The following is a 144,179-nucleotide window of genomic DNA, read 5'->3' as shown; positions in this document are numbered from 1 at the left end:
GTCTTAGGATCTTTAGTTACAGGACTGCTCGTAGGGTATGATGGTGGCTTCCTGGAGATCTGATAGTTCTGTGAAAGGCTGCTTTCTTTGCCTACCAGCTGAGGTAAGGGACTCAGGATGGGAAGGTTGACCTTGGGCCTCAGCCGAGGCTTGGATCCAAGGTTGGGGTCCCTGTTTCTGGGAGCTCCTACTAACACAGCCTACCCCAGCAGGGGGGTGGCTCACACTGCCTAGAACTTTCCTTCCTCCCCCTGAAGTAGGATGTGGGAACATTCCACTCCTCCTCAGAAAGGGGGGAGCTAGCCTGGAATGGACTATTCCAGTCTAGGTCTATTAACTAACCATGGTCTGCTTACATATTGCTGCCACCTGCTGGTGTACATTGAGCATTACAGCAAATATACAATACAACAGGCCTGGAAAATGCACATTATGGAGGGAGTGATGCAAACTTATACCAGATGACAATATACTTACACTTAACATTATGAAGCAGGGGAACAGAAGTTTAGTGACATACTTCAGGATGTTACATACCCCGTTACTTTAAATGAAGCCGTCCTTGGCATATTAGAGGAATAAGCTCTGGGTACCCAATAAATACAAAGTGCTGCATGAATATACATATAATGACGTACAAAGACAAAACATTTAACGGTTTCCTCGAGGTTCCTGCCCGCTAGAGTAAGGTGTCCAACACACAGTTTCCTTCTCTTGGTATAACCAGTGAACCTATAACTGCACAAAGCAAACATCACTGACTGACTTTGTATGTTCTGGCCCTAAAACATCAAAGAAAGCATGGGGGTGTCTTTACTCCGTAATCCCACCATTATGTAATGCAAAGCCCGCAAATAGAAGGGTGGCTTTATCCTGTGTTCCCTTCCCTGCATCATAGCCTGAAGAAATTTGGCTTGTAGCATGATCCCTATGATGACTAAGAGGAAGCTAAGTTGTGGCTCTAAGGCTTGAGGCGCCTTACCTTAGGCAAAAGGCTCAGAAGGGGAGGTATTTATCGTCTCCGTGTCTTCTGGCAAGTCACTGGAGGAGGGCAATACGTTCCCATGGATCTCCTGGAAATGAGACACCTCCGGATGGGAACAATCCGGAACATAAAACAAGTGGGAAGGAGCAGCCTAGGGCTTCTTTTTATTTTTATAAATATTTATTTTTATTTTAGAAATCACAAATTAATACATGGTCCAATATTGATCAAGTCAGTGTACATAACACAACAATTATAAACATCATTATACCTAGCTTGTACAGATCAATATAAGTTCATGCCCAATATAATAGTGAATATACTTATACCCACCCCCCTTCCCCCCCCCCCCAATATTGGCTGCCGTCCGATCCATTCCATCAGCTATAGAACAAGATTAAATATAGCTAAGTGGTCTTGCGTGCCACCCTCTAATTTCTTGCAATATCCTCATATACTCTAATTTGTTGAAGGTATAGACTCCACTCGCTTACCGAGGGTGGGGAGACAGAGCCCCAATACTTAATCAACATAGCTTTAGCGACCATCAATCCCCTCATCCAGATCTGTCAGACCCGGAGGGGGGTTTCCATTTCTGACACATAGTATCCCAAAATCACTGTCAAAATGCCCGGGTTGTAATTCGAAGCGGACTCCTTTTGTAGGGAAGAGAAGACTTGCTCCCAATATTTTTTTATTTTAGTACAGCCCCAAAGCAAATGGACATAGTCCGCATTAACATACAGGGAGTGCAGAATTATTAGGCAAGTTGTATTTTTGAGGATTAATTTTATTATTGAACAACAACCATGTTCTCAAGGAACCCAAAAAACTCATTAATATCAAAGCTGAATATTTTTGGAAGTAGTTTTTAGTTTGTTTTTAGTTTTAGCTATTTTAGGGGGATATCTGTGTGTGCAGGTGACTATTACTGTGCATAATTATTAGGCAACTTAACAAAAAACAAATATATACCCATTTCAATTATTTATTTTTACCAGTGAAACCAATATAACATCTCAACATTCACAAATATACATTTCTGACATTCAAAAACAAAACCAAAACAAATCAGTGACCAATATAGCCACCTTTCTTTGCAAGGACACTCAAAAGCCTGCCATCCATGGATTCTGTCAGTGTTTTGATCTGTTCACCATCAACATTGCGTGCAGCAGCAACCACAGCCTCCCAGACACTGTTCAGAGAGGTGTACTGTTTTCCCTCCTTGTAAATCTCACATTTGATGATGGACCACAGGTTCTCAATGGGGTTCAGATCAGGTGAACAAGGAGGCCATGTCATTAGATTTTCTTCTTTTATACCCTTTCTTGCCAGCCACGCTGTGGAGTACTTGGACGCGTGTGATGGAGCATTGTCCTGCAAGAAAATCATGTTTTTCTTGAAGGATGCAGACTTCTTCCTGTACCACTGCTTGAAGAAGGTGTCTTCCAGAAACTGGCAGTAGGACTGGGAGTTGAGCTTGACTCCATCCTCAACCCGAAAAGGCCCCACAAGCTCATCTTTGATGATACCAGCCCAAACCAGTACTCCACCTCCACCTTGCGGGCGTCTGAGTCGGACTGGAGCTCTCTGCCCTTTACCAATCCAGCCACGGGCCCATCCATCTGGCCCATCAAGACTCACTCTCATTTCATCAGTCCATAAAACCTTAGAAAAATCAGTCTTGAGATATTTCTTGGCCCAGTCTTGACGTTTCAGCTTGTGTGTCTTGTTCAGTGGTGGTCGTCTTTCAGCCTTTCTTACCTTGGCCATGTCTCTGAGTATTGCACACCTTGTGCTTTTGGGCACTCCAGTGATGTTGCAGCTCTGAAATATGGCCAAACTGGTGGCAAGTGGCATCTTGGCAGCTGCACGCTTGACTTTTCTCAGTTCATGGGCAGTTATTTTGCGCCTTGGTTTTTCCACACGCTTCTTGCGACCCTGTTGACTATTTTGAATGAAACGCTTGATTGTTCGATGATCACGCTTCAGAAGCTTTGCAATTTTAAGAGTGCTGCATCCCTCTGCAAGATATCTCACTATTTTTGACTTTTCTGAGCCTGTCAAGTCCTTCTTTTGACCCATTTTGCCAAAGGAAAGGAAGTTGCCTAATAATTATGCACACCTAATATAGGGTGTTGATGTCATTAGACCACACCCCTTCTCATTACAGAGATGCACATCACCTAATATGCTTAATTGGTAGTAGGCTTTCGAGCCTATACAGCTTGGAGTAAGACAACATGCATAAAGAGGATGATGTGGTCAAAATACTCATTTGCCTAATAATTCTGCACGCAGTGTATCCACATTTAGGGAAACAACAATCCCTGGCTTTATTTTGGGGGAATTTTCCTTGGATTTTTGGGGTATAATATAATCGATGCAAAATCTTAAATTGGATTAATCTATGGGCATTGGAAACCGACTCCTTCCTCACATTCTTATAGATGGAGGACCACTGTAGTGGAGAGCAATTCAACTCTTGCTCCCACTTACTTGGACTTTTAAAAGGAGTTACAGTTGCCAATGCCATTCGGAGTTTAGTGTACAATGCAGAAATCTTCTCATACTTCTGAACGTCACAATAGTCAAAGAATAGATTCTCTCGTGGAAAAATGAAGTCCCTATTCCTAGAGGCTACAAAAGTGTGTTTTAAACGTGAATACATAAACACATCTAGTGGTGAGCTATAAGTGAAACCAAATTCCCAAAACGATTTAAAATGGCCCGAATAAAAAAGGTGAGACACTTTATTGATACCCTTACGTGACCAATAACCAAAATCTGTAATTTTGAAGAATTCCACCAGCCCCCTGTTCTCCCACAGAGGGGTAAAAGCAAAGGGACTAGAAACTTTAAGAATGTCCTTCAGCTTATTCCATACTCTCTGTAGTGAGCAAGGGATCAGCAAGGACGTCCTCAATCCCATATACCCAGTCTCCAAACATGCAAAAATATTCTCTATTGGTTTATCCATAACTTTAGTCAAGTACCGTAGGAGTAAACTCTCTTTCAAATAACAGCAACGCTGTATCTGTGCGCATAAATAATAACCTTGAAAAAAGGGAAGTGACAACCCACCATCTGCCTCCGACAACCATAAGTATCTCTGATTTATACGCACCCTCTTCCTTCCCCAAATTAGATCGTTGATCAGAATCTCCAATCCTAACGATTCCCGAAGCAGCAGGGGTACCTGTGAAGTAATTAGACCTGTCAGGACTTACCACTTGGTCCTACCCTGGGTACTTATGGGTATATATCACCGGGTGTAGGCCATTAGTATTCAATGTCCCTATGATGACAGTCCGTATAAGGGGGTAAGAGAACAAGAGCTGTGAAAAGGCACACTTTAAGTAAATTGCGACATTTTGTTTAAGTGCAATGGTTAAGTGCAATGATTAGAAACAGTGCATAAATTCACATTGTGGCATCTGGATGGATAATACACACAATGGGCAGGATACTTTAACGTTACATAACTGTAAACTGTTACAATAGTGCATCACAGTATAAGATCACAAAGAGCTCAGGTATCACGTTTGAGTCTTTTCTTTGGGTGCAAGCTTTTATGTTGCTGTAAAACATTTAATATAAAATAGTGCAAATTTATTAAGTGCAAGGATAGGCTCAACAATAACTTGAGTCCTTATTCCTGGAAGTGCTTGTAGTTTGTAGAATCCTCTGGAAACTGATAAAAGTTCTTTGCAATCCCCAAGGCAAAAGTTAATTGTAATCCAAAGGGTTAAAATATTTAATAGCAGCAACAGGCTATCAAGTAACCTGAGAAAGGGGATAAAACGGTTAACTTGGATATGAGGGGGTTAAGTGTTGATGGGGGGAGTCCTAACTGGCATGACCATCTGGATGAGGACAAAACTGGCAACCTGGAACAAAACGGTTAAAACACACAAAAATGCCAAACAGGTCCTCACCAGTCAGGTAGCAGTCCACGGAGTGGCTCCCAAACAATGTCACTTGTTATATTTTTCTTATAGTGGGGACACCTACAAGGTAGGTGTCCAGCTCTTCATCACTGCTAGAGCTGCTGAAGTGCATTAGAGGTTGCTCTAGCCTCTGCTGGTAGCTGAGGGTAGTGTTGGTAGTGGTGCACCACTGCCCTCTACCGGTGGCTGCAGGGATTGGCTGTGCCGACAGCCTGGAAAATGCTGCAGTGGCTTGCTGCAAACCGGAATCCACAGCCGGTGCAGGAACTGACAGAACTTCTGTCTGCAGGGGTGCAGGGAGATCTGGAGCAGCTTGCTGGGGCTGCTTTCAAGGAAGCACGTAGGGCGGCATAAAGCATGGCTGTACTTTAGGGTTGAACGTGAGGATGCTGTTATTTATTTGTCCCACCCTCAGGGTTGGTGGTGGTGACAGGTCCAGGATGAGGGGCGCAGGTTGGGGCTTCTCCCTGAAGTGCATGCGACCATCCGGGGCTTCCTGTAGACAACGGGTCCTGCCTGCAGAGCCTGGATCCTAATACCAGGTCTCTGGGGTGATGGCAGGAGAAAGTGGCTTGTCCAGGAGTGTAACTCCGGCTGCAAAAAGTCCTTGCATGGACCACATCGGGTGTACTCGATTTGGTCACCCGAGTATAAGTTGTGCCGGGCCTGGGGCAAGTAGTGCCTCTTGACGGACCTTCGGCCGACAAACAGTTCCGTGCCAAAGTGGCTATCCTGCACAAAACCGACACCACGTTCAACCGAGAACCACAGGACGGTTCCGGTTCTCCTGGTAAGCTTGGGGTCTCCGGCCTGGGGGTTGTCTATCACCTGCAGATGCACGGTAGCGTGTGAAGTTATTGAGAATGACCCTATCAGCACCTTCAATGTAATATACCCTTTTATGGATAGATTTAAACTTGGCCAGCTACAGCAGAAACCACAGATTTATGGAATTGCTAATTTGGGAATTGAAATTCAACCCAGAACAAAAACTGGTCTTTGACGGACACTAAATAACTTTACAAGCCACAGCAGTAAACACAGATTTAGCTGAATATAAATTGTAGGCCTAGTATTTAGGCCCTGGATGGATGACAGGTATCCCTTTACGGACAGAATTACACTTGGAGATGCACGGTAGCATGTGAAGTTATTGAGAATGACCCTATAAGCACCTTCAATGTAATATACCCTTTTATGGATAGATTTAAACTTGGCCTGCTACAGCAGAAACCACTGATTTAGGGAATTGCTAATTTGGGAATTGTATTTCAACCCAGAAAAAAATATATCCTTTGCCAGACAGCAGACAGTATTACAATTGGCTAGCCACAGCTGAAACACCAGATTTAGGGTACTGCTATTTTGGCAATTGTATTTCACCCCTCAATAAAATAGCAAGCACAGCCAAGCCCCTGATGTAGGATATAGCAAAAAAAAAAACAACAACACACTATTGATGGTTAAATGGACTTGGTGGCAGCTTGTGCTGGCGCACCACAAGACACAAAATGGCCACCGATCACCCCAGAAAAAAAGTGACAGAAAAACGCTCTGGGCAGCCTAAAAACAGTGAGCAATTAAATAGCAGAGGTTGAATGATACACAGCTGTACATCGATCACTTCAGTAAGTGTTTTTGAAGAGTAAATCACTGCCTAATCTGGCCCTAACGGCAGCAGCTGCATCCTATCCCTACACTGATCAGAGCAGAGTGACGTGCAGCGCTACTTGACTCCAGCTTAAATAGAGGCAGGGTCACATGCTGCACTGGCCAATCACAGCCATGCCAATAGTAGGCATGGCTGTGATGGCCTCTTGGGGCAAGTAGTATGACGCCAAGAAAGCGCCGAACACCGAACCCGGACTTTTACGAAAATGTTCGGGCTCGGGTCCGTGTCACGAACACCCCAAAATTTGGTACGAACCCGAACTATACAGTTCGGGTTCGCTCATCCCTATTCACGAGGCTTCCTCTTCTGTTGATATGGAAGATTTTCCTACGTCACCAGATTTGGGTTTGGATAGGACCCTGCATAGATGACCTGGGACTGCAGGCATTGCAGTTTGAGAACTCTATGCAGACTACTTTTTCAGCCCAGAGGCAGAGAGACGCTATTCGTGGCAGTGTTTGATTTCTTCTGTGCTCGATAGTATTTTTTAGTTTTCTAGATAGCTTGTGTAATTTATGTCATAGTTGAGTGTAGGGACTCACAAGAGAATGAGGACCCTTGACGGGGTCTTGCGGGCTGAGGTTTTTTGGAACAAAAAAATAATCAAGCTCATTATAAATAATATTGATGTTTATGTTTTTTTTTTTATAAACATAATTTTTGTATTTGCTATATGTTTCAAAAAACCTTCTAAGACCTAATTTTTGCATAATTTGATGTTGGTTTTAACTCGGAAAATAAAGTTTGTTTATTACTAGAAGTATTGTGTGTGTCTATCAAACTTCTAAATAGTTTGAAATGTGATATATTTCATATCAAGCAATAATCTAACAATAACACTATCACATTCTACATGTATTCCTGTAACATTATATGGTTTATTTTGAAAATAACACTCAATTCAAAGTGTTGTTGTCTGAAAATGCACATACCCAAATGGTTGCCTGTGCAACCACTTGGTTATTAATATTTCACTCAACCCATTAGTTTTATAGTGTGTTCGTACATTTGTGCCTTTTAGTGTCAACCAATATTAGTTTAGATTTATCCCTGTACAAACAGATGTTTTGACTACCACCAATTTCTTTGGCCTATATAATCTGTATTGCTACTTCACCATCCAAAGGTTGAGTTGTTTGTTGAGCCACATCCCATAGTTATTATGTATACTATCGTAGAAGTTTATGATAAAAAAAAACGACACATAGCATTTGGTAATAGTCAAATTTACTGAAACCCAAGCCCCCCAAATAAAAAAACGACACACAAATTTGCCAAAAATTAAGAAAACATAAATAACAATAAATGAAAACAACAGTAGTATACACACAGTTTTATAGTTCAAATTATTGCCCGCTGAAGGGACCAGGAGGAAATTAGGTTCCCTGCCTAACCTGATCAGGTTGCTGTGGCACAGTTGAATAAGTAGAAGCCTGACTAGAATAATGGGAAGGGGGTCGGCTTGGGTCTTGTACCACCCGATAACAAGGCACAGGTGGGCCATGGGGTTGTTGTTGGCTGGGCATGGGAGCATGCTGCGAGCATGCAGACAAGATTTTGCACCATACTGTATTTATTTCAGATACAATGTGTCCCTGGTATGGGGATGCAAACATCTCTATGACCATGGCCAGTCCTCTACACATGGACTATACTTGTTGGGAGGGACCCCCCTCAGTAATGGTGCCAGCCCCCTCACCATCGCTTCCTCTGGGCCCTCACTCCTCCTCTTGGGAAGGAACTCAATGACTCTGGAGTCAATCTGCTCCCGAGTCGCTTGCGCAGAGGAAGACTGGGGCACATTTCGCGACGCCTAGGCTGAGGCTGTTGTGACCTTTTGGGGCTCCCCTGGAAAACGGTGGGAGGCTCCACGGACTGTTGTTCCGTCTCCTCTGCCGGTGTTGGAGCCGGACTACTTTCAGGGGAGAAAACCGCTGGAGTCTCACTTCCCCCAAAATCCGACTCCTCCGGTTCATCTAGACCAGTGATGCCGAACCTGCGCAGTAACAGGACTTTATCAGCGCAGGGCGCGCTGTGAACGGCACAGGCAGCAAAGCGATGCTGCCTGTGCCTGCAATCTCCCCACCCAGCGCCGCCTACTAGCTAATTTATTCACTGCACTTGCCTCTGTGAAATTGAAGAGAAGCGCCGTAATCTTGCACAGGCGCACTGGCAGAGGCATTGAAGTGCGCATGCACCGTCTTCCTGTCCTCTGCGAGTGCGCCTGTGCGAGAAAACGGCGCTTCTCTTCAATTATACAGAGGCAAGTGCAGTGAATAAATTAGCTAGGAAGCGGCTCTGGGTGGGGAGGATATCTGTGGATGACACTGAGGGGGATATCTGTGGATGACACTGAGGGGGATATCTGTGGATGACACTGAGGGGGATATCTGTGGATGACACTGAGGGGGATATCTGTGGATGACACTGAGGGGTATATCTGTGGATGACACTGAGGGGGATATCTGTGGATGACACTGAGGGGGATATCTGTGGATGACACTGAGGGGGGATATCTGTGGATGACACTGAGGGGGGATATCTGTGGATGACACTGAGGGGGGATATCTGTGGATGACACTGAGGGGGGATATCTGTGGATGACACTGAGGGGGGATATCTGTGGATGACACTGAGGGGGATATCTGTGGATGACACTGAGGGGGGATCTGTGGATGACACTGAGGGGGGATCTGTGGATGACACTTACGGGGGGATCTGTGGATGACACTTATGGGGGAATCTGTGGATGACACTTACAGGGGGATATAGGGAGGGGTGTGGGGATGTTGGGGTGGGAGGTCCTGGAGGGGTGTTTGGGTGGGAGCTCTGGAAGGGGTGGGAGGTCCGATAGGTATGTGGGGGTGGGAGATCTGGGAGGGGGGCCCATAAAATGTTTTGCTATGGGGCCCAGTCATTTCTAGCTACGCCCCTGATTGGTAAGATTGGGCGGGCACTGGAGAGATAGAGCGCCCTGCTGTAGGAGAAGCCAACGGGAGATGAAAGGAGGAGAGGCCAGCTCCTGGTGGTGTCGGGCACACGGCACAAGCATGGCAGTGGAGGATCTGACTGAAGCCTAAAGACCAGACATCAAGGTAGACCTGCAGAAGAAGGTGACAGCACAGTATGTGTATCAGGCATCATAAGACCATGGTGGTAGTTGGATTTCCAAATCTGCTGGAGGAACGCAGTTGCAGCATCAATACTCAATATAATAGTACTATATATTGTGCCTTTTATTATAACCTGATAAAATCCATTTTGTGGTTTGTACCCCAACATGAAAAATATGTTAAAGGAAATTACCGTAATGAAGGGTTACAAACAAAAAACAACATAAATCAAAATACACAAATTAGCATGTATGTACCCAAACATAGGAACACAAAGAACCATACGCAAATCCAAACACTATTCAGGCACCAAAAAATGCAAAGGTCTTGGCCCAGCATTTTCATATTTGGGACTGATCCATAGGATAGGTACACATTATCAGATTGGCGGTGGGCCAACACCTGGCAAAATATGACAATCAGCTGTATGATGAGAAAATGCGTGCCGTGCGCAGGTGCCATCTCCCTTCTCTATTCCTGCACTGCAGATATCTGCGATTTGATCCCGAAACAGGATGATGCCATGCCACACAGGAAGAGAGACGGCAGACGGCAGGGCATGTGCGCTGTGCACGTTTTGTATCGTCATACTGCTGAACAGCGGTCTTGACCAGTGTTTTTCAAGCCAAAAAACCAAATTGATCACCTACACAGAGGATAGGTCATCAATAGTCAAATGCCACACAACCACTTTAAGTATTTCCTACTAGTGTTAACCTACTTTATGAAAAATCCATGACCGGCTTTAAGAATTGTAACTGGGCCGTATATAAATATGGCCTTTTCTGGATCCTCCCTCGCCACTACGCCCTCTTTCATTTTGCTCCCGGCGGAATTGATCCCGGCAACTATTCCACCGGGTCTTCGTCTGTTTCACTGTGAAGAAATAAAACAATAAAAATCATATAAATAGCACAAAGAAATATGCAATAATAACAGGACTTAATTAAAGCAAACAGTTGCCCAAAATGAAGCAGACAACTAAAGATAAATGTCCGATAATGCACGATTAGACATCACATGGTACAGTAGTGCAGGTGTGGGTATACTAATATACAATACGTTAAGGAAGCCATAGATTAGTCGTGCTATACATTTGGATATTAATACTTTTACAAATATGGGATAAGTGACAACTATTGTATGCTCAATTACAACAGGGACACGTGTCACCAAATAACACGTGCACATGCATGTTATCCATTACTACAGTCTGCAGTAGTATAGGTAGGGCCAGGCATTTAAAATACACCAAAATGCAGGAGTATGGTATAAATTGCACAATTGTTCCAAAAACCATATATAGGCCTATACAAAATTAAGCAGGCCCCCAAAATATACAGTTTATGAACACTGACGTGAGCGTTCCGCGGTATCTCAGCCTGGCATCCTGCTGAGAGCAGGAGTGCACGGCCGCACAGGGCGCCATGGCAGCCAGGGCCAGACTGTGCCAACAGTGAGGAGGCTCCTTGGCCGGTGTAGCGACTGTCACAAACACCACACACGGCCTTATCTCACCTCCCGGCAGTGCCCTTACTACTTTATAGACGCCCTGCCTGTTTCACAACTTGCACACTTCTCATTTACGAGATTCAAATCTGACGAATCCCAGGCATAGTCATCTGTATTGCCGTTCTCAGGAGAGGGAGAGATGTGTCTGCTGGGATTTGAACCCACGACCTTCTGTATCAGAGGCAAAGCACCGGGCAAAGCACCGAGCTGCATAGCCACTGACTGAAAAAATATGAGACTTCTACTGTAGACTCTGTTATAGCCAGTGTACATCTATACACATGACAGCTGCCCCAACATACCCAGCACTGCTATATCTCTATATGACAGCTGCCCCAGCACAGTCAGCTCTACTATATCTCTATATATGATAGCTGCCCCAGCACACCCAGCTCTACTACATCTATACACATGACAGCTGCCCCAGCACATTTAGCTCCACTATATTAAGGGGGGCAGGAGACTGGCTATGGGTGACCCTCATTTCCAAGTGGACTGCACCTTTCAGAGAACTTATGGCTTGTGCCGAGCCGAGGTGGAGAGTCCCAAGCCGTCATTCCTTTGCCAGAAAGGCAGTAACAGCCCTGCACACACATGTAGAACAGAAGGTGGGCCAGTCCTTGAGCCTGTCGGTGTCTGCCAAAATGCAAGGCAGAGCTGACGTGTGGAGCTGTAACTACGGTCAGGGGCAATAAATGTTCTTTAATGCCCACTGGATGAATGTGGTTCCTGCACAGGTACACTAGCAACTTGGCCAGGTGACGCCACTTCCGCCTCCACGTTCTCACGCCGTTGGTCCTGTGACAAGGTCCACCTCTGCCTCCTCATCCTCCACCGTGTCCTCAGCCTGTACTGCAAGGACAATTCAAAGTGCCCACTCCAGCATACCACATGTGCAGGGCGCAGCGGTGTCACGCTGTTCTGCACGTCGTTTGCCTGGGCGAACGGAGTCACACAGGGGAGGAACTGCTCTGGGTGCTATAACAACAAAGCAAATCCTGGCTTTCTCTGCGACAAATTAAAATTGGAACCATGGTGACTGTCAACGGGAAGCACATGCTGTTGGCGCTGTGTCAAGGTGGACTAAGCCATGCGCCCTGCATGGCACACGTGTTCAATCTGGTTGTCACGCGGTTCCTGAAGTCTTCCACCGATCTGCAAGACATCCTAAAAATGGCCAGGAAACTTTACATGCACTTCAGCCACTCGTACATAGCAAAACACACCCTCCTTAAGCTGCAGCGGCAGAACGGCCTCCCCAAATATAGACTGATATGCAACGTTTCCACCCCTTGGAATTCCACCCTCCATATGTTGGACCGACTATACTAACAGAGAAAGGCCATAAACGATTTATTGATGATCGAAGCGGACATGAGTACTCCACTGTGTAAATTCGATGTCAGCTAGTGGCAGCTCATGCGTGACACCTGTCGTTTGCTCAGGCCCTTTGAGGAGGCCACGTTATTTGTCAGTTGCCAGGACTTCATGGCACCTAGATCTCATGGCCACATGATCCCTGTGAGGGCTGAACTGGAGGATGAGGACATTGAAACACAGGCAATGTGTAGCAAAATGTGTTTTTCTACACAGGTGACAAGAGAGGATGAGCAGGAGCACAGGGTGATGAGGAAGAGGAGGCATAGGACCCAGACTCACTGTGGCAGTATGCAGTGGAGATGGAGGCATGGAGTCTTTCTGAGTCACTTGCACAAATTGCCCGATGCATGCTCACTTGCTTGCGTAGTGACAGCCGAATTGTCACCATTTGGCAGAGGGATGACTTCTGGCTTTCCACCTTGTTGGACCCTCGCTACAGTTCCAAAATGGGGGACTTTTTTATACCCGCTGAGATGGAGGACAAGCTGAACTACTATAGAGACATCCTATGTAGTCAGTTGGTCACTGCTTATCTGTGCCTTCATCCACCCTCTCGCAGGTCTGACCAGGGGGGCCCTCTGCGCTCACGTTCCACTGCCATGGCTGCTGGGGAGGAGTGGGGTGGCAGGAGCAGTACCAGCTCCATCAGCAGCAGCCTGAGTCTACAGTCACTGATGAGTAGCTTTCTTCACCGCATAGTGAAGAAACTACTCACCTGCAGCAGCAGGTAGAACTGGAGCAGGACCTAAACCAGCAGGTGGTGGCATACTTGGACAGCACCCTGTCAACCCACATTGAAGATCCGCTGGACTACTGGGCAGCCAAACTGGATTTGTGGCCGCAACTATCAGAGTTTGCCCTGGAAAAGCTGTCCTGCCCGTCCAGTAGTGTGGCATCAGAGGGGGTGTTTAGTGTGGCGGGGGCCATAGTTACCCCCAAGGAGAACTCGCCTGTCCACTCAAAATGTGTAGAGACTGACCTTTGTCGAGATTAATCAGGCGTGGATCAGCCAGGATTTCCACCCACCAATGCCTGATGCATCTGATTAGATAATCCATGCCGCCTCACCCGAACCTTAAAAAAAGAGACCGGTTTCTTCTGGCTACCTGCCTCAGCTACTACTCTGATGCTGCCATCCGCCTGATGCCACACATCTGATGTAAAGTGCTCCTTCTTTCACCCACCATCTTCAGCTGGTACTGGTATTTCCACCCTCCTTTACACTATGTCACCTTGCCACTCTGTGGCCTCCTGATGCTGCTGCCACCTCCACACTATGTCACCTTACCACTCTGTCGCCTCCTGATGATGCTGCCACCTCCACACTTTGTCACTTTGTCACTCTATGGCCTCCTGATGATGCTGCTACCTCCACACTTTGTCACATTGCCACTCTGTGGCCTCCTAATGCTGCTGACACCTCGACACACTGTCACCAGGTCACTCTGTGGTCTCCTGATGCTGATGCCACCTCCACACTATGTCACCTTGCCACTCTATGACCTCCTGATGCTGCTGCCACCTCAATACTATTTCACCTTGCCACTCTGTGGTCTCCTCATGCTGTTGCCACCTCCACACTATGTCACCTTGCCAATCTGTGGCCTCCTGATGCTGCTTCCACCTCCACACTATGTCACCTTGCCCCTCTGTGGCCTCTTCATGCTGCTGCCACCTCCACACTATGTCACCTTGCCACTCTGTGGCCTTCTGATGCTGCTGCCACCTCTACACTCTGCTATTGTGCCACTTTGTGGCCTCCTGATGCTGCCAAAACCTCCACACTCTGTCATTGTGCCACTCTGTGGCCTCCAGATGCTGCCGCCACCTCCAGGCTCTGTCATTAGGCCACTCTGTGGTCTCCTCATGCTGCTTCCACCTCACCACTATGTCATAGGGCCACTCTGTGGACTTCTCATGCTGTTCTCACCCTCTCCACTTGATGACTGGGCCACTATTTAGCCACCTTGGCTTACTGACATCATTATTTATTTGACCCTTCTTCTGATCTCTCAGAAGAAAGGAAAAATGAGACGCACAATGGATCATCTCTGTGTAGCAGCTTTAAGGCCTGTATGGTCCCATCAGAATTGGCTTATGATTTGGTAGCCAAAAGTAGGAGTGGGTACAAAACACAGAAGACACAGAAGACATGCAAATATTCCGTTCACATGTCATCTCTGTTTTGGATCCACCCCTGTTTTGTTTTGGCATTAGCAATACTGATGGATTACTGACCAAATGCAGACCGAGTGAAGGCGGATGCTCCACAGACAGGATCCGTTTTTGGGGGTTATTGTTCTGATGAATCAGAGGAAGGGCAAAATAATCAGTGACGTCAACAGAAACTTACTGCTGACACCCTCTCCACTTAGTCAGGAGGGGCTCTACTTGTATAAGCGTTTAATAGAACAGGTTCTGTAGACATATATGTGAAATCAGCAGATGACGGTGTAAAAGGAGTGCGCTTCTTCTTGGCGCTAACATCGACCTGTAAGGCTGAGTTCATACTTGAGTTATTTGGTCAGTTTTGGTCCGTGACTGCCTAAATAAGTGAAGTGTGCAGTAGATTCTAAGATCGACGCCTGTCATCTGCATGTCATACGGACTCACAGTATCATTTCACTTCCTATGCGTGTTACTGCAAGTCACAGTGTTCTACACCACTATAAAGGCTCTCTGCAGCCAGGAAATAGCCGTTTATTGCAAGAATTTGACGCAAATATATTTGTATCGAACCAATATTTGGCAAGCCAGCGAATCAAATTTTTTAAAATTCACTAATTTCTAATCATAAGACCAAGACAATTCCTAACAATTGATCAACAGTACCTCACCATTGGGAGGCTTCAAGCAGGATGTTCTCAGACGAAAGTGGCCACTGAGCTTTGAGTGTCACAGAGTGCCATCAGCAGGTTGCAATAGAGATACAGATAGACTGGAAGAGACACAGAAAGGCATAGAAGTGGACGTCCTTTGGCCACATCCCAAACTGATGGCCGCTTCATTGTGAACAATGCCCTGCGGAACCAAATGATGAATGCCATACAACTCCAGGAATATTTAAGGGAGGTGAGAGGATCCTAAGTGTCACGTCAGACCATTCAAAACTGTTTACATCAGCGTGGTCTGCGTGCTAGACAACCTGCAAGGGTACTTGACCACACCACCAGGCACAATTGTCTTGCATAGACCAGGGAACATCTACGCTAGATGAGGATCGAATGGGCCTCAGTGCTTTTTACTGGTTAAAGTCGATTCACGCTGAGCAGAAATGATGGCCGCCAACGATGTCGTCACTAGACGAGCCTTTGGTGGTGGAAGTGTTACAGTGTGGGCAGGTGTACCTAGTCAATACAGACTGCCCTACACTTTGTAAATGGTACATTGACAAGCCCATACTACTTGAATAACATAATTAATCAAGTCACTGTGCCTCTGCATGAACAACACAGGCCTAATTTCATCTTCATGGACGACAATGCACCAGCTTATCGAGGTCGCATTATTAGGGAACAACTGCTGGAGTCTCAAATGGAGTGGCCTGCATTTTCTCTAGACCTGAATCTTACTGAAAATCTATGGGATCAGCTGAGTCACTGTGCTTAGGCTTATAACTCTGTACTCCAGAACCTCCATGACCTGAGGTCCGCCCTTTAAGAAGAGTGGTATTCCATACCTCAGCAAACAATAAGCCGACTTGTGAGCAGCATATGACATCATTGTCAAGCTGTAATTGATGCTCAAGCACACATGACAAATTAATTAGACATTTTTGTGGGGGTATACCCACCACTGTTGTTGGCTTTAGTTTCACTAAATTATTTGAGATGAGGAAATCACCATTGCATGCTTCTATTTAAATACCCTACTTTCATGATATAATATCACTGTAGCGTGAACCTTTTCTATTTTCCATAAATTTCGCCCGAAAGCCAAGTATCCCTAACTTTTTGTGATTAGTGTAAATATATATATATACACTGCTCAAAAAAATAAAGGGAACACTTAAACAACACAATGTAACTCCAAGTCAATCACACTTCCGTGAAATCAAACTGTCCACTTAGGAAGCAACACTAAGTGACAATCAATTTCACATGCTGTTGTGCAAATGGGATAGACAACAGGTGGAAATTATAGGCAATTAGCAAGACACCCCCAATAAAGGAGTGGTTCTGCAGGTGGTAACCTCAGACCACTTCTCAGTTCCTATGCTTCCTGGCTGATGTTTTGGTCACTTTTGAATGCTGGCGGTGCTTTCACTCTAGACAGAGTCTACAACCCACACAAGTGGCTCAGGTAGTGCAGCTTATCCAGGATGGCACATCAATGCGAGCTGTGGCAAGAAGGTTTGCTGTGTCTGTCAGTGTAGTGTCCAGAGCATGGAGGCGCTACCAGGAGACAGGCCAGTACATCAGGAGACATGGAGGAGGCCGTAGGAGGGCAACAACCCAGCAGCAGGACCGCTACCTCCGCCTTTGTGCAAGGAGGAACAGGAGGAGCACTGCCAGAGCCCTGCAAAATGACCTCCAGCAGGCCACAAATGTGCATGTGTCTGCTCAAACGGTGAGAAACAGACTCCATGAGGGTGATATGAGGGCTCAATGAGTGCAGGACGTTTGGCATTTGCCAGAGAACCCCAAGATTGGCAAATTTGCCACTGGCGCCCTGTGCTCTTCACAGATGAAAGCAGGTTCACACTGAGCACATGTGACAGACGTGACAGAGTCTGGAGACGCCGTGGAGAACGTTCTGCTGCCTGCAACATCCACTTTAATTTTGAGTTTTTCCACTTTAATTTTGAGTGTGACTCCAAATCCAGACCTCCATGGGTTGAAAAATTTGATTTCCATTTTTTTATTTTTGTGTGATTTTGTTGTCAGCACATTCAACTATGTAAAGAACAAAATATTTCAGAAGAATATTTAATTAACTCAGATCTAGGATGTGTTATTTTTGTGTTCCCTTTATTTTTTTGAGCAGTGTATATATATATATATATATATACAGTATATATATGTTTTAAGGCCAATATGTTGGCCTGTATTTGTGGGAGGGGCCTATTGCCCTTATAACCGGCATCTTACCATAGGGGAGCAGTGCTTCGATCCGAGCGTTCGCCTGTACTTCCAGTCACGTGGTTGTGAGTAGCGGTGGTGCCCTTTTTCGGCGGTGAGCAGCCTTGGAGGAAAGTAGGCGCGGTGTGGCGTCCCTCGTTCCCCTAGTCCGGCCGGCAGTGTCAGCTCCTATGGTAAAGTGGAGCATCACTGCACCGGAGCGGCCGGTCTGGAAGTCTCGTTTGGCTTCCCACGTGACCGAAACGTTAGGGTGCAGGAGTCAGCGAGACTCCGTGTCTTAGTTCAGGAAGAGGGGGGGAGGGGAGGTCAGCTGCAGAGGAACAAAGGCAGCTTATGAGCCCCTGACCATCTTTATGTTGGTTGCAAATAGGACAACTTAGAAGAAGGCAGTGATGCAGTATACAGGATACACCATGGTGTACAATATCAGGCCCTGTTCACACCACATTACTGGCCTCCACTAGACATATTGTACATGCTAGTAGATTTCCCAATGTGTACCCCCTGTGCCCATAGGCTCCCATGTTAGAAAAATGCATAATGCATAGTATGCGTTTTCTTTTTGCTGAATACTGCTGTATGGATTAGCTTAGTCTATTATGCTGACTAAATTGTTCAAATGAACTTGGGGGGTCCTGGGGCTGTGCTGGCTTTTCTGGGGCAGTTTAGCTGCACACATTAGTTATTATTCAGTGCTACATTAATTGGTTATATTGTCCTGTTTAAAGCTACTATTTAAAAAAAAAAAAAAAAGGGTTTACTTATGTGTTTTATTCTTCCTTGAAATGTCTAGCACGGGCCGCCGTGCTCCCAGCTAGGCAGGGATCAATGTGCTTTTGATAAATGTATTATGTCATACATTCATTAGGCTCATGCACAATCTCGTATGTTTTAGTATGTTCCTCATGGTAAGGAAATACAGTCAGGTCCATAAATATTGGGACATCAACACAATTCTAAGATTTTTGGCTCTATAGAACAACACAATGGATTTGAAATTAAACGAACAAGATGTCCTTTAACAGCAGACTGTCAGCTTTAATTTGAGGGTATTTACATCCAAATCAGGTGAACGTTGTAGGAATTACAACAGTTTGCATATGTGCCTCCCACTTGTTAAGGAACCAAAAGTAATGGGACAATTGGCTTCTCAGCTGTTCCATGGCCAGGTGTGTGTTTTTCCCTCATTATCCCAATTACAATGAGCAGATAAAAGGTCCAGAGTTCATTTCAAGTGTGCTATTTGCATTTGGAATCTGTTGCGGTCAACTCTCAATATGAGATCCAAAGAGCTGTCACTATCAGTGAAGCAAGCCATCATTAGGCTGAAAAAACACAACAAACCCATCAGAGAGATAGCAAAAACATTAGGTGTGGCCAAAATAACTGTTTGGAACATTCTTAAAAAGAAGGAACGCACCAGTGAGCTCAGCAACACCAAAAGACCCGGAAGACCACGGAAAACAACTGTGGTGGATGACCGAAGAATTCTTTCCCTGGTGAAGAAAACACCCTTCACAACAGTTGGCCAGATCAAGAACACTCTCCAGGAGGTAGGTGTATGTGTGTCAAATTCAACAATCAAGAGAAGACTTCACCAGAGTGAATACAGAGGGTTCACCCCAAGATGTAAACCATTGGTGAGCCTCAAAAACAGGAAAGCCAGATTAGAGTTTGCCAAACGACATCTAAAAAAGCCTTCACAGTTCTGGAACAAAATCCTATGGACAGATGAGACCAAGATCAACTTGCACCAGTGATGGGAAGAGAAGAGTATGGAGAAGGAAAGGAACTGCTCATGATCCTAAGCATACCACCTCATCAGTGAAGCATGGTGGTGGTAGTGTCATGGCGTGGGCATGTATGGCTGCCAATGGCACTGGTTCTCTTGTATTTATTGATGATGTCACTGCTGACAAAAGCAGCAGGATGAATTCTGAAGTGTTTCGGGCAATATTATCTGCTCATATTCAACCAAATGCTTCAGAACTCATTGGACGGCGCTTCACAGTGCAGATGGACAATGACCCAAAGCACACTGCAAAAGCAATGAAAGAGTTTTTTAAGGGAAAGAAGTGAAATGTTATGCAATGGCCAAGTCAATCACCTGACCTGAATCCGATTGAGCATGCATTTCACTTGCTGAAGACAAAACTGAAGGGAAAATGCCCCAAGAACAAGTAGGAACTGAAGACAGTTGCAGTAGAGGCCTGGCAGAGCATCACCAGGGATGAAACCCAGAGTCTGGTGATGTATATGCGTTCCAGACTTCAGGCTGTAATTGACTGCAAAGGATTTGCAACCAAGTATTAAAAAGTGAAGGTTTGATTTATGATTATTATTCTGTTCCATTACTTTTGGTCCCTTAACAAGTGGGAGGCACATATGCAAACTGTTGTAATTCCTGCACCATTCACCTGATTTGGATGTAAATACCCTCAAATTAAAGCTGACAGTCTGCAGTTAAAGCACATCTTGTTAGTTTCATTTCAAATCCATTGTGGTGGTGTATAGAGCCAAAAATGTTAGAATTGTGTCGATATCCCAATATTTATGGACCTGACTGTATATGTTTTAATATGGGCAGGTTTCTCGGTTGGTCTATTTTGGATTTCTCAGAGTCTCTTTTCGGACGACATTGGTAAGCCTTCTAGTCATAAACCTTCACTGATCACGGGATCTTTTTGGAGCTTCTAGATGTCTAGTCCACGTTACGTTGTTCAGTCTGGGTGTGTTTTGTTTGGTCACAGAGGTGCGGTGATGGTATCAGTCAAGTCACTGTTCCCAGATACCATTAAACACGTGTTTTGTTCTACAGCTATTATGTCTCACGGGTCTGACATTGTGGATGCTTCTGTGGAAGAAAATGGGTGTAGGATGTCGGAATCTGGCAGCATTCCTTCACTACGGAACTGGACTATCCCAAGACTCATAGCAGAATTAACTAGGAGGGGCATTCCTTTCCCGGCTACTGCACGAAAGGAGGAACTTTATGGTCTTTTAGTGACGGCCCCTGCTCAGTTAAATCAGGAGGTGTCTATGGTCACGGTCCAGACTTTGTTATCCCAGCTGCATGCTATGTTGAATAATGTCGCAACTTCTTTAACAAATATGCAAGGAAGGTTTGAGACAGTGGAGTGTAGGGTGACGGCTATGTCCATCTCATCTCCGGAGGTGTCAACCTCAATTGTACCTGTAGCAAGTACGTTTGGTGGTATTGCTAATTCACCTAATGTCACTCCGGCACATTTTATCCCTCCCAATATCAAGAAAGATATCTTGGAGGGTAGGGATGTGACTCTGGCGTCTCTGTTAATCGCCACTCGCGATTTGTCTGAGAATAGAGTCATTGCGTGTGGTGATGTGTCTGTTATTCTCAAGAGACGGGATCATAGATTGAATAGGAAATTTACCATCCCCGAATTCGTATTGGCTTTCAGCCTATTCAGGGATGTCGTGTGCTCCACCCGACCTGAGAGAAGAGAGGAATTGGATCTCTATATGTTTAGAGTTACCGAGTTGGGATACAAATATGCAGGATGTGCGTTTTATGACTATCATTGCTCGTTCTCCGCCAAAACGGCAGCAGCGCTGAGTCAATTTCAGTTTTCAGTCAATTGGGCAATGTTAGATACCGAATTGTTCTGCAGGCATTTTGCAGGGCTTAAAGCTCCTGCCTGCTCGTCATGCCAATCTATATTCCATTCATCAGACTGGTGTCACAATGTAGCTACCCGTGCTGCTCTTAGTACAACTACTCCGTTAGCTGGTCTGTCAGACAGCAGTAGAAATGCAATTTCAGTAGATAAGCTCGGTCGCCCAGTCAAGTATCTGGGTAGATCGCAAATTTGCAATAATAATTACAATTTTGCAAATTGTAATTATGGTCAATGTTGGCTCCTGCATATTTGTCTTAACTGTTTCAGAGCACATCCCAAAGTGACTTGTACATTAAAGGCAGATAAAAATTACATGATGATGTAATGATGATATATGATTTATCCGCTCCACACGGCTCGCATATCCCTAGCCTCAACTCCCTTATTCCTGCCGAGGAGGTCAGTATGAAGTATGCATCCATCGATCAAGCAATCGCAATCATTTTACAGTTAGGTTCAGGTACAGCGTTGTCTAAAGCTGATATATCGGACGCTTTTAAATTATTCCCGATCAAACCCGAACTTTGGCAATGGCATGGGATTAAATGGAGAGATAGCTATTACTTCGCCACCAAACTCACCTTCGGTTCCCGGAGTAGTCCTTGGCTGTTTGATCAACTGGCAAAAGCGTTGCATTGGATCTTAGAGCATACATGTCTTTGCCAGCATGTCATCCATTATTTGGACGACTTTCTCTTGATCGAACCACCAGGGGGTCACTCAAGTAACTTTCAAAAACTGTTAGCTTGCTTTGCTCAGTTGGGTGTTCCAGTAGCCCCAAACAAGATTGAGGGTCCATCCTCGGTCCTTACTTTTTTGCGTATTACGTTAGATGCGCAAAGCATGACGGCTAGACTGCCCGAAGAAAAGTTATCTAGGATTAGGGAAGTTATGCACAAATTTACCGTCAGTAAGGTAACTTGTAAGGTTGAGTTACAATCGTTGTTAGCTATGTTGAATTTTGCCATGCGTGTTATTCCGCAAGGTAGATCCTTCATTGCACGGTTGTTAGCCCTCTTAGCGACAGCCCCTTGTCAGGACAGTCCGGTCAATTTGGACAGAGAAGCTGAGGCGGACCTCGTGATGTGGCAACATTTTTTAGATCAGTGGAACGGTATCTCCATGTTCATTCCGGTGACTTCAAAGAGTTCATTGGTAGTCTTTGTAGCGGCTACTAGTAATGGTTTTGCAGCTATTTTTGATACGCATTGGTTAGCAGAGACATGCCCAGTTGAAGTAGCAGCACGTACAGGTTTCATTCGGTCCACTGCCTTTTGTGTACTATACCCCATAGTGGCCGCAGCATATGTTTGGGGTAGTTCATGGTAATGTTCAGTTGGGTTTGGGACCATCAGTTGCGTTGAGGAGAAGTCAGGTGGATACACAGCTGATAGTCCTACTGAATAGACTGCTAGAATTTGTATTATGGCAAGAAAAAAGCAGCTAAGTAAAGAAAAACGAGTGGCCATTATTACTTTAAGAAATGAAGGTCAGTCAGTCAGCCGAAAAATTGGGAAAACTTTGAAAGTAAGGGCTATTTGACCATGAAGGAGAGTGATGGGGTGCTGCGCCAGATGACCTGGCCTCCACAGTCACTGGACCTGAACCCAATCGAGATGGTTTGGGGTGAGCTGAACCGCAGAGTGAAGGCAAAAAGGCCAACAAGTGCTAAGCATCTCTGGAAACTTCTTCAAGACTGTTGGAAGACCATTTCAGGGGACTACCTCTTGAAGCTCATCAAGAGAATGCCAAGAGTGTGCAAAGCAGTAATCAAAGCAAAATGTGGCTACTTTGAAGAACCTAGAATATGACATATTTTTAGTTGTTTCACACTTGTTTGTTATGTATATAATTCCACATGTGTTAATTCATAGTTTTGATGCCTTCATAGTCATGAAAATAAAGAAAACTCTTTGAATGAGAAGGTGTGTCCAAACTTTTGGTCTGTACTGTATATATATATATATATATATATATATACACAGTTGCAAGAAAAAGTATGTGAACCCCTTTGGAATGATATGGATTTCTGCACAAATTGGTCATAAAATGCGATCTGATCTTCATCTAAGTCACAACAATAGACAATCACAGTCTGCTTAAACTAATAACACACAAAGAATTAGATGTTATCATGTTTTTATTGAACACACCATGTAAACATTCACAGTGCAGGTGGAAAAAGTATGTGAACCCCTAGACTAATAATGACATCTCCAAAAGCTAATTGGAGTGAGGTGTCAGCCAACTGGAGTCCAATCAATGAGATGAGATTGGAGGTGTTGGTTACAGCTGCCCTGCCCTATAAAAAACACACACCAGTTCTGGGTTTGCTTTTCACAAGAAGCATTGCCTGATGTGAATGATGCCTCGCACAAAAGAGCTCTCAGAAGACCTACGATTAAGAATTGTTGACTTGCATAAAGCTGGAAAGGGTTATAAAAGTATCTCCAAAAGCCTTGCTGTTCATCAGTCCACGGTAAGACAAATTGTCTATAAATGGAGAAAGTTCAGCATTGCTGCTACTCTCCCTACGAGTGGCCGTCCTGTAAAGATGACTGCAAGAGCACAGCAGAGACTGCTCAATGAGGTGAAGAAGAATCCTAGAGTGTCAGCTAAAGACTTACAAAAGTCTCTGGCATATGCTAACATCCCTGTTAGAGAATCTACGATACGTAAAATACTAAACATGAATGGATTTCATGAGAGGATACCACAGAGGAAGCCACTGCTGTCCAAAAAAAACATTGCTGCACGTTTACAGTTTGCACAAGAGCACCTGGATGTTCCACAGCAGTACTGGCAAAATATTCTGTGGACAGATGAAATCAAAGTTGAGTTGTTTGGAAGAAACACACAACACTATGTGTGGAGAAAAAGAGGCACAGCACACCAACATCAAAACCTCATCCCAACTGTGAAGTATGGTGGTGGGGGCATCATGCTTTGCTGCGTCAAGACGTGGACGGATTGCTATCATCGAAGGAAAAATTAATTCCCAAGTTTATCAAGACATTTTGCAGGAGAACTTAAGGCCATCTGTCCACCAGCTAAAGCTCAACAGAAGATGGGTGTTGCAACAGGACAACGACCCAAAGCATAGAAGTAAATCAACAACAGAATGGCTTAAACAGAAGAAAATATGCCTTCTGGAGTGGCCCAATCAGAGTCCTGACCTCAACCCGATTGAGATGCTGTGGCATGATCTGAAGAAAGCGATTCACACCAGACATCCCAAGAATATTGCTGAACTGAAACAGTTCTGTAAAGAGGAATGGTCAAGAATTACTTCTGACCGTTGTGCATGTCTGATCTGCAACTACAGGAAAAGTTTGGTTGAAGTTATTGCTGCCAAAGGAGGTTCAAGCAGTTATTAAATCCAAGGGTTCACATATTTTTTCCACCTGCACTGTGAATGTTTACATGGCGTGATCAATAAAAACATGGCAAGGCTACTTTCACACTTGCGTTCAGAGCGGATCCGTCTGGGGTCTGCCCAGACGGATCCGCTCATATAATGCAGACTTGGGATCCGTTCAGAATGGATCCATCTGCATTATATTGTAGAAAAAATTCTAAGTGTGAAAGTAGCTTCAGACGGATCCGTTCAGACTTTACATTGAAATTCAATGGGGGACGGATCCGTTTGAAAATTGAGCCATATAGTGTCAAATTCAAACGGATCCGTCCCCATTGACTTACATTGTAAGTCTGGACCGATCCGTTTGCCTCCGCACGGCCAGGCGGACACCCGAACGCTGCAAGCAGCGTTCAGGTGTCCGCTTGCTGAGCGGAGCGGAGGCTGAACGCTGCCAGACTGATGCATTCTGAGCAGATCCGCATCCACTCAGAATGCATTGGTAGCTGGACGGATGCGTTCGGGGCCGCTTGTGAGACTCTTCAAACGGAGCTCACAAGCGGAACCCCGACGCTAGTGTGAAAGTAGCCTTACATTTAATTATTTGTGTGTTATTAGTTTAAGCACACTGTGATTGTCTATTGTTGTGACTTAGATGAAGATCAGATCACATTTTATGACCAATTTGTGCAGAAATCCATATCATTCCAAAGGGTTCACATACTTTTTCTTGCAACTTGTATATCACCATTCCAATGTATAACATGATTGGTAATAAAACCATCTTTATTATTAAAACCTTACCCTCCATCATTGATTCTCTTAGTTTCCAAAAATAAATTTTTTATCCAGCTTACTTAAAGAGGACCTTTCATCTGTTTTACAGTACTTTTAGGAGCTAAATACTTGTGGGGTACCCCCCGCTGACGCTGCCACCCAGTTTTTTTTAAAACATCGCCCCTACACCTTGCTGCGCCCGCCTGAAGTTGTCGCGCTCAGTATGTAAATACTGAGCATTGGAACAGGGAGGAGGAGGCACCAGGGTTTCTCAATGGGCGTCCCTTCTCCCTGGCTGTGCCGCGATCCAATCACATCGGAGAGCGTCACAGCCAGGGAGGAAAAACCTTCCTGGCTGTGATGCTCTCTGATGTGATTGGATCGCGGCACAGCCAGGGAGAAGGAGACACCCATTGAGAAACCTTAGCATCTCCTCCTCCCTGTTCCAATGCTCAGTATTAGCATACTGAGCACGAAAACTTCAGGAGGGGCGCAGCGGGGCGTAGGAGCGATGTTTTAAAAAAAATGGGTGGCAGCATCAGCGGGGGGAACCCCGCAAGTACAGGTATTTAGCTCCTATAAGTAAAACAGATGAAAGGTCCTCTTTAAAACAATATACCAATTATTTGTCCCATTATTGGCATTTTTAAAATTTATACCTAAGATTTTTAGGTCATCAATAAAAATAACTTGGCAACCCCTTTAAAGACAAAAGTCCTTAGTCAGAAAAAGCAGATGAGAACAGCTTTCTTCACTCTCTCAAAAATCTTGCTAAACTTCAAATGCATCTTGTTTGTTTTTTTTATCTCTAGTCAGGGCCGTCTTTAATATTGATTGGACCCTGGGCAAAAATTTACTTGGGCCCCCTGGATCCCGCCTTCCCACACCTTAGGCAATCACGCCCTCCACCACAACACACACAAAAAAATCCACACATCTGGTAGAGTACAGTGAATGACTGTAAATACTTCCAGTTCTGAAGACTCCAGCGGCTCAGGATTAGTGCTCTGGGCAGCTGGGCTCAGGCTGGAAGTGGGCACCGCTCTGCAGGAAGGAGACCAGGGCTCGGCTCACCCTAGTGTTACAGTGCACCCCAGCACCCCACAGTATGCAGTATAGCACCCTATAGTATACAGCAACCCACAGTATGCAGTATAGCACCCTATAGTATACAGCACCACACAGTATGCAGTATAGCATCCCACACTATACAGTATACAGCACCCCACAGTATATAGTAGAGCAGTATAGCAGCCCACACTATACAGTACCCCACAGTATATAGTAGAGCAGTGTAGCACCCCACACTATACAGTACCCCACAGTATATAGTAGAGCAGTATAGCACCCCACACTATACAGTACCCCACAGTATATAGTAGAGCAGTATAGCACCCCACACTATACAGTACCCCACAGTATATAGTAGAGCAGTATAGCAGCCCACAGTATACAGCACCTCACAGTATACAACACCTCACGGTACATAGCACCCCAAACTATACACGATACAGCCCCCCACACTATACAGTACAGCAGTATAGCACTCCACACTATACCGCACCCACAGTATACAGACCCCCACAGTATACAGTACAGCAGTATAGCCCCCTACACTATACAGGCCCCCCACTATACAGGCCCCCCACACTATACAGCCCCCCCCCCACACTATACAGGCCCCCCCACAGTATACAGGCCCCCACACAGTATACAGGCCCCCACACAGTATACAGGCCCCCACACAGTATACAGGCCCCCCACACAGTATACAGCCCCCCACACAGTATAAGACCCCCACACAGTATACAGCCCACCACACAGTATACAGCCCCCCCACAGTATGCAGGCCCCCACACAGTATACAGTCCCACACAGTATACAGCCCACCACACAGTATACAGCCCCCCCCACAGTATACAGGCCCCCACAGTATACAGGCCCCCACACAGTATACAGCCCACCACACAGTATACAGCCCACCACACAGTATACAGCCCCCCCCACAGTATACAGGCCCGAACACAGTATACAGCCCACCACACAGTATACAGCCTACCACACAGTATACAACCCCCCCCCCCCCACAGTATACAGGCCCGCACACAGTATACAGCCCACCACACAGTATACAGCCCACCACACAGTATACAGGCCCCCACAGTATACAGCCCCCCACAGTATACAGGCCCCCACAGTATACAGCCCACCACACAGTATACAGGCCCGCACACAGTATACAGCCCACCACACAGTATACAACCTACCACACAGTATACAGCCCCCCCACAGTATACAGGCCCCCACACAGTATACAGCCCACCACACAGTATACAGCCCACCACACAGTATACAGCCCCCACAGTATACAGCCCCCCACAGTATACAGGCCCCCACACAGTATACAGCCCACCACACAGTAAACAGCCCCCCCCCACAGTATACAGGCCCCCCCACAGTATACAGAGCCCCCCACACAGTATACAGCCCACCACACAGTATACAGCCCCCCCCACAGTATACAGAGCCCCCCACACAGTATACAGCCCACCACACAGTATACAGCCCACCACACAGTATAGAGCCCCCCCCCCCCCACAGTATACAAGCCCCTACACAATATACAGCCCACCACACAGTATACAGCCCACCACACAGTATACAGCCCACACACAGTATACAGGCCCCCCACACAATATACAGGCCCCCCACAGTATACAGGCCCCCACACAGTATACAGCCCACCACTATACAGTAGTTTACAGTATATTAACATAACAGCCCCTGTCACCTTTTTCTGATGTAATGTTCACACAAAAAAGCTCCACAGCAACACTCCTTGTAGGACCTCTGATGACCTCATTGCCATGTGACCAGTAATTGCTAGGTTACTGGTCACATGGTGATGATGTCATTAAGGTCCTGAAGTGATCACACACAACTTTAACACAGTACGATCATGATGCCTGGACTCAGTGCAGGCAGGCACTGCAGCACCCCTGTGTAGCTGACAGCTTGACACCCGGGGCAGTAGTTAGCAGGGCTCAAGAGGCAGCTGCCTTGGGCCCCCCAGGAGCAACTGGGCCCGGGGCAGCTGCCCCTGTTGCCCCTTGGTAAAGACGGCCCTGTCTCTAGTGTGTGTGTAAATATATATATATATATATATATATATATATAATACAAAGAGAGAGCAGCAGCACTACTTGCAGATTAAGCCGGGTGCAAAATCCTCTGACCTTAGGCTGTCAGGTCAAATAAGTTGTAGGTATTGGGATTCACACTTAAATTATGGCTTCACATTGAAAGAAAAACGGATAAGTTGTGAATGGAGGAAATTATGGCTATAGGAGATGTATAGGGGGTAGGAGAGGAATGTGGGGATGCGGGGTGTGGACAACACTCTGTACCCCATGATCCTTTGGGTGTATGGGGATGATCACCTGAGTGGTGCGTCCTTATAGACCATACCCCCTTTTCTCCATAATATACAATATATGTTATGTCCCCTTTAAGGACTACAACCCTCCGATATTCACGATTTGACATCCTTATGTATCTATTTATTTTCTATATATTCTAATTATCTGCAATAACCATGTAAATAGGGTTTTTGATCCGATCATTCTCCTATTGTGCTGGTTTGTTTCCAATAAAGGTCTCATTGCCGTGCTCTGACTGACCCTGGGGATAACGTGGTGTTGAGGGTAAGCGCTTCCTGGTTGTCAGGCAACGATTCACGTGACATGACGAAACGGGGAGACGCCGCCCTCCATTTCGTCATGCCTTGGGGGAGGTGCCGGGATGCTGGTGTGCGCATCGAGATAGGCGTCACTTCCGGTTGCGTCTTCTCTTTGTGTACGCCGGTATCCGGGATACCGGGCATGCGTGGTGGGACCCCAGGGACGCCGAGGCGCCTGCCATCCTGACACTCCACTGTGTAAGTTTTTTTAACCATGCCGCTATTGACCGCACAATTAGCACTTACAGGTGTTCACTATAATGAAGCACAAAGCACGAGGCACTTTATATATTGGGCAGTGTTTGTTTGTTTATTTGTGAATTTTGAAAACTGCCTATGAGATGTCACTATGTATGAAAAGACTGTGATCTTGATACATGATATATAAATGAATGCACATATGATCCTGAAAAATTTTTATGTAAATCCACTATTTGTACATTGTTAATTATGCTATTACCAATTAGTTTGTTAATTGACCCACTAAGCATCATGGGTATAAATGTAGATGCTGTGACACCAATTGTTATGCTTGAGAAAGACTGCAATGAGCAGTTCAAACGTTGCACAGGGGAAATAAAGCGGGTCGTTTTTCATCTTATCCTGGAGTGCTGCCTCTTCTTTGAAATACCTATATATATATATTGTGGTGAGGTGAACAGGAATGTGTATGGTAAAGCCCTAGGAGGGGTGTATATCTCACCTAGATGAGATAAGTAAAGTCCAGGAAGATGCCACTGGCTTCAGCAAACCTAGTTGCTGATGCTATTTTATTTATTTATTCAGGGCTGGATTTTATTTGGATTGGGATGGTAGGCTTGGTAGTGGGACCTCCCAATCCACCCCCATTCCAGGGCATGGTTTTCCCTGACAGGTGATCACAAGTGAAGACTGCTGTAATCAGTCTGGCATAAAACGATCCCTCAGTGTGTCAGTCTGGGAAGAGAGTGATTGTGAAGCAGAGACCTGCAGAGGCTCTGGTTGGTCTCAGCCAAGGAGGGCTGAGGGGCCACGAGGCCAGGTGAAGCTTGATCTCTTCCCAGTGTGGACTGTGGGTTATTGAGCAGACTGACTAAGGCTTGGTGCCTGAGACCATGTGCGTAAAGCTATGATTATAGGCGAGTCAGGGAAACCATTATGTTCTGCTTCGCGTTATTGAACTGTTGTATAACACTAGTCAGACAGCTTAACAATAATTCAGAAGTCAAGAAACGTGAGACATCAGATCTGTATGCATTCTTTTTTCTGAATAACTTTGTAAAACTACAATATAAACATAAACAAAACATATGTGTCAATACATTAAACATAATACAGCAGCCTCACTCCATCAGTGAGAGTACTCACAGACAATTCCATCATAAGTCCAGGAATAGATCAAGAGCTCCTCTGCATGCAGCCTGCTAGATCCAGGAGCAGTCATGAAATGGAGGAAATACAGTTCCAGGTTAAAGGTTACTGCCTTTGACTCTGAGAAAAATACACTTCCTGTAAAGTTCTGGCAAAGTAGAAACTAACTTTGACCACTAGATAGCAGCAACGTCAAACATAACATTTCAGTATAATCTTTACAGCACATTACATACATTTTTTATGCACAAAATGGGCAGAACACATTATATGTATTAGTTAGAGCCCAGCCGGGCAGGTGTTTATTTTGTATTGTTTATTTTTGTGCTTGTGCCGCAATAAAGCACAGTTTTAACATGAAAAATCCATTATCTGTGAAGATATCTGTGAGCATGATCCCTGAAAGAGAGCTGCCCCTAACAATATATACACGCTGGTGAAATAACTAATACATGCAATGTTTCGTTCAATGCCTCATTACTCAGATAAACAGTACATTGTCCAAAGATTGCCTATTTAGCCCCGAGAAATAGAGGGACATTTATCATGCTATTTACACCATTATTGTACTAAAAAGTCACAATTAATGTTGCATACCGTTTTTGTGGCATAACTTGTGACACTTCCTCCTTCTTGCCTTCTTCCTGAAGGGCAGGAGGGGCCATGGCTAGCAGATGTCACAGCCGTTACATCTGGCTGTGACCTTCTGTCTTTGTTCTCGCTGCAGTTCTGTTCCTGTGTGTTGTTTGTGGTTCTTTATGGGTTAACTCCCCTGTGTGCCTATTAGGAGTTAATCCTCTCGGTCTGCTCCATGGGTGTGGCCTCTCTGCTGCACTGACTGAATCTGTATATTTGGCTGAGTTTCCCTTAGTTCTGGGTCAGCTCTTCTAGTATGTGTTTGTTTTGTCCTTCTCTTGGTTTGTACTTTGTCTCCCATGCTGCTGACCCATGGGATCCGTGTCTGTCTGTGTTCTGTGAGTTTGCCTTCTTGCTCATTGACGTCCTTTCTCCTGTGTTTCTGTTATCAGGGTTGCCAGTTATGTTTGAGTTCCCCTGTGTTTATTATAATGTATTTATGCCTCTGCCCTTATTTGTCTTGCCTATCTTGTATCGTGCCTGTCTTGCCCTGTTATATATTCATTCCTCCGTATGGAGGGTTCTGTCTCTGCTTTAGGGGATATTCTGTTCAGCAAGCCCTTGCTGCACCTTTCTATGCAGCAGAGTGCCATGGGCAAGGCCATGCAGTTTACTTCTGGTGAAGCAAGTCCTCCTCTGCTCATTGTCACTCCTGTTTCCTTGCTATGTACTCCTGCTTGTGTTATTAGTTGCTCTGTTTGTATTTGCCTGTATATGTTATGTTTGCCTATGTGCCGTCGGTACCTTCTGGTACCTGTTCTCCGTTCGTTCTTGCTGTCACTGTCTAGTTCACGCTCTGGAGTGGACCCTGGCAACTTCCTGCTGCAAAGTCTAACCCTACCATCTGGGGCCCTAGTGAATACCAGGAGTTGCTTAGTCATGCCCCTCTGGAGTATAACTAGACAGTGGTGCGGTGGGGGTTTTCTCCCACTGTGCTGACGGTACATAGAGCTCATGTTTTTGTTTGTGCAATAAACTCTTGTATGTCTGTACCTGATTTCCATTTGTTTATTGCTTGACGACGCAGAGGTCTTTCGCTGAATCTCTAACTCGTGACAGCAGAGCTGAAACATTTATCTTCATTCACTTCAGAAATCTACGGCAAATGGGAGGCTGCTGTAAATTTTAGTCTGTCATAGGGCCTGCGGTAGGATGTGCCAAATCTTTGCAGAGGCCTGCGCAATAGCATAAGTTTGGTGCATCCTTTGGCTGCGCAGGGGGAATCAAGATTGGTAATGAAAATGTCTCCCATATGTTTATATTTAATATGTGTTAAATAACTAAATATATAAAAGTGTATTGCAACTGTCAAGTTAATAATATCTACAGTACGTCAACGAATATCATAGATTACTCACAAAGAGCCATGAGATTTACATATTGTTTAGAGCAGAGCCCAAGCAATAGATACAATGTCATCAGTCTTATTTACTTAAAAGAATAGTGCCAACAGTGCTTGTATAGAGCCTTATGATGCAACAAGTCAAAAACAGAAATGTTATGTTATTTGTAGCAAAATTACAAAATTAAAAATACATCAAAATTGTGGCAAAATGGCATATAAACTCAGCCTTAATTATCAAGCTTATTACTTTTTGGGGAATCACTATTAGGTAGTGTACTATCATCTCACTGACATATTTCACAGGGGAGGTTATTTTACTGTATAACGTGGTGTTAGCGTTTGCTCTGTGTTTTGTAATACTGGAAGTGTTCTTTCACATGTATAGTATGAAAATAATGCTGATTATGTAAAATATTGAATCAATTATTTCTCTAAAAGCAGTAAACGGATGTTTTGACGCCTCAGCAAGATTTTTTTCTCTGATTCTAAGCTTTTGAAAAGAGTTTCCATGTCATAGATATGCTGAGATGCATCCATAGTTAGTGAGAAAACAGTACTTATTTGCTTATTGCTGGTTTTCATGCATTTTTCCCCATTATTTCCTTTAATGATTTTTTGGTTTATGAATTTGTCATGAACATGATTTATGCACTAGTATAGATGAGTTTAAAGCAGCTTTATAAGCTTAGCAGTAAGTAGATAGCTAATACATAACAAATCATCATGGGAGATTATTATTCATGTTTAGTGTTAAGCGAACAGTTCGAGCATAGTTCGGGTCCGTACCGAATTTTGGGGTGTTCGTGACACGGACCCGAACCCGAACTTTTTCGTAAAAGTTCGGGTTCGGGTTCGTCGTTCGGCATGTCTTTTGGCGCATTTTGAAAGGCTGCAAAGCAGCCAATCAACATGCATCATACTACTTGCCCTAAGATGCCATCGCAGCCATGCCTACTATTGGCAAGGCTGTGATTGGCCAAGTGCAGCATGTGACTCAGCCTCTTATAAGCTTGTGCGCACGTCGGGACGTGCTCACTCCCGATGTGAATAGAACAGGGTTAGACGCAGCTGATGCTAGGGCGAGAATAGGCAGGGATAATTGAATAACTGGAAGCAAATTTCTCTCCTCCACCTGTGATTCATCTGAACAACTGCAGCTGAGCTGCTTTTTTGATAGGGATTGGCTATTTTTAGAGTGGCCAGAGTGATTTTTCCATCCACATGTACCCGGGCTGACCGCCGGCCGCCATTTTGCGACTTGTAGTGCTGCAGCAGAAGCTGCCACAGTGTGCATTCCAAAGCTCCAAACAAGTCAGACATCTACACCTGGGATTCAGACCAATAGCGATTTAGCAGCACAGTCCAAGGCTATTTTTTTTAAAGGTTGTGCAGACCATTTTGTGGCACATGTTACTGGGCTGATAGGCGGCGGCTATCTTGGGACTAGTGCTGCAGCACAATCTCTCCCAACGTCCATTAATCACTTGTAATAGTGGTCTGTGCCATAGAAATCCTACATCAGGGACTTGGGTGTGCTTGTGTCACCCCTACTAATACCAGTCCACCTGTAATCCATACAGTGAAAAGCCATAAAGTATTCCAGTGAGGGAATTTTTTTTTTATTTAAAAAAGGCCAAGTTAGTTTATCTGGCGTTCAATATACTAGATACAGTTAGGCCTGCGTTTCATACATCTGGAATTAGCAAACTAATGTGCTGGGGTTGGGAAAACATATATGTACCCATACTAGAATCTGTCAAAGAAAGCGGTACTCACATATAACAGTCATTCCATCTGTAATCCATACAGTCAAAAGACTGAAAGTATTCCAGTGAGGGAATTTTTTTTATTTAAAAAAGGCCAAGTTAGTTTATCTGGCGTTCAATATACTAGATACAGTTAGGCCTGCGTTTCATACATCTGGAATTAGCAAACTAATTTGCTGGGGTTGGGAAAACATATATGTACCCATACTAGAATCTGTCAAAGAAAGCGGTACTCACATATAACAGTCATTCCATCTGTAATCCATACAGTCAAAAGACTGAAAGTATTCCAGTGAGGGGATTTTTTTTATTTAAAAAAGGCCAAGTTAGTTTATCTGGCGTTCAATATACTAGATACAGTTAGGCCTGCGTTTCATACATCTGGAATTAGCAAACTAATGTGCTGGGGTTGGGAAAACATATATGTACCCATACTAGAATCTGTCAAAGAAAGCGGTACTCACATATAACAGTCATTCCATGTGTAATCCATACAGTCAAAAGACTGAAAGTATTCCAGTGAGGGAATTTTTTTTATTTAAAAAAGGCCAAGTTAGTTTATCTGGCGTTCAATATACTAGATACAGTTAGGCCTGCGTTTCATACATCTGGAATTAGCAAACTAATTTGCTGGGGTTGGGAAAACATATATGTACCCATACTAGAATCTGTCAAAGAAAGCGGTACTCACATATAACAGTCATTCCATCTGTAATCCATACAGTCAAAAGACTGAAAGTATTCCAGTGAGGGAATTTTTTTTATTTAAAAAAGGCCAAGTTAGTTTATCTGGCGTTCAATATACTAGATACAGTTAGGCCTGCGTTTCATACATCTGGAATTAGCAAACTAATGTGCTGGGGTTGGGAAAACATATATGTACCCATACTAGAATCTGTCAAAGAAAGCGGTACTCACATATAACAGTCATTCCATCTGTAATCCATACAGTCAAAAGACTGAAAGTATTCCAGTGAGGGAATTTTTTTTATTTAAAAAAGGCCAAGTTAGTTTATCTGGCGTTCAATATACTAGATACAGTTAGGCCTGCGTTTCATACATCTGGAATTAGCAAACTAATTTGCTGGGGTTGGGAAAACATATATGTACCCATACTAGAATCTGTCAAAGAAAGCGGTACTCACATATAACAGTCATTCCATCTGTAATCCATACAGTCAAAAGACTGAAAGTATTCCAGTGAGGGAATTTTTTTTATTTAAAAAAGGCCAAGTTAGTTTATCTGGCGTTCAATATACTAGATACAGTTAGGCCTGCGTTTCATACATCTGGAATTAGCAAACTAATGTGCTGGGGTTGGGAAAACATATATGTACCCATACTAGAATCTGTCAAAGAAAGCGGTACTCACATATAACAGTCATTCCATCTGTAATCCATACAGTCAAAAGACTGAAAGTATTCCAGTGAGGGAATTTTTTTTATTTAAAAAAGGCCAAGTTAGTTTATCTGGCGTTCAATATACTAGATACAGTTAGGCCTGCGTTTCATACATCTGGAATTAGCAAACTAATGTGCTGGGGTTGGGAAAACATATATGTACCCATACTAGAATCTGTCAAAGAAAGCGGTACTCACATATAACAGTCATTCCATCTGTAATCCATACAGTCAAAAGACTGAAAGTATTCCAGTGAGGGGATTTTGCTTATAAAAAATAATATATTTCATTGTGGTGCGAGTTGAATCGCAACAATGAAGAAAAATACTATTAAGGGACGAGGACGCGGTCGTGGTGGTGTCCGTGGAGCCTCTGTTGCTGGTAGAGGACGTGGCCGTTCGGCCCCAGGCGCACACAGTAGGGAACGAACTCCCTCAACTAGCCGGCAGAATGTACCGCAATATCTCGTGGGGCACAATGCCGCTCTTAGGATGGTAAGGCCTGAGCAGGTACAGGCATTAATCGATTGGTTGGCCGACAGTGCTTCCAGCACGTTCACCACATGGTCTTCCACCCAGTCTTCTGCGGAAAGCGCACAGGTGGCACCTGAAAACCAAGCCCATCAGTCTGTCACATCACCCCCAAGCATATCAGGGAAACGGTCTGAGCCACAAGTTATGCAGCAGTCTCTTCTTCTGTTTGAAGACTCTGCTTCCAGGGTTTCCCAGGGGCGTCCACCTAGCCCTTCCCCAGTGGAGGAAGACATACCATGCACTGACGCACAACCACTTATGTCTCCAGATGAAGAGGACATGGGAATACCACCACAGCAGAGTCACCGACTCTCTGATGATGACGAAACACAGGTGCCCACTGCCGCGTCTTTTTGCAGTGTGCAGACTGAACAGGAGGAGGTCAGGGAGGGAGACTGGGTGGAAGACGATGCAGAGGACGATGAGGTCTTAGACCCCACATGGACTGAAGGTCGTGGCGATGACTTTCACAGTTCAGAGGAAGAGGTAGTGGTGAGACCGAGACAACAGCGAAGCCAAAGAGGGAGCAGGGGGCCAAAGCAGACGAGCCGCCGCCCCCAGAGTTCGCCTGCTACTGGACATCGCCAACAGGGACCCAGCCCCACAAAGGCAGCTTCAAAGAGTTCCCTGGCATGGCACTTCTTTAAACAATGTCCTACCGACAAGACCCGAGTGACTTGCACGCTCTGCCATCAGAGCCTGAGGCGAGGCATTAACGTTCTGAACCTCAGCACAACCTGCATGACCAGGCATCTACATGCAAAGCATGAACTGCAGTGGGGTACACACCTTAAAAACCAGGCACTCGCTGAGGCTCCCCCTGCTCCCTCTACCGCTGCTGCCTCGGCTTCCGCCTCGAGAGGAATGTTGCCACCTGCCGAGCAGCAAACAGAGGATGTGCCACCGACACCACCACCACCGCCACCGTCAACTAGCGTCTCCACTATATCACACAGCAGCGTTCAGCTCTCAATATCTCAAACCTTAGAGAGGAAGCACAAATTCCCCCCGAGTCACCCTCGAGCCCTTGGCCTGAACGCCAGCATTTCTAAACTGCTGGCCTTTGAAATGCTGTCATTCCGGCTGGTGGACACAGACAGCTTCAAAAAGCTGATGGCCATGGCTGTCCCGCAGTATGTGGTTCCCAGCCGCCACTACTTCTCCAAGACAGCCGTGCCTTCCCTGCACATGCAAGTGTCCGATAAAATCAAGTGTGCACTGCGCAACGCCATTTGTGGCAAGGTCCACCTAACCACAGATACGTGGACCAGTAAGCACGGCCAGGGACGCTATATCTCACTAACTGCACACTGGATGAATGTAGTGGCGGCTGGGCCCCCGGCGGACAGTTCCTTGGCGCACGTCCTTCCGCCCCCTAGGATCGCAGGGCATCATTCTCTGCCTCCTGTAGCCTCCTCCTCCTACTCGGCTTCCTCCTCCACTGCTTCCACCAGCTCATCCGGTCAGCCACACACCTTCACCACCAACTTCAGCACAGCCCGGGGTAAACGTCAGCAGGCCATTCTGAAACTCATATGTTTGGGGGACAGGCCCCACACCGCACAGGAGTTGTGGCGGGGTATTGAACAACAGACCGACGAGTGGTTTCTGCCGGTGGGCCTCAAGCCAGGCCTGGTGGTATGCGATAATGGGCGAAATCTCGTGGCAGCTCTGGGACTAGCCGGTTTGACGCACATCCCTTGCCTGGCGCATGTGCTGAACTTGGTGGTGCAGAGGTTCATTCACCACTACCCCAACATGTCAGAGCTGCTGCATAAAGTGCGGGCCGTCTGTGCGCGCTTCCGCCGTTCACATCCTGCCGCTGCTCGCCTGTCTGCGCTACAGCGGAACTTCGGCCTTCCCGCTCACCGCCTCATATGCGACGTGCCCACCCGGTGGAACTCCACCTTGCACATGCTGGAGAGACTGTGCGAGCAGCAGCAGGCCATAGTGGAGTTTCAGCTGCAGCACGCTCGCGTCAGTCGTACTGCCGAACAGCACCACTTCACCACCAATGATTGGGCCTCCATGCGAGACCTGTGTGCCCTGCTGCGCTGTTTCGAGTACTCCACCAACATGGCCAGTGGCGATGACACTGTTATCAGCGTTACAATACCACTTCTATGTCTCCTTGAGAAAACACTTAGGGCAATGATGTTAGAGGAGGTGGCCCAGGTGGAGGAGGATGAGGGCTCGTTTCTAACACTTTCGGGCCAGTCTGTTCGAAGTGGCTCAGAGGGAGGTTTGTTTAAGCAGCAGAGGACAGGTTCACAAGTCGCCAGCCAAGGCACTGTACTGGAGGACGAGGAGGATGAGGAGGTGGAGGGGGACGAGGATGACGCAAGTTCACAGCGGGGTGGCAGCCCAGGCCCATCACTGGTGCGTGGCTGGGGGGATACGGTGGACGATGACGATACGCCTCCCACAGAGGACAGCTTGTCCTTACCCATGGGTAGCCTGGCCCACATGAGCGAATATATGCTCCAATGCCTGCGCAACGACAGCAGAGTTGCCCACGTTTTAACGTGTGCAGACTACTGGGTGGCCACCCTGCTGGATCCCCGGTATAAAGACAATGTGCCCACTTTAATTCCTGAACTGGAGCGCGACCGTAAGATGCGCGAGTACAAGCGCACGCTGATAGAGGCGCTCTTGAGAGCATTCCCACATGTCACAGGGGAACAGGTGGAAGGTGAAGGCAGAGGAGTGGCAAGAGGTCGCCAACGCAGCTGTGTCACGGCCAGCTCATCTGAGGGCAGGGTTAGCATGGCAGAAATGTGGAAAAGTTTTGTCTCCACGCCACAGCTATCTGCACCGACACCTGATACGGAACGTGTTAGCAGGAGGCAGCATTTCACTAACATGGTTGAACAGTATGTCTGCACACCCCTCCACATCCTGACGGATGGTTCGGCCCCATTCAACTACTGGGTTTCGAAATTGTCCACGTGGCCAGAGTTAGCATGTTATGCCTTGGAGGTGCTTTCCTGCCCGGCGGCCAGCGTTTTATCTGAACGCGTATTCAGCACGGCAGGGGGGGTCATTACTGACAAGCGCAGCCGCCTGTCCACAGCCAACGTGGACAAGCTGACCTTCATAAAGATGAACCAGGCATGGATCCCACAGGACCTGTCCCTCCCTTGTGCAGAGTAGTCCTTATTAACTGCCTAAAACATGTCTTGTTGTGCTACGGGCCACTTCTTTATTTGATACAAATTTTATGAAACCCACAGTTGAATGAAACTCTTCTCTGTCTGGGCGCCGGGGCCTAACCAAATGAAAGTGGCCGGTTAAACTAACGGGTGACATGAAGCCATAACCTCTGCCATGCTACCTCTGTCTTCTGTCTGGGTGCTGAGGCCTAAGTCAAATAAAGCGGTCTTCTGCTGTGCTGGGGGATATGAAGCTAATCTCTGACCTCTCTCCTCTGTCTGGGTCCAAAGGCCTAAATCACTGAAAGAGGCCTTCTCCTGTGGTGTGTGATATGATGCCAGAATATGTGCTGTGGGGCCTCTCTCCTCTTCCTGGGTGCAGGGGTCAAATAAACTAAATTGTGGCCTACTCCTGTGGTGGCTGATATGATGCCAGAATATGTGCTGTGGTGCCTCTCTCCTCTTCCTGGGTGCAGTGGTCAAAGTAACTAAATGGTGGCTTCTCCTGTGGTGGTTGATATGATGCCTGATTCTCTGCTGTGAAACCTCTCTCCTCCATCTGGGTGTAGGGGTCAAAGTCTTTCAAAGTCGCCTTCTCCTGTGCTGATTGATATAAAGCTGATGGTTGTGCCATCTGACATGGTTGCCAGGGTCTGATTCAATGGGGGCCTACTCCTGTGGTGGGTGATCTAAATGCCTGATTCTCTGCTGTGAAACCTCTCTCCTCCGTCTGGGTGTAGGGGTCAAAGTCTTTCAAAGTCGCCTTCTCCTGTGCTGATTGATATGAAGCTGATGGTTGTGCCATCTGACATGGTTGCCGGGGTCCCATTAAATTGTGGCCTACTCCTGTGGTGGTTGATATGATGCCTGATTCTCTGATGTGGAACCTCTCTCCTCTGTTTGGGTGAAGGGGTCAAAGTAACTAAATGGTGGCTTCTCCTGTGGTGGCTGATATGATGCCAGAATATGTGCTGTGGGGCCTCTCTCCTCTTCCTGGGTGCAGGGGTCAAAGTAACTCAATGGTGGCTTCTCCTGTGGTGGCTGATATGATGCCAGAATATGTGCTGTGGTGCCTCTCTCCTCTTCCTGGGTGCGGGGGTCAAAGTAACTCAATGGTGGCTTCTCCTGTGGTGGCTGATATGATGCCAGAATATGTGCTGTGGTGCCTCTCTCCTCTTCCTGGGTGCGGGGGTCAAAGTAACTCAATGGTGGCTTCTCCTGTGGTGGCTGATATGATGCCAGAATATGTGCTGTGGTGCCTCTCTCCTCTTCCTGGGTGCAGGGGTCAAAGTAACTAAATGGTGGCTTCTCCTGTGGTGGTTGATATGATGCCTGATTCTCTGCTGTGAAACCTCTCTCCTCCATCTGGGTGTAGGGGTCAAAGTCTTTCAAAGTCGCCTTCTCCTGTGCTGATTGATATAAAGCTGATGGTTGTGCCATCTGACATGGTTGCCAGGGTCTGATTCAATGGGGGCCTACTCCTGTGGTGGGTGATCTAAATGCCTGATTCTCTGCTGTGAAACCTCTCTCCTCCGTCTGGGTGTAGGGGTCAAAGTCTTTCAAAGTCGCCTTCTCCTGTGCTGATTGATATGAAGCTGATGGTTGTGCCATCTGACATGGTTGCCGGGGTCCCATTAAATTGGGGCCTACTCCTGTGGTGGGTGATCTAAATGCCTGATTCTCTGCTTTGAAACCTCTCTCCTCCGTCCGGGTGTAGGGGTCAAAGTCTGTCAAAGTCGCCTTCTCCTGTGCTGATTGATATAAAGCTTATGCTTGTGCCATCTGACATGGTTGCCGGGGTCTGATTCAATGGTGGCCTACTCCTGTGGTGGGTGATCTAAATGCCTGATTCTCTGCTGTGTAACCTCTCTCCTCCGTCTGGGTGTAGGGGTCAAAGTAACTAAATGGTGGCCTACTCCTGTGGTGGGTGATATGATGCCTGGTTCTCTGCTGTGGGACCTCTCTCCTTTGTCTGGGTGCTGTGGTCAAAATAATAGTAAGTGACCTTCTCCATTGGTGGGTGACTTGAAGCCTGATTCTGTGCTATGGGACCTCACTCCAATTAATATTGTTTAATTTTTATTTATTTTATGTTAACTCATCATTTCCCTATCTACATTTGTTTGCAGGGGATTTAACTACATTTTGCTGCCTTTTGCAGCCCTCTAGCCCTTTCCGGGTGTGTTTTACAGCCTTTTTAGTGCCCAAAAGTTCGGGTCCCCATTGACTTCTATGGGGTTCGGGTTCGGGATGAAGTTCGGGTCGAGTTCGGATCCCGAACCCGAACATTTTTCGAAAGTTCGGCCGAACTCGTCGAACCCGAACATCCAGGTGTTCGCTCAACTCTATTCATGTTAATATAATTTCATATGCACAAGAGTTACCATACTTTCTAGTTAAAAAAGAAACATGAAATGTATACGTTCTCTAGAGTGACTAAAAGAATAAAGGTCATCTAAACAAACAAGTGGCAAAGTTAAAAAAAGATATAGATTTTAACAAAGGATGAGCAAATCTATTCTAAACAAATCAAATTCATTATGAACTTCACAAAATTGAATCTGCCAAATCAATCCAAAGCCTTTGCAATTCAGTTGGATAAATAATGTAAAATTGGCAAATTATTAGAGAAGAAGAAGATGGAGAATTACATGACATAGGGATAAAGTAGAGGGGGCTTGCCCTGATTGGCTAAGAGGCTGATCAGCTAATGGGGGGGGGGGGGGGGGGGCAGTGAGATGCCTTTGCTGAAAACAGAAGCACCTTAGTGTGTTCTGCTTCTGACAAGGAAAGAGTGAGTCTGGCAGTATCTGCCAGAAAAATGGTTCTATAGTATACAGAGTCATACTCAAGTATTGTGGTGTGATAGGGACACTATAGGTAAAGAATAAAAAAATATAATATAATATACACTGCTCAAAAAAATAAAGGGAACACTTAAACAACACAATGTAACTCCAAGTCAATCACACTTCTGTGAAATCAAACTGTCCACTTAGGAAGCAACACTGAGTGACAATCAATTTCACATGCTGTTGTGCAAATGGGATAGATAACAGGTGGAAATTATAAGCAATTAGCAAGACACCCCCAATAAAGGAGTGGTTCTGCAGGTGGTCACCACAGACCACTTCTCAGTTCCTATGCTCCCTGGCTGATGTTTTGGTCAGTTTTGAATGCTGGTGGGGCTTTCACGCTAGTGGTAGCATGAGATGGAGTCTACAACCCACACAAGTGGCTCAGGTAGTGCAGCTTATCCAGGATGGCACATCAATGCGAGCTGTGGCAAGAAGGTTTGCTGTGTCTGTCAGCGTAGTGTCCAGAGCATGGAGGCGCTACCAGGAGACAGGCCAGTACATCAGGAGACGTGGAGGAGGCCGTAGGAGGGCAACAACCCAGCAGCAGGACCGCTACCTCCGCCTTTGTGCAAGGAGGAACAGGAGGAGCACTGCCAGAGCCCTGCAAAATGACCTCCAGCAGGCCACAAATGTGCATGTGTCTGCTCAAACGGTCAGAAACAGACTCCATGAGGGTGATATGAGGGCCTGACGTCCACAGGTGGGGGTTGTGCTTACAGCCCAACACCGTGTAGGATGTTTGGCAATTGCCAGATAACACCAAGATTGGCAAATTCGCCACTGGCGCCCTGTGCTCTTCACAGATGAAAGCAGGTTCACACTGAGCACATGTGACAGACGTGACAATGTCTGGAGACGCGGAGGGAGAACGTTCTGCTGCCTGCAACATCCTCCAGCATGACCGGTTTGGCATTGGGTCAGTAATGGTGTGGGGTGGCATTTCTTTGGAGGGCCGCACAGCCTTTCATGTGCTCAGCAGAGGTAGCCTGACTGCCATTAGGTACCGAGATGAGATCCTCAGACCCCTTGTGAGACCATATGCTGGTGCGGTTGGCCCTGGGTTCCTCCTAATGCAAGACAATGCTAGACCTCATGTGGCTGGAGTGTGTCAGCAGTTCCTGCAAGACGAAGGCATTGATGCTATGTACTGGCCCGCCCGTTCCCCAGACCTGAATCCAATTGAGCACATCTGTCACGGCCAAGGTTTTGGCCGTGACTCCTTGGGAGCCGCATACATTTGCCCGCGGTTTGGGTTGTTGTTTCAACCGCAGCTTGAGGCTTGATGTAGTTTGCCTCAAGTGCGGTTGCCGCGGACAACAGGTATGTGTGCGGTCCCTTTGGAGTTTGTGTGCGTGTATGTATGCACTGTCGTTTGTCTGTGTGCACTCTGTGTAGTGTGTGGTGTGCACGGACACCTTTCCTGCACTGTGGTTGCCCGTGGCAACGTTTGTCGTTGTGTACATGTGGTGGCAGTGTCCCGGCCTTGTGGCTGACTCCCAGGACACGGTTGCCACCCATGTCGTTGCCTGCGGCAACAACCACAGTGTGTTTGTTGTGTTGGACACTGTTCCTTTAAGTTGGTGTTTTCCCTTTCCTGAGGTGCTGGAAGGGTTAACTCCCTTCCCAGTGTGTGTGATGTCACTGGGTGTGTCTGACCGTTGGGTGTGGCCTCTTAGGCCTATAAAGCCTCTCATATTGGCATGGCTCAGTAGGTTGCTTTGCTGTCAACAGTCATGCTTTGCTGTTGCAGCCTCCTGTGATTTCCATCTTCTTGTAAGGGCCACCCTTCCGGTCATATGTTCTAATACCGTGATGTGTTGTTGATGTCTTGTGTCTTTGGTTTTTGTGCAGCTATGGATGTCCTGGTCCCTGTGTGTCTTCATGTGTGTGCTGTTTACCTTTGTCTGTGTGGACAGCCTTTCCTTAGCACGGGTTCCAGTCAGCAAGGCTGAGACAGGTTTGTGTGGAACTGTTTGGTTCACCTGTCTTATCCATAGTCCTGTTTATGTACCCCCTTCTTCATGCTGCTTGGCCAGTGAGACTCCTGCTCCTCCGTGCCTAGGAGGAGTGGGTTGTCTTACCCTGCTCCTTAGCCCAGGGACCGGTCAGAGGGTAAGTCAGGGATCTGAGGTTCCTGCGCATGAGTCCTCCTACCATCAAGGTCGGCCCATGCAGGTAGGAGACAGGGTCAGCGTTAGGGACGCAACAGGAGGTTACCTGCTCCCTGATTCTGTGTTCCTGGCGAGTAGCGACTGGACATCTTCCGTCACTGGACGGCTGAGGATTTCCCCCATCCTCAGCCGTGACAACATCTGGGACATCATGTCTCGCTCTATCCACCAACATCACTTTGCACCACAGACTGTCCAGGAGTTGGCAGATGCTTTAGTCCAGGTCTGGGAGGAGATCCTTCAGGAGACCGTCCACCACCTCATCAGGAGCATGCACAGGCGTTGTAGGGAGGTCATACAGGCACGTGGAGGCCACACACACTACTGAGCCTCATTTTGACTTGTTTTAAGGACATTACATCAAAGTTGGATCAGCCTGTAGTGTGTTTTTCCACTTTAATTTTGAGTGTGACTCCAAATCCAGACCTCCATGTTTTAAAAAATTTGATTTCCATTTTTTTATTTTTGTGTGATTTTGTTGTCAGCACATTCAACTATGTAAAGAACAAAGTATTTCAGAAGAATATTTAATTAATTCAGATCTAGGATGTGTTATTTTTGTGTTCCCTTTATTTTTTTGAGCAGTGTGTGTATATATATATATATATATATATATATATATATATATATATACAGTTGCAAGTAAGAGTATGTGAACCCTTTGGAATGATATGGATTTCTGCACAAGTTGGTCATAAAATGTGATCTGATCTTCATCTAAGTCACAACAATAGACAATCACAGTCTGCTTAAACTAATAACACACAAAGAATTAGATGTTATCATGTTTTTATTGAACACACCATGTAAACATTCACAGTGCAGGTGGAAAAAGTATGTGAACCCCTAGACTAATGACATCTCTAAGAGCTAATTGGAGTGAAGTGTCAGCCAACTGGAGTCCAATCAATGAGATGAGATTGGAGGTGTTGGTTACAACTGCCCTGCCCTATAAAAAACACACATCAGTTCTGGGTTTGATTTTCACAAGAAGCATTGCCTGATGTGAATGATGCCTTACACAAAAGAGCTCTCAGAAGACCTATGATTAAGAATTGTTGACTTGCAAAAAGCTGGAAAGGGTTATAAAAGTATCTCCAAAAGCCTTGCTGTTCATCAGTCCACGGTAAGACAAATTGTCTATAAATGGAGAAAGTTCAGCACTGCTGCTACTCTCCCTAGGAGTGGCTGTCCAGTAAAAATGACTGCAAGAGCACAGCGCAGACTGCTCAATAAGATGAAGAAGAATCCAAGAGTGTCAGCTAAAGACTTTCAAATGTCTCTGACATATGGTAACATCCCTGTTAGCGAATCTGCGATACGTAAAACACTAGACAAGAACGGATTTCATGGGAGGATACCACAGAGGAAGCCACTGCTGTCCATAAAAAACATTGCTGCACGTTTACAGTTTGCACAAGAGCACCTGGATGTTCCACAGCAGTACTGGCAAAATATTCTGTGGAAAGATGAAACCAAAGTTGAGTTGTTTGAAAGAACCACACAACACTATGTGTGGAGAAAAAGAGACACAGCACACCAACATCAAAACCTCATCCCAACTGTGAAGTATGGTGGTGGGGGCATCATGGTTTGGGGCTGCTTTGCTGCGTCAGGGCCTGGACAGATTGCAATCATCGAAGGAAAAATGAATTCCCAAGTTTATCAAGACATTTTGCAGGAGAACTTAAAGCTATCTGTCCAACAGCTGAAACTCAACAGAAGATGGGTGTTGCAACAGCACAACGACCCAAAGCATAGAAGTAAATCAACAACAGAATGGCTTAAACAGAAGAAAATACACCTTCTGGAGTGGCCCAGTCAGAGTCCTGACCTTAACCCAATTGAGATGCTGTGGCATGGCCTCAAGAAAGCGATTCACACCAGACATCCCAAGAATATTGCTGAACTGAAACAGTTCTGTAAAAAGGAATGGTCAAGAATTACTCCTGACCGTTGTGCACGTCTGATCTGCAACTACAGGAAACGTGTGGTTGAAGTTATTGCTGCCAAAGGAGGTTCAAGCAGTTATTAAATCCAAGGGTTCACATACTTTTTCCACCTGCACTGTGAATGTTTACATGGTGTGTTCAATAAAAACATGGTAACATTTAATTATTTGTGTTGTTATTAGTTTAAGCAGACTGTGATTGTCTATTGTTGTGACTTAGATGAAGATCAGATCACATTTTATGACCAATTTGTGCCAAAATTCATATAATTCCAAAGGGTTCACATACTTTTTCTTGCAACTGTATATATGTATATATATATATATATATATATATATATAAAGAAAGTCCAGCGGGAGCACCAACCAGAGAAGTGGGTGCAATGTCCAAAAGGGAGCAACGACAATCCCCAATAGTATAATAGAGAAAGCAGGACTGCACTCCAAATTGTGATGAAAATCAAAGTGGTTTTATTCACCCATATTATGGCAAATGTTGCGACGTTTCAGCTCATATGAGCTGAAACGTCGCAACATTTGCCATAATATGGGTGAATAAAACCACTTTGATTTTCATCACAATTTGGAGTGCAGTCCTGCTTTCTCTATTATATATATATATATATATATATATATATATATATATAATTGTTTACATTTTAGAGAATTTGATAAGGGAAAGCTTTGAGGGAATGAAGGGCTGACACACTGTGCCTAAGCTGCATGCTGCTGAAGCAACTCAGCCTAGTAGTTACATTACAAAACTAACTCCCTGTAAGGAAAAACCTCATTTTAATATGAACAGAGAGACACCTTTTTTCCCCCCAAAGTTTTTACAGTTCATCATTGCCATCAAGCATTCTACTGCAAACGCTGAGTTTCAGTGAATTATAATCATTTTATTAGATGTGTTGCTTTATAGCAAAAGCATCAGACCATGTGTTTGAGATTTAAGTAAAAAAAAAAAAAAATAATTGTTGAACGTTTGTGATATTAAACTCTTAGTTCAAAAACATTTCACAGCAAACACTGAATTGTTATATTACTGCATCAGACCATGAGTTTCAGACATTTTAGTACAAAAATGTAGTTTTTGAACCAGTGATATTACAAGCTTAGATGAAAGATAGTTTGCTCCAAACGCTGCATTGTTATATTTGTATTCGGTGAAGGGCCAAGGAAGCCACAATGATATATCACAGTCTGATAAATGTGGCCAGATGGGTTGGGGGAGCTATGATGATGATTGTATGTTGAACAGGATGTGGGAGCTGGATCAGGGTGCTGATGAGGAGGTAACATCAGAGGAGGAGCGTGGTGGCAGAGTAAAGAACAGAGGCAACATACTCCCAAAAAACTTCTAGGGCCAGATCTGTTTTTTTATTTTGTTCAGCTCGGATACATGCAGTCCGAAAACATTCCAGACCTAATTCAAGCTTTGCTGCACTTAGCTTTGTGTAAGTATCTACCATCTGGCAGTTTTTCTCCTGTTAGGCTAGTTACCCATGTCCTCCGCTGTCATGCTTTCCTAGGCAGGCAGGGGTGTCACTTTACTCACCCTGTGTGTATTGGGACTAGTGCTCAGTGAATATTCTTGCAGCAATTTTGATAATATCCTACTGTTTTATGCATGCAGTTCTCCTACAGACCTATGTGTCTCCATGGTGAAACACTGCTGCCATACTCCCTTCAATATGGTTCCTAACTTTTAGAAGCTTATAAAATATATGCTGGAAAGATGTAGAGAACAGATGGAAAAAATATGACAGGACAGGATCAAATTAGATTGGGGTTGCTTTGTAATCTGTTGAAATTGAGACTCTTAGTACTCCATAGAAGTTGTTGACACAAAACAGAAGGAGAATTTTAGTGTCGAAATGGCTAAAGAAATATACTTTAATTTGTTCCACAGACCCTTTAAGGACAATTAAAAGGTTTAATTTATTATTTACTAGCAGAAGGCCCCGGCTTCGCACGGGTATCTTTAATCTATTTCATTTAATGTTTGTGTGTGTCAATAAAAGATATCAACAGTATTCACTATAACAGCGACATCTACAGTACCCTCACCCCTTTAACACTGACCTCCACAGTGACCTGCCCCATTAAGTGTAACATCCACAGTGCCCTCCCCTTTAGCAGTGACCTCCACAGTACCCTGTCTCATTAACAGTGATTTCCACAATAACCCGCCCCCTTAACAATGACCACTACAGCACCCCACCCCTTAACAATGACATCCATAGCGGACCGTCCCCTTGTGACCTCCACCATTCCATGCCCCTTTAACAGAGACCTCCACAGTGTCTGCCCCTTTAACAGTGACCTCTACAGCAGCACCCACCTTTAACAGTGACCTCCACAGCACTCCGCCCCCTTAACAGTGACCACCACAGTGGAAGCCCATTTATTAGTGACCTCCACAGTACCCCATCTCCTTAACAGTGATTTCCACAACACCCTGTCCTCTTAATAGTGGCCTCTACAGCAGTGTCCCATAACACTGACCTCCATAGCGGACCGTCCCCTTAACTGTGACCTCCACCGCAGCCTGCCACTACGGTGGCCATTGTCCGGTTTTAGGCTGGACAGTCTGGCTTTTAAACTCCCTGTCCTCCGTCCTGCGCAGAGCCTGGAGAGACACAGGGATGTCCTTTTGAACAGCTCACTCTCAGACAGCAGCACTGTGCTGTCTAAGCGTGAGCTGCAGGGAGAAAGTCACCCTCTCTCCCACCCCTGCAGCAGACATAAGTTGATTTTGACCTTTATTTTTTCAATCCCCATTGGCTGTGGAGTGGGAGGGGGAATGGCTTAACCCGGTTGGATGCGTGGCTTAGTGGGACCTGGGGCGGGGTTTTTAAGTCCATCCTTTGAGGGTGGCCTGAATGGCCACCCTGCCTGCCCCCTGAACTGTGGCCTCCACAGCACTCCACTCCCTTAGGCCTCATGCACACGGCCATTGCCTGGCCATGACCGTATTGCAGCACGCAAACAGCGGGTCCACAATATGCGTGCACCGGCCATGGGTCCCCCGCATTACAGATGCAGACCCATTCACTTGAATGGGCCGCAATCCAGAGCTGCAGTGCAGAACGGAGGCACGGGGTGCTTCCGTGGTGTTTCTGTCTGTGCCTCCGCACCGCAAAAAAATAGAACATGTTGAATGGGTCTCGATCCATCCCGGCAAAATGAGTTCCCCAATGCACGGAGAGGCCGCAAAACGGCTGTGTGCATGAGGCTTTACACACACATACACACACTCAGCTTTATATATTAGGCCCCTTTCACATGGGACCTTCTATCTTCTATCTTCATTCAGCAGGACCTGCGCTGACGTGGTGAGCACGATTACGTCATCAAAGGTCCTTTTGCAGGTCCCCAAAGAAGAAGAAAGAAGACGATGCCGGCTGCGCGATCAAGTGGATGAGGTGAGTTAATAATTTTTTAACCCCTCAAGCAACATTTTACTAAGCATTCTGTATTAAGAATGCTATTATTTTCCCTTATAACTATATCTACACAACACCAAACCCAAACCCGAACTTCAGTGAAGAAGTTCGGGTCTGGGTACCACATTCAGTTTTTTATCACGCGTGAACAACGTAATGCAATCGCAGTCAAAACTGACTGAAATTGTGTGCGCACTCGCGTGGGTTTTCCGCAATGCACCCGGGACGCATCCGGAGAAAATCTGGGACGCCCGTCTGAAAGATATGATCTACAACATGTCTAGAAAATCCATTCTGCAGAGCAAACCGCTGCTATTTGTACAGAACACTTGCTGCCCAACCCTATCCATGCAGTTTCAAAGGTCTGATAAATTGGCTTCTAATTACTCAGCTTTCTTTTTTTCCTTTTTAAGGCTCGTTCACATGACCGTTGGTGTCCCGTTCCAATATTGTGGACCGCATTTGCGAATCTGCAATACACGGGCACCGTTCCGTTGTCATTCAGCATCACGGATGCAGACCTATTCATTTTAATGGGTCCGCAAATCCGGAGATTCGGAATGGAAGCACAGAACGGAACACTACAGAAGCACTACGGAGTGCTTTCTGGGGTTCCGTTCTGTGCCTCCGCACCGCAAAAAGATAGAACATGCTCTATCTTTTTGCGGAACGGAGGGATCGCGGACCCATTGAAGTGAATGGGTCTGCGATCCCCATGCGCCTGCCCCACGGAAGGGGCCCGTGCATTGCGGACCGCAATTTGCGGTTCACAGCACGGGCACGGGACACCAACGGTTGTGTGAACAAGCCCTAATTCTGTAGATTTCCACTGCAAGTGTATTTTCCTGTGTAACCAGACAAGAAGTTTAGCAGTATGTGATAGATCAGAAATGCCCAAATTGCGGCCCTCCAGCTGTTGCAAAACTATAACTCCCAACGTGCCCTAACAACTGTAGGCTGTCCAGGCATGAACAGAGTTGTATTTTTTCAACAGTTGGAGGGCCGCAGGTTGGGCATCCCTGTAATAGATGAACATCCTGGAATGTGGGAACAAAGATGATACATGTGTCAACATTTGGGCATACTTCTTCATACAAATGCTTTCACTTTTTTAAATATGATATTTTTTCTTTGTGCATACAGTACATAGACCAACATAGAGAGAGTGTGTCACCATTCACACTAGTCAGTGTCCCCAATGAAGGACATGGTCTATTTCCCTTATGTCAGACTTACCTACTATGGCTGGGTTCACATCATTGCTATTTATTATTATTTTTTTACGTTGTTCTGCACTGTAAGAGGAGCAGAATAACTGAAATTACGGAAGTAAAGGATAGGGCGAATAACTGACCCTAATGGAGCTGAACAGTCAACCGCCTTGACTACAAAGGAGTCTGTACTGTTTCTGTTTGGAATCCTGTTTTTTACTGGACTCGTCCGGTCTTTAACGGAATCTGCGACTGAGGTCCAAACAGAACTTTTGATGCAGTTGTGAATGCAGTGTCCCACTACCCTTGTGGGTACTGCAAAGTTGTTGTGTTGTTGCTTTGTATGCTTTATATAACCTGTTTTGTTCTGCAATGCATCTTTATGTATAATCCCTGCCTACAGGTGTATTTAGATTACATTACACTGAGCCTACCACTAGGGGTATATAATACCTCCCATATATATAGTCCAGCTCAGGCTTAGTCTGGTGTGTCAGTCTCTAGTGGAGTCTAGTTCTGTCCAGTTCAGTCTGGAGTCTTGAGCCCTGAGTTGAAGTGCTCCATATACTCAGAAGGATATTAATTCAGAGAATACTAAAGAAGGAGACCCCCAAAGGGTTACGGCCATCTCTACAAGCGCCTTAGGACCTTTGGATTTAAAAGTGAGTCTCACGGCAGTCTCACGAACCTGCACTGGGATAACAAGGACCAGCATAAAAGTCCTCTACCAGTAAGCATAAAAATCTATATCATCTAATAGCCTGAGAGACAGACATCACACCTGTCAGCAGTGGACCTGTAGCAGCTTTACCTCTGTCCATCTTAAAGAGACTGTTTAATACTTGGATGTTACTGTTACCAGGAGCAACGTTCAGTAAAAGTTATAAGTTGAATTACACCATCCTCGTCTCAGTCTCCAGTTCCTCAATTAACACTACAGTAAATGGTTGTACCACCACATAAGGTACTGGCGTCACAACTACAAGGGACCTTGCCATAGGCACATTAATACAGACCATCAAGGGCACCACAAACCACCATCTGGCCTGTGTCCCTTACACCAGAGTGTGCCCCAGAGAACTCCTATGCCTTTCTCCTTATCACCGATTTCAAGTTGTCATCAATTTCACCATCAATAAACTTAAAGTATGAATCTATGATACTGCCATAGGCTTTAGTGCTGTCTCTTATGATAAGTGTGTGACTATCAGGGTAAAATTCATAGCAACTTTTAAAAGGCATGGCATCTGAGAGGGCTCTTTTCACTGTTCAAGGAGCCAATAAGTTGAAGAATATGACGCAAGCACTGTGTATGCTAGAGGGTGAGAGAAAGTAATAATAATCATAATCTCCACATTTCATGCATTTCCTCCATATAGCTTATTGATTTGTTTCTATTTTATTCTTGTTTGTTTTTTAAAGAAAAAAATTAAAAAAATGAATATTAAATATACAAATCTTCAGAAAAAAGCTTTATAGCCTCTCCTACTCACTTACTTTTCATGTGAGAGAGAGTTCGAGAGAAGTCAATAAGTTAACCAAGTCATAAATTAATAGTATTTCAGTTTAAAAAATTGAACATAACTCTCATATATAAGCAGAAAGAAATGAGTCACAGGTAGAATAATTAAAAAATATTGGCGTCTTGACAATTAATATCAGCCGATCAGCGGATTTCTATTTATGGAAACAAGGAAAGTAAGAATAAATACTGAAGGATGATGTAAATTATAAAGATGCACTATAATTAAAACTAAAAAAATAATAATTTGGGGCTATTTTTAAGCATCTTTTTAAATTTTGCTCTGCTATTAAATAAATGACTTTCTGTTTTTGATTATGTTGTGGAAGTTGCTGTCGTGTTGAGAAGCAACACTTGTGCTTCTAATTTTCATTTGACTTGTCAAAGCTGAAATTAGTTTTAGTTTTAGCAAATGAGGTTTTTGTTCCATACTGTTCGCTGCAAAGCCCTCACCAAGAATTTATCAGCCAGCTGCACTGCGATTTGCACTCATAAGGAAATCTCTTATCTGCAACTCTCAATGGCAACTACAAGAGGAATAGAAATGTTTTGTATTCATATTTTGCAGAGAACTCACAGTTCATTTGCCAGCAGTGACAAAAGCAATAGACAAAGCAGACCACACAATGTACTGTGCATAGTACAAAATGTAGGAAATGATGGAGTTTTTTGTGCATACTAATTACAATCTGTCTCTTATTTTTGTTTATTAGTTTAGTCTATGTAATATGATAATTTCAACAGGCTAACATTATACAGATGTAGCATTCGGTGAATTGTCAACTACAGATTTGCAATACTCAGTTTTTTTTTATGCTATAGCTAGAGATAAGGGAAGTTTTCAAAAATTCTATTCAGTCGCTTGGCGCATTAAATCCAGTCTATCCCGGCCTGCAGTTAAACTTCAGGGTTATTTTTCTGTTCTTCTGATGGATCAGATGAATGGAAAAAAAATGGTGATGTCAACACTGCCAAACTGTGACACTAGTGACCCCGTAACAGAGTGGTGAGAATGGTAACAGCATGAAGAGTCACAATAGTGGCTCAGGAGTGTGGATGGAGGGTTAACAGCAGTGGCAGTAACAGCACAGGATGGTAGCAGATCACAATAGGGACAGATGGCAGTAGAGGCAACAGGCGTGTGGCATCAGTCGGGTGACAGCATCAGAATAGTGGGAGCAGGACATGGGCAGAAGTAACAAACCATTTGTCACAATGTTCTGGTGTGGCTGCACACTACAGTGAGATCATTACTGCCAGAATAATCTACTCTGTTGTATCAGGCACCGACGTGTGTAAATCCTGTTTGAACCACTCCTGATTCATCTTTATAAAGGTTAGTCTCTCAACATTTTGGGTTAAACGGCAAGTTCTCTTTGGGGTAGCTATGCCACCCGCCACACGAAACACCCACTCTGATACCACACTACTGGCCAGGCAGGAAAGCTTGCCCAGGGCAAACTTGGCCAGTTGGGGCCACAATTCAAGTTTAGCTGCCCAGTAGTACAGAGCTTCTTTGATCTGGGATGACAGGTTGCAGTCCAAGTATGCCACCACCTGCTAGTTCAGGTTCTGCTCCATTTCCTGCTGCTGCTCCTTGGTGGTTTCTTCAGTAGGCGGCTGAAGAAATGTGTTCATCAGGGACCCAAGACTTAAGTTGCTGTTAATGGAGCTGGTACTGCCTCTCACCCCCTTTAGCTCCTCATGCTCCTCCTGCTCCTCTCCTGTTGCTTTGCAGATAAACCACCTAGTTCTGTAGAGAATTCCTGGGCATTTATGTCCTCCTCCACCTTTGCCAGTTCCAGCCCCACAGGGCTAAGGTGGCCGTGAGATTTAGACACTATGTCTTCTCTCTTCTCACCAGTAAGATTTATCAGCATCCCCTCCAGGACATGAAGGAGTGGAATGGCATCATTCTTTCCGTAGTCCTAGCAACTGACAAATAAAGTAGCCTCCTCAAAGGGCCTGAGCAAACGGCAGTTGTCACACATGAGCTGCCACTGTCTAATGTTGAAGTTACACCAGGGAGTAGTCCTGTCCATTTGCATCATCAAGAAATCGGTCACAGGTTTCCTCTGCTCATACAGTCGGTCCAACATGTGGAAAGTGGAGTTCCAATGTGTGGAAAGTTCAAATATGAGGAGATGTCAGAGACACAATTCTGCCTTTGCAGCACAAGAAGGGAGTGTTTTGGATGGTAAGAGTGGCTGAAGTGCATGCACAATTTTGTTGACATTTTCAAGACATCTTGCAGTTGGGTGGAGTACTTTAGGAATCGGGTGACAACCAGATTGAAGACGTGCACCATGAAGGGTGCATGGGTCAGCCCTCACTGATGAAGCGCAGACAGAGCGTTCTTCCCATATTCGGTGACTATGGTTCCTTTTAGAGTTGAGCGACTCAAAGTTGATGAAGTGGAATTCGATCAGAATTGCTGCAGAAATTTGATTAATCACAAAATAGAATTGCCTTGCACTTCATGGTAACAAATCAGATTTTTTCTAAAATGGTTCCTGCACATGTTAGAAAGAGGAAGTAAGAAGCCCCAGAACGAGGGATCACCCGTAATGCCGTGCAGCCAGCCAATCAGCAGATAGCCAGCCCCTGTGATGTCACAGCCCTATAAAAAGTTTCCTACTGCCCGGTCTCTGCCATTTTCCAATAAACTTAGTGCAGGGAGAGACGTTATAGGCACTAGGGACAGTGATTAGGAAAGACTTTATTCACAAAATAATACTTTTGAACAGTTCAGGCACAGTTTAGAGATAGTGTAGGGATATAATAGAGAGGCATTATCCACACTATTGGGAGAGAGCAGGGGCCAATTGAAGAGTGTAAAGCTTGCCCAATAGGAGCTATTCTATTAAAACTTGCTTCACTAATTGAGGTTAAAAAGTATTCTAATAGTGCTGATCGTAGGTTGTTTTCATTCTTGTATACATAAGTAATTCCATTAAACCTTGAATCTGTGATTGGGGTGAAATTGGGGTCTGATACTATAGATTTTAGGGTGTTCACATTCTTTTATACATAATTCAATTCTCTTTAATTGTAATTAGGTTGAAATTGTGATCTGATACTTCAGATTTTGGGGTGTTTACATATTTTTATTTTTTTACATAAATAAATCTGTTAATCCTCAATAGTATATTTGGGGTGAAATTGTGGCCTAATACTACAGGTTTTGGGGTGTTCATGTTGTTTTTTATATAAATAAATCCTTTAATTCTAAATTGTGTAATTGGGGTGAAATTGCGGCATGACACTACAGATTTTTGGGTGTTCATGTTCTTTTTTATATAAATAAATCCTTTAATCCTTAATTGTGTAATTGTGGTGAAATTGCGGCCTGATACTACAAATTTTGGGCTGTTTATGTTTGTTTATATATAAGTACATACATTCATCTTTGATTCTGGGGTGAAATTGTGGCCTGATGCTACAAATTTTAGGGTGTTCACTAGGGATTAGTGAACCCATAGATGTTTTGGTTTGGGTTCGGTCAAACTTGACCCGAACTTTACCCCGAACCCCATTAAATTTAACGGGGAAGCGAACTTTTGGGCTGTAAAATGGCTGTAAAATAGTCATAGAAAGGGCTAGATGGCTGCAAAGGGAAGCAAAATGGGACTAAAAGCAGGATAATTGCACTGCAAACAAATGTGGATATGGAAATGACTTAAAATAACATACAATATATAAAATAAAAATATATAATCTTGAACCAGTAGGCTGAGGTCCAAGTGGAGTAGGAAATTGAGAAATCTGTGGAGGTGTAGGTGGAAGAGGGAGAGGAAGCCAACACTGCTTTTGTGTTTTGTTTTTTTCTGTTAATTCTGTGTGTGACCTATAGCCAATTTTGGGATGCAGTCAGTATATTTCTCTATTCTGCCAATATAACAAATTATCTTAAACCAGGAGGTGGAAGTCCAAGTGGAAGAGGATGTAGATATTGTGGTGTAGGTGGAAGAGATGGAGAGGCTAGCCAACACTGTTTTCATTTTTTGTTTGGGGAGGCCCCAAAACATTGGCAAACTGCGCTGGAGTATATCAATGGCTGGGTGAGGACGGTATACTTCTCTACTCTGCCAATATAAAACTTTACTTTTTTCGCCACTTGTCCGTGCAGGGCAGGGACGGCCTGCCTGGAAATGTAGTGGCAGCTGGACATCAGGTACCGTGAGACAGCCGCCGTCATTAAATTTTAAAACTCTCCGTCTCTATCAGGCGGAATGGCAGCTCTTCAAAGGACAGGAATTTTTAAATGCAAAAATTCAGGGCCAAGGCTCTCAGGTGGGTAGGGGGTACTTCCTCTTTCTCTCCAGTGTTTGGGAAATGGACAGCTGAATGCTTCCATGGGACAGTGTGGAGATTGTCACATCCTCTCTTTGAAGGGAGCTAGGTGGCCCTGACGCTCCAAACGAGGAGGAAGAAGCTGAGGCTGCAGCATAGAAACATAGAAACATAGAAACATAGAATGTGTCGGCAGATAAGAACCATTTGGCCCATCCAGTCTGCCCAATATACTAAATACTATGGATAGCCCCTGGCCCTATCTTATATGAAGGAGAAGAGGGAGCAGGAAGAGCCTCAGATCTTTTGTGGTTTTTCAGGTGTCTACTCCACCTCAGCTCATGATATACAATTATATGCCTGGTCTTGAATGTGGTGCTCAGGTTTAGAACGTTAATGCCTCTTTTCAGGCCCTGACTGCACAGTGTGCAAACCACCCGTGTCTTGTTGTTAGCAGATTACCTGAAGTACTGCCATGCCAGTGAACTCCTTTGAGCTGGCTTTGGTGTGCTCAGTCTCTCAGTGCTGTGGGCAGAAGCAGGCATACAGTCTAGGGGCATGGCCACTACCTCTTCCTCCAAATTTGATTCCATGTGGGGTCTAGGGCCTCATCATCCTCCACTTCATCTTCCATCCACTGCTCACCCGTGCCCTCCTTGCCGGTCTGCACACTGCATAAAGCTGCAGCAGTTGACACCTGTGTTTTGTCATCATCATCAGAGACATGCTGCGGTTGTCCTCCCACATCTTCATCCTCAAACATAAGTGCTTGGGAATCAGTGCACTCAATCACTTCCACTTCTGGTGCAGAGCTAGGTGATTGGCTCATGGAACCCCCTCCAGCAGAGTCATCAAAAAGCTGTCACCGCCAGCTCTCTGAGAAGGTCTGGCAGACATTCTTCTGTACCTCTTGCATGATGTTCTTTGTTCTGGTTTCACTTTGTCATCTCCTTTCCTTCTCCCAGCTGTCACCTATTTACACTAATTGCCTCCCTTTATATTCCCTCCCATACTGCCTCACTTTGCGGTTTATACCACTTCCTGGATTGTGTTCACTGCTGGAGCTGCTGCTGCTGATTCCTCAAGATAAGTCTTTTTCCTTTATTTGTGTTTCTTTGCTGGCTTGATTCTAGGTGACCCTGAGTCCATCCGTATTAAGTGCAGGGAGCCAGTGGTCGTGTCCCCTCACTATTATAGGGTTTTCAGGTGTCACATAGGATAAGGTACGTGGGCATGCAATCGTCTAACATAAAGATCTTTGCATGGGCATAGCAGTTAGGGAGAGCTCTAGGGGTTTTATAGGGCTCACCCATATGCTCCTTAGTTTGGGATCAAGCCAGTCGGATGTTTATTTATAAGTTCCAGCTTTCTGCAACACCATCCGTGACATTATAAACCGCCATAACCGTCTTAAGCATGGATCCGGTTTCAGCCTTGATTGACCGCATGCAAGGTCTTTCCCTGGAGGTAGCAGATCTCCGTAAAACTGTGTCTGAGTTTCAGGTGACCAGTTCTGCTGGCATTCATGGAGTTTGTTGATACAGTATGTTCTCCGGGGTAGTGAGAATTTTGTTCGCTTTAGAGAGGCTTGCAAACTCCATTTTTGCCTACTTCCCCATTCCTCTGGTGATGAGTAGAGATGTCGCGAACATAACATTTTCCGTTTGCGAATGGCGAACGCGAATTTTTGCAAATGTTTGCGAACTGGCGAACCAGGCGAACCGCCATAGACTTCAATAGGCAGGCGAATTTTAAAACCCACAGGGAATCTTTCTGGCCACAATAGTGATGGAAAAGTTGTTTCAAGGGGACTAACACCTGGACTGTGGCATGCAGGAGGGGGATCAATGGCAAAACTCCCATGGAAAATTACGTAGTTGACGCAGAGTCGGGTTTTAATCCATAAAGGGCATAAATCACCTAACATTCCTAAATTGTTTGGAATAACGTGCTTTAAAACATCCAGTGTGTGTATACGATCAGGTATGATGTTGTATTGATCAGGTAGTGTAAGGGTTACGCCCGCTTCACAGTGACAGACCAAACTCTGACAGACCAAACTCCCCGTTTAACGCACCGCAAACAACCACAAATAGTCCATTTGCAAAACCGCAAACTCCCCATTTGCACAAGGTTGGATGCCAAGCTAGCCATGTCCCGTTCCTTGTCCTCACTGACGTCATTGAAGGTCTCTTCCTCCACCCAGCCACGTACAACACCAAGGGTCCCCGAAAGGTGACAACAAGCCCCCTGGGACGCCTGCTGTGGTTGGTCTTCCACCTCCTCAAAGCCACCTTCGTCCTCTGACTCCTCTTCTTCAGACTCCTCTCTCTGCGTTGCCTCTCTCTGCGTTATTATAAGGTGTGTTAAGTAGTACTATTCCTATCAGTTTAATCCCTGTTACGTCCCCTATCAGGGGACATGTAGATGGCATCGATTTTAGGAACAGGGAGATGGAAAAAGATGCTTGGTCGGTCCTCTTACTTCAAATTTGGGGCACTGCGCGTGCAATCTAATGTGCCCCAGATAGTTGTGGTGTGTTATGTTGTTCTATTCTTATCAGTTTAATCCCTGTTACGTCCCCTATCAGGGGACGTGTATATGGCATCGATTTTAGGAACAGGGAGATGGAAAAAGATGCTTGGTCGGTCCTCCTATTTCAAATTTGGGGCACTGCGCGTGCAATCTAATGAGCCGCCAGATAGTTGTGGTGTGTTATGTTGTTCTATTCTTATCAGTTTAATCCCAAGACGGCGTGACACTGCCGTAACCGGGATGTGGAATAGCCCCTGGGGAGCTGGGGGGGGGTGCCGTTGATGTGGAGCAAGACGCAGCAGCAGAAGAGGACTCACCCGAGGAGGTTATGGAAGAGGATGGAGTAGGAGGAGTAGAGGAGGTGGCAGCAGTCCTGCCTGCAAGTCGTGGAGGTGTCACCAACTCCTCTGCAGAGCCATGCATTCCATGCTTGGCAGCCGTCATCAGGTTTACCCAATGTGCAGCGTAGGTGATATACCTGCCCTGACCGTGCTTTGCAGACCAGGTATCAGTGGTCAGATGGACCCTTGCCCCAACACTTTGTGCCAGACATGCCATGACTTCCTTTTCCACAATAGAGTACAGGTTGGGGATTGCCTTTTGTGAAAAGAAATTTTGGCCGGGTACCTTCAACTGCGGTGTCCCAATAGCTACAAATTTTTTGAAGGCCCCAGACTCCACCAGCTTGTATGGTAAAAGCTGGCGGGCTAAGAGTTCCGACAAGCCAGCTGTCAGACGCCGAGCAAGGGGGTGACTTTGTGACATTGGCTTCTTACGCTCAAACCTTTCCTTGACAGACACCTGACTGTGGGCAGATGAGCAGGAACTGCTGAAGGTGAGAGGCGGAGTGGCGGATGGTTGAGAGGGGGCAAGGAGGACAGCAGTGGTTGACGTGGCTGAAGATGCTGGACCAGGAGGAGGATGGCGGCTTTGAGTTTGTGTGCTGCTTGTACTCATGTGTTGATCCCATAGGCGTTTGTGATGTGCGATCATGTGCCTTCACACATGGGTGTTGGACTTCCCACGACAGGTGGGTGTTGGACTTCCCACGACTCAGTTTCTTTTGGCACTGGTTGCAAATGGCATCGCTGTTGTCAGAGGCAGACACACAAAATAAATGCCACACTGCTGAGCTCTGCAATGACGGCATTCTGGTGGTGGCAACAGCATGCGTTGATTGGCGTGCTGTCTGGCAGACCCCGGGTGCCGATGCATGCTGTCTGACTGTGCCACTAGCTCTTTGCGACGACCTCCCCCTGCTTCCAACTCGTCTCCTCCTCCTCTCTGTCTCCCCATCTGAACTTTCCCCTGTTCTTCTTCTCTTCTAGCGGGCACCCACGTGACATCCATGGACACATCGTCATCATCAACCGCTTCACTTGTATCTGACAACTCAGCAAAGGAAGCAGCCGCGGGTACAACATCATCATCATCACACCGTACGTCCATGTGTGTAATGCTGCCTGACTGAGACATATCCCTGTTATCTACATCCTCTGGCAATAATGGTTGCGCATCACTCATTTCTTCCAACTGATGTGTAAATAACTCCTCTGACAGATCAAGTGAAGCGGCTGTGGTGCTAGCGTTGGTGGTGGAGGCAGGCGGGCAAGTGGTAACTTGAGAGGTGCCCGAAGCTAAGCTGGAGGAGGATGGTGCGTCAAGGTTCCGAGCGGAAGCTGTAGAAGATTGGGTGTCCTGTGTTAGCCAGTCAACTATGTCCTCAGAACTTTTCGAGTTCAGGGTACGTGGCCTCTGAACACTGGGCATTATTCTAGGGCCAAAGGGAATCACAGCACCACGACCACGACGGCCCCTGCGGGGTGGCCTTCCTCTACCTGTAATTTTTTTTTTAGATTAGTTAAGTAGAGATGGCCCGAACTATCCGACGGCGAACAGTTCCCGGCGAACATAGCTTGTTCGCGTTCGCCTCTGCCGGGCGAACACATGCGATGTTCGGTCCGCCCCCTATACATCATCATTGAGCAAACTTTGACCCTGTACCTCACAGTCAGCAGACACATTCCAGCCAATCAGCAGCATACCCTCCCTCCCAGACCCTCCCACCTCCTGCACAGCATCCATTTTAGATTCATTCTGAAGCTGCAGTCTTAGTGAGAGGAGGGAGACTGTAACTGCTGCTGATTTAATTGGGAAATCGATAGCTAGGCTAGTGAATTCAGTGTCCACTCCAGTCCTGAAAGACTCATCTGATCTCTGCTGTAAGGACAGCGTCCTGACAGCACCCCAAAAAGCCCTTTTTAGGGCTGCAACATTAGTCTGCTTTTTTTTTTTCCCTTTATATACATATTGCAGTTGCCTGGCCTGCCTGTGTGTGAGGAGCTGCAGGCCCACAGACTGTAGTGTGCCCACTGCCAGTGCTCACCCCTGTCATTCCGTGTGGCACAGGACTTTGCTTAAAAAAAGGCACTTAATTTTTACACTTTAATCTAAGGTTAGTTGCCTGCCAGTGTGTGTCAGGCTGACTTCCACTGACTGTAGTGTGCCCACTGCCAGTGCCCACCACTCATACCGGCTGGCACAGGACTTTGCATAAAAAAGGCATTTAATTTTTACACTTTAGTGTAATTTCAGCTGCTTGCCTGCTGCTAGTGTGTGTCAGGCCGACTTCAACTGACTGTAGTGTGCCCACTGCCAGTGCCCACCCCTGTCATTCCGTGTGGCACAGGACTTTGCTTAAAAAATAGGCACTTAATTTTTACACTTTAATCTAAGGTTAGTTGCCTGCCAGTGTGTGTCAGGCTGACTTCCACTGACTGTAGTGTGCCCACTGCCAGTGCCCACCACTCATACCGGCTGGCACAGGACTTTGCATAAAAAAGGCATTTAATTTTTACACTTTAGTGTAATTTCAGCTGCTTGCCTGCTGCTAGTGTGTGTCAGGCCGACTTCAACTGACTGTAGTGTGCCCACTGCCAGTGCCCACCCCTGTCATCCCGTGTGGCACAGGACTTTGCTTAAAAAAAAGGCACTTCATTTTTACACTTTAATCTAAGGTTAGTTGCCTGCCAGTGTGTGTCAGGCCGACTTCAACTGACTGTAGTGTGCCCACTGCCAGTGCCCACCCCTGTCATCCCGAGTGGCACAGGACTTTGCTTAAAAAATAGGCACTTAATTTTTACACTTTAATCTAAGGTTAGTTGCCTGCCAGTGTGTGTCAGGCTGACTTCCACTGACTGTAGTGTGCCCACTGCCAGTGCCCACCACTCATACCGGCTGGCACAGGACTTTGCATAAAAAAGGCATTTAATTTTTACACTTTAGTGTAATTTCAGCTGCTTGCCTGCTGCTAGTGTGTGTCAGGCCGACTTCAACTGACTGTAGTGTGCCCACTGCCAGTGCCCACCCCTGTCATACCGAGTGGCACAGGACTTTGCTTAAAAAATAGGCACTTAATTTTTACACTTTAATCTAAGGTTAGTTGCCTGCCAGTGTGTGTCAGGCTGACTTCCACTGACTGTAGTGTGCCCACTGCCAGTGCCCACCACTCATACCGGCTGGCACAGGACTTTGCATAAAAAAGGCATTTAATTTTTACACTTTAGTGTAATTTCAGCTGCTTGCCTGCTGCTAGTGTGTGTCAGGCCGACTTCAACTGACTGTAGTGTGCCCACTGCCAGTGCCCACCCCTGTCATACCGAGTGGCACAGGACTTTGCTTAAAAAATAGGCACTTAATTTTTACACTTTAATCTAAGGTTAGTTGCCTGCCAGTGTGTGTCAGGCTGACTTCCACTGACTGTAGTGTGCCCACTGCCAGTGCCCACCACTCATACCGGCTGGCACAGGACTTTGCATAAAAAAGGCATTTAATTTTTACACTTTAGTGTAATTTCAGCTGCTTGCCTGCTGCTAGTGTGTGTCAGGCCGACTTCAACTGACTGTAGTGTGCCCACTGCCAGTGCCAACCACTGATACCGGGTGGCACAGTAGCTTGCCGATAAATAAGGCATTTAATTTTTAGACAGTAGTCTAAATTCAGTTGCTTGCCTGCTGCCAGTGTGTGTCAGGCCCGCTTCCACTGACTGTAGTGTGCCCACTGCCAGTGCCAACCACTGATACCGGGTTGCACAGTAGCTTGCCGATAAATAAGGCATTTAATTTTTAGACAGTAGTCTAAATTCAGTTGCTTGCCTGCTGCCAGTGTGTGTCAGGCCCTCTTCCACTGACTGTAGTGTGCCCACTGCCAGTGCCAACCACTCATACCGGGTGGCACAGTAGCTTGCCGATAAATAAGGCATTTAATTTTTACACTTTAGTGTAATTTCAGTTGCTTGCCTGCTGCCAGTGTGTGTCAGGCCCGCTTCTACTGACTGTAGTGTGCCCACTGCCAGTGCCAACCACTGATACCATCTCCCCGTTCGAAAAATCTATTCAATAAATGGCACCCAGATTGGGGACGTTAGAGGGATTAAACTGATGAGAATAGTACTACAGAAAATACCACTCATATCGGGTGTGACAGTAAATTGCACGGCGCAGACGCAGTCACCGTGGATAAAAACAAAGGGGAGGGAGCCAGCGTTTTTTTAACCATCTCCCCGTTCGAAAAATCAATTCAATTGACCTTTCGGGGACCCTTGGTGTTGTACGTGGCTGGGTGGAGGAAGAAACCTTCAATGACATCACCGGGACGTGGCTAGCTTGGTATCCAACCTTGTGCAAATGGGGAGTTTGCGGTTGTGCAAATGAACTGTTTGCGGTGCATTAAAAGGGGAGTTTGGTCTGTCAATGTCTGTGATGCGGGCGTAACCCTTACACTACCTGATCGATACAACATCATACCTGATCGTATACACACACTGGATGTTTTAAAGCACGTTATTCCAAACAATTTAGGAATGTTAGTTGATTTATGCCCTTTATGGATTAAAACCCGACTCTGCGTCCACTACGTAATTTTCCATGGGAGTTTTGCCATAGATCCCCCTCCGGCATGCCACAGTCCAGGTGTTAGACCCCTTGAAACAACTTTCTCATCACTATTGTGGCCAGAAAGAGTCCCTGTGGGTTTTAAAATTCGCCTGTCTATTGAAGTCTATGGCGGTTCGCCCGGTTCGCCAGTTCGCGAACATTTGCGGAAGTTCTCGTTCGCTGTTCGCGAACTGAAAATTTTATGTTCGCGACATCACTATAGTTAAGTTGTACTATGCGTGCAAGCTACTGTGACACCAGATATGAGTAGCACTGTGCACTGGCAGAAGTTGGCAGAGTAGACGCTGTAGGCCTGACACACACGCTTGCAGACAACTAACTACTATTCAATCTATTACAGTCAAAATTGTATTATTTTTTTTAAATGTGCATTACTGTTACACCAGATATGAGTTGCACTGGTGTGACACTGTGCCCTTGCAGGCCCTGAAACGCACACTTGTGAAGGAAAATGACTGCTATTATTTCAGTCCAAAAAGTGTTGTTTTTCAGTATATCAGTCATATTATTTCACAGTCAAAAAAGTTTTTTTATTTTTTTAAATGCAAGCTATTGTGACACCAGATATGAGTGGTGGCACTGGGCAAGTGGGCACAGTATACGCTGTGAGCCTGAAACACATGCTGGCAGCCGCAGTCAGGCAACTGCAATTAGATTACACAGGAGAAAAAAAAGCAGACTGATGTTCTAGACCTAAAAAGGGCTTTTTGGGGTGCTGTCCTTACAGCAGAGATCAGATGAGTCCTTCAGGACTGTAGTGGACACTGAATATACTACACTAGCCTAGCTATCGATTTCCCTATTAAATCAGCAGCAGCTACACTGTCCCTCCTCTCACTAAGAATGCAGCTTCTGAATGAATCTAAAATCGATGCTGTCCAGGAGGTGGGAGGGTCTGGGAGGGAGGGTCTGCTGCTGATTGGCTGGAATGTGTCTGCTGACTGTGAGGTACAGAGTCAAAGTTTATTCAATGAAGAATAGGGGGCGGACCGAACATCGCATATGTTCGCCCGCCACGGCGAACGCTAACAAGCTCTGTTCGCCGGGAACTATTCGCCGGCGAACTATTCGGGACATCTCTAGTGATGAGGAGCAGAGGGTGGGGATCATCATCTCGCTGCTCAGGGATAACGCTCAATCTTGGGCCTTTTCGCTGCCGGTGGGGGCACGGCCCCTCCGATCGGTGGATGAATTTTTTGTAGTGCTGGGGCAGATATATGATGACCCGGATCGTATTGCTCTGGCTGAATCTTTTATGCCAGGGTAAACAGTCCGCAGAGATATATTTTTCTGAATTTCGGGGATGGGCAGCTGATACTGGTTGGAATGATGCTGCACTCCGAAGTCAATTTTGCCATGGTCTTTCGGAAAGATTGAAAGATGCATTTGCTTTTCATGAGAGAGCAGCCTCGTTAGAATCTGCCATGTCTCTAGCTGTTCGTATTGACAGGCGTCTTAGAGAGAGAGAGGAGACTAGTCCTTCCTGTCATATTCAGTCCAAGGACAGTGGGGCTGTCTCATTCAGTGCGCAGGGGTCTCAGTCTCTTTTAATCCCCTCTGAGGAGGAGGCCATGCAGCTGGGTTTGCTTGCCTCTAATAGTAGAGGATTCAGCTCTCAGAGGAGGGTTTGTTTCTGTTGTGGGGATATAAATCATTTGGCGAATGTTTGCCCCTCTAGGAGATTCATGGAGTTTTCTGAGGGTAATAAAAAAAAAAGAAAAAAGAAAAAAACCCTCTAAAAACTTTCCATATGCTACTATTGGCAAGGTTGATGCGAAAATTTAATTTTTGCCGTTTACTTGTAGTTCCCGTTTTCTCCTACCTGCCAGGGTGGCGCTAGATAGCAAGAACATTGTTTGTGAGATTTTTGAAGATAGTGGAGCAGCTGTCAATCTTGTTGATAATCAATTTGCAATAACGCATGGTTTCCAGGTATGCACTTTGGAAAAGGATATACCTGTTTTTGCTATCGATTCCGCTCCACTTTCTCAAAGATCGTTAAAGGGCATAGTTCACAATATCCGTCTGACTGTGGGTGACGCTCATGTTGAGGATATGTCATGTTTCGTCTTAAGCGGATTACCTACTCCTCTAGTGTTGGGGCTACCCTGGCTCACTAAACATAACCCCACCATTGATTGGCAAGCAAGGCAAATAAATGGTTGGAGTGAGTTTTGCAGAGAGAAGTGTCTCACGGCGTCTATTTCAGAGGTTTCTACCAAGACTGTGCCATCTTTTCTCTCTGAATTATCGGATGTGTTTTCCGAGAGGCGCCAAGCTGCCAAAATCACGTTTATACAATCTCTCCCAACCTGAAAGAGTCGCTATGCGTACTTATATCTCTGAGAGCCTGAGAAAGGGACACATCCGACCCTCGAAGTCACCTGTTGCCGCTGTTTTTTTTTTTTTGTTAAAAGATGGTTCTTTAAGACCTTGTCTGGATTTCAGAGAGCTGAACCGTATCACAATTCGTGACCCATATCTGCTTCCTCTGATCCCGGACCTGTTTAACCAGATTGTTGGGGCTAAGGTTTTTTCTAAGTTGGATTTAAGAGGAGCATACAACCTAGTCATTGTCAGGGAAGGGGACGAATGGAAGACGGCCTTCAATACCCCTGAGGGTAATTTCGAGAATTTGGTTATGCCCTTTGGTTTGATGAATGCTCCGGCCATTTTCCAACATTTTGTGAACAGCATTTTTTATCATTTAATGGGAAAATTTGTACTGGTGTATCTAGATGACATTTAGATTTTTTTCTCCTGATTTCAAGACTCATCGAGACCACCTACGTCAGGTCCTGCTAATTCTGCGGGAGAATAAATTGTACGCTAAACTGGAAAAATGTGTGTTTGCGGTTCCAGAGATTCAATTTCTTGGTTTTCTTCTCTCCGCTTCTGGTTTTCGCATGGACCCTGAGAAGGGTCAGCGCTGTGCTTGATTGGGAGCTCCCTGAGAATCAGAAGGCGCTGATGCGGTTTTTGGGTTTTGCCAATTATTGCAGAAAGTTCATTTTGAATTATTCCTCTGTTGTTAAGCCACTCACTGATATGACTAAAAAGGGGGTAGATTTTTCTTTGTGGTCGGTAGATGCGCTTAAAGCCTTTTCTAGTATCAAAGAGAGTTTTTCTTCCGCTCCCATTTTGGTACAAACTGATGTCTCTCTACCTTTTATTGTTGAGGTGGACGCTTCTGAGGTGGGTGTGGGTGCGATCTTATCTCAGGGTCCCTCTCCTGCCAAATGGCGACCGTGTGCCTTTTTCTCAAGGAAACTCTCCTCTGCAGAGAGAAATTACAATGTGGGAGATAGGGAGTTGTTGGCCATCAAATTAGCTTTTGAGGAATGGCGCCATTGGTTAGAGGGAGCCAGACACCCTATTACTGTGTTTACAGACCATAAGAATCTGGCCTACTTGGAATCGGCCAAGCGTCTGAACCCGAGACAGGCCAGATGGTCTTTGTTCTTTTCTAGGTTTAATTTTGTTGTTACGTTCCGCCCTGGGGTTAAAAATGTGAAGGCGGATGCCCTGTCACATTGTTTTCCGGGAGGGGGGAACTTTGAAGACCCAGGTCCCATTTTGGCTGAAGGGGTGGTCGTCTCTGCTCTTTATCCTGATTTGGAGGCAGAGGTTCAGGCAGCCCAGGCAGAGGCTCCTTATCTTTGTCCTCCTGGGAGGTTGTTTGTGCCTCTCGCTTTACGACACAAGGTTTTTAAGGAGCACCACAATACTGTCCTTGCTGGGCACCCGGGGAGTAGAGCCACAGTGGATCTCATTGCTCGGAGATTCTGGTGGCCGACTCTTCGTAAGACGGTTGAGGGTTTTGTGGCAGCCTGCGAGACCTGCCCTCGTGCCAAGGTCCCTCATTCATGGCCATCGGGTGCACAAATCTTTAATTGCGGCCTAGTGTGGTTCAGGGCGTGTGAGATACACCCTTTAAATACAGGGGTTATATTCAGTTATTAGAAATACAGCCATTTTGGGCACAAATCTTTAATTGCGGCCTAGTGTGGGTCAGGGCATGTGAGATACACCCTTTATATACAGGGGATATATTCTTCTATTAATAAAACACCCTTTTTTAGGCAAAAACACACAATTGTTGCGCCCTTGCAGTATCCAGACGTTTGAAATTCCAGGGTTATATACTGCTGTCATATTCAGTTATTTAAAAAAAAATAATGTTTGGGCAAAAAAAAAATTTTGGACAGCCTTTGCTGCAGATGTTTTTGTGAGATACACCCTTTATAAACAGGGGTATATTAGAAATACAGCCATTTTGAGCACAAATCTTTAATTTCAGCGTAGTGTGGGTCAGGGCGTGTGAGATACACCCTTTAAATACAGGGGTTATATTCAGTTATTTGAAATATAGCCATTTTGGGCGCAAATCTTTAATTGCGGCCTAGTGTGGGTCAGGCCGTGTGAGATACAGCGGTTATATTCAGTTATTTGAAATACAGCCATTTTAGGCACAAATCTTTAATTGCGGCCTAGTGTGGGTCAGGGCATGTGAGATACACCCTTTAAATACAGGGGTTATATTCAGTTATTTGAAATAAAGCCATTTTGGGCATAAATCTTTAATTGCGAACTAGTGTGGGTCAGGGCATGTGAGATCCACCGTTTAAATACAGGGATTATATTCAGTTATTTGAAATACAGCCATTTTCGGCACAAATCTTTAATTGCGGCCTAGTGTGGGTCAGGGCATGTGAGATACACCCTTTATATATAGGGGTTATATTCTTCTATTAATAAAACACCCTTTTTTGGACAAAATACACAATTGTGCCCTTGCAGTATCCAGACATTTGAAATTCCAGGGTTATATACTGCTGTCATATTCAGTTATTAAAAAAATTTAAATGTTTGGGCAAAAAAAATAATATTTGGCAGCCTTTGCTGCAGATGTCATTGTGAGATACACCCTTTATATACAGGGGTATATTAGAAATACAGCCATTTTGAGCACAAATCTTCAATTTCAGCCTAGTGTGGGTCAGGGCGTGTAAGATACACCCTTTAAATACAGGGGTTATATTAAGTTATTTGAAATACAGCCATTTTGGGCACAAATCTTTAATTGCGGCCAAGTGTGGGTCAGGGCGTGTGAGATACACCCTTTAAATACAGCGGTTATATTCAGTTATTTGAAATTCAGCCATTTTGGGGACAAATCTTTAATTGCGGCCTAGTGTGGTTCAAGGCGTGTGAGGTACACCCTTTAAATACAGGGGCAATATTCAGCTTTTTGAAATACAGCCATTTTGGGCACAAATCTTTAATTCCGGCCTAGTGTGGGTCAGGGCATGTGAGATACACCCTTTTTATACAGGGGTTATATTCTTATATTAAGAAAACTCCCTTTTTTGGCCAAAATACACAACTGTTGTGCCCTTGCAGCATCAAGACGTTTGAAATTCCAGGGTTATATACTGCTGTCATATTGAGTTATTAACCACCTCAGCTCCCCTAGCTTAAACCCCCTTAATGACCAGTCCACTTTTTACAATTCTGCACTACACTACTTTCACGGTTTATTGCGCGGTCATACAACTTACCACCCAATTGAATTTTACCTCCTTTTCTTCTCACTAATAGAGATTTCATTTGGTGGTATTTCATTGCTGCTGACATTTTTACTTTTTTTGTTATTAATCGAAATTGACCGAATTTTTTGCAAAAAAATTAAATTTTTCACTTTCTGTTGTAAAATGTAAAAAAACTACATTTCTGTATAAATTTTTCTCTAAATTTATTGTTCTACATGTCTTTGATAAAAAAAAATGCAATAAGTGTATATTTATTGGTTTGCGCAAAAGTTATAGCGTTTACAAACTATGGTACAAAAATGTGAATTTCCGCATTTTGAAGCAGCTCTGACTTTCTGAGCACCTATCATGTTTCCTGAGGTTCTACAATGCGCAGAAAGTAAAAACACCCCACAAATGACCACATTTCGGAAAGTAGACACCCCTAAGGTATTCGATGATGGGCATAGTAAGTTCATAGAAGTTTTTATTTTTTGTCCCAAGTTAGCGGAAAATGATGATTTTTTTTTTTTCTTACAAAGTCTCATATTCCACTAACTTGTGACAAAAATTAAAAACTTCCATGAACTCACTATGCCCATCACAAAATACCTTGGGGTGTCTTCTTTCCAAAATGGGGTCACTTGTGGGGTATTTATACTGTCCTGGCATTTTAGGGGACCTAAAGCGTGAGAAGAAGTCTGGAATCCAAATGCCTAAAAAATGCCCTGTGAAATTCTAAAGGTGCTCTTTAGAATTTGGGCCCCTTTGGGCACCTAGGCTGCAAAAAAGTGTCACACATGTGGTATCGCTGTACTCAGAAGAAGTAGGGCAATGTGTTTTGGGGTGTATTTTTACATATACCCATGCTGGGTGAGAGAAATATCTCTCTAAATGTCAACTTTTCCCATTTTTTTATACAAAGTTGTCATTTTAGAGAGATATTTCTCTCACCCAGCATGGGTATATGTAAAAATACACCCCAAAACACATTGCCCAACTTCTCCTGAGTACGGCGATACCACATGTGTGACACTTTTTTGCAGCCTAGGTGCGCAAAGGGGCCCAAATTCCAATGAGTACCTTTTAGGAGGGCATTTTTAGGCATTTGGATTCCAGACTTCTTCTCACACTTTAGGGCCCCTAAAATGCCTGGGCAGTATAAATACCCCACATGTGACCCCATTTTGGAAAGAAGACACCCCAAGGTATGCTGTGAGGGGCATGGCGAGTTCATAGAAGTTTTTTTTTTTGGTACAAGTTAGCGGAAATAGATTTCTTTTTGTTTTTTCTCACAAAGTCTCCCTTTCTGCTAACTTGTGACAAAAAGTTCAATCTTTCAAGAACTCAATATGCCCCTCAGCGAATACCTTGGGGTGTCTACTTTCCGAAATGGGGTCATTTGTGGGGTGTGTTTACTGTTCTGGCATTTTGGGCGGGGCTAAATTGTGAGCAACCCTGTAAAGTCTAAAGGTACTCGTTGGACTTTCGGCCCCTTTACGCACCTAGGCTGCAAAAAAGTGTCACACATGTGGTATCCCCGTACTCAGGAGAAGTAGGGAAATGTGTTTTGGGGTGTATTTTTACATATACCCATGCTGAGTGAGAGGAATATCTCTGTAAATTGACAACTTTGTATAATTTTTTTTAAAAAGTTGTCATTTACAGAGATATTTCTCTCACCCAGCATGGGTATATGTAAAAATACACCCCAAAACACATTTCCCAACTTCTCCTGAGTACGGCGATACCACAGGTGTGACACTTTTTTGCAGCCTAGGTGCGCAAAGGGGCCCAAATTCCAATGAGTACCTTTTAGGAGGGCATTTTTAGGCATTTGGATTCCAGACTTCTTCTCACACTTTAGGGCCCCTAAAATGCCTGGGCAGTATAAATACCCCACATGTGACCCCATTTTGGAAAGAAGACACCCCAAGGTATGCTGTGAGGGGCATGGCGAGTTCATAGAAGTTTTATTTTTTGGTACAAGTTAGCGGAAATAGATTTTTTTTTGTTTTTTCTCACAAAGTCTCCCTTTCTGCTAACTTGTGACAAAAAGTTCAATCTTTCAAGAACTCAATATGCCCCTCAGCGAATACCTTGGGGTGTCTACTTTCCGAAATGGGGTCATTTGTGGGGTGTGTTTACTGTTCTGGCATTTTGGGCGGGGCTAAATTGTGAGCAACCCTGTAAAGTCTAAAGGTACTCGTTGGACTTTCGGCCCCTTTACGCACCTAGGCTGCAAAAAAGTGTCACACATGTGGTATCGCCGTACTCAGGAGAAGTAGGGAAATGTGTTTTGGGGTGTATTTTTACATATACCCATGCTGAGTGAGAGGAATATCTCTGTAAATTGACAACTTTGTATAAAAAAATTTAAAAAGTTGTCATTTACAGAGATATTTCTCTCACCCAGCATGGGTATATGTAAAAATACACCCCAAAACACATTTCCCAACTTCTCCTGAGTACGGCGATACCACATGTGTGACACTTTTTTGCAGCCTAGGTGCGCAAAGGGGCCCAAATTCCAATAAGTACCTTTTAGGAGGGCATTTTTAGGCATTTGGATTCCAGACTTCTTCTCACACTTTAGGGCCCCTAAAATGCCTGGGCAGTATAAATACCCCACATGTGACCCCATTTTGGAAAGAAGAAACCCCAAGGTATGCTGTGAGGGGCATGGCGAGTTCATAGAAGTTTTTTTTTTTGGTACAAGTTAGCGGAAATAGATTTTTCTTTGTTTTTTCTCACAAAGTCTCCCTTTCTGCTAACTTGTGACAAAAAGTTCAATCTTTCAAGAACTCAATATGCCCCTCAGCGAATACCTTGGGGTGTCTACTTTCCGAAATGGGGTCATTTGTGGGGTGTGTTTACTGTTCTGGCATTTTGGGCGGGGCTAAATTGTGAGCAACCCTGTAAAGTCTAAAGGTACTCGTTGGACTTTCGGCCCCTTTACGCACCTAGGCTGCAAAAAAGTGTCACACATGTGGTATCGCCGTACTCAGGAGAAGTAGGGAAATGTGTTTTGGGGTGTATTTTTACATATACCCATGCTGGGTGAGAGGAATATCTCTGTAAATTGACAACTTTGTATAAAAAAATTTAAAAAGTTGTCATTTACAGAGATATTTCTCTCACCCAGCATGGGTATATGTAAAAATACACCCCAAAACACATTGCCCTACTTCTCCTGAGTACGGAGATACCACATGTGTGACACTTTTTTGCAGCCTAAGTGCGCAAAGGGGCCAAAATTCCAATGAGAATCTTTACGATTTCATAGGGCATTGTTTACGCATTTGGATTCCAAACTACTTCTCACGCTTTAGGTCCCCTAAAATACCAGGGCAGTATAAATACTCCACAAGTGACCCCATTTTGGAAAGAAAACACCCCAAGGTATTCCGTGAGGGGCATGGAGAGTTCCTAGAATATTCATTTTTTGGCAGAAGTTAGCGGAATTTTTTTTTTTTTAATTTTAATTTTAATTTTCTCTTACAAAGTCTCATATTCCACTAACTTGTGACAAAAAATTACATTTTACATGAACTCGCCATGCCCCTCACGAAATACCTTGGGGTGTCTTCTTTCCAAAATGGGGTCACATGTGGGGTATTTATACTGCCCTGGCATTTTAGGGGCCCTAAAGCGTGAGAAGAAGTCTGAAATATAAATGTCTAAAAAATTTTACGCATTTGGATTCTGTGAGGCGTATGGTGAGTTCATGTTAGATTTTAATTTTTGTCACAAGTTAGTGGAATATGAGACTTTGTAAGAAAAAACAATAAAAAAAAAATCAATTTCTGCTAACTTGTGACAAAAAAAATAAAAAATCTTCTATGAACTCGCCATGCCCCTCAAAAGTGATCTTTTTATAGCGCACGGTGTTTTTGCAGTGTGCGCACAAGATCAGGCCTGATCGGGCGAACTCTGCATTTTTTGTAGAGCCTATAGAACATGTCCTATTCTTGTCCGCAATTGCGGACAAGAAAAGGCATTTTCTATATAGTTCTGGCAATGTGCGGATCCGCAAATTGCGGAAAGCACATTGCCGGTGTCCGTGTTTTTCTGATCCGCGGTGTACGTGCCATACAGGGGGGTGATCAATGACAGGGGGATAATCAGGGAGTCTATATGGGGTGATTATTCTTCTGTCATTGATCACCCCCCCTGTAAGGCTCCATTCAGACGTCCGAATGTGTTTTGCGGATCCGTGGATCCACGGATCCGCAAAACACATACGGACGTCTGAATGGAGCCTTACAGGGGGTGATCAATGACACGGGGGTGATCAGGGAGTCTATATGGGGTGATCACCCCCCTGTAAGGCTCCATTCAGACGTCCGAATGTGTTTTGCGGATCCGCAAAACACATACGGACGTCTGAATGGAGCCTTGCAGGGGGGTGATCAATGACCGGGGGGTGATCAGAGAGTCTATATGGGGTGATCACCCCCCTGTCATTGATCACCCCCCTGTAAGGCTCTATTCAGACGTCCGTATGTGTTTTGCGGATCCGTGGATCCGATCCGTGGATCTGCGGATCCGCAAAACACATACGGACGTCTGAATGGAGCCTTACAGGGGGGTGATCAATGACGGGGGGTGATCAATGACAGGGGGATGATCAGGGAGTCTAATATGGGGTGATCAGGGTTTAATAAGGGGTTAATAAGTGACAAGGGGGGGTTTGTAGTGGTGTTTGGTGCTACTTTACAGAGCTGCCTGTGTCCTCTGGTGGTCGATCCAAGCAAAAGGGACCACCAGAGGACCAGGTAGCAGGTATATTAGACGCTGTTAACAAAACAGCGTCTAATATACCTTTCAGGGGTTAAAAAAATCGGATCTACAGTCTGCCAGCGAACGATCGCCGCTGGCAGGCTGTAGATCAGCTCATTTAACTGCAGTTCCTGTGAACGCGCGCTCCTGTGTGCGCGCGTTCACAGGAAATCTCGCGTCTCGCGAGATGACGCACCGGCGCGTCTAGGAGGAATGAATCGACCGCCTCCGGAACGCAATCCTGCGTTAGGCGGTTAGAAAAAAAAAATGTTTGGGCAAAAAAAAAAGAAATTGACAGCCTTTGCTGCGGATGTCATTGTGAGATATACACTTTATATACAGGGGTTATATTCATTTAATTGAAATACAGGCATTTTGTGCACAAATCTTTAATTGCGGCCCAGTGTGGTTCAGGGCGTGTGAGATACACCCTGTACATACTGTCGTTCTATTCTACTATTAATTAAACACCCATTTAGGGCAAGATCCTAAATTCGAGAAATATGAGGAGAGCGTCAAATAAGGGACGTGGCCCATGTCGTGGTGCTGCTGGTGGAGCCCCTGTTGTAGGCAGAGGACGTGGTTGATCTGTGCCACCTACACGCACAAGTGAAACCCCTTCCTCAGCTGCGAGTATGTGACAGAACCTGCAGCGGTATTTGGTCGTGCCTAATGCTGCTCTATAAATGGTGAGGCCTGAACAAGTACAGGCGATAGTAGATTGGGTTGCTGACAGTGGCTCCAGTTCCTTCACATTGTCTCCTACCCAGTCTCCTGCTGAAAGATCAGAGTTGGCACCTGCAGCTGATGTCCATCAGTCTTTCACCTTACCCCTTGCAAATTAGCCAAGCAGTCTGAGCCCCAAGTCATGCAGCAGTCTCTTCTTTTTTTTGATGACTCTGTTAGCAGGGTTTCCCAGGGCCATCCACCTATCCCTGCCCCAGAAGTTCAAGAGATTGAGTGCACCGATGCCCAACCACTTATGTTTCAAGATGAGTACATGGGAGGACCATTGCAGCACGTCTCGGATGATGACGAAACATAGGTGCCAACTGCTGGGGCTTTCAAAAGTGTGCAGACTGACATGGAGGGCAGGCGTGGATACTGGGTGGAAGATGATGTGGAGGACGATGACTTCCTCGACCCCACATGGAATCAAGGTCATGCGAGTGACCTATGTAGTTCGGAGGAAGAGGCGGTGGTCGCACAGAGCCAACAGCACAACAGAAGAGGGAGCAGGGTGCAAAAGCGAAGCGGCCGTCCTCTAGACAGTACGCCTGCTACTGCTCACCGCAGCAAGGGACCGAGCACACCAAAGCCAGCTCTAAGAAGTTCCCTTGCATAGCAGTTCTACAGACAATGTGCTGACGACAAGACACGAGTGGTTTGCACGCTGTGCAATCAGAGCCTGAAGCAAGGTATAAACGTTTTCAACCTGAGCACAACCTGCATGACCAGGCATTTAAGTGCTAAGCACGAGCTGCAGTGGAATAGACACCTCAAAAATCAAGAAAGGTCTCTGGCTCCTCCTGCTTCCTCTTCTGCTGCAGTCTCGGCCTTTTCATCCACCTCTGGAGAATCTTCCAGCAACACCACCACCTTGGTCACCAAGCATCTCCACAATATCCCACAGAAGCGTTCAGCTCTCCATCTCCCAAACACTAGAGTGGAACAGGAAGTACCCCCCTACACACCAGCGATCCCTAGCCCTGAATGCCAGCATTTTTAAATTACTGACATTTGAAATGCTGTCATTCCGTCTGGTGGAGACGGATAGTTTTAAAGGCCTTATGGCGGTGACTGTCCCACAGTACGTCGTGCCCAGCCGCCACTACTTTTACAGGCGAGCCATCCCTTCCCTGCACAACCAAGTAGGGGACAAAATCGGGGGTGCACTGCGCAACGCCATCAGTGGCAAGGTGCACCTCACTACGGATACGTGGACCAGTAAGCAAGGTGAGGGACGTTATATCTCCATAACAGCACACTGGGTAAATGCAGTGGCGGCTGGGCCTGAGGCGGAAAGTAGTTTGGCGCATGTCCTTCCACCACCAAGGATTGCAGGGCACTTCAGTTTGCCTCCTGTTGCTTCCTCCCCCTACTCCGCTTCCTTATCCTCTACCGCCTCCTCATCCGGTCAGCGTAACACCTTCACCACCAACTTCAGCACAGCCAGGGGTAAACGACAGCAGGCAGTTTTAAAACTTATCTGTTTGGGGGACAAACCCCACACCGCACATGAGCTGTGGACGGGCCTTGAACAACAGACCGATGAGTGGTTTGTGCCAGTGAGCCTCAAGCCCGGCCTGGTGGTGTGCAATAATGGGCGAAATCTCGTAGCAGCACTGGGACTAGCCGGTTTGACGCACATCCCTTGCCTAGCTCATGTGCTGAATTTGGTGGTGCAGAAATTCCTTAAAAATTACCACGATATGTCAGAGCTGCTGCATAAAGTGTGGGCCGTCTGTGCGCGCTTTCGGCGTTCTCACCCTGCTGCTGCTCGCCTGTCAGCGCTGCAGCGTAACTTCGGCCTTCCCGCTCACCGCCTCATATGCGACGTGCCCACAAGGTGGAACTCCACCTTGCACATGCTGGCCAGACTGTGTGAGTAAAAGCAGGCAATAGTGGAATTTCAGCTGCAGCACTCACGGGCCAGTCGCTCTGAGGAACAGCACCATTTCACCACCAATGACTGGGCCTCCATGCGAGACTTGTGTTCCTTGTTGCGCTGTTTCGAGTACTCCACCAACATGGCCAGTGCCGATAACGCCGTTCTCAGCGTAACTATCCCACTTCTATGCCTCCTTGAAAAAACGCTGCTGGCGATGATGGAAGAGGATGTGGCACAGGAGAAGGAGGAGGAAGAGGGTTTCGGGCCAGTCATTCACAAGTGGCTCCGAGGGTGGGTTCCTGCACCCACAAACGCCAGGTACACAATTGTCCAGCCAGGGCAAAGTTCTGGAGGATAAGGAGGTGGAGGATGAGGAGATGGAGGAGGAGGATCCATGTTCACAGCAGGGTGGCACCCAGACCAGATCATGGCCATCACTGGTGCGTGCCTGGGGGGATACAGAGGACACAGACGATACACCTCCCACAGGGGACAGCTTTTCGTTGCCTCTGGGCAGCCTGGCACACATGAGCGATTACATGCTGCAGTGTCTCCGCAACGACCGCCGAGTTGCCCACATTCTAACTTGTGCTGATTACTGGGTGGCCACGCTGCTGGATCCCCGTTAATTCCCTCACTAGAGCGTGATCGTAAGATGCGCGAGTACAAGCGCACGCTGGTAGATGCGCTGCTGGTGGCATTCCCACCTGACAGCGGGGGCACAGTGGAAGAACAAGGCGAAGGCAGAGGACGAGAAAGAGGTCACCAACGCAGCTAAGGGACCGCCAGCACCTCAGAAGGCAGGGTTAGCATGGCCGAAATGTGGAAAAGCTTTGTCAGCACGAAACAACAACCAGAAGCACCAGCTGATATGGAAGATATGGAACGTCTTCACCAACATGGTGTAGCAGAATGTGTGCACACGCCTACTCGTACTGAATGACGGGTCTGCCCCCTTCATCTTCTGGGTCTCCAAATTTGGCACATGGCCTGAGCTTGCCCTTTACGCCTTGGAGGTGCTGGCCTGCCCTGCAGCCAGTGTATTATCTGAACGTGTGTTTAGCACGGCAGGGGGCGTCATCACAGACAAGCGCAGCCGCCTGTCCACAGCCAATGTGGACAAGCTCACGTTCATTAAAATGAACCAGGCATGGATCCCACAGGACTTGTCCGTACCTTGTGCAGAATAGACATGTATACCGGCCTTAGGGTCCATTCACACATCCGCGTGTGTTTTACGGATCCACGGATCCGCAAAACACGGACAGTGGCAATGTGGACCGCACATTGCCGGCACTAAGAGAATATGCCTATTCTTGTCCGCTATTGCGGACAGGAATAGGACATGTTCTATTTTTTTTTAGGATTGGAATTGCGGACCTGGAAGTGCGGGTCCACAATTCCGGATCGGTGCCGCACGTCGTGCAGCCCCATAGAAATGTATGGGTCCGCAATTCCGTTCCGCAAAATGCGGAATGGAATTGCGGATGTGTGAATGGAGCCTTAACCAGCCATTGTTATACTGCAGCGCAATTGCTCATTCGTGTATTTTGTATTTCACTCTCTTTTGTAGTGTACCCTAATTAAAAAAATAATAATAATTAAATCCAAAAAACAGTGTTGGCTACTTCGTCCTCCTCCACCGCCGGTTCCACCTACACCGCTACGTCCACCACCTCCTTAAACTCCTACTACATTTTTGCTGGGTATCATCATTAGCAACGGGCCACAAGTGCAGGATTTGCTCCCCTATATATATGCACAACTGCATGTGGGTTTGAGCACTTCCTGTTTGTTTGGTACCACGCCATTCTTTTCAGTTTGTATATATAGAGATGCCTGGAGGTGTATAAAGTCCAATTTAAATGTGCCTGTTTTCCATCTACAGGCTATATTTAGGTTAGGTGCACCTGTGAGGCCTGGGCCTTATCAGCCAGTCTTGAGTGGGACTCGCAGACTCCTCCCTCCTCCCATTGCTAGCATGGTTACATGCTGGAGGTAACTGGTGAGTTGTTTGTGAGTCGGCCTCATGCTCCTGTAATTTGCCCACTGGCTCCTGGTGTTGCCCACATAGGCACAGGTAGGTGATTGTTGGGTCCCGAGCTACTTGAGAAACCTTGGCGCGGTGCTCGGGCTCAGACATGTCCTACACCGTAGGACATGTTGGCTAATCTCTCAATTTTAAAATCTGTTTCAGGGTTTAGTAAGACCGCAGAGTGCACCTGTCTTTGCTATTATATTGTTATATTGATTATCACATCCACATAATTGCTATCTTATGTAGGATGTCTATTGTGGTACTTGTGGTTCGCTGCGGTCATCCTCCACTATATGCATTTTTGCTGGGGATCGTCATTTGCAACGGGCCACAAGTGCAGGATTTGCTCCCCTGTATATATATGCACAACTGCATGTGGGTTTGAGCACTTCCTGCTTGTTTAATACCACTCCATTCTTTTCAGTTTGTCAATATGGAACTCCACCTCATAAATCAAATTCAAATTTTTTTTATTTGTACATATTTTGTCATTTCACTACTTTGTCAGTTACATTTTCTGGTGAAATTCAGCAATTTTTGGGTGTGATGTACCACTACTATACCGAGTAGACAGGTAAAAAAATAAAAATTTGTCTGTTACATATTTGGGTGAAATTCACAATTTTTTGGGTGTAATATACCCCTCCTCTACCTTGTTGACAGCTTCAATAATTTTTCATTTACATTTTTGGGTGTCAATAAACAATTTTTTTCTGTCATAGACCCCCTGCTCTACCAAGTAGACAGGTTTATAAATTTCAGTAATTTTTCTGTTACATTCTTGGATTGACATTTTACAATTTTAGACGTGAATAAACCCCTGCTCTGCATAGGTGACAGGGAATACAATTTCAGACATTCTTCTTTATTTGATGCGCGCCACCTCCTTTCATTTAATGCTTAAATAAGTTGTACCACATTTGCGCTTCAATAATTTTTCACACATTTCCGCTTTACTCATTTGGCCAACATTTGCACTTTAATAATGTGTCCCACATTTCTGATTTACCCATTTGTCCCATATTTGCACTTTAATAATTTGTCCCACATTTCCGCTTTACTAATTTGTAAAACATTTGCGCTTCAATAACTTTTCCCACATCTGCGCTTCTGTAATTTGTCCCACATTTGCGCCTCAATAACTTTTCCCATATTTCCGCTCGATCCAAAAAAAATAATTATAAATTTATCTCCCTTAAATTTGGTCTCTTTTTCTCACGCTCCCTCTCCAGGGTGGAACCCTGATTCGCTGATAACTGTGATCAACATGGTAGGCTCAGAAAAGAACATCGAAAGTTGATAGAGAAGATATCCAAATGGATGGTGGATGTCACTGGTGCACCTCTACATAGGTGACAGGAACATAAATTTAAAAAAAAATTGTCAATTACCTTGTCAGGTGACATTTTTCAAATTTTGCCAGATAAAAACCCCTGCTCTGCATAGTTGACAGGGAATAAATTTTAAGAAATTCTTCATTAATTGATACGCAACACATCCTTTCATTCAATGCTCAAACTTTAAAAAGTTGTCCCACTTTTACACTTTAAGGCTCCATTCACACGTCCGCAATGTGATTTGCGGATACACGGAGACACGGATCCGCAAAACACGGAAAGCGGCAATGTGTGTTCCGCATTTTGCGGATCACACATTGCCGACATAATAGAATATGCCTGTTCTTGTCCGCAATTGCGGACAAGAATAGGACATGTTCTATTTTTCTGCGGAAACGGAAGCACGGATGCGGAAGTGCGGATCCGCAAATGTGGATGCGGACAGCACATTCTGTCCCCATAGAGAATGAATGGGTCCGCACCCTTTCCGCAAAATCGCGGAAAGGATGCGGACACATTTTGCGGACGTGTGAATGGAGCCTAATACTTTTGTCCCATATTTCCACTCTATAATTTTAAATTTGAAAAAATAAATCCTCCTTTGGATGTGGTCTCTCTTTCTCACGCTCCCTCTCCGGCCTGGAACCCTGATTCCCCGCCACCCGTGATCACCATGGTAGGCGCATTAAAAGAACATCGAAAGTTGATAAAGCAGATATCAAATTGGATCGTGAACATCACGGGGACGTGCGACATGGTGGGGCAGTAAGTGTGCACACGCCCACACGAACTGACTGACAGGGGTCAGCCCCCTTCAACTTCTGGGTCTCCAAATTGGGCACATGGCCTGAGCTTGCCCTTTACCCCTTGGAGGTGCTGGCCTGCCCTGCAGCCAGTGTATTGTCTGAACATGTGTTTAGCATGACTGGAGGGGGTTATCACAGGTTATATTGTTTTGGGGTGTACCCTAATTAAAAAATAATAATTTAAAAGCAAAAAGCAGTGTAGGCTACCTCCTCCTCCACCGCCGCTTCCACCTACACCGCCACATCCACCGCCTCCTCAACCTCCTACTCCATATGGACCTCATCCTCCTAGATCAAGATTTTTTTTTTTTTTTTGTACGTATTTTGTGTTATTTAAAGTCATTTCCCTATCGACATTTGTTTGCAGAGCACTTGTCATGCTCTTAACCACATTTTGATGCCAATTTCAGCCCTCTAGCCCTTTCCATGATATTTTTACAGCCATCTTAGTGCTCAAAAGTTCGAGTCCCCATTGACTTCAATGGGGTTCGGGTTAGGGGTCAAGTTCGGGTCCCGAATTCGAACTTTTTTCTGAAGTTCGGCCGAACCCGTCGAACACTGACATCCAGGTGTCCGCTTAACTCTAGAAAGGAAGCCTCTCAGAGTGACTGTGGGGGAAAAGGGGGGGGGGGGCATTGGATTACTGTGTGGATGATAAGGAGTCTGACCTTAGAGAATTGATTCATTTAGAATACATATAAATAAATACTTGAATTAATTGCATCTATAGATAAATTAATTTCTGCAAGGTAGCAATGATAATAAAAAAAAATTAAAAAAATGAAGGAATAGAAAAGATAGGTTTAACCTAATATGTATCAAATTCATATTCATAATAATATAACAAAAATGAGTTGAAATGAAAGGCAGTTAATCAGAAGTAATAATAATAATAAAAATAATAATAAAAAAATTATGTATATAAAGAAGAAAAATATATATAATAAAAATAATAAAAAAATAAAAAAATATAATTTTCCTACATAATAAAATCCCGTAAGGACAACGACAGACAGAGACAGCCCACACATACACTGCTAGATATCGGGTAAGAAGGAGATTTTGACCGCTACGGTTAAATATATTATTTGCATCTTATTGCTGTGTAGCAATGTATTATTAAGTACCGCATCAGTCGGATCACATAGATGTCATCTATCCCCATATATCTATATCACATGGTCTAGATAGCTAGATGCAGCTTGATTGAACACATCGATTGTAGAATAAACAACAATAATTTTCTACCATTTGGCAGCGGTGTTATTGTGGACTGCCGCTGTGGGCACTTTGGTTTGTCTCTACATATATATGTATTTGTATTTATGTTTTTATGTCATAATAAAGATTTGATATATTTGGGGTATTATATAGTACCTGTTCTCTTTTGTTGGTATATAATAAAATCCCTGTGTGAGTGCGCTGTGTCCATGTGTGTGTTCTGTTTGTTATACTGGGCATGCGTGGAGCGGGGATCTATCAGCAAACGGCGCTACACACGTCCCCCGTAGTGATGAGCGGCAGGGGTCATATTCTAATTCGCTATATTTTGCGAATATTTAGTTGATTATTCGCAAATTTGAATATTCGTTATAGTCTACGATTTTTTTTTTTACTCGAAAAATCGACAAGGTAATAATCGCGTAATATGCGAATTTTCGTAATGCAAATTTTTTTTCGCTAATTTTTCAATTGCTGAGCAAAAACATGATTCCTCCCTGCTTCTTGCTTGTGGGCCAATGAGTCATAGCACTATATCGAATATATTTGTTTTTTCAAATATTCGTAATATTCTAAAACAAGAATATATAGCAATACAGCGAATATTAGAAAAAAACCAATGTAGAGCAATTTCGCTAATATAGTGCTATTATCTTGTCTAATAGTTGTAATTTTTTTCTTATCTGAAGTACAGATTGGAAAAAAAATTCAACTATTGAAAAAAAAGATTATAGCACTATATTAGCTAAATTGCTCTACATTAGTTTTTTTCTAATATTCGCTGTATTGCTATATATTCTTGTTTTAGAATATTACGAATATTCGAAAAAAACTAATATATTCGTTTTTTCGAATGTTGGTACCTGCATCCCTTGTAATGGAGGCCATTTTGGCACAAAAAATGGAAAAAGGTAGAGTGGATCCAACATGCATGTGGGTCCAACACTCCCTGAATTTTATGGCGATCATTATGGCGCATAACAGGTAGTATTTAGTGTTAGGACCCATCTAACAGAGATCGCCTTGACGTTCGGCAGACGGGCTTAGATGGTTTTGTACAAAATGCATAGTCCAAGCATCTCACTTTTATAAATAAGCGTAGTATTAGCACCATAATTTTTGTAAGCATTGTTGTACTTTGTCTGAGTTGCAGAGTGCTGCTGCATTGTCTCTTTTTTTCCTCTAGGTCTTTTCCATGGCAGAGTGCACCTGCGCACTGGGAGGTGCTGACTAACCCCCTTTTTTGCAGTCTGACTTACCAGTCGCTACCAGCAGTCTCAGCACCAGCAGTCAGTGCCACCAGCCACAGCCACCAGTCAGTGCCACATCCATCAGTCAGTGCAAGCACTCTCAGGCACCAGCCGCAGCCAGCACTTTCAGCCACAGCCAGCAGTCAGTGCCAACAGTCTGAGCCACAGCCGACAATCAGTGCAAGCAGTCCCAGCCGCAGCCAGCACTGTCAGCCACAGCCAGCTTTCAGTGCCAACAGTCTAAGCCACATCCAACAGACTCTGCCACCTGCCACAGCCATAAGTCAGTGCCAGGAGTCTCAGCCACCAGTCTCAGCCACCAGTCAGTGCCAGCATTCTCAGCTACAGCCAGCACTCAGTGCCAGCAGTCTCAGCCACAAGCCACAGCCAGCAGTCTCAGCCATAGCTAGCAGTCTCAGCCACAGCCACCAGTCAGTGCCAGCAGTCTCGCCACCAGCTGCAGTCAGCACAGCAGTCTCAGCTACAGCCAGAACTCAGTGCCAGCAGTCTCAGCCACAGCCGCCAGTCTCGGCCACCAGGCACAGCCACCAGAGGTAAAAAAATAAAAAAAATTTTTTCGAAATATCTGCTTCAGATATTGTATATTGCAGATTGTTACAAAGTTTTACACTAAGGCTCTAATAATTATACTTACTGTATTGTGATATATGCGTTTCAAATTATTATTATTTTTTTATTATTTTACTTTTGACTTCTTGCCAAAATATTTTTGACAAATAAATAAATACAATGTGCTCAAATTACCTTGCTATTTAATATAGACTGTTCCTACTAATGTTTATGCACTACTGTTCTAGCGTCCGTTATTGTAACAGGCTTATTGTCTAGTGTATTATATATTTATCTATTCATCTTTTCCAAAAATTGTGAATCATTTTCTGCATAAACTTTTTGAAGTCTGTTCATGTATTTTGTTTTCTGTCCTGGCTCATTAACTTACTCTTTTTCTGGACATACAGCATGACAAACTGTCTCGCTTAACTCTCTCAGTTAGGTAATTCCTGTGGCTAGTGGGGTGACTCAATTAGAGCACCATACTTTACCCTAGTTAATCCAATGCTTCTCTGTGAACATATTCATCTAGGCCTATGAAAATAACAATAGATCTGTCACACTGTTATGCCAGTTTTATACATACCACTAGACATTAAGCCCAATACAATAATTGGCGCTAGAACAGTAGTTCATACATATTAGTAGGAACAGTCTATATTAAATGGCAAGGGAACTTGACCACACTGACTGCTGGCACTGACTGGTGGCTGTGGCTGAGACTGCTGGCACTGACTGCTGACTGAGACTTGTGGCTGGTGGCTGTGACTGAGACTGCTGGCTATGGCTTGTGACTGAGACTGCTGGCACTGACTAGTGGCTATGGCTGAGACTGCTGGCTGAGGCTGAGACTGCTGGCACTGACTGGTGGCTGTGGCTGGAAACTGCTGGCTGTGGCTTGTGGCTGAGACTGCTGGCACTGAGTGCTGGCTGTAGCTGAGAATTCTGGCACTGACTGGTGGCTGTGGCGGAGACTGCTTGCACTGGGTGCTGGCTGTAGCTGAGAATTTTGGCACTGACTGGTGGTTGAGACTGCTGGCTGTGGCTGGTGGCTGACATTGCTGGCTGTGGCTGAGACTGCTAGCACTGAGTGCTGGCTGTGGCTGAGACTGCTGACTGCGACTGGTGCCTGAGACTGTTGGTACTGATTGCTGGCTGTGGCTGAGACTGCTGGCACTGAATGGTGGCTGTGGTTGAGACTGCTGGCTGCGGCTTGTAGCTGAGACTGCTGGCACTTAGTGCTGGCTGTGGCTGAGACTGCTGGCACTGACTGGTGGCTGAGACTGGTGGCTGTGGCTGGTGGCACTGACTGATGGTTGAGATGGCTGGCACTGACTGGTGGCTGACACTGCTGGCACGGTGGCTGTGGCTGTACGACTGGCACTGACTGCTGGTAGCGACTGGTGGGTCAGACTGCTGACAGGGGCTCCTCTCTATATGGTTGATAGTGCTGTGACTGATGAACAGAAATGGCGGCTGGGACTGGCGAACAGAAATGGTGGCGCTTCGATCTTCTTGCCGGCGCGCAGGTGTGGGCGGTGCAGGCGGCATGTGGATCGCCGTGTCCTGATTGGTCGGCTCACTGGTGTGAGTGGTGCGGGGTGTGTGTGTTTTTATTAGGGTTATTCCTGCAGTATAGAAATTTTTGCTAGAGGTAGTTATGCATTGTGTGTGTGTATATGTATGTATATATGTGTGTACATATATATATATATATATATATATATATGTATAGATATATATGTTATAATTTTACTCTTTTTATGAGGCAATGTTCTTGCACATTTTTTTTTTTTGTTTGTTTGTTTTTTACAATTTACAGAGTATTGTGATACTTTTATAGAGCAGGGCGTAACAATGTGGTGATACCTAATAAGTAAATTTTTTTTACATTTTTTTTTTTTGGGATTTACGAAATAAAATATTTTTTGAAAAAAATCATGTTTTTGAGTTTCCATTTTCTGGATGATTGTCTTAGATAGGGTCTCATTTTTTGCTGGAAGAGATGATGGTTTGATTGGTACCATTTTGGGGCACATATGAATTTTTGATCGCTTGGTATTACACTTTTTGTGATATAAGGTGATAAAAAATGTTTTTTTTGGCATATTTTATTTTTTATTTTTTACGGTGTTCACCAGGCAGGTTGGATCACATACCATTTTATAGAGCAGGTTGTTACGGACACAGCGATGCCTAATATGTGCATTTTTTTATTTAATTTTACACAATAAAAGTATTTTTGAAAAAAAAATCATGTTTTTTGTTTCCATTTTCTGAAAGCTATATTTTTTTATTTTTTGGGCGATTGTCTTAGGTAGGGTCTCATTTTTATGAGGGTTTTGATGACTGTTTGGTACCATTATGGAGCACATATGACATTTTGATTGCTTGGTATTACACTTTTTGTGATGTAAGGTGATCAAATTTTTTATTTTTGGCACATTTTTTATTTTATTTTTTATGGTGTTCACCAAATGGGTTGGATCACATGCTATTTTTATAGAGCACGTTGTTACGGACATGACGATACCTAATATGTGTATTTTTCTAACTTTATTTTATTTAATATAAGCATGTTTAAAAAAAAAACAAAACATGTTTTTGTGTCTGCACATTTTATTTTTTTGACGATTGGCTTATGTAGGGGACTATTCAGTGGACCTGTATGTGCTGGTTACACATTTACTGCATACCGCACTTTGCTCTAATTGTATACAATTTTTTAATGTGTCTGTTGGTGTGTCTAATAAACTTTATATATTTTTATACGGATTTATTGTCGGATTTGCATTTATAAGGGGGTTCTAGCGACTCTCTCTTGGGTCAATACTGTTTAATGGCTTATGTAGGGGCTCATTTTTTGTGGGATGAGGTAACAGTTTTCATAGCATTTTTTGGGAAGTACGGTGGGCAAAATTGCAATTTCATCATAGTTTTTCTTTTCATTTTATGGTGTTCACCGTGCAATAAAAGTAACATGATCCTTTTATAGATCAGGTCCTTATGGACGCGGCGATACCAAACATGTTTAGTGTTTTTTATTTTTTACATTATTAACCAATTATGTGTGGATATAGAATTTTTTTATTTCTTTTTGTACTTTCTTCACAATTTCTTTTTACATTTTTTGGACCCAGTCCCACTTGGTTCTTGAATATCCAGTGGGTCTGATGGCTTACAATACAGTGCAGTAAACTATAGAACTTTAGCAGGAGCTTCACCAGGCTTAGTTATACCATGGCAAGCTAGATGCCTGTGAAGGTGTCCGGTTGCCATGGTAACCACTGGGACACTGCCACAGCGCAGCGGCCCGATGGGGGAGGGAGGGAGCTGCCTCCCTCAGTTTAACCTTCAAGCATCGGCCGCTGCCCAATAGTGAGCCCCTCCATACAGCGGTCCCTAAGAACCACGGCATGGAAGGGGTTAAACGGCCATTTCAAGCAGCGTGTTAGCTGGACATTACAGCTAACACTCTACCTCACTGCCGCTCTGACATCCTGAAAGGGGGGGGGGGGAGCATGGCAAGGGTGGGAAGAAGTCGTGGCCAGTCACTACAACAAATTTATCTTTATGCAACTTTTCTGGAGCAAATGAAGCCAGAAATCTATGGCAGCTCAGAGCTGTCCTAGATTTCTATTTAGGCACATCCTCCAGCTGCTTTCTGTGCCAGTCTTGAAAAATCTCCCTCAATAGTTTTTTTTTTAATTTTCAATGGTATAATTATAGTACTGTTGAAAAGAAAAAAGTTAGAAATTCAAAATAATTCATTTTTCTATAAATATGGAGTTTAAAAAATACCCCTTTCTAAAAGAAGTGTCCCTTTTAGCTCCTGATTTTTGGCATACAAATCCTGATGCAAAATACTGACCGGAATACTGCAATAACCTAGCACTGAAAAGGCCCCTTTCGCACGGGCGAGTTTTTTCGTGAGTGCAATGCGTGAGGTGAACGCATTGCACCCGCTCTGAATCCGGACCCATTCATTTCTATGGAGCTGTGCACACGAGCGATGATTTTCATGCATCACTTGTGCGTTGCGTGAAAATCGTAGCAAGCTCTTTTTTGCACATTTTTTTACGCAAAGCAGGCCCCATAGAAGTGAATGGGGCTGCGTGAAAATCGCAAGCATCCGCATGCAAGTGCGGATGCGGTGCGATTTTCACGCACGGTTGCTAGGATACAATCTGGATGGGGACCCAATCATTATTATTTTCCCTTATAACATGGTTATAAGGGAAAATAATAGCATTCTTAATACAGAATGCATAGTACAATAGGGCTGGAGGGGTTAAAAAAATAAACATTTTTAACTCACCTTAATCCGCTTGTTCGCGCAGCCCGGCTTCTCTTCTGCCTTCATCTGTGAGGAAAAGGACATGTGGTGAGGTCACTACGCTCCTCATCATCACATGGTCCATCACCATGGTGTTGGATCATGTGATGGACCATGTGATGAGCGCAGTGACGTCACCACATGTCCTTTTCCTCACAGATGAAGGCAGAAGAGAAGTCGGGCTGCGCGAACAAGTGGATTAAGGTGAGTTAAATTATTTTATTTATTTATTTTAACCCCTCCAGCCCTATTGTACTATGCATTCTGTTTTAAGAATGTATTATTTTCCCTTATAACTATCTACACAACTAGAGTTGAGCGGCCACCTGGATGTTCGGGTTCGGCCGTACTTGAAAAAAAAGTTCGGGTTCGGGACCCGAACTTGACCCGAACCCCATTGAAGTCACTAAAATGGCTCTAAAATAGTCCTGGAAAGGGCTAGAGGGCTGCAAAAGGCATAAAAATGTGCTTAAGAGCATGACAACTGTTCTGCAAACAAATGTAGGAGGTTGAGGAGGCGGTGGATGGGTGAATGTGGCGATGTAGGTTGACGTTGTGGTGTAGGTGGAAGCGGCGGTGAAGGAGGAATAGGTAGCCAACACTGATTTGTGTTATTTTTTTTTTTTTAATTGGGGTATCCCCCAAAATATTGGGACATATAACAAAATAAAACAAAGAATAAGTGCACTTGAGTACAAGAATGGATGGTTGAGGCTGGTATAAATGTCTATTCTGCACAAGGTACGGACAAGTCCTGTTGGATCCATGTCTGGTTCATTTTAATAAACGCAAGCTTGTCCACATTGGCTGCGGCCTGTGATAATGCTCTCTGCCGTGCTAAACACACGTTCACACTATACACTGGCTGCAGGGCAGGTCAGCACCTCAAAGGCTGACAAAGCTTTTTCACATTTTGGCCATGCTAACCCTGCCTTCTCAGGTGCTGGTGGTGCCCCAGCTGCGTTGGCGACCTCTTCCTCCTCCTCTGCCTTCGCCTTGTGCTTCCACTGTGCCACCACTGTCAGGTAGGAATGCTATCATCAGCGTGCGCTTTTAGTCACGCATCTTCCGATCAGTAATAGATGTTCTCACTAAATTTTGTTCCCTGTCAGCAATGCACAGCAGGGGTTCATTCACGGCAAAAGGGGGTTTATGTCACCCAGCAATAGAACAGAGGATTTTGAGAGATTTAGGCCCCTGTCACCCAGGCACAGCAGGGGTTTATTCACGGCAAAAGGGGGTTCATGTCACCCAGCAATACATCAGAGGATGTTGAGAGATTTAGGCCCCTGTCACCCAGGCACAGCAGGGGTTTGTATACACCAAAAATGTTAAAATGTCACCCGACAAATGAAAATAAGATTTTTTTCAATTTAGGGCACTAAAATTGGCACTTTTTTAAAATTAAAATCTAAAATAGTCCTTGAAAAGGCTAGAGGGATGTAAAATGTGCTTAAGAGCATGGCAACTGCTCTGCAAACAAATGTGGATAAGGAAATATCTTAAAATGAAATAAAATAACTAAAAATTACAAATTATTAACCTGCAACACAGAGAAGGAGGTGGATATGGAGTCGGAGGTTGAGGAGGCGGTGAATGTGGTGTTGTAGGTGGAGGCAGCAATGAAGGAGAAGGAGGTAGCCAACAATGTTTTTTTATATTTTTTATTGGGGTAGGTAGCCCCCAAAATATTGGGACAAATAAAAAAGAAAACAATGAATCATTGCACTTGACTTGAGTACAAGAATGTATGTTTGATGGTGGTATAAATGTCTATTTTGCACAAGGTACAGACAAGTCTTGTGGGATCCAAGCCTGGTTCATTTTAATGAACGTGAGCTTGTCCACGTTGGCTGTGGACAGGCGGCTGCATCTGTCTGTAATGACGCCTCCTGCCGTGCTAAATACACGTTCAGAGAGTACACTGGCTGCAGGGCAGGCCAGCACCTCCAAGGCATACAGGGCAAGCTCTGGCCATGTGGAAAATTTGGAGACCCAGAAGTTGAATGGGGCAGAACCATCAGTCAGTACGTGTAGGCGTGTGCACAGGTACTGTTCCACCATGTTGTTCAAATGCTGCCTCCTGCTAACACGCTCCATATCAGCAGTTGAGGCCGGTTGTTGGGGCGAGGTGACAAAGCTTTTCCACATTGTCGGCAATGCTAACCCTGCCTTCTGAGGTGCTAGCGCTGACAGAGCTGCGTTGGCGACCTCTTCTTCCTCCCCTGCCTTCGCCTTCTGCTTCCACTTGTCCCCCGGCGTGAGTCGGGAATGCTCTCAGGAGCGCGTCTACCAGCGTGCGCCTGTAGTCGCGCATCTTCCGATCACGCTCCAGTGAGGGAATTAAGGACGGCACATAGTCTTTGTAACGGGGATCCAGCAGGGTGGCCACCCAGTAGTCAGCACACGTTAAAATGTGGACAACTCTGCTGTCGTTGCTCAGGCACTGCAGCATGTAGTCGCTCATCTGTGCCAGGCTGCCCAGAGGTTAGGACAAGCTGTCCTCTGTGGGAGACATATCGTCTGCGTCCTCCGTATCCCCCCAACCATGCACCAGTGATTAGCCAGAGCTGCGTTGGATACCACACCGCTGTGAACATCCCTATCCTCCTCCTCTTCCAGTAGTGGGCCCTGGCTGGCCAAATTTGAACCTGGCTTCTGCTGTTGCAAAAATCCTCTTTCTGAGCCACTTCTAAAAGACTGGCCTGAAAGTGTTAAAAATGATCCCTCTTCCTCCTCCTCGTCCTGGGCCACATCCTCTTCCATCATCGCCCTAAGAGTTTTCTCAAGGAGAGATAGAAGTTGTATTGTAACGCTGATAACAGTGTCATCGCCACTGGCCATGTTGGTGGAGAACTCGAAACAGGGCACACAGGTCTCGCATGGAGGCCCACATATTGGTGGTGAAGTGGTGCTGTTCCGCAGTGAGACTCACCTGTGCGTGCTGCAGCTGAAACTTCACTAACGCCTGCTGCTGCTCGCACAGTCTCTCCAGCATGTGCAAGGTGGAGTTCCACCTGGTGGGCACGTCGCATATGAGGCGGTGAGCCGAAGTTACGCTGTAGAGCAGACAGCCGAGCGGCGGTAGAATGAGAACGCCGGAAGCGCGCACAGACGGCCCGCACTTTATGCAGCAGCTCTGACATGTTGGGGTAGTTGTGAAAGAATTTCTGCACCACCAAATTCAGCACATGCGCCAGGCAAGGGATGTGCGTCAAACCGGCTAGTCCCAGAGCTGCAATGAGATTTCGCCCATTATCGCACACCACCAGGCCGGGCTTGAGGCCCACTGGCAGCAACCACTCATCGGTCTGTTGTTCTATACCCCGCCACAACTCCTGCGCGGTGTGGGGCCTGTCCCCCAAACACATCCGTTTCAGAATGGCCTGCTGACGTTTACCCCTGGCTGTGCTTTAGTTGGTGGTGAAGGTCTGTCACTGACCGGATGAGGAGGTGGTAGAAAAGAAGGAGGAAGCCGAGTAGGAAGAGGAGGCAAAGAATAATGCCCTGCGATCCTTGGCGGCGGAAGGACGTGCGCCAAACAGCTCTCCACCTGGGGCCCAGCCGCCACTACATTTACCCAGTGTGCAGTTAGGGAGATATAGCGTCCCTGGCCGTGCTTACTGATCCACGTATCTGTGGTTAGGTGGACCTTGCCACAGATGGCGTTGCGCAGTGCACACTTGATTTTATCCGATACTTGGTTGTGCAGGGAGGGCACGGCTCTCCTGGAGAAGTTGTGGCGGCTGGGAACGACGTACTGTAGGACAGCAAGCGACATGAGCTGTTTGAGCTGTCCGTCTCCACCAGCCCGAATGACAGCATTTCAAAGGCCAGAAGTTTAGAAATGCTGGCATTCAGGGCCAGGGATCGAGGGTGTCTAGGTGGGAATTTACGCTTTCTCTCAAAGGTTTGTGAGATGGAGAGCTGAATGCTTCCGTGTGACATGGTGGAGATGTTTGGTGACGGAGGTGGTGTTGTTGGTGGCACATCCTCTGTTTGCTGGGCGGCAGGTGCCAACGTTCCTCCAGAGGCGGAGATTAAGGTTGAGGGAGCAGAGAAGAGGCAGCAGGAGGGGCCTGAGCCCTTTCTTTGTTTTGAAGGTGCTTACTCCACTGCAGCCCATGTCTCGCATGTAGATGCTGGTCATGCAGGTTGTGCTAAGGTTCAGAACGTTAATGCCTCGCTTCAGGCTCTGATGGCACAGCGTGCAAACCACTCGGGTCTTGTCGTCAGCACATTGTGTGAAGAAGTGCGATGCCAGGGAACTCCTTGAAGCTGCCTTTGGTGTGCTCGGTCCCTGGTGACGGTGGCCAGTAGCAGGCGAACTGTGTTGGCGATGGCTGCTCTGCTTTTGCACCCTGCTCCCGCTTTTGCTACTCTGTTGGCTCGGTCTCACCACTGCCTCTTCCTCCGAACTCTGAAAGTCAGTGGCACGGCCTTCATTCCATGTGGGGTCTAGGACCTCATCGTCCCCTGCATCGTCTTCCACCCAGTCTTCCTCCCTGACCTCCTTTTCGGTCTGCACACTGCAGAAAGATGCAGCAGTTGGCACCTGTGTTTCGTCATCATCAGAGACATGCTGAGGTGGTATTCCCATGTCCTCATCAGGAAACATAAGTGGTTGTGCGTCAGTGCATTCTATGTCTTCCAACCCTGGGGAAGGGCTAGGTGGATGCCCTTGGGAAACCCTGCCAGCAGAGTCTTCAAACAGCATAAGAGACTGCTGCATGACTTGAGAATTAGACAGGTTCCCCGAGATGCACGGGGGTGATGTGACAGACTGATGGGCATGGGTTTCAGGCGCCACCTGTGCGCTTTCTGCAGAAGACTGGGTGGGAGATAATGTGAATGTGCTGGATCCACTGTCGTCCACCCAATTGACTAGCGCCTGTACTTGCTCAGGCCTTGCCATCCTTAGAACGGCATTTGGCCCGACCAAATATCGCTGTAGATTCTGGCGGCTACTGGGACCTGAGGTTGTAGGTTCAGTAGGACGTTTAGCTGTGGCTGAACGGCCACGTCCTCTCCCTGCAACAGAGGCTCCACCAACACCACGACCATGACCGCGTCTCTTATTAGATGATTTTCCTCATAGTTAGCGTTTACAAAGCAAAGTAAAAAGTGGTTAAGTATGTTAAAAATAATTAACCGCCAATAAAAACCCTGATGTAGGGTATTGCACTTAATTTTTTTTTTAAACTCTATATGACAGCGGTATTTCTGGCCTAAATGTGACAGTCACCTATGCAAGTGTAATCCCAGATGTGCAGTATATCAGAGGGATTTTTCAACACCGTATCCTAAAAGCCTTATTTGTGGCCTAAATGTGACAGTCGCCTATGCACGTGTAATCACAGATGTGCAGTATATCAGAGGGTTTTTTCACCACAGTATCCTATAAGCCTTATTTGTGGCCTAAATGTGACAGTCACTTATGCTTGTCTAATCCCAGATGTGCAGTATATCGGAGGCTTTTTTCACCCCAGTATGCCAAAGCTGTATTTCTGGACTTGCAGATATCCAGATATCGTTGCATAAAATGGCTGCCGATCATGTATTGATATTGAGTAAAAAAGTTCGTTTTCAGCAGTAGTTGGCTCAGGGCAGGCTTAAAAAAATTGTGCACCTCACCCACAAAACACTTTTGCTGTAGATCGCTGAGTACAAAAAACAGTTCTTGATAAGATTTCTCCCTGATCTCTCCCTAACAGCAGCTGCAGCCTCTCCCTACACTAATCCGAGCAGAGTGACGGGCGGCGCTACGTGACTCCAGCTTAAATAGAGGCTTGGTCATATGCTGCAGTTGGCCAATCACAGCCATGCCAATAGTAGGCATGGCTGTGATGGCCTTTTGGGGCAAGTAGTTGTCATGGTCTTACCTTCTTGCTGTTCTCCTTCGTTTGACATGTGCTGGCGGCCATCTTGGTTTCTGGGTTTCTTGTAGCCTTCCACCCTGCGGCTCCTCCTTCCCACTGGGAGGAGCTGGATGCCTAACTCATATATATAGGAGGTCTGTGGCTTCAGTTCCTTGCTTGGTCCTCCTGTGTTCACATGCTTCTAAGACTGCTGCTGCTTCTGGTTCCTGATCCTGGCTTCGTCTGACTACCCTGCTGGTTCCTGATCCTGGCTTCGTCTGACTACCCTGCTGGTTCCTGATCCTGGCTTCGTCTGACTACCCTGCTGGTTCCTGATCCTGGCTTCGCCTGACTACCCTTCTGGTTCCTGATCTCTGGCCTCTCAAAGACTCTGCTTCGGTTTCACCATTCGTTTGGACTTTTGCTTTACAGCTTTATTTTCAATAAAGCCTTCTTATTTTCACTTATCTCTTGTTGTACGTCTGGTTCATGGTTCCGTGACAGTAGTATGACGCTTGTTGATTGGCTGCTGTGCAGCCTTTCAAAAATCGCTGAATACCGAACCCGAACTTTTACTTAAATGTTCGGGTCCGGGTGCCGAAAACCCTAAAGTTCGGTACGAACCCGAACTTTACAGTTCGAGTTCGCTCAACTCTATACACAACACCTAACCCAAACCCGAACTTCTGTGAAGAAATTCGCGTTTGGGTACAAAACATGCCGATTTTTCTCACGCACATGCAAAACGCATGAAATTGTTTTGCACTTGCACGGAAAAATCGCACATTTTACAGCGACGCACCCGCATCTTATCCGGGCCAAAAACATGATGTCCGTGTGAAAGAGGCCTAAGGCTACTTTCACACCTGTGTTAGGTGCAGATCCATCTGCACAGACAGATCCGCACCTATAATGCAAATGCTTGTATCCATTCAGAACGGATCCATTTGCAATATTCTGTCTAAAAAAAAGTCTAAGTCAAAACGAATCCGTCCTGACTTACATTGAAAGTCAATAGGGGACGGATCTGTTTTCAATTGCACCATATTGTGTCAGTGAAAATGGATCTGTCCCCATTGACTTACATTGCAAGTCAGGACGGATCCGTTTGGCTTCGCATCGCCAGGCTGACACCAAAACTCTGCGTCCAGAGCGGAATGGAGGCGGAACGAAGCCAAACTGATGCATTCTGAACGGATCCTTATCCATTCTGAATGCATTGGGGCTGAACTGATCCGTTTTGAACCGTTTGTGAGATCCCTGAAACGGATCTCACAAATGGAATTCAAAACGCCAGTGTGAAAGTAGCCTAAATAGCAATTCTTTCACACTTAAATTCTTATGAAGAGCAAGAGGCATTGACTTTGAAGTCTTATGACACTATGAGGGTTTATAATCCAAGGTTTATTAGTTCCAGGATGGCACCAGGGTGCTGATTGACCTGAATGTTAGTTTTCACACACCAATGTTGTTTTTAGTAACAATGGACTTTGCGAGTGCAAAACATTGTAATGCGTTTTGCACTCGCGTGAGAAAAATCGCGCATGTTTGGTACCCAAACCCGAACTTCTTCACAGAAGTTCGGGCTTGGGATCGGTGTTCTGTAGATTGTATTATTTTCCCTTATAACATGGTTATAAGGGAAAATAATAGCATTCTGAATACAGAATGCTTAGTAGGTGATCAATTGAGGGTTAAAGAAAAATTAAAAAATGAACTCACCTTCTCCTCTTGTTCGCGTAGTTCCCGGTCTCTTCTTTACTTCTTTAATGATGAGCTGTGGGCTAAAGGACCTTTGGTGACGTCAGATCACATGCTCCAATCACATGGTCCATCACCGTGGTGATGGACCATGTGATTGGAGCATGTGATCTGACGTCACCACAGGTCCTAGGCGGTAGTTCATCATTAAAGAAGTAAAGAAGAGACCGGGAACTACGCGAACAAGAGGAGAAGGTGAGTTAATTTTTTTTATTTTTTTTTTTAACCCTCAATTGATCACCTACTAAGCATTCGGTATTCAGAATGCTATTATTTTCCCTTATAACCATGTTATAAGGGAAAATAATACAGTGAATAGACTGTCACCTAGCAACCCTGCGTGAAAATCGCACCACATCCGCACTTGCTTGCGGATGCTTGCGATTTTCACGCAACCCCATTCACTTCTATGGGGCCTGCGTGAAAAACACAGAATATAGAGCATGCTGCGATTTTCACGCAACGCACAAGTGATGCGTGAAAATCACCGTTCATGTGAACAGCCCCATAGAAATGAATGGGTCGGTATTCAGTGCGGGTGCAATGCGTTCACCACAAGCATCGCATGCGCGCGGAATACTCGCCCGTGTGAAAGGGGCCTTAATGTAACACACCTTGAATTTACTCCAGTTGCAGTTAAGGGATCAGAAATTTGATTAGATGAGATAGGGCGTGTTCAAAGATACTCTCCTTACAAAATATTTTGTCACAAAGCAAATTGCTTAGTAAAATTCGGCTAAGCAGCTGAATCAAATTTTTGTAAACTTCACTCAACACTATTGTATACACATGATTCATGGTTGCGGATATTTTTTTTTTATTAAAGTGTTAAGAAAGGAAAAAAAAAAAAGAAATTTGATTAGGTTTCATTCACACGACTGTATGTGTTTTGCGGTCCGCAAAATACAGATTTACACAAAATAAATATGGATGAGGTCCTTTTGACATCCGTATTGCATCCTTTTCTTCCGTATTGCATTGTAACAATGCCTATCCATGTCCTCAAAATGGACAATAATGGGGCATGCTCTATATTTTTTGCGGAGCTACGGAATGGACATAGGGATGCGGACAGCACACGGTGTGCTGTGCAGATTTTTTGCCGACCCATTGAAATGAATGAGTCCTCATCCAATCCCCAATACAAACGGAATGGACACGGAAACAAAATACGTTCATGTGCATGTAGCCTAATAGATAATTTAGCTTTTTATATCTCTTCCATTACTAATCCAGAACAATGTAGTCAAGACTTTTTTCTATTTAAAATGTTGAATTCTGGTGAATTTAACATAGTAATTATCCTCCAATCGTTATGAAACATCAAATTACTGTAGAATTAATGAAAATTACATCAAATGTCAATCCAATCACCATTATCATACAGCTACACACAGCAACATTTGCTTGTGATTTGTGACCATGACTCAACCTCAATCCTTAAATTAGATTTTCAGGTTTTGTCTTCTCTGCATCAAGAGATGACAAGCACTGAAATTTTTGTGTGGACTAGAGATGACCGAATCAATCAAAATTTTATTTGATTCAGCTGTATTGGTCAACCAAATCTATTCGGACCTGAATCACAATTGCTCCAATTAAACTGAAAATTTCTGTATGACCCTCTGATGTCTCTTAGAACTCAAATATTTTTTCTCTCTAGTCTCTCACTATTGTTTTCTCTCTTTGTCTCCCAATTTTAGCCAGAATCACTTCACCAAAAATTAGGATTTGGATGCAAACTAATTTTACAAACTTTGGGTCCAATCCAACTAGTTTAGAATTGATTTGCTCATCTCTAGAGTTTGGACCATTAGCTTGTTTTGCCAGGTGTCAGAGTATTTATGTCTATGTCTTGATTCCCATAGTACTCAGACTATTTCTATGTTCTATTCATAGTAATTCAGAAGCTAGACACACTTCTCTTCTCCTAGTCTAAAATCTCTTAGTATGAAACTTTAATTTCTATATCTAAAAAATGATCACAATTGTGTTATGAATTATGTCAATAAACTAGTGAACTATATAGTGCATTGCCAAAATTCTAGTCCCAGAGATAAACAGTCTGTATTTCATACTGTGGAGAGTGCAGATAACTGCTACATTTTGATGTGCTAAAAAACACTGGAGAATGAATGTAGATCACTGGAGGTATTGCTGAACATGCTGAATTTTAAAGAATAGAAGTTTCATGGTAGAACTAAATGTTTTACTAATAATATCTTAATAAGTAGTTAAAGGGGCTGTGTGAGTGTTTGAAATATGTTCTAAAGTGCCTGCCAAAATGGCATGTGTCCACTGAAACCAATTAATTGGCTCAGCAGTTATATGTCATACTTACTGGCCTTACTGAGCTCTCCATACCATAAAAACTTTGTGGATGTCCAAATGTATTAAAATGTATAAAAACACTGTTGGACACAGAGTACATAAAGCGCTATGCAGAGTACATAAAACAAGCTTGCTTTTATTGGCTACTAGTGATGAGCAGCATAGGCAATATTCCTTTTCGCGATATTTCGCAAATTTTTTGCCTATTATTCGCAATAAATTAGCAAATTCTAGAATTTGTGATCTCCAGTCAATATTTTCTTGATTGGGAAAATCAGCAATGTAATATGCGCATAATGCGTGCGCAATACAGGCATGGCTCACTTTTACTACATTTTTCAAGCTGCTAGAAGTTTCCTGAGACTGGAGAAAATGCACAGTACAGTAATTCATATCACACTACCTAACACCCTGCACTGGAACAGCTACACTATATCACTATCTAATCTACACTGACTATCTCCCACTAACTATCTGTATTATATATACCGTTTTTTTCCGCTGTATAAGACGCACTTTTTCCCCCCCAAAAGTGGGGGGAAAATAGCAGTGCGTCTTATACGGCGAATGCTGCCAATTTTGTTGGGTTTTCAATGATACACCCGCCGCGATGCCGTGCGGCGGGTGTATCAGCTGTGAGGGAGGCGGGACTGGGGGCCGGCATCTGCTTTTAAAATGACAGCAGGGCCCGTGCAGTGACTGTGTTCTACTACACGGGCCCCGCTCACTGTATGATCCTATGTCTAATAGTTACCGTAATTGTAATTGTATGTAATCAGGAGCGCTGTGTATTGCCGGTACTTACAACTAGAAGCGGTAGGTAGCAGAGAGGAGGGAGGAGGGAGGAGGCAGGTATATATGAGCTAACTATCTAATGTAATTGACTCAGCAATGTAAATGACTCAGCAAAGCATAGAGAGAGCACAGCAATTACACTGCTCTCTCTCTCAGAACTGCAAAAAACTGTAGAAAATGGCTGCTGGGGAGTTTCTTACATCGTAAGGGGTAGGCAACTTTCCTATTGTTGCTAAGCTCAGACAAAGATATTGCAGCCTTCTCATTGGCCCACAAGCAAGAAGCAGGAGGGTACTGATGAAAAAAAAATCTAGAATATTCGCGATTACGAAGACTATATTCTACATCTTCGCAAATTCTGGAAGTACCGATATTCACGATAAAATTTTGTGATTAGAATATTCGCGATCAACACTATTTGCTACTCTTTTTTTGTCTACTGTACATTTTGGCAATATTTGACAATGTAACATATATTGTTTTTAGTGTTGAGTGAATAGAAGCAACTGAAGTGGAATTCAGTCCAAATTTTAGGAAAAATTCAATTTTAAATTAGCCTAATTTCCTCGTGCTTTGTGGTAATGAATCATTTGTCTTAAAATGGTGGCTGGAGTTGTCTTAAAAATAATGGGGGCCTGAATTAAAAAAAAAGAGTTGATGCATATTGATTGGTTATAATAGTATGTATGTATTCTACCTTTGTTTTTAATCTACTATTTATATGCCATACCTCAAATAACCTGATAGTATTGGTGGATGTTCAGACACTGCGGTTTTTGTATACAACAGTTGCTGGACGTTTCTTCTCAAGATTATTTGTGAGCCCAGCCATGTTGCATCTATTATGTTATCCAGTGTCTTTTATCCCCCACACTTGTTCAGGTTATATGTTATGCACATATCATTTTTATGAGGTTTTGATGTATTTGTTCGCAGAAAACGAAGTTAGTCAAGTGATCCACCTCCAACTAATTAAATTAGTATGCACACCTGAATTTTTTCCCCTCCCCTTGTACAGTCCTGATCAAAAGTCTAAGACTACTTGAAAAATGGCAAAAAAATCATATTTAGCATGGCTGGATCTTAACAAGGTTCCAAGTAGAGTTTCAACATGCAACAAGAAGAAATGGGAGTGAGAGAAAACATTTTTTGAGCATTCAATTTAATTAAAACAACGAATAAACTGAAACAGGCTGTTTTTCAGCTGATCAAAAGTTTAGGACCACAGCTCCAAAAAAAAAAAAAATGAATCCCCCCCCCCAAAAAAAATCCAACTTCCAAACATGAACCCAGTAATGAGTAGCTCCGCCGTTATTGTTTATCACTTCAAAAATTCGTTTCGGCAAGCTTGATGCAAGCATTTCCATGAGGTGAGTGGGAACATTTCTCCAAGTGGTGAAGACGGCAGCACGAAGGCCATCTACTGTCTGGAACGGTTGTCCATTTTTGTAAACTTCCCTTGCCATCCATCCTCAAAGGTTATCAATTGTATTTAGATCAGGGGAACACGCAGGATGGGCCAAAAGAGTGATCTTATTCTCCTGAAAGAAGTCCCTTGTCCTGCGGGCATTGTGTACTGTAGCGTTGTCCTGTTAAAAAAAAAAACTGTCGTTACCACACAGACGAGGGCCCTCAGTCATGAGGAATGCTCTCTTCAACATCTGGACATAGCCAGCGGCCGTTTGACTCCCCTGCACCTCCTGAAGCTCCATTGTTCCACTGAAAGAAAAAGCACCCCAGACCATTATGGCGCCCCCTCCACTGTGGCGCGTAGAAAACATCTCAGGTGGTATCTGCTTGTCATGCCAGTAACGTTGGAAACCATCAGGACCATCAAGGTTAAATTTTTTTCTCATCAGAGAATTAAACTTTCTTCCACCTTTGAATGTCCCATGTTTGGTGCTCTCTTGCAAAGTCCAAACAAGCAGTTCTGTGGCGTTAAAGGAGACGAGGTCTTTGAAGACGTTTTTTGTTTTTGAAGCCCTACTGTCTCAAATGCCGTCTGATGGTTATGGGGCTGCAGTCAGCACCAGTAAGGGCCTTAATTTGGGTTGAGGATCGTCCAGTGTCTTGACGGACAGCCAATTGGATCCTCCGGCTCAGTGCTGAGGACATTTTTTTGGGTCTTCCACTTGACTTTTTTGTTCCATAACCCTCAGGATCATTTAAGAAATTCCAAATGACTGTCTTACTGCATCCCACCTCAGCAGCGATGGCGCGCTGTGAGAGACCCTGCCTATGCAGTTCAACAACCCCACCACGTTCAAAAAGGGAGAGTTTTTTCGCATTTGCCATCACAACGTGTGACTACCTGACAGAAAATGACAATGAATCCACATCTTTGCACAGATTTGGCCTTTTAAAGGCATGTGGTCCTAAAATTTTGATCAGCTGAAAAACAGCCTGTTTCAGTTTATTTGTTGCTTTCAATAAATTAAATGCTCACAATTTTTTTTTGTCTCCCTCCTATTTCTTCTTATTGCATGTTGAAGCTCTACTTGGAACCTTGTTAAGATCCAGCCATGCTAAATATGATATTTTGCCATTTTTGAAGTGGTCTTCAACTTTTGATCAGGACTGTATGAGTGGGAGGAAGGAACTGACCTTTATATATGTTGATTATCTGGGTGATCTGATAGTCATGAGTAAGAACATTGTTTGTTCGAAACGCGTAGACTAAAGCGGGATATGATGAGAACGTGTTTTTTTTATTACTGTAATTCTAACTGCTGGAAATAAAGAAACCTTCACTCAAGTATGTATAATGCTGGATAAACTTTTTCTATTACAAGCTTTGAGGTCTGACCAATATTTTCCACGCACCAAGGGGCAAACATTAGGATAACAACTACAGGTGAGCTGGATTTCTTTGTTATATACACTATTGCTTTAGAGTACTCTGACTTCCTCCTACAATTCTATAACATAAAGAAGAAAGGAAAGTGATTCCCTCATGATTTCTGTGGCAGCTTCTGCCTCAAACTATTTAGAATATACTATAGAACAATGCGAGTTAATCGGGTTGTACAAAACACCTAACTCACATGGTGAAAAAGCATTGATTTTGCCTCTGACCTGCTTTTTTGGGGGTATAGCCAAATGGGAAACATTGTCTTAGTGTGCATGCATGTATTTGGAATTAGATTGTGAGCCTCATTGGGGACAATGATTTATGTAACTTCTAAATGGACTACGTTGGCGCTACCAACAGTTGTTTGTATGGAGTGGAAGTGAGATGTACGTAATTTTAATATATTGTTTCCTTTTGCCAACTAAACATGAAAATGCAGCTTTTATTTGGAAGTAAGTAGCAATACGGAAATTTAAAAAAGTATAACACAGTTTCCTTGGCTCCTCTCCTGTATAGTGAAGTAGCCAAAAAATGAGTAATTTATTTGATATTCTACTGTATATTAAGAACATACCGTATTTATCGGCGTATAACACGCACTTTTTCCCCCTGAAAATAGGGGGCAAATCATGTATGCGTGTTATACGCCGATATTCATTGCGCTGTATGAGCCGGGAGAGAGGAGGGGCTGGAGTCCGTAACTAGGGGCGGGGCCCGGTGCAGTCACTGTACTCTTACACCGGGCCCCGCCGCTCACCAAAGTATTTATAAACGTGAATCCTTATCCTGTTATTAAGCTGCCCTCTCCCATGTTCCCATGTCCCCCCTGTATCCCCATAGCACTTACTTAAGCTTCAATAGCAGGCAGAGCAGACGGCAGCAGTAACGTCACTCACTGACGTCGAGCGCCTGCTCCGCCCCCTTTATGAATGAAGCAGGCGGAGCAGACGCGCGACGTCAGTGAGTGACGTTACTGCTGCCGTCCGCTCTGCCTGCTATGGAAGCGTGTGAATCGTAAGTGCTGTGGGGATACAGGGGGGACATGGGAACATGGGAGAGGGCAGCTTAATAACAGGATAAGGATTCACGTTTATAAATACTTCGGCGGGGCCCGGTGTATTGGGGGACACTGTTATGAGGGGGATCTGTGGATGACATATAGCAGTGTCATCCACAGATCCCCCCCATAACAGTTCCATCCACAGATCCCCCCACCCCATAGCAGTACAATTTGACATTTAATTTTTTTCCTGAAATTTCCCTTAAAATGAAGGGTGCGTGTTATACGCCAGTGCGTGTTATACGCCGATAAATACGGTAATCAAATCTGAATAATGTCAGAAATATGTATACAACATTGATAGAACTAGTGGTAGGAAACTATATTTTCTTTTCCCCTTTATACCTTATGGTTTTTAGCATCACTGTCTTCCATCAGTTATGTCAGAGGTAATGGCTAAAGTGGTATTGTCTGTTGTATTTGGTACATAGATATAGGCACCAAAATTCTCTGTTATTTTAAAACTTACAGAAATGTTAGCAGTTGTTTTATATCTGCTTCTGCTATTAGCTTCCGTAGTGATGCATAAAAAATGCACTGACCTAATAATTATAGTTCATAGTTGTGTTGCCAGAAGAAATGTGTTTAAGTATGGGGTCTTGTCTCTCACTAAACAGATTCTGGAAGGGAGGAAATGAACCAAAACCTTCCGAATGTAGTTGAACATATGCCTCTCCGTTTGCTAGAGAACACGACAGCACAGGCTGCCTGACAGATGTTCTTTTTAGTTCTTTTGTTAATTCTGCAAGACTCGTAGCTTCCTTGTTTATTAGATTTAAGAATGATGCCTGTGATTCTATGCATCATTGAGTGAACAAGACGCTTTACCTCTTCCAAAAGGCAGAGAGCGCTTCTAACCTGCCTCATAAAAGAAGGCATTAAAATCAAATATCTTATTGACGCCAAAGTAAAACCAGTCTTCTGGGATAAACTAGATGATTCCCATTTTTAAACAGATGGTTCTAAAATTCATATTTTGTATCAACAGTTAGTAGAGCTGTCTATCAAACATAACTAGATATGTCTGTATAATGGACTTAAAGTGCCTAAAGATGCTGTTGAGAAAATTGAGTTTTTCAACATGCTTTCTGGAACACGCTCATATTTTAATACTAGTACTTTTGAATTTGATCCAGGTGCTTAAATCAGAAAGCGTATTAAAACTCCCACTGACTCACAAGGAATAAATTTAAGTATGAGAATGCATACAGATTTACACTACAATGATAACATGTCTACTTTATCTTTTTGTCCCAAAAATAAAGTTAAAGGGAATATGTCATCAGAAAATGACCTATTGTTTAAATCACATTTTTATGTTTAACATTTTCAAATAATTCTTTATGGTAATTTTTAATGTTCCATGTCAATATCTATAATTAAACTAAAACCATGAAATCCTACTAAGCCTAATAATAAGTGCCACTTCTTGGGCTGTACAGATCACTTTACTGCAGTTATCTGCTTATCTGTCATTCTAATATTTGCCTTTAATGATATCACCTCTGTTTATACATAAGACAGGACCCACCGTTCACAATAAGTCATTGTCAAACCTTATCTATTCTTTCCTTCTACAATGACCTCTGTGCAGGTCACAGAGCATGCCTAGAAAATTCTCCCATAGAAGTCAATGAAGTCTCCTCCAGACCATTGTGCCTATGGCCAATGTGGCTGCCATAAAGCAATTTTCTTTATGCTTTCTAAATGCTGTTAGGAAGAGCTTAGGCAAAATGGCTGCTAATCATGTTTAGGAAGTAGAATAAAAAAGTAGAAAAAAGTTATATGTGTCACTATTAGTGTTGAGCGAACCCGAACTGTAAAGTTTGGGTCCGTACCGAACTTTAAGATTTTTGGTACCCAGACCCGAAAACGTTGCTGGAAAAGTTTGGGTTCGAGTTTGGTGTTCGGGCATTTAATAAAGCTTGTTGAAAGGCTTCAGGGCAGCCTATCAACAAGCTTTTAAGCTGTGGGCACTTAGAAGCCATCACAGCCATGCCTACTAATGGTATGGCTGTGATTGGCCTGTGCATCATGTGACCCAGCCTCTATATAAGCTGGACCAAGTGTAGCACTGCCCATCATCTCTCAGTAGTGAAGGGACAGAAAGCAGGCAGCTGAAGTGGCTGTTAATTCTGTGGGTGACCTACAGTGATTTTTGTGTGGGTGCAATAAACCATCTTTGCACCCCTGACACAGAAAGCTAATCATAAATCTGGCTGTTAATTCTGTAGGTGACCTACAGGGTGACCTACAGCGATTTTTTTTTGTGGGCCGTCCACATAGCCCTGCTCCAGAAGTGGAAGAGATTGAGTGCACTGATGCCCAACCACTTATGTTTCAGGATGTGGACATGGGAGGACCACCGCAGCACATCTCTTATGATGATGAAACATAGGTGCCAACTGCTGTGGCTTTCTGCAGTGTGCAGATCGGCAAAGAGGGCAGGGGTGAATAGTGGGTGGAAGATGATGTGGAGTATGATGGGGTATGTATAGCAGCACCTCCAAGCACCTTCACAGTATCCTCCCAGGCTGCGACCTTTTCCGAACACAGCTCATCACACAGGGCTAAAGAAGTCACATGGGCACACAACCAACTAGAATTCTCAAGGTGGGAAGAGCATATATATAAAGAAAAAGAAAGAAAACAGCAGCGCTCTATAGGTATGCCAGGTGCAATTCCCACAATAATTCCTGGACCACGAACAGTGAAGTAAAACAGCAAAATGAAGGCAGCACTCCGGTCTTCAAGTGAAAAAGGTGGATTTTATTACACCCAACCGCAATGCAGCATTTCAGCTCTTTCAATGGAGCTTTTGTCAAGCTAGTGAACTTAGTGCCCCCAACATATTTAAATCAGGTAAAACTCATCAGTGTTACATAGTTGATCATAAATAAATAAACATGATTTCAAAATAATACATGTACATAAAATACAACGCTATTAAATAGTGACCGTGATAACAATAAATAATTTAATTTTGTCCATAATTCTGTGTTAAATCCATAATTACAAGTAATCTATACATAAAGTGCATCTGTGCTAATTAAAAAGAAGACAAACCCACGTCATGAATCCTCACAGGTGCCAAACAACTTCAGCGTCCCATGTTGGAGACTACTCAGGCCCCGGCATGTGTCCCACGACTGCGAGTGTTCCTTGCATCCCGCGCATGCACACCCTGTAAACTTTATCTGCCCACACTGAACAAGTCAGTCCGTGTGGTAAGCAACGATGGCGCATGACCAGCGGAACAGGCTGCGGTATTGTTGTAACAAGGCGATCATGGCAACAGTGATTGCATATAATACAGGAATAATAATAGTATGGAACCAAAGGATGTCTATAACGGGGCATGCACCAAGCGTCAACTCAGGTGCATATAAGTCCCATCGTGATAAGGGATCAGGGGCAAGTCATTGTCCCCGTCCCTAGCCATTACACCCCCGATACCGCACAGACTATATTAGGGAATAGTGCAGGGTCGCAGAAGCTCTACACAGGTACGCCCGTCCAAAGATTACCAGAACGTGCGCCCCCCATGCAGAACAGAGGAGAGGGACATCGAAAACGTCACCCCATCCCCTGCTCCCTCATCCGCCAACCACTACCCCACATCCTAATAAGGATGATAAAAGGTGATCTATTGCCACTCCAAATCACTGTTTATACAAATAAAAAGAATATATATTGCTATTGTTATTACTTCAGACCACCCCTATCCGTCTGGTCAAATTCTAAAAATATAAAAGAGAAAAAAGAATAAGAAAACCCCCCACATGGGCACATAACAATGTCACATGGAGGCTTCCTGTCGGGCTATGTCTTCACATTCATGACAATGATTTCCATCCAGATATCCTGAAACATAAAAAATAAAAGAGAGAAAAAACTGTTAATAGAGAACACCAATCTTAACTTATACATACAGGCACAGGGCAAAGACCCCACAAGTACATGATCAAACCACCCTAAATTCAACATTTAAAGAGAACCTGTCACCAGGATTTTGCGCATAGAGCTGGGGACATGGGCTGCTAGATGGCCGCTAGCACATCTGCAATACCCAGTCCCCACAGCTCTCTGCGCTTTTATTGTGTTAAAAAACAGTTTTGATCCATATGCAAATGACCTGATATGAGTCCTGTGTCCGGAGATGAGTCAAGCGGAAAGGAGCCCAGCACCGCCCCGCGCAGAGAGCTGTGGGGACTGGGTATTGCAGATGAGCTAGTGGCCATCTAGCAGCCCATGTCCCCAGCTCTATGCACAAAATCCAGGTGACAGGTTCCCTTTAATCCATTAGGCTTTAAAGTCTGCAAATGATAAATCCAGTAAAGTTCACGTTGCTTTAGTAAAATTGACCTGTCACCACCCTGGCGTGGCATGGTGATCTGGTCAATGATCCTAAAACATAAGTCCCTCTCAGTATGTTTAGCTTCGGTAAAATGTTTAGACACCAGTAAATCCAGTTTCTTTTCCCTAATCGTGTACCTATGTTGATTCAACCTTGTTTTAACATCCCACGTGGTTTCACCCTTATAAAGGAGATGGCATGGGCATTCCAGTAAGTACACAACATATGCGGAATCACAAGTCAAATAATGCTTGATTACACACTCATCACCTGTCCTTGGATGCGCAAAAGTAGCACTTTACACATCCATGTAACAACCCTTTATTGATGCACCAAAATAAGAACTAAACAAGACCTTTTTTGTACCAATATCCGCTCGTACCAGCTGGTCCTTGATATTACGTGTAATAGGACATCAATGGAGGGTGAACAAACTCTAGGACATGTTTAAAGTTACTGCCCAAAATGGGCCAATGTTTCCTCAAAATGTCACTGATTCTATTGCTCAGAGGGGGAAACCGTGTAATAAAGGGAATACGTTTTTCACCATCCACCTGTGTTTCCTCTTTTTCCAATAGCGACCTTCTGGAATGCATTTGGACCCTAGATGTATGTTGTTGTATAAGTTTCTTGGGATAACCTCTCCTGATAAACTTTGTCCCCCATCTCTGTCAATCTATCCACAACAACCTCCTCGTTCTGCACTATCCTCTTAACCCTAAGCAGCTGACTGTACGGTAATGACCTGATCATGCTCCTAGGGTGACAACAATAATATCTAAGCAAAGTATTTTTATCCGTCACCTTAGTGAAAAGATCCGTGCATAAGTAATCGCCTGATCTCCTTACTGTCACATCCAAAAATTGGATTTCCGTCTCTGAAGCAACAAGTGTAAATCTGAGTTCTGGGTAAATACTATTAGGAAAAAACCCTGTCCATAGGAGGAAAATGTCATCTATGTAGCGCCACCACCCCCGAACAAGTCTGAAGTGGTGGCTAACATAGATGTACTTCTCCTCCACATGTGCCATAAATATATTAGTGTAATTTGGCACCACATTCAAGCCCATTGCGGTCCCGCGTAATTGGATAAAAAATTCATCCTGAAACATAAAATAACTACAGGTGAGCACAATCTGTAGGAGTGTAATAAGAAACTCCCTGCATTGTGTGGAGTAAGGTGAATGAAGCAAACACACTCTCACCGCATCAATGCCCCTGACATGAGAGATCGATGTATATAAACTGACTACATCAAAGTCTACTGGAATCACCTGTCCTGGAAGTTGTATTTTGTTAATCTCATTAAAGGGGTTGTCCGAGTTATTTTTTTGTTCTTTCTATGTTCCTAACTAAGCAAATGTAACAGCTTTCCAATTAACTCACTTTATCTGCAGTGCCTGGTTTATCAGATTTCACTGAGGGTCACATGACCTGTGATGTCAGCTTCTCTCCCTGCTCTGATAAAGGTCGTTTACAAGCCTGTAAACGAGACGTCACTGTGCTGGCCACGCCCCCCTTCACTACCTCTGTCCTAGGATTCTTAACCCCTTCAGCTGCACACACAGGGTAGCCACTAGCTGCAGCAGTGACAATTCTGGGCAAAGGAGCTGAAGGACTAGAGAGAGCATTGCGCAAGAAGGTAGGGGGAAGATCCTGTGTGTATTAGCAGTGTCATTATACAGCTGGGACTTGTAGTTCTACACATACAACATGCTGCAGTCTCCCAGCAGGCAGACATGTCACTCAGGACAGCTCTTGTATTCACTCCCTTAGCAGTGTCATTATATAGCTGGGACTTGTAGTCCTACACATACAACATGCTGCAGAGTCTCCCAGCAGGCAGACATATCACTCAGGGCAGCTCTTGTATTCACTCCCTTAGCAGTGCAGGGGGAGGGGCAGAGGTTGTTTTATTGCAGGTAAACAAAGGGCCAGAAAAGAACCAGGGAAATGAGGAAATAGATATATTTTTGCATAAAACTTGCTTAGCTTAGTTATATATTGCTGCCCATCAGATTTTCAGTGCTATATATCTTTTTTTCATAACTCGGACAACCCATATATATGACCTTGCCCTCTGTACATACGGGGACAAAATCCTATCTAAAAAAATGGCGATCTGAGAAAAAAGGGAACCCACACCTGACACTATGAGGCGTCCTGGTGGAGATATAAGCAACTTATTTTCGGCAATATATATATTACCGGAGTTCTAGGACGATCCACATAAAGAAAAGAGTACAACCTGTCATCGATTATACCCTCCTCTTTAGCAGAGTCAAGTATCGTCCGAATTTTTCTCAAGAATTCAAATTTGGGATCACTTGGTAATTTATGATATACAGTCAGGTCCATAAATATTGGGACATCTACACAATTCTAACATTTTTTGCTCTTTACACCACCACAATGGATTTTAAATTAAACAAAGAAGATGTACTTTAACTGCAGACTGTCAGCTTTAATTTGAGTGTATTTACATCCAAATCAGGTGAACGGCGTAGGAATTTCAACAGTTTGTATATGTGCCTCCCACTTGTTAAGGGACTAAAAGTAATGGGACAGAATAATAATCATAAATCCCACTTTCACTTTTTTATACTTGGTTGCAAATCCTTTTCAGTCAATTACAGCCTGAAGTCTGGAACGCATAGACATCACCAGACGCTGGGTTTCATCCCTGGTAATGCTCTGCCAGGCCTCGACTGCATCTGTCTTCAGTTCCTGCTTGTTCTTGGGGCATTTTCCCTTCAGTTTTATCTTCAGCAAGTGAAATGCATGCTCAATCGGATTCAGGTCGACCCGAACTTCATCCCGAACCCGAACCCCATAGAAGTCAATGGGGACCCGAACTTTTGGGCACTAAAAAGGCTGTAAAACACACCCGGAAAGGGCTAGAGGGCTGCAAAAGGCAGCAAAATGTAGTTAAATCCCCTGCAAACAAATGTAGATAGGGAAATGATGAGTTAACATAAAATAAATAAAAATTAAACAATATTAATTGGAGTGAGGTCCCATAGCACAGAATCAGGCTTCAAGTCACCCACCAATGGAGAAGGTCACTTACTATTATTTTGACCACAGCACCCAGACAAAGGAGAGAGGTCCCACAGCAGAGAACCAGGCATCATATCACCCACCACAGGAGTAGGCCACCATTTAGTTACTTTGACCCCTACACCCAGACGGAGGAGAGAGGTTACACAGCAGAGAATCAGGCATTTAGATCACCCACCACAGGAGTAGGCCACCATTGAATCAGACCCCGGCAACCATGTCAGATGGCACAAGCATAAGCTTTATATCAATCAGCACAGGAGAAGGCGACTTTGACAGACTTTGACCCCTACACCCGGACGGAGGAGAGAGTTTTCAAAGCAGAGAATCAGGCATTTAGATCACCCACCACAGGAGTAGGCCCCAATTTAATGGGACCCCGGTAACCATGTCAGATGGCACAACCATCAGCTTCATATCAATCAGCACAGGAGAAGGCGACTTTGAAAGACTTTGACCCCTACACCCAGACGGAGGAGAGAGGTTTCACAGCAGAGAATCAGGCATTTAGATCACCCACCACAGGAGTAGGCCCCCATTGAATCAGACCCTGGCAACCATGTCAGATGGCACAACCATCAGCTTTATATCAATCAGCACAGGAGAAGGCGACTTTGAAAGACTTTGACCCCTACACCCAGATGGAGGAGAGAGGTTTCACAGCAGAGAATCAGGCATCATATCAACCACCACAGGAGAAGCCACCATTTAGTTACTTTGACCCCTGCACCCAGGAAGAGGAGAGAGGCACCACAGCACATATTCTGGCATCATATCAGCCACCACAGGAGAAGCCACCATTGAGTTACTTTGACCCCCGCACCCAGGAAGAGGAGAGAGGCACCACAGCACATATTCTGGCATCATATCAGCCACCACAGGAGAAGCCACCATTGAGTTACTTTGACCCCTGCACCCAGGAAGAGGAGAGAGGCCCCACAGCACATATTCTGGCATCATATCAGCCACCACAGGAGAAGCCACCATTTAGTTACTTTGACCCCTTCACCCAAACAGAGGAGAGAGGTTCCACATCAGAGAATCAGGCATCATATCAACCACCACAGGAGTGGGCCACAATTTAATGGGACCCCGGCAACCATGTCAGATGGCACAACCATCAGCTTCATATCAATCAGCACAGGAGAAGGCGACTTTGAAAGACTTTGACCCCTACACCCAGACGGAGGAGAGAGGTTTCACAGCAGAGAATCAGGCATTTAGATCACCCACCACAGGAGTAGGCCCCCATTGAATCAGACCCTGGCAACCATGTCAGATGGCACAACCATCAGCTTTATATCAATCAGCACAGGAGAAGCCACCATTGAGTTACTTTGACCCCTGCACCCAGGAAGAGGAGAGAGGCCCCACAGCACATATTCTGGCATCATATCAGCCACCACAGGAGAAGCCACCATTGAGTTACTTTGACCCCCGCACCCAGGAAGAGGAGAGAGGCACCACAGCACATATTCTGGCATCATATCAGCCACCACAGGAGAAGCCACCATTGAGTTACTTTGACCCCTGCACCCAGGAAGAGGAGAGAGGCCCCACAGCACATATTCTGGCATCATACTAACCACCACAGGAGAAGCCACCATTGAGTTACTTTGACCCCTGCACCCAGGAAGAGGAGAGAGGCCCCACAGCACATATTCTGGCATCATATCAGCCACCACAGGAGAAGCCACCATTGAGTTACTTTGACCCCCGCACCCAGGAAGAGGAGAGAGGCACCACAGCACATATTCTGGCATCATATCAGCCACCACAGGAGAAGCCACCATTGAGTTACTTTGACCCCCGCACCCAGGAAGAGGAGAGAGGCACCACAGCACATATTCAGGCATCATATCACACACCACAGGAGAAGGCCTCTTTCAGTGATTTAGGCCTTTGGACCCAGACAGAGGAGAGAGGCACCACAGCACATATTCTGGCATCATATCAGCCACCACAGGAGAAGCCACCATTGAGTTACTTTGACCCCTGCACCCAGGAAGAGGAGAGAGGCCCCACAGCACATATTCTGGCATCATATCAGCCACCACAGGAGAAGCCACCATTGAGTTACTTTGACCCCTGCACCCAGGAAGAGGAGAGAGGCCCCACAGCACATATTCTGGCATCATACTAACCACCACAGGAGAAGCCACCATTGAGTTACTTTGACCCCTGCATCCAGGAAGAGGAGAGAGGCCCCACAGCACATATTCTGGCATCATATCAGCCACCACAGGAGAAGCCACCATTGAGTTACTTTGACCCCTGCACCCAGGAAGAGGAGAGAGGCACCACAGTACATATTCTGGCATCATATCAGCCACCACAGGAGAAGCCACCATTGAGTTACTTTGACCCCTGCACCCAGGAAGAGGAGAGAGGCCCCACAGCACATATTCTGGCATCATACTAACCACCACAGGAGAAGCCACCATTGAGTTACTTTGACCCCTGCACCCAGGAAGAGGAGAGAGGCCCCACAGCACATATTCTGGCATCATATCAGCCACCACAGGAGAAGCCACCATTGAGTTACTTTGACCCCCGCACCCAGGAAGAGGAGAGAGGCACCACAGCACATATTCTGGCATCATATCAGCCACCACAGGAGAAGCCACCATTGAGTTACTTTGACCCCCGCACCCAGGAAGAGGAGAGAGGCACCACAGCACATATTCAGGCATCATATCACACACCACAGGAGAAGGCCTCTTTCAGTGATTTAGGCCTTTGGACCCAGACAGAGGAGAGAGGCACCACAGCACATATTCTGGCATCATATCAGCCACCACAGGAGAAGCCACCATTTAGTTACTTTGACCCCTGCACCCAGGAAGAGGAGAGAGGCCCCACAGCACATATTCTGGCATCATATCAGCCACCACAGGAGAAGCCACCATTTAGTTACTTTGACCCCTGCACCCAGGAAGAGGAGAGAGGCACCACAGCACATATTCTGGCATCATATCAGCCACCACAGGAGAAGCCACCATTTAGTTACTTTGACCCCTTCACCCAAACAGAGGAGAGAGGTTCCACATCAGAGAATCAGGCATCATATCAACCACCACAGGAGTAGGCCACAATTTAGTTTATTTGACCCCTGCACCCAGGAAGAGGAGAGAGGCCCCACAGCACATATTCTGGCATCATATCACACACCACAGGAGAAGGCCTCTTTCAGTGATTTAGGCCTTTGGACCCAGACAGAGGAGAGAGGTCAGAGATTAGCTTCATATCCCCCAGCACAGCAGAAGACCGCTTTATTTGACTTAGGCCTCAGCACCCAGACAGAAGACAGAGGTAGCATGGCAGAGGTTATGGCTTCATGTCACCCGTTAGTTTAACCGGCCACTTTCATCTGGTTAGGCCCCGGCGCCCAGACAGAGAAGAGTTTCATTCAACTGTGGGTTTCATAAAATTTGTATCAAATAAAGAAGTGGCCCGTAGCACAACAAGACATGTTTTAGGCAGTTAATAAGGACTACTCTGCACAAGGGAGGGACAGGTCCTGTGGGATCCATGCCTGGTTCATCTTTATGAAGGTCAGCTTGTCCACGTTGGCTGTGGACAGGCGGCTGCGCTTGTCAGTAATGACGCCCCCTGCCGTGCTGAATACGCGTTCAGATAAAACGCTGGCCGCCGGGCAGGAAAGCACCTCCAAGGCATAACATGCTAACTCTGGCCACGTGGACAATTTCGAAACCCAGTAGTTGAATGGGGCCGAACCATCCGTCAGGATGTGGAGGGGTGTGCAGACATACTGTTCAACCATGTTAGTGAAATGCTGCCTCCTGCTAACACGTTCCGTATCAGGTGTCGGTGCAGATAGCTGTGGCGTGGAGACAAAACTTTTCCACATTTCTGCCATGCTAACCCTGCCCTCAGATGAGCTGGCCGTGACACAGCTGCGTTGGCGACCTCTTGCCACTCCTCTGCCTTCACCTTCCACCTGTTCCCCTGTGACATGTGGGAATGCTCTCAAGAGCGCCTCTATCAGCGTGCGCTTGTACTCGCGCATCTTACGGTCGCGCTCCAGTTCAGGAATTAAAGTGGGCACATTGTCTTTATACCGGGGATCCAGCAGGGTGGCCACCCAGTAGTCTGCACACGTTAAAACGTGGGCAACTCTGCTGTCGTTGCGCAGGCATTGGAGCATATATTCGCTCATGTGGGCCAGGCTACCCATGGGTAAGGACAAGCTGTCCTCTGTGGGAGGCGTATCGTCATCGTCCACCGTATCCCCCCAGCCACGCACCAGTGATGGGCCTGGGCTGCCACCCCGCTGTGAACTTGCGTCATCCTCGTCCCCCTCCACCTCCTCCTCCTCATCCTCCTCGTCCTCCAGTACAGTGCCTTGGCTGGCGACTTGTGAACCTGTCCTCTGCTGCTTAAACAAACCTCCCTCTGAGCCACTTCGAACAGACTGGCCCGAAAGTGTTAGAAACGAGCCCTCATCCTCCTCCTCCTCCTCCACCTGGGCCACCTCCTCTAACATCATTGCCCTAAGTGTTTTCTCAAGGAGACATAGAAGTGGTATTGTAACGCTGATAAAAGTGTCATCGCCACTGGCCATGTTGGTGGAGTACTCGAAACAGCGCAGCAGGGCACACAGGTCTCGCATGGAGGCCCAATCATTGGTGGTGAAGTGGTGCTGTTCGGCAGTACGACTGACGCGAGCGTGCTGCAGCTGAAACTCCACTATGGCCTGCTGCTGCTCGCACAGTCTCTCCAGCATGTGCAAGGTGGAGTTCCACCGGGTGGGCACGTCGCATATGAGGCGGTGAGCGGGAAGGCCGAAGTTCCACTGTAGCGCAGACAGGCGAGCAGCGGCAGGATGTGAACGGCGGAAGCGCGCACAGACGGCCCGCACTTTATGCAGCAGCTCTGACATGTTGGGGTAGTGGTGAATGAACCTCTGCACCACCAAGTTCAGCACATGCGCCAGGCAAGGGATGTGCGTCAAACCGGCTAGTCCCAGAGCTGCCACGAGATTTCGCCCATTATCGCATACCACCAGGCCTGGCTTGAGGCCCACCGGCAGAAACCACTCGTCGGTCTGTTGTTCAATACCCCGCCACAACTCCTTTGCGCTGTGGGGCCTGTCCCCCAAACATATGAGTTTCAGAATGGCCTGCTGACGTTTACCCCGGGCTGTGCTGAAGTTGGTGGTGAAGGTGTGTGGCTGACCGGATGAGCTGGTGGAAGCAGTGGAGGAGGAAGCCGAGTAGGAGGAGGAGGCTACAGGAGGCAGAGAATGATGCCCTGCGATCCTAGGGGGCGGAAGGACGTGCGCCAAGGAACTGTCTGCCGGGGGCCCAGCCGCCACTACATTCATCCAGTGTGCAGTTAGTGAGATATAGCGTCCCTGGCCGTGCTTACTGGTCCACGTATCTGTGGTTAGGTGGACTTTGCCACAAATGGCGTTGCGCAGTGCACACTTGATTTTATCGGACACTTGCATGTGCAGGGAAGGCACGGCTGTCTTGGAGAAGTAGTGGCGGCTGGGAACCACATACTGCGGGACAGCTATGGCCATCAGCTGTTTGAAGCTGTCTGTGTCCACCAGCCGGAATGACAGCATTTCAAAGGCCAGCAGTTTAGAAATGCTGGCGTTCAGGCCAAGGGCTCGAGGATGACTCGGGGGGAATTTGCGCTTCCTCTCTAAGGTTTGAGATATTGAGAGCTGAACGCTGCTGTGTGATATAGTGGAGACGCTAGTTGACGGTGGCGGTGGTGGTGGTGTCGGTGGCACATCCTCTGTTTGCTGCTCGGCAGGTGGCAACATTCCTCTCGAGGCGGAAGCCGAGGCAGCAGCGGTAGAGGGAGCAGGGGGAGCCTCAGCGAGTGCCTGGTTTTTAAGGTGTGTACCCCACTGCAGTTCATGCTTTGCATGTAGATGCCTGGTCATGCAGGTTGTGCTGAGGTTCAGAACGTTAATGCCTCGCCTCAGGCTCTGATGGCAGAGCGTGCAAGTCACTCGGGTCTTGTCGGTAGGACATTGTTTAAAGAAGTGCCATGCCAGGGAACTCTTTGAAGCTGCCTTTGTGGGGCTGGGTCCCTGTTGGCGATGTCCAGTAGCAGGCGAACTCTGGGGGCGGCGGCTCGTCTGCTTTGGCCCCCTGCTCCCTCTTTGGCTTCGCTGTTGTCTCGGTCTCACCACTACCTCTTCCTCTGAACTGTGAAAGTCATCGCCACGACCTTCAGTCCATGTGGGGTCTAAGACCTCATCGTCCTCTGAATCGTCTTCAAACCCAGTCTCCCTCCCTGACCTCCTCCTGTTCAGTCTGCACACTGCAAAAAGACGCGGCAGTGGGCACCTGTGTTTCGTCATCATCAGAGAGTCGGTGACTCTGCTGTGGTGGTATTCCCATGTCCTCTTCATCTGGAGACATAAGTGGTTGTGCGTCAGTGCATGGTATGTCTTCCTCCACTGGGGAAGGGCTAGGTGGACGCCCCTGGGAAACCCTGGAAGCAGAGTCTTCAAACAGAAGAAGAGACTGCTGCATAACTTGTGGCTCAGACCGTTTCCCTGATATGCTTGGGGGTGATGTGACAGACTGATGGGCTTGGTTTTCAGGTGCCACCTGTGCGCTTTCCGCAGAAGACTGGGTGGAAGACCATGTGGTGAATGTGCTGGAAGCACTGTCGGCCACCCAATCGATTAATGCCTGTACCTGCTCAGGCCTTACCATCCTAAGAGCGGCATTGGGCCCCACGAGATATTGCGGTACATTCTGCCGGCTAGTTGAGGAAGTTCGTTCCCTACTGTGTGCGCCTGGGGCCGAACGGCCACGTCCTCTACCAGCAACAGAGGCTCCACGGACACCACCACGACCGCGTCCTCGTCCCTTAATAGTATTTTTCTTCATTGTTGCGATTCAACTCGCACCACAATGAAATATATTATTTTTTATAAGCAAAATCCCCTCACTGGAATACTTTCAGTCTTTTGACTGTATGGATTACAGATGGAATGACTGTTATATGTGAGTACCGCTTTCTTTGACAGATTCTAGTATGGGTACATATATGTTTTCCCAACCCCAGCACATTAGTTTGCTAATTCCAGATGTATGAAACGCAGGCCTAACTGTATCTAGTATATTGAACGCCAGATAAACTAACTTGGCCTTTTTTAAATAAAATAAAAATTCCCTCACTGGAATACTTTCAGTCTTTTGACTGTATGGATTACAGATGGAATGACTGTTATATGTGAGTACCGCTTTCTTTGACAGATTCTAGTATGGGTACATATATGTTTTCCAAACCCCAGCACATTAGTTTGCTAATTCCAGATGTATGAAACGCAGGCCTAACTGTATCTAGTATATTGAACGCCAGATAAACTAACTTGGCCTTTTTTAAATAAAAAAAAAATTCCCTCACTGGAATACTTTCAGTCTTTTGACTGTATGGATTACAAATGGAATGACTGTTATATGTGAGTACCGCTTTCTTTGACAGATTCTAGTATGGGTACATATATGTTTTCCCAACCCCAGCACATTAGTTTGCTAATTCCAGATGTATGAAACGCAGGCCTAACTGTATCTAGTATATTGAACGCCAGATAAACTAACTTGGCCTTTTTTAAATAAAAAAAATTCCCTCACTGGAATACTTTCAGTCTTTTGACTGTATGGATTACAGATGGAATGACTGTTATATGTGAGTACCGCTTTCTTTGACAGATTCTAGTATGGGTACATATATGTTTTCCCAACCCCAGCACATTAGTTTGCTAATTCCAGATGTATGAAACGCAGGCCTAACTGTATCTAGTATATTGAACGCCAGATAAACTAACTTGGCCTTTTTTAAATAAAAAAAAACCCCTCACTGGAATACTTTCAGTCTTTTGACTGTATGGATTACAGATGGAATGACTGTTATATGTGAGTACCGCTTTCTTTGACAGATTCTAGTATGGGTACATATATGTTTTCCCAACCCCAGCACATTAGTTTGCTAATTCCAGATGTATGAAACGCAGGCCTAACTGTATCTAGTATATTGAACGCCAGATAAACTAACTTGGCCTTTTTTAAATAAAAAAAATTCCCTCACTGGAATACTTTTAGTCTTTTGACTGTATGGATTACAGATGGAATGACTGTTATATGTGAGTACCGCTTTCTTTGACAGATTCTAGTATGGGTACATATATGTTTTCCCAACCCCAGCACATTAGTTTGCTAATTCCAGATGTATGAAACGCAGGCCTAACTGTATCTAGTATATTGAACGCCAGATAAACTAACTTGGCCTTTTTTAAATAAAAAAAATCCCCTCACTGGAATACTTTCAGTCTTTTGACTGTATGGATTACAGATGGAATGACTGTTATATGTGAGTACCGCTTTCTTTGACAGATTCTAGTATGGGTACATATATGTTTTCCCAACCCCAGCACATTAGTTTGCTAATTCCAGATGTATGAAACGCAGGCCTAACTGTATCTAGTATATTGAACGCCAGATAAACTAACTTGGCCTTTTTTAAATAAAAAAAATCCCCTCACTGGAATACTTTCAGTCTTTTGACTGTATGGATTATAGATGGAATGACTGTTATATGTGAGTACCGCTTTCTTTGACAGATTCTAGTATGGGTACATATATGTTTTCCCAACCCCAGCACATTAGTTTGCTAATTCCAGATGTATGAAACGCAGGCCTAACTGTATCTAGTATATTGAACGCCAGATAAACTAACTTGGCCTTTTTTAAATAAAAAAAAAATTCCCTCACTGGAATACTTTCAGTCTTTTGACTGTATGGATTACAGATGGAATGACTGTTATATGTGAGTACCGCTTTCTTTGACAGATTCTAGTATGGGTACATATATGTTTTCCCAACCCCAGCACATTAGTTTGCTAATTCCACATGTATGAAACGCAGGCCTAACTGTATCTAGTATATTGAACGCCAGATAAACTAACTTGGCCTTTTTTAAATAAAAAAAATTCCCTCACTGGAATACTTTCAGTCTTTTGACTGTATGGATTACAGATGGAATGACTGTTATATGTGAGTACCGCTTTCTTTGACAGATTCTAGTATGGGTACATATATGTTTTCCCAACCCCAGTACATTAGTTTGCTAATTCCAGATGTATGAAACGCAGGCCTAACTGTATCTAGTATATTGAACGCCAGATAAACTAACTTGGCCTTTTTTAAATAAAAAAAATTCCCTCACTGGAATACTTTCAGTCTTTTGACTGTATGGATTACAGATGGAATGACTGTTATATGTGAGTACCGCTTTCTTTGACAGATTCTAGTATGGGTACATATATGTTTTCCCAACCCCAGCACATTAGTTTGCTAATTCCAGATGTATGAAACGCAGGCCTAACTGTATCTAGTATATTGAACGCCAGATAAACTAACTTGGCCTTTTTTAAATAAAAAAAAAATTCCCTCACTGGAATACTTTATGGCTTTTCACTGTATGGATTACAGGTGGACTGGTATTAGTAGGGGTGACACAAGCACACCCAAGTCCCTGATGTAGGATTTCTATGGCACAGACCACTATTACAAGTGATTAATGGACGTTGGGAGAGATTGTGCTGCAGCACTAGTCCCAAGATGGCCGCCGCCTATCAGCCCAGTAACATGTGCCACAAAATGGTCTGCACAACCTTTAAAAAAAAATAGCCTTGGACTGTGCTGCTAAATCGCTATTGGTCTGAATCCCAGGTGTAGATGTCTGACTTGTTTGGAGCTTTGGAATGCACACTGTGGCAGCTTCTGCTGCAGCACTACAAGTCGCAAAATGGCGGCCGGCGGTCAGCCCAGGTACATGTGGATGGAAAAATCACTCTGGCCACTCTAAAAATAGCCAATCCCTATCAAAAAAGCAGCTCAGCTGCAGTTGTTCAGATGAATCACAGGTGGAGGAGAGAAATTTGCTTCCAGTTATTCAATTATCCCTGCCTATTCTCGCCCTAGCATCAGCTGCGTCTATCCCTGTTCTATTCACATCGGGAGTGAGCACGTCCCGACGTGCGCACAAGCTTATAAAGAGGCTGAGTCACATGCTGCACTTGGCCAATCACAGCCTTGCCAATAGTAGGCATGGCTGCGATGGCATCTTAGGGCAAGTAGTATGATGCATGTTGATTGGCTGCTTTGCAGCCTTTCAAAATGCGCCAAAATACATGCCGAACGACGAACCCGAACCCGAACTTTTACGAAAAAGTTCGGGTTCGGGTCCGTGTCACGAACACCCCAAAATTCGGTACGGACCCGAACTATGCTCGAACTGTTCGCTCAACACTAGTCATTGTCCATCTGCACTGTCTAGCGCCATCCAATGAGTTCTGAAGCATTTGGCTGAATATGAGCAGATAATATTGCCCGAAACGCTTCAGAATTCATTCTGCTGCTTTTGTCAGCAGTCACATCATCAATAATTACAAGAGAACCAATTCCATTGGCAGCCATACATGCCCACGCCATGACACTACCACCACCATGCTTTACTGATGAGGTGGTGTGCTTAGGATCATGAGCAGTTCCTTTCCTTCTCCATCCTCTTCTCTTCCCATCACTCTGGTACAAGTTGATCTTGGTCTCATCTGTCCATAGAATGTTGTTCCAGAACTGTGAAGGCTTTTTTAGATGTCGTTTGGCAAACTCTAATCTGGCCTTCCTGTTTTTGAGGCTCACCAATGGTTTACATCTTGTGGTGAACCCTCTGTATTCAGTCTGGTGAAGTATTCTCTTGATTGTTGACTTTGACACACATACACCTACCTCCTGGAGAGTGTTCTTGATCTGGACAACTGTTGTGAAGGGTGTTTTCTTTACCAGGGAAAGAATTCTTCGGTCATCCATCACAGTTGTTTTCCGTGGTCTTCCGGGTCTGTTGTTGTTGCTGAGCTCACCGGTGCGTTCCTTCTTTTTAAGAATGTTCCAAACAGTTGTTTTGGCCACGCCTAATGTTTTTGCTATCTCTCTGATGGGTTTGTTTTGTTTTTTCAGCCTAATGATGGCTTGCTTCACCGATAGTGACAGCTCTTTGGATCTCATCTTGAGAGTTAACAGCAATAGATTCCAAATACAAATAGCAGACTGGAAATGAACTCTGGAACTTTTATCTGCTCATTGTAATTGGGATAATGAGGGAATAACACACACCTGGCCAAGGAACAGCTTAGAAGCCAATTGTCCCATTACTTTTGGTTCCTTAAAAAGTGGGAGGCACATATGCAAACTGTTGTAATAACTACACCGTTCACCTTATTTGGATGTAAATACCCTCAAATTAAAGCTGACAGTCTGCAGTTAAAGCACATCTTGTTTGTTTTATTTCAAATCCATTGTGGTGGTGTATAGAGCCAAAAATTTTAGAATTGTGTCGATGTCCCAATATTTATGGACCTGACTGTACATCCCCATCATTTAATTGGCGATTGAATTCACTTACATAATCAGTCGTATCCATGATGACCACTGCCCCGCCCTTGTCCGCCGGTTTAATGGTCAGACATGGGTTGTTGGAAAGCTCCTTCAGGGCATTGGTCTCACTGGATGTCATATTCCTTTTAAAACATATCCTAACATACTCGGCTGTTTTCAAAGTATCCAAATCTGATCTAACTGCATTCATAAAAGTATCAAGAGCAACATGATTAATAGATGGTGAAAAATCACTCTTCAAATGTAGCTAAACACTATTAAGTGTAAGTTCAGAATCAGACACAGGCACTGCGGAAATAGCTGCAGTGGTCTGTTTATCAAACCATAATTTTAATCTTAGTAAATAGGTGGTTGGCTCTCACCTAGTGGCTATGACGGGTGCTACTAACTCACAATTGGGTGCCCTACCTCAAGATAAAATAATATATAAAAAATAGAAAAGAGGAGTGAGCACTCACAACACTTGGACCATAAAAGTATAGGGAATATATTTATTTGTTTGTACAATAAGACCTTCTAAATCTGATAAATGGATTGCATACAATCACACATAGTTCATATATCACACAATATTATAAAAGTACAGTAAAATACAATTGGTACCAATAACTTAAAAATTAAGGGTACTAGTATCGGGGTGGTGTCCCTATTGCCACAATTATGTAGGTGATGTATTTGTTGCAATGGATAGTCCCTATTAGTGCTTTAGGTACCGCAAACCGCAAACCAATAGGAACGTCCTGTCCTATAGTAGGTCACCTGTGACAGTGACTTATCTATAGTGCATACATATAATATAGACAAATATAGAGATTGCTGCAGCACTCAACTCACACCAAATAGAGCACGGATGTACAGACCTGGACTCAGTCTGGAGCAAAATGTAAAAAAGAAAACGAATTCCAGCTCTTCACAATAAAAGGCTTCTTTATTCCACTTCTTTAAAAACAGACATCAAGAGCAGAGTAGTATGCTGTGACGCGTTTCGGGCTGTTATATCTTAGCCCTTCATCAAGACAACTAAACAAACTTAAAATCTCCTTTTTATACTCTGTGAGGAACAACCCCTCCCATTTGATTGGTTAGTTTCCATGCTCTAGAACAGCATCAGGTGTTCCTGACCTGTTAATCACTAGGAGAAACAATTCCAATCAGGTGGGAAGTGATCCACAGTTTCAGAAAAGACAAAAAACACTTCATTTATATTGTAAAGTTAGGTCATGTTTCCTATTCAATCCTTTAGGTATACATGTTCCTAAATTAAACATCCAGTATGTTTCACGACTGTATAATTTTTGCCTACGGTCTCCTCCTCTGACTGGAGCCGTGACTCTGTCAATTCCTTGCACACAAAACGCAGAGGTATCGCCCTTATGTACTACCGCAAAGTGTGATGTGGCCGCTGAAACATTGCGTGTTGCGATATGTGGGATGTCGCTCAGATGCTTACGAATTCTCACTTTGAGCTGGTTGATTGTACATCCCACATATTGCAACATACAGGCACGGCATGTGATGATATAGACTACATACTCTGTATTGCAATTGATATATTGCCGCATTTTGTGTATGCTGTTGATCGATGTAGATGCAATATCTTTACTCACTGACATGTACGTGCAACATATACATTTTTTACTTCCACATTTGAAGTTTCCTTTAGTGTTCAGCCACACCGGTTCACACCTTGCGTTTTCCATATACAGACTAGGACTGACTTTTTGTCCTACAGTTGGTGCTTTTTTCGCGATACATCTAATGCCTGCCTCCGCGATGTCCCCCCAACCTTCATCAAAACCTATAACCGGAAAATGTCTACGTAAAATGTTGCAGATAAGGGGGTATTCTACACTAAAATTAGTGACAAAAGTCGCAGGGTTGCTCGAATTTTGACTGCGGCCCTGAACATTCTTATTTTGATTTTTTTCTCTTCTTTTTTTAACTAGTGATGAGCGGCAGGGGTCATATTCGAATTCGCAATATTTTGCGAATATTTTGTAGAATATTCATCGAAAATTCGCAAATTCGAAAATTCACAATTTTTTTTTTTACTTGAAAAATCGGAAAGGTAATGATTGTGTAATATGCGAATTTTCGGAATTCGAATTTTCGTATTCAAATTTTTTATTGCAAATTTTTCAACTTACAACTATTAGACAAAGAAGATTATAGCACTATATTAGCTAAATTGCTCTATTAGATTTTTTTCGAATATTCTCTATATTGCTATAACTTCGTTTTTTCTAATATTCGTAATATTCTAAAACAAGAATATATAGCAATATAGCGAATATTCAAAAAAACAAATATAGAGCAAAATTCGCAAACACTACTACTCCTAAAGTCAAGTATATTGCAGCCTTCTTATTGGCCCACAAGCTAGAAGCAGTGAGGGATCATGTGTACTGATAAAAAAAAAAAAAATAAAAATATTTGAATATTCAAAATTACGAATATATATAACTATATTTGAAATTTTCGCGAATTTTCGAAGTACCTATATTCGCGATAAAAATTTGAAATTAAAATATTCGTGATCAACACTATTCTTAACTCGAGCAAATATAAGCGACTCCCTATCCACCGAAAATTGCATATTCCTTGGCTTTTCGAATATTTTCTCTCGAATATCCCCTGATCTTCAACCTGTTCGAAATATCAGATGCCTCTTTCACAAATAGATCAAAAGATGAGCAATTTTGACGTGCCCTCAACATCTCCCCTTTGGGTATATTTTTGGCCACATGTGGGGGATGGCAGGATGATGCATGAAGCAATGTATTCCCAGCTGTAACCTTACGATGTGTACAGGTACTAACTTTTTTGGTCATATGATCAGCCGATAATACTAGGTCCAAAAAGACAATTGAGGTAGGATCGCTGATCATAGTCAGTTTGATCGATGGAATACAACCATTCAGAAAGTCCACAAATGATATCAAATCTTCTGCAACACCCCGCCAAACCCACAACATGTCGTCAATGAAACGCCCATACCATTTCAGAGATGTTAAATATGGGTTATAATCTGAAAATAAAAAATTCATCTCCCACTATGACATGAACACATTTGCCACTAAAGGCGAAAATTTGGCACCCATTGAAACTCTGGATATCTGTAGGTAATATAAACCATTAAACATAAAATAGTTGTGTTTAAGTAAAAAATCGGTACATATACAGATATAATCACGGAGTTCCAAGGTGTAATTGCTGAATACATCTAAAAACCATATCAAGGCTGAGATCGCCAGGTGGTGGGGGATATTGGTATACAAAGATTTTATGTCTGCAGTGACGCACACAAACTCCTCCTCCCATACGAATTGATGGAAATTCTGAAGTACACTACATGTATCTCTCAGATAGCCAGGTATGTGAGGTACAAGGGGTTGCAGCAAGGAATCAACCCATTCTGACAGTCGTTCCGAGTACGACCCAATTCCAGCAACAATCGGTCTTAATGGTGGAGGGAAACCCTCCTTATGCACCTTCGGAAGAGCATGGCATATGGGTGTACTCGGGTGTTTGACATATATAAAATCCCTCTCCTTTTCAGATAGGATGCCAAGGTGCACCCCTTGTTGAAGGATGTCGTACAGCCTGGACTGATATTGGGGGAGATGGGTAGTTGCCACAGGTAAATACACTTCACTGTCTTTTAACATATTCTCAATTTGTGTTTTATAAACCTCACTATCTAGCAACACCACCGCTCCCCCCTTATCAGCCCTCCGGACGACAACATCCTTCATATCAGACAGACTCACTGGAGCCGTATATTCTCCCTTTGATAAGTTTCTCTGTCGGTCATTACTTCTGATATGATCCCTAAGAGTGCATAGATCTTTCTCCACTAAGTCTTGGAATCTATCGAGAGCCAGGGACCTCGATTGTATGCGATAAAAATCCCTATTTGAGGTTTTAAAACCAACAGAAGAATTCTGTAGAGGTGTATCCTCTGGCTCTCGATACATTCCCTGCAGTGAGGACACAAGAACAAGCTCAGAAAAATCAAAGGCATTCTGATTACAACACACATTATTATCATCAGACGAAATCATGGCTTGTGAAATATCGTCTGGGGCTGTTGATTGCCCCCCATCAACATTTTCATCCATATGGGAAAAATGCTTCCTTAAGGTGAGATTTCTTGCCAGGCGATTCACATCTATAATTGTGCGATAGAGATCAAAATGGCAGGACGGGGAGAAAGAAAGACCTTTACATATAATATAGAACTGCAGCACAAAAGTCTATCCAAAGTTTATCCAAAGTTGTCTTTGCTCTTCCAGCTGTTAGCGTTACCTCCAAGTTATGATTCCTCTCTGCTTAAGTTGCTTGTCAAGCGACTTAAGCAGGGAGGAATCAGGACTTCAGATGGAAAAAAGTAACGAATATTCTAAAATACGAATATATAGCACTATATTTGATATAGTGCAATATATTCGTTTTTTTAGAATATTCGTCATTTTTCATCATCCAGCTGAAGTGAACAGTACACATGATTCCTCCCTGCTTAGGGTGTCTGGTTCCCAAAAAAACTGCTCTTATCTGTCCGGGCTTCCTAGGATTTCAGCCCGCTCCAGTCAGTGCCTGTTGCCGTGCGCATGGAGCGTCCACAACACCATGGGAACGCCTCAGGGTTAGAATATACCATTGGATCTCAGTTTTCATGATCTCACAACAGCGAATAGTCTTGTCATAAGACTAGGCAACCAATAGAGAGTACAGATAATCAAGAGAGAAATATATCCACCATTTTATATGTTAAATGACAATATTGAACAATTGAACCACCATCTTATGCATATTTTGTGATATCTTTTCAACACGTGTTATGTACATGGACTATCTGCTGCGGAGGCGGCAGTCAGGGCCGTCTTTTCGAATAGGCACGCTGGGCAGTTGCCCGGGGGCCCCACTTGCCTGGGGGCCCGCCTGCCCAGTGAACCCACCAGCCAACTTCCCAACCGTCATTTAGCAGCGTTGCCGCCAGGGCCGTCTTTACCAAGGGGCAAAAGGGGCAGCTGCCCTGGGCCCAGTTGCTCCTGGGGGGGCCCAAGGCAGCTGCCTCTTGAGCCCTGCTAGCTACTGCCCCGGGTGTCAGGCTGTCGGCTACACAGGCATCATGATCGTACTGTGTTAATGATCTTAATTCTAGGACCTTAATGAGTTTTGATCTAGGACCTTAATGACATCATTACCATGTGACCAGTAACCTAGCAATTACTGGTCACATGGCTATGAAGTCATCACAGGTCCTATCAGGAGTGTTGCAGAAGTTAACTGTGGAGCTTTTCTGTGTAAAGATTACATCAGAAAAAGGTGACATGGGGTTGTTATTTTAATATACTGTAAACTACTGTATAGTGGGGTGCTGTGTACTGTGTGGGGGGCTGTATACTGTGTGGGGGCCTGTATACTGTGTGGTGGGCTGTATATTGTGTGGTGGGCTATATATTGTGTAATGGGCTGTATATTGTGTGGTGGGCTGTATACTGTGTGTGGGGGGGGGGGGGGGTGGCCTGTATACTGTGTGGTGGGCTGTATAGTGTGGGGGGCCTGTATAGTGTGGGGGGCCTGTATAGTGTGGGGGGGGGGCTGTATAGTGGGGGGAGTGCTATACTGCTGTACTGTATAGTGTGGGGGGCTGTATACTGTGGGTGCGGTATAGTGTAGAGTGCTGTACTGTATAGTGTGGGGGGCTGTATCGTGTATAGTTTGGGGTGCTGTATACAGTGAGGTGCTGTATAGTGTGGGGGTCTATACTGCTCTACTATATACTGTGGGGTACTGTATAGTGTGGGGTGCTAAACTGCATACTGTGTGGTGCTGTATACTATAGGGTGCTATACTGCATACTGTGTGGTGCTGTATACTATAGGGTGCTATACTGCATACTGTGTGGTGCTGTATACTATAGGGTGCTATACTGCATACTGTGTGGTGCTGTATACTATAGGGTGCTATACTGCATACTGTGTGGTGCTGTATACTATAGGGTGCTATACTGCATACTGTGTGGTGCTGTATACTATAGGGTGCTATACTGCATACTGTGTGGTGCTGTATACTATAGGGTGCTATACTGCATACTGTGTGGTGCTGTATACTATAGGGTGCTATACTGCATACTGTGTGGTGCTGTATACTATAGGGTGCTATACTGCATACTGTGTGGTGCTGTATACTATAGGGTGCTATACTGCATACTGTGTGGTGCTGTATACTATAGGGTGCTATACTGCATACTGTGTGGTGCTGTATACTATAGGGTGCTATACTGCATACTGTGTGGTGCTGTATACTATAGGGTGCTATACTGCATACTGTGTGGTGCTGTATACAATAGGGTGCTATACTGCATACTGTGTGGTGCTGTATACTATAGGGTGCTATACTGCATACTGTGTGGTGCTGTATACTCTAGGGTGCTATACTGCATACTGTGTGGTGCTGTATACTATAGGGTGCTATACTGCATACTGTGTGGTGCTGTATACTATAGGGTGCTATACTGCATACTGTGTGGTGCTGTATACAATAGGGTGCTATACTGCATACTGTGTGGTGCTGTATACTATAGGGTGCTATACTGCATACTGTGTGGTGCTGTATACTATAGGGTGCTATACTGCATACTGTGTGGTGCTGTATACTATAGGGTGCTATACTGCATACTGTGTGGTGCTGTATACTATAGGGTGCTATACTGCATACTGTGTGGTGCTGTATACTATAGGGTGCTATACTGCATACTGTGTGGTGCTGTATACTATAGGGTGCTATACTGCATACTGTGTGGTGCTGTATACTATAGGGTGCTATACTGCATACTGTGTGGTGCTGTATACTATAGGGTGCTATACTGCATACTGTGTGGTGCTGTATACTATAGGGTGCTATACTGCATACTGTGTGGTGCTGTATACTATAGGGTGCTATACTGCATACTGTGTGGTGCTGTATACTATAGGGTGCTATACTGCATACTGTGTGGTGCTGTATACTATAGGGTGCTATACTGCATACTTGGGGGTTTACATCCACTTTAATCATACAACTAAAAAAACGAAATAAATATAGATATATATATAAATGTACACACACTCTGGTGCTGGTGGGTAATGCTGGTGTGGGTACTGCTGGTGCTGGTGGGTATTAATGTTGGAGTGGCGTGTGTACTGCCTGGGTACTCTACATTGTGACATCACAAAAAAAAAAAATGTTTGGGTTTACATCCACTTTAAGTTATTAGTGCCCCTCAAGTTTTGACTGTAATATCTTATGTGTCCCCCTTATATAGCAATCTTAGAGTTGCCACTCGTTCGAGGAAGTGTAAAAAAGGTGAGGAAAAATAAAGTTTATTACGTGTTGGTGAAAATAACCTTTAGTGCAGAAATGAAACGTAATGTTTTGAGTGGAGCACAGAAGAGGAAAAAGGCTGCAGAGGAGAAAGAGAAAATGTGCAAACTTCCAAAACTAACATCTTGGCTCAATCCAGGTGCAACGTCAGCCAGTAGTTCTGCTCCTCCAGATGTAGCATCCACATCTACATGCACTCCAATTCCAGCAGAAATACCAATGGTATCATTACCTGATCCTACTGCTGGGGAAAATCCACAAGAGGAAATGCCCAATAAATATCGCCTTATTGATAATTTGCATTTTTATTCTAGTGCGTGATTGTGTAGACAGGGCCCCAGTGCACTGTATTGCCCGGGGGCCTATAATGCTCTTAAGATGGCACTGGCGGCAGTGTTATATGAACATAAGTTGAAGTTAATAAAGAAGTTATTTTTTAGCATTTGGTGTGCTCTTTAAACCTACTGTTTCCATAGAATGGCGCTAGAGGAATTACAGAGTAATAGACAGTCTGGTTAGACTAAAAGTCAGAGATATCCAAATTCTTTCAATGCCACAGCGCAAAAGGCACTTCAGAGTGTTGCACCTGCCACAGGCACTCGCCCCTAATGTTTTAGATGGTCAGCTCAGCAGCAGGCCCTCGCCCATAATGTTTTAGATGGTTAGCTCAGCAGCAGGCGCTCGCTCCTAATGTTTTAGATGGTCAGCTCAGCAGCAGACCCTCACCCCTAATGTTTTAGATGGTCAGTTCTGCAGCAGACCCTCACCCCTAATGTTTTAGATGGTCAGCTCAGCAACAGGCCCTTGCCCATAATGTTTTAGATGGTCAGCTCAGGACCAGACCTTTGCCCATAATGTTTTAGATGGTCAGCTTGGCAGCAGGCTTTCGCCCATAATGTTTTAGTTGGTCAGCTCATCAGCAGGCCCTCGCCCATAATGTTTTAGATGGTCAGATCGGCAGCAAGGTCTTGCCCATAATTTTATCCATGGTCAGATCAGCAGCAGGCCTTCACCCATAATGTTTAACATGGTCAGCTCGGCAGCAGGCCCTCATCCATATTGTTTTAGATGGTCAGCTCCTCAGCAGCAGGCCCTTACCCATAAATTTATCCATGGTCAGATCAGAAGCAGGCCCTCGCCCCTAATGTTTTAGATGGTCGGCTCAACAGCAGGCCCTCGGCCCTAATGTTTTAGATTATCAGCTCAGCAGCAGGCCCTTACCCATAATGTTTAACATGGTCAGCTCGGCAGCAGGCCCTCGCCCATATTGTTTTAGATGGTCAGCTCAGCAGCAGGCCCTTACCCATGATTTTATCCATGGTCAGATCAGAAGCAGGCCCTCGCCCCTAATGTTTTAGATGGTCGGCTCAACAGCAGGCCCTCGGCCCTAATGTTTTAGATGGTCAGCTCAGCAGCAGGCCGTCGCCCATAATGTTTTAGATGGTTACCAGCAGGCCCTTGCTCCTAATGTTTTTGATGGTCACCAGCAGGCCATCAATCATAATTTTTCAAGGCTGTGTATGATGCCCTCCTTTATGTGTAATAAAGGGTGTATTGGAGTGCCAGTTCCTTGCAAGTTTTGGCAGCCCTTTCACTTAGTGCATAGGCTTTATGAGTGTAGGAGTCCCACTACCTAAACATTTGCAACACAATGTGAATAAGGCCCTTCTTTATGTGATATACAGGTTGTATTGGAGTGCCTCTTCCTTGTAATTTTTGGCAGCACTTGCACTTTATATATTCGGTTTTGTGCGTATTATTGTCAGTCTGTAAAATTGGCGTACTACTCGGACAACATCGTTCCCAACAGCGATCTGAGAGACCAAGATGCATCCAGACATCCTCCTGATGCTGTTCCAGAACCATTTCAGTGGTGTTTCCATCAATTTCTGACCTTTTCTTTTGAACCAGACACCCTCCCCTCTTCAGAGCAGGGGGTACCTGGTTTAATGCTTGGGTTCTCCCATTGACTTCCATTGTGCTCAGGTGCTCGATAGAGCACCTGAGCATCCCGAGGTGTTCTAATCGAGCATGCAAACACTAGTACAAACCACATACATTCTCCCACAATTATTATATATCTTTCGCTCTCTTCCTAAATCAATACCCAGAACATATGTCAACAAATTAAAGATGGGAAAGTTGCTATGGGCAAATAAAAAGGCTAGATTACCCCTTTCTCTACTTACTAGGAAAAGGAAACAAGGAGGTATATCCCTGCCAGATATCTCAGTCTATATCCAAGCTATACACCTGGAAAGACACTTGACTCTGTCTAGACCCCAGCCAACACCCATACATGTAAGCATGGAAAAGGCTTTGCTAAGAGAAAAATAGAGAATTATGGCATAACACCCCCCTAACCAATACACAGGAGCTGATGAGTGAGCTCACAAGAAGTACTATCAGCTGCTGCCACAAATCTACTGCACTCAACATGAATAGTAAGCGCTTTTCGCCCCTAATCCCACTCCACATACTGCCACATGTGCTCTCGCATAGCCCTGTTGACACGTCCACAGTCTGGTCATCTGTCTCTGAGCTCAGATTAGGTGTTCTATCATGCCTGACAGCGACCTCAGACCATTATGCGGCCCTTACAGGCAGACTATTAAATGAAAGGAATATCTTGCAGAATTGGGGCTTTGAGAGCACATGCACTATGTTAAAAAAAATCCAAATAATTACCTTTACCTGACCCCACTTCGTTAAAAAACTATATATTGCTACCTACACTACCTCCAAAGTGTCTCTCTCTGATATATAAGCAATTGTTGAACAATCGAGACCAACAGAAATCCGCATATTTTAAAGCCTGGGAGGAAGAACTTAACATCAAACTGGACGACTCAAGTAGATAATTTATGTTGGCCCATTTACATGGGTTTTCCATATGCATTAGGGTCCAGAAAAACTCACTGAAGATCCTCACTAGATGGTACTGCACACCAGAGTTTCTGCACAAAATAAACTTGCTTCCCACTGATCAATGTTGGAGATGCTCTAATGGAACTGGTGGCATTTTTCATATCTGGTGGTCATGCCCAGTATTGAAACAATTTTGGAGAGAGGTAGAACCTGCCATTAACAAGATTTGTTCCCTTCAGTTGAGATTCTCAGCCCCGCTAGTTATGCTGTGGATGCCGGTGAATGGATTCAAACCGGTTAAAACTAACTTGCCAACTCATATGATCACTGCAGCCAAACTCCTCATTCCAATTCGGTGGAGAGAGGTTGATCCTTCCACTATTACCATGTGGTATGAGAAAATTATTCATTTGTGTCATATGGAGGAACTGGCAGGGTGGGAGAGTAACAACAGAAAAGGCTCCCTAAAAACTTGGCAGCCTTGGCTAACTCATATGAAAGAACAAATGGATCTCAATCAACATGACAGTGGGACATAAGTTACCAAAGAGTGTACTTGGCTAGAGAAGTTCGATGGACTGGGCTTATAACACCGGGCCTCAAATAGTAAGATACATCTAAGCTACAAAATTGATATATGCAGCGGAGAGTTAGGTCTACACCTGTTTCACGGTTTATTCATAAGTTGTACTTAGATGTTCTAATTGCTCATGGTGAACCCATTATTTGTTTTTTTTTTAAAGTAGAGATGCAAGTTGCACATTACGTGTTGTGTAGGGCAATGTAGCCCCAGTAAATAATGGTTAACATGTTAATTAAGGGTGGAACTGTATCTACATGCTATGTACCATTGTTTGGAATCTCACTATGGATGTAAGAGGATGTACTAATTTTATTTTACTTTGTTAAGATTTTCGTTCAATAAAAATAAAGAATTATAAAAAAAATAGAAATATTCCATAGAAGGACATGACAGTCAGAATGTAAAGATGGATCATGTGCTCCACGGAAGGAAGTGGTTGCAGAAAAGTTGCTGGGGGAAAGCCCCGTTCAAAAATTTGCTATGGGACCCAGTCACTTCTAGTTATGCCCCTGCACTTATACTATTTATTTATGCAAAGTATGTTGAAAGGACAGTACCTATTTAGGCTGACAACATCAAAGCAGATTTCATTAAAGTGCGTTCAGTGCAGGTTCAATTATTTAAAAAAAATTCACAGTAATTTACATTCTTATACATTCCATAGAGAATACTTAATTACCTAAGTAGTCGGTGATCTTCATGATATGCAAAAAATGCTTTTTATTTTACTGTGATGGGAATAATGTTTGTCTCTGTCAGAATAACTCTTTATCAAATCTTTGTGGAGCACATGAAATCAAGCATGAGCATTTAATTAGCAAAATTAGCTAAATAAAAATAGAAATAGATCAAATTTATTGGTGGGCCGTTATTTAGTCTATTGGGCTGATTTCCTTCTTACACTCTTTATTTTTATGCAGCCATGGAAAATGCATGTTTTAATATTTCATGCTTTGGGAGATATAAAATAATCTTCCTGTCTACTGTTATGTTCTAGCACTGATAGAATTACAATTTCATTAAATTGTGTTTGAAATGTGGTTATTACTAGCTTTAATACAATTGACAGAAACCTGTTGTAAAAGTCAATTTTGTAACATTACACATGGGGGCATTAGCTAATGCAAAATGTAAGATTTTTTAAATTATTTTGTTATGCTTTTTCCTATTAAATTTCTCAATGATTACCCACCACGTATTTGTATCCTTTATGAAAATGTATTTATAGCTCAATTTTTATTTCAGAGATTTCAACCAATTATGTTTATAAGACTCAAATGCCAACCTTGAGCATTTCAAAAAAACAGACTCTTATTGTGAAAAATGATTTGCAGACTGTTATAGTAACCACTTCCTGGTCTGCTCTGTATTATTATGGTACAGTGGGAAGCAGTGGCGTAACTACCGGGGAAGCAGGGGAAGCAGCTGCTTCGGGGCCCGGGCTGCCAAGGGTGCCCGGCGTCGGCAGCGTGTGTGACAGTTTATTTTCAAGTTCTATCGATGTCTTAACTGTTCAGGGCCCCTTCACAGCAGCTGACCAGGCCCCCTCGCTAATTTGATCTAATCTTTCTGATTGCAAAGTCTGATTGCATCAGAGGCAAAGCATTAACCCTCACAACCATAAAGGCTGCATTACAACTGACTGTTGAAATGAGACTTCTACTGTTATAGCTGGCTTAGTGTACAGCTATACACATGACAGCTGCCCCAACACAACCAGCACTGCTATATCTCTATATGACAGCTATCCCAGCACACTCAGCTCTGCTATATCTCTATAAATGAGCAGCTGTCATGTGTATAGATGTACACTTAGCCAGCTATAACAGTAGAAGTCTCAAATTTTCAGTCAGCAGCAAGGTGTCTCCTATGGTCTAGTGGTTAGATGCTTTGCCTCTGATACAGAAGGTCGTGGGTTCGAATCCCAGCAGAAACCTTTTCTGAAATATAAGCACTGACATACAGGGCGGGACACAGGAAGAGGCTGCATCGCATCGCTGACATGGAGTTAAGTAGAAGTGTTTATATATTTTTTTTTAATACCCGACTGTTACCGCCATGGGGGGAGCGGGGGGCACTTGATACTGGCACCTGGGGGGGGGGAAGAGACGCACCTGATACTGGCACCTGGGGGGGAGGGGGGTTGGCACCTGATACTGGCACATTGGGGGGGGAGGGGAGAGGCACCTGATACTGGCACATGGGGGGGGAGAGGGGTTGGCACCTGATACTGGCACCTGGGGGGGGGGTTGGCACCTGATACTGGCACATGGGGGGGGGGGAGAGAGGCACCTGATACTGGCACCTGGGGGGGGAGAGGGGTTGGCACCTGATACTGGCACCTGGGGGGGGTTGGCATCTGATACTGGCACATGGGGGGGAGAGAGGCACCTGATACTGGCAAATGGGGGGGGGAGAGGGGTTGGCACCTGATACTGGCACCTGGGGGGGAGGGGGGGTTGGCACCTGATAGTGGCACATGGGGGGGGGGGGGGAGGCACCTGATACTGGCACATGGGGGGAGGCATCTGATACTGGCACCTGGGGGGGAGAGAGGCACCTGATACTGGCACATGGGGGGAGAGGGGTTGGCACCTGATACTGGCACCTGGGGGGGAGGGGGGGTTGGCACCTGATACTGGCACATGGGGGGGAGGCACCTGATACTGTGCTCTCATGGCACTTCACTGCCTGCTGCTTGGCTATCACTGACTCACCCCACACCTAACACTCAGGGTCAGGGAGTGACTCCGTACTCACACTGTGACACTGACTGACTGTCACTCACTGATAGCCAAGCAGGCGGCAGTCAGGGAGCTTCTGAAGGATGAATTGACCATAGACAGTACTGCCCAGAGGATGCCATATCTGCTGTCCATATAATACCAGTATTGCCCCTTCATATACCGCCTGGTCACCCCACACCTAACACTCAGGGAGTACTGTCATCAATAAAAACAATAATAGGTTTAATCGTGGCTGGCCCACACATGTGGTTCATCAATCAGTTTGGAGATTTAATTTGTGGACGTTCATACAAAAGAAACTGTATATTGTGTGGCACAGTGTAGGCTATATGTGTATAACATAAATATATTTTACATGAAAACTTACAGTTACTTGGCTTGGCCCTTGGAGATCTCGGACACCTCTTCACCACTTTGGTCGGGGGCTCGGCGGAGCTGATGTGTTTTATCCTAATGAGAAAGATTTCATAATAAGGATTTGGAGAAGGGGCAGAGGGATAGCAGAGCAGGGAGAGGCTGGTGCTGCTACTAGGAGGTCATACCATGGGGGAGTAATAAAGCCCACCATAATGCCCCCCCCCCCAGTAGAAATAATTCTCCTTATATTAGACAGTGCAAAAATACCCCCTTGTAATGCCCCCAGTTGAGCTAATGTCCCCATAGTGCCCCCATAATGTACCAGTATAAAATACCCCTATATAGTGCCCCCAGTAAATGCTGCATAGTGCTCCTCTCCCCCTTCCTCCTAGTGCCCCCATAATGTACCAGTATAAAATGCCCCATATATAGTGCCCCAGTAGATGCCCCTCAGTGTCCCCCATAATTTGAAAGCATAAAATACCCCTTCTTAGTGCCCCCCGTAGATGACCCCATAGTATTCCTCTCCCCCTTCCCCATTGTACCCACCATAATGTGTCCCAGTATAAAATACTACTGTACAGAGCCCTCCATATAACATACCACTTCTTTGTAGCTTCGCCCTCAGTAGATGCCCCTATAGTGCCCACCAATAATGTGTTGGCAAGAAGTGCCCCCATAGTGCCCCCCAATAATGTGCCAGTAAGAAGTGACCCCATAGTGCAACCTAATTATGTGCCAGTAAAAAGTGCCCCCAATGATGCCCCCCCGGGCCCCGGCCTTAATGTCACATTTCTCCCCCTCCATGTCACGTCACATTATTTCTCCCCCTCTCCATCATGGCAGCACACTTCCCACCCCTGTGACCCTCCACAAACCCCACCCCCCCTCCATGGCACATTTCTCCCCCTCAGGCTCGGGCCCCTCCATGGGCCAGTGTCAGCAGCACATCTCTCCCCCCCCCTTCCCCCAGGCACATTTCTCCCACACTCCATCACATGGGCCAGACCAGTGGCAGACATGGGATCCATCATGGATCCCATGTCTGCCACTGGTCTGGCCCATGAGATGGAGTGGGAGAAATGTACCTGGGGGGGAAGGGGGAGAGATGTGCTGCTGACACTGCCATCATCCACCATGTCATCATGATCCATCATCCATCCACTTGTTGATATGATGTACTTATGTTGTGAATCTGATTTATCTTTCTTTTTCTTTGTACAATATAAAGGCTGTAATAATGTTAACTTACTACTTCTGTGACTGTTGGACAGTTGGAATAGGAAACTTCTTCACTTGGAACTTGTTGGAGCCATTACTGAACTTGGCTCAGGGTCAGTGACAGGCAGCTCTACTCTGGGGGCGGAGCTCACTGGCAACATCACGTTCAGTGCCTGTGCTGTGCGGCAGCTGCTCCAGCAGCCACTGTCTGAGTCTTGAGTCTAGAAAGGCAGGCCAGGCAGCGGAGCTCAGAGCGGCTCACTCTTTCAGGCCGGGCGTGCGCTCAGTCAGTGTGCTGTCAGCTGTTGTTAGCCGGCCGGCGGCCGCCCGCGCCCCGCAACTAATTAGTAGTAATTTTATTGCTTAATAGTACTGGGTTAGTTGCGGCGCCAGGGAAAGCCAGAAGGGAGATTTCCACTGTGAACTGAGAGTATCAAAACCACCCTCTTGACTATAACTACCACTCCCATCTTCCTCACAGCACTCCCCAACAGGTCTCAGCTACAGGTCTCATCAGTAGCTAATCCCATATCATTTGCTGCAGCAGCAGGCTGCAATATAAAGCCAGGCTCCTGCTGTAATTAATATCTGAGCTAACTCCAATCCCAGCAATTGACCACTTGGATGCCGTGGTCAATAGTAGCAACAGTATTTAAGTGGTTACTAGTGATGAGCGAGCATGCTCGGCCGAGTACTGGTTCGGCTCGAGCATCGCTATGCTCGGCAGATTCGAGCGCTTGGCCGAGTACCACATGTGCTCAAGCGCCATGCTCGAGTCTCCTCCCCGCACGTTTGGCGCCTACTACGCAGACAATAAACATGCTGGTAAGTATTGCCATCACTGTAATGCCATTAGCCATGTTTTCTACTGGCATTACAGTGATTTACTGGCCGGAACACGTCATCGGGTGCAATATAACACCCGGTTACGTGGGTTCGGCTCATTGCAAGTTAGGGAGAGCTGCTGTTAGGAAGGGACAGACAGTGTAGGGAGATTGTGAGCAAATTACTCTTTCTCAAGACGTTTCAAAGACCTAACTGTGTGTGTTCGCAGCAATTTTTTTTTTTTATTTACAAAAAAAAAATCGCTTCTTTGGCTATCTTAATAGAAGGTGTCTGCAGTGACTTCTGACATCTGTGCAATACCTTCTGTGTATCGGGCATAGATAGGAAGAATATCAGGGAAAACAGCACCCTTTTTTTTATCTGCGCCAGAGACTGTTTATCGCAGCACATTGCATTTCTATACCGTCTGAGTGCTTCAATCCCATGTATTGGGAAAAAGTGAAAATCAATATATATACAAATTTCACTGATTTTGCACACAGTTTTCTTGTCTGCGCTAGAAACCGTTTATCACAGCACATTGCATTTTTATACCATCTGAGTGTTCAATCCCATATATTGGGAAAAAGTGAAAATCAATATATATACAAATTTCACTTAATCTGCACACAGTTTTCTTGTCTGTGGCAGAAACAGTTTATCGCAGCACATTGCATTTCTATACCGTCTGAGTGCTTCAATCCCATATATTGGGAAAAAGTGAAAATCAATATATATACAAATTTCACTGAATCAGCACCCAGTTTTTTTATCTGCGGCAGAAACAGTTTATCGCAGCTCATTGCATTTCTATACCGTCTGAGTGTTTCAATCCCATATATTGGGAAAAAGTGAAAATCAATATATATACAAATTTCACTGAATCAGCACCCAGTTTTTTTATCTGCGGTAGAAACCGTTTATCGCAGCGCATTGCATTTCTATACCGTCTGAATGCTTTAATCCCATATATTAGGAAAAAGTGAAAATTTATATATATACAAATTTCAATGAATCAGCACCCAGTTTTTTGTCTGCGGCAGAAACAGTTTATCACAGCGCACTTCATTCATAAAGTAGGCGGCGCAGGCACGTGACATCAGTGAGTTACGTCCGGCCGCCCGCCCTGCTCTGCCTGCTACAGGACATTTAGTAAGTAGTACAGATGGAGCTGGGGATCGGAACTTCAATTAAAGTTATTATTATAAAAGGTTTAGGCAATAAAGCAGTGAGTGAGCGGCGGGGCCGGAGTACAGCGACCCCACCGGCCCCGCCGCATTTGCATGCCACCGGCCCCTCCCACAGGTTTAGCTCCGGTATATTAGGGAATCTGTGGATGCCACTATTATGGGGTGGGGGATATGTGGATGGCACTGTTATGGGGTGGGGGATCTGTGGGTGACACATATATAGCAGTGCCATCCATAGATCCACCCCATAACAGTGCCATCCACAGATCCCCCTCCATAACAGTGCCATCCACAGATCACCCCCAGTAACAGTGCCATCCACAGATCACCCACCCCCATAACAGTGCCATCCACAGATCTCCCCCCCATAACAGTGCCATCCACAGATCACCCACCCCCATAACAGTGCCATCCACAGATCACCCCCCCATAACAGTGCCATCCACAGATCTCCCCCCATAACAGTGCCATCCACAGATCACCCCCCATAACAGTGCCATCCACAGATCACCCCCCCCATAAGAGTGCCATCCACAGGTCACACCCCATAACAGTGCCATCCACAGATCACCCCCCATAACAGTGCCCTCACTACAATGTTTTATGGGGTTCGCTCACCTGTAGTACCTCACCTCCAATGTTTCATACGGTCTGCTCAGCTGTAGGCCCTCACCTCCAATGTTTCATACGGTCTGCTCATCTGTAGGCCCTCACCTCCAATGTTTCATACGGTCTGCTCAGCTGTAGCCCCTTACTACAATGTTTTATGGGGTTCGCTCACCTTCAGGCCCTCACCTCCAATGTTTCATACGGTCTGCTCAGCTGTAGGCCCTCACTACAATGTTTTATGGGGTTCGCTCACCTGTAGGCCATCACTTCTAATGTTTCATATGGTCTGCTCAGCTGTAGGCCCTCACCTCCAATGTTTCATACGGTCTGCTCAGCTGCATGCCCTCACTACAATGTTTTATGGGGTTCACTCACCTTCAGGCCCTCACCTCCAATGTTTTCCAGGGTCAGCTCACCAGCAGGCCCTCAACCATAATGTTTAAGAGGGTCAGCTGAGCAGCAGGCCCTCACCCGTAATGTTTTAGAGGGTAACCAGCAGGCCCTTGCTCCTAATGTTTTTTGAGGGTCAGCAGCAGGCTATTATTAATAATTTTTAAGGGGTGTGTATGATGCCCTCCTTTATGTGTAATAAAAGGTGCATTGGAGTGCCTGTTCCTTGTAATTTTTGGCAGGCCTTTTACTGCATAGGCTGTAGTGTTGATCACGAATATTCGAATTTCGATAATTTTTGGCAGCACTTACACTGCATATACAATTGAATCTACAGAAAAAAATGTTTTCTAACAATTCTTCCTCTAAAAAGGATTTTTTTTGTGCGGGCGGGGGTTTTGGGCATTTTTTTGTCAGTCTGTAAAAGTGGCGTACAACTCAGACAACATGGTTCCCAGCAGCGGCATTGGTGTCTAAAATGCACCCAGACATGGTCCCCCTGCTGTTCCTGATCGATTTCAAAGGTTTTTCCATCACTTTCAGACCTTTTCCGATGAACCAGGCACCCTCCCCTCATCCGAGCAGGGGGTGCCTGGTCGCCTCCCATTGACTTCCATTATACTTGGGTGCTTGGCCGAGCGCACGAATATTGCGGTGTGTTCGGACCGAACACACAAACAGTTTGGTGCTTGCTCATCACTAGTGGTTACCAAAGGGAGAAGCCTGCCTATGTATCCTGCTGGCCCTGCAACATGATTGCAAGAACTAGATGTAGATAGACAGTGTAGCTTGTTCTGGTAAACAAACACTCCAATTCACTACATTGGGAGTTAAGGAAACAGCGCTAGCTCACTCGGCTGTTTCCATTAACAATGCCACTGCATTTAGCCCTGTGGAAATAGTGAGATGAGACCCCCTTAAACTCATTATCTGTTTTACAATCAGAAAAAAAATAACGTTTTGTAAACTGCAGATTTCTTCAAATTTTCTATTAATTTTGAATTAAAAAAATGAAATAAAAACTAAAGATAGCAATTTACCTTCAATAAAGGTACAAGGGGGTATATTAACTAATGCTATAGATTGCATGAACTTGGACAGGCTATCTAGACATGCACCAGATTTATCACAGTGGCTCAGATTGGATGATATATAGTAAATAAACTCTTTATTAGACATTAAATGGTTTACTTTGAGACAGAATTGTAAAGGGAACCTGTCATTAACTTTATGCTGACCTCACTGAGCTAAACATAAGTGGTTGCTGAGAACCAGCATCATAATCATTGCAGCCCGGGCCTGGAAAAGAGTCACGGCTACCTCAAAAGAGTCACAGTTATTCATGAGCTCCTGCTTTTCCTACCTACCTGTACATAATTGTCAGTTCTCTCATAGAGAGAAAGAGAGAAAACTAAAAAGAAGACTGTCAATCAATCATCAGCAGGTGGGTACGGAAGCAGGAGCTAATGAATAGTCATGACTCTTCTCAGGCAACCGTGACTCTTTTCCACTCCAATGCTCCATTGATTATGATGCTGGTTCTCGGCAACCACTTACTTTTAGCTTATAAATGACAGATTACTGAAATCAACTCATCTATCACTACTTTATGCTGCTGTTAGATTGGGTAGCATAAAGTTAATCACAGGTTCCCTTAAGCAACAGTATTTTGTTGAAAAAGGTCACATCATAGGCTACAACCTTTTCTGACATGCTACAAACACTCTTTGAACTAGAAACATAATGTATCTAAACCTAAATGTGCCAAATAGCACCACATTTCTCCACATTTTGCCTGAATTTACTCCAAAAACTAGGTGTATTTACATTGGTTAATTTAAGCCAATGTATTATGAAAAAAATATTTTTCGAATAAGTTGAATAAGAGAAAGCATTCCAAAGTTACTACCACGTAAAATGCACAGATTTTAAAATGGGATTGGATCCTGAAAGACAAAACTAGGACACGTCCTTAAAAGGTTAACTGGGTATTATGGTTCCGGCAAATATAAATGTACTGTAATACACTCTCCTGTTCCGCGATCCACTGGGGCCCCCAGGGGTCCTTGTGGGGCTCAGCCTGCGGGGGACCCCATTGGAGTAGCGGTATAGGTCATGCATGTGCCTGGGGAGTCTTCGGTTCCGACTCCTTTGCGGGCAAATGTGGTAGTGCGTCCGCATGGTCGTCGGAAGGGAAGACCGCCGGGGTTTCGGAGGCAGATTGACTGGACTGGTGGCGGCACGCAGCGGCCGGTCCTGTCTTCGGTATCACCTGCGGGTTCCGTTCTGGCGTCCGTGCCAACGAGATTGTGTATTCATGCTGGGACATTCGAGCATCGGTGTGCACTCTTGAGAGGATGTTCGCAAAAGGATATGAGGCCGAATGTACACACATCTTATTCGATACGCTGGCCGCTGACGGGGAAAATACCTGTACGTAAATTCTTGTAGATTAGAGGGCAGGCATGGGTTAAGTGACTAAGGACCAGCCTAGGCCGCACAAGTGTCAGGGATTAGGATCATTATATGACCTCTGAGGAATAGACACATGGCACTTTGTGATTGCAGGTACTTAAAAGGTGATCTTCCTGGCTGGTCAGTGTCCACTGTTGTTTTGACAACTCAGGTGTATTTTTCAGTTCATATTCTCCCAGACTTAGCTGTGCATGACCTCTGCCTTCCTCGATTTATCTCGAGAGATTGCCTCTGGATACCTCCTTTGCTTAACAGTTTGTCTCGTGTATGTCCTTGGATAGAAAATAGAAAATCTGCCCAAAAAGTTTGTAAAATCAGTTTTGAGTAACTTAAGGGGTGTAGTTTCTACAATGGGGTCATTTATGGGGGGTTTCCACTATGTAAGCCCCACAAAGTGACTTCAGACCTGAACTGGTCCTTAAAAAGTGGGTTTTGGAAATTTTCTTAAAAGTTTAAAAATTGCTTCTTAAATTATAAGAACGTCCTAAAAAAATTAAATGACATTTACAAAATGATGCCCACATAGAGTAGACATATGGGGAATGTTAAGTTATAAATATTTTATGAGGTATCACTTTCTGTTTTATAATGCAGAGAAATTGAAATTTAGAAAATTGCACATTTTTCTAACTTTTTGGTAAATTTGGGATTTTTTTTATAGATAATGCTGAAATATATTGACTCAAATTTATCACTATCATGAAGTACAATTTGTCATGAGAAAACAATCTCAGAATGGTTTGGATAAATAAAGTGTTCTAAAGCTATTACCACATAAAGTGACGCATTTGCAAAAAATGGCCTGGGTAGAAGGGCGAAAACTGCCCTGGGGTAGAAGGGATTAATTTATTGCTGCTGTTTTCATTTTCTTACATTAGGTGGCCGGGGCCCCACTTTATTTTACTATAGGGCCCTATGAATTACAGTTACACCTCTGACAACCATACATCAGCACAACTTAACAGAAAAGTTTCTTGCATAATTCCAGCATAAATTTGAAATAGCTCTTTGCAATTCCTTCGTACTTCTTTAGCTGTTTCTGCAGCCTACAGAAATGATCATTAAGTGCTGGATTTGAGTTTCTCTAATTGGTAGAGTGGAACTAGCAGTCACTAGGGGAAAAAACTGCAAAGTACAAATCATGAAATAGAATCTGTAAGTGACCAAGAGATAAGTCTT

The sequence above is a fragment of the Bufo bufo genome, chromosome 3 (assembly GCF_905171765.1).
Source record: "Bufo bufo chromosome 3, aBufBuf1.1, whole genome shotgun sequence".
In the NCBI taxonomy this organism is placed as follows: domain Eukaryota; kingdom Metazoa; phylum Chordata; class Amphibia; order Anura; family Bufonidae; genus Bufo; species Bufo bufo.
The sequence above is the reverse complement of the archived record's forward strand: the minus strand, read 5'-3'. Positions refer to the sequence as shown.